A 144,179-nucleotide genomic window follows, 5' to 3' on the forward strand; every position below is an offset into this window, starting at 1 on the left:
AGACACCTGTATTTATGCATCACTCAAAATCAGAAAAACATATGTAATGGACAACAATTTGAGAGAATAATCTTGACAGCAACAAAAAAAAAAAAAAAAAAAATTCAAGCGGGAATATCAGAAAGCTATGTCTTTCAATGTGACAAGAACAGGCCAACACCAGTGTTACCACTTTTTTTTTTTTTTTTTTGCTAGAACGTCACACTGAGGCTCATGGCCTTGTGACTAAACCAATGAAACTATGTCGCGGTGATCAAAGATCAAGTTTCAGTCAGCACTTCCCTTTGTGCATCCGGACCAACGTTCACAACCAGATTCAAATCAGGCAACTATGTCACATGACAGAAAATACAGAAGACTACTTTGAGAATGATCTCCTCAGAATAACAGGATGTACTGTATAGAGGTTAATTTACAAGAAATGTATCCTTTATTATATTATACCTGTATTGCAAGAAACAGCCCATTTAAAAATGTATCGTGAGAACATACATAATGTTTTATCTGTCTGGGGTCTGAGCAGAAGCATAGGTCTCCACTCATTTATGGTTTGCCCTCTGTAACTCTACCAATGTGTTATGGAACTTAGCTTACCAATGGCCCAATTAGTAAGATTTTAGAGAGACTATCATTAGTATCATGTTAATCTGAGCATTGCAGGGATGGATCATTTCTGGAATTTCTGATGAGTCTCAAAGTTGTGTTTAAATTAGTAATTGACCTACAGTCGGACTCCAGGTGACATGGCATTTCCATGCAAATAATGTCATCAGTTAAAATGGTAGTCATCCTGTCCCTAGTGTAGTAGCTACTGGCGGTCTGCTTCAGTGCAAAGCACCACCATAAACCATTCAGAGTTCATGGAGTGCCATAGGTATTAGAAACCAGATCAGCCTGTAAACCTGAATGCACAGATTCCCATAGAATATTTCAAGGGATAGAATTCAAAGCTAACCTGAAAGCATGCAATGACTAATTAAATTGATGTGGTTCAGGATGGAAAGCTGCTTACACTGTTCACTGCTCTGCTTGGTCCAGACAGCTTTTCTGCTGAATGAATTGGACAGTATGATTCAACATAAATCAGCAGTAGGAGAAGCCTCGTTGTGTACAAGGCCCAGGATATGTTGAGAAAGCGTAAGTGATTAAACAGGTCTTTTGTGTAAGTGGGAGAGTACTGACTTGCAGTGAGCTTTTATCAAGTATCTATTCACTTCGCCGTCTGGGTAGTGTAGAGGTATAAGCACTCGCCTACCAATCCCCAGCAACGGTACTTCTGGCTTGGTCAGATGTTCCTACAAACACAATTGACAGTGTTCGCGGGTGGGAAGCCGGTGAGGGTATGAGTCCTGATAGTCGCATTAGCAACTCCTACTGGTTGGTCGGGGGCGCCTGCTCAGCAGGGAGGGGATCTGGGAAAGATAGCGTGAACCTCCACGCGCGTTACGCTCTCCCAGTGAAAGTCCTCGCTGTCAGGTGAAAATAAGCAGCTGGCGACTCCATATGTATCGGAGGGGGCATGTGGTAGTCTACACCCTCCCCAGACCGACCGAGGATAGCGTATTGACCAGGACCGTGATTCACACAGGGAATTGGTATAACTACTAAAATTGGGGAAAATGGGAGAAAAATGACCAAAAAAAAAAAGTATCTGTTCACTTCTACTTCTAGTTCTGTGGAAATATGTCAGAGCAAGTATGTTACTAATTTAAATGGGGACTTGAATTAGAACCTGACGGGGACTGTGTTGTCTTGAAACATTTGCTTTATTCACCCTAGTTTTTGCCCTGTACTGTGAGCACTACTGAATGTGCCTATGTTCATCTTTTCATTAGATGTTTTGGATCTGCCATTTACTGAAAAAATTATTTAGATTCAAGAACCACATATTATTCTGTAAATTTTATTTGGGTCATTTGCAATGAATTCAGGATTCTTAGAACCAGAACAATTAGGTGTTTTCTCCATTTCTCACCTTTACTGTTGACTGAATCCCTTTTGGGAGTAGATTTCTGTTGACAATACGGTAAGTGCAAAACCAGCTCTGCACCAAAAATGAACTCCAGAAATGAGTGGTTTTTCCTTGAAGCTGCTCATTAATTGTAAATGTGTATTTTTTTCAAATCAAGAGCTGAGAATCAAACCTGTTGTCCTGTTGAATATAACTGGGGATTTCCTGCAGGATGCACAGATAAGAAACAGGAAGTTCTGATTTTCAGTTTCACATAAAGCTAACATTTATGGTAAAAACATGTTGCCAAAAAAACCTTGCAATACATTACACATCAGAATTCTATCAGTGAATATCACGATATCATTGAACTTTGGTGCTTGGGTCAGCATTTTGGCCTATAGAGATTGAATAAATTATCAAAACTTATTTAATGTTCTTTTATTTATTTATTTTTTATTACAGCCGGTCACATGTAGCAGGCAGGTTTTTCCAAGGCTAGACACCTAACAGACTGGTCAGTGCATGTTTTGGTGTTTATTTTTTTTTATTTTAGCTAGGTCTAGAGTTGATTTTAGGTTTGGCTTTTCCATTTGGGCTCTGTTGCTGTTGTCTTCTAACATGAGGATCAAAGAACTGTGCCAGAAAAGCAGGCCATCATGGGGTGGAAAACATGAATGAATCGATCATAGACATAGCCAAAACTTTGAGTGTGTCAAAATCAACGGTTTGATGCATTGTTTAGAAGCAAGAATGCATTGGCATCCTCAGCAATATCAAACTATCTGCTAAACCATAGAAGACCATTGTAGTGGATGACCAAAGAATACTTTCAAGTGTGAAGAAAAACCCCTTTTCAATTGTCAAACAGATGAAGAACACTTTCCAGAATGTGGATGTAAAATGTGTCAAAGACTAAAATAAAGAGAAGACTACACCACAGCATAACTTCACCACAAGATGCAAACCACTGGAAAGCCGCAAGAACAGAATGGCCAGTTTAGAGTCTGCTAAAAAGTACATTTAAAAATGTTAGAATTTTAGAACAAACTTTTATGAAATAGATAAAGTATTAACCTGTAACAATTTGATGGAAAGAGAGACGTGAGGAAAGAAAGGAACTGCTTATGATTGGAATCACCCCTATCTCACCTCATCTTTGAAAAATGGTGGATGTAGTGTTTTGGCTTTGGTTCTGTACGTATGGCTGGCACGGGGACTGGTTCACTGGTATTTATTGATGATGTGACTGCTGATGGCAATAGGATGAATTCTTATGTGTTCAGAAACAACCCATCTGCTCAGATCCAACCAATTACCTCAAAACTCATTGGATGGTGTTTTACCTTGCAGTCGGACATTGACCCCAAACACACTGCAAAAGCAACCAAAGGCCAAACAGTGGAAAGTTCTTGACTTGTGTGTAATGAAGGACTATGTATAAAAAAATCTGCAACTTGTTTTCTGACATGTCTGGATAGGACAAGAAGCCAGTTTGACTCTAAAAATCATTTCAGTCAAGACAATTCACATATTTAGATTCAATATTTCAATGAATATGTAACTACATTTTTTGGTTTGGTGCTGAATGAATCTGCTTTTGTCCTACATTGCACGCACCAGCATGCGCGCACTACCCTACCTAACAGGGAGCACAATACATCTCCCCTACTAAACAGGAAGAATGCCAGAAACCCCCCACCCCAGTACCTAGAAGCAGATTCAAACAGATGTGATGTATGGTAGGGGCGTGGTGGAGGGTGAGCACAGTTCTGTGCAGAGCAAGCAAAGCATTCGAAAGCAGCGCAGGCAATCAGCAGCAGCACTGGAGAGGTCTGACTGTTGATTTAAAAAGGTACTACATTAGTGATGTCTGCATGTGATTGGATGGGTATGAGAAAATGTGTCATGTGTATGTGATTGGTTGATTATGGAAATGCGGGAGCATGTGAGTAGAGTTTCCTGACTCGCTCTGAGCATTCCATGCACGTCGTTCATTTGTCATTTCTGTTTATAGCAGAATTCAGAATCCAGTTTAACAATTATTTTTAGCAAAGTTTCAACAGTTCTGGTGCTGACACATGCGCGCGCGCACATACACACACACACACACACACAGTCAGACACAGACACTTGGGGCATCAAAATAAAGTGTCAGAGGAAGTTCTCCACGTTCATCAAGACAGCAGTCTGCTGTGCATCCTGTACTATGTGTCACAATATCCGCCCACACAGACTCAACTGAACCTGTCCAAAAATGGGTAAAACTTTTTTTTTTTTACTTCTCTGTGGAACTGCAAAAACTGAACTAAATAGGCCTTGCACACAGTTTCTGATGCGCAAAATGTCTTTAACATTTAGGGATTCACAAGGGAAAACTTCACTCATTGTTAATTCTGATATTTGCAGTGGGGTTTCTCAACCTGTCAGGCCTTGCACAGGCACACCAGGGGCCAATCATCACAGGCTTCTGTTGTGTCAGCCTTGGAAATAATGGTTACACACTTGCATTACCATAGTACAAGGTACTACATTCTGCACCGGTTTTACTCTCAGTAATCAGGAAGTTTGATAATCAGTAATTTGCCGGGTTTTTTTTATTTTTGTTTTTATTTTTTAGTGATGCATGTCTGTCACTTTGCGTCACAGCTCTGACAACACATCCGTTCAGCCTGGCAGCCTGGATGTAACTCAGCCCACTGTCTCAATCAGCCATTTGACCTGTGGAACATAGAGGACATGACCCACAAATGCAACTTTTTCTGATTTTATCATTGCTCTGTCTTGAGAGCCTCAAAGGCGTGGTATTATTTTATCTTGTACTGCCTTTGCAGACTAAGCGGAGCCATCTGGGTAGATTAAGTAGATTCTGTTCACCAGCCTCAATGATGTACATACAACAAAATATTTGTTCATGTGTACATTTCCTTAGACAAGTTTCAGAATAAAATAATGTTACCTGCTTCAAAATGGGGAAATGGTACCATACTTTAAAAACCTTTTAAAAAAAAAAATTGGGATCTTACACCCAGGCCAAATTTATCACTCTGAGTTTTAGTACTTTTTTGTCCAGACCCATGGACAATACTTCATCTGTGTTTGATGTGAAGGTGGAAACTTGTGATAAAAATGTTTATCTTTACATGTACCTAGCGCATATCCAAATTTTGTCCACAGTTCAGACTGCCTCGATTTTGAATACAGGCTATTTACTGCACATGATATTCAAAGTTCAGGTAGTGCTGCTCAGCCTGTGTGCGGAGGAATGGAAAAAATGATATATTTGCATAGATTCATTTATTCAGAAGAGTGATCTCACACTGCTAAGCTGTTGGAATGTTTACATATTCACCATAAACATCACATCAAGTCAGGTTTGCTATGTACAAAGTACAGTATGTGAAAAGGCCTTCCATAGCTCTTCAAAGCAACAATTTGCAAATTCTTTAGATTTTACATTGTGTTCAGCTCTAAATAGTTTTAGCAAAGACAATTTCTGAAGTGATGTTGTGGCAGAGCCACTAAGAAAGAATAATGAGCTCAGTTTGTACTGATTGCTTATCCAGGCCAGATTAACAACAGATTAATGAAAGTACTGATACAAATCAAATAACTACACAATCACGCGCAAATAGTTATGAGTACAGTCCACAAGTTCAAAAATGCATTTTAGCTGTGAAACATGGTGTTTCCACCTTCAGATTGGTCACCTACACTTTGTTTTAGAGAAAGAGTTGCACCCAGTTTCAACTTCTTTGCTGCATTGGCTTACATGTGAGGCTTGTCTCAGTGGTTTGGGCATAATTGTAATTTTTTTTAGCTCAAAAACTCTTGGTGTCAAGTTATATCCCAATGCACAAATAAATTAAAAGGCTGGTTTCGCTCACTTCAGTTTTTGAAGTTGAACAGGCGTGGTAACTCGGTAACATTAATTGGAAACTTGTCTGTCATTTACAAGGCATTCATTTTGCTTTGGCACACAAATAATGGTGCAGAAACAATAATGACTAAAAAAGAAACCATTATACCACAAATGAGATTGGCTGAATGGCCATCAAATGGACCTCTTCAATAGTTCTTGGAACAACTTACAATCTTACTATCATAGACTTGACAATTTAAAATGAATTAATTTCATTAAAAGTGACATGGTTATTGGAGTTGTCTGAATATTTGTCCCCTTACAAAGAAATATGAGGCTTAGTGTCATCTTAGTCATCAATTAATTCTAGTTTTGCATAACTCCACCTGTAATAACATAACTTTTGGCTCTCTTGCACACCTAACATCCCAGCGGTGTCTTTCTCTTGCAATTATATCAGTAACCAAGGTCATTGTCAAATTTTACATCAGGTTTCTGGTCATCTTAGTGTTCATTAGCGATCGACTTTGTGAATCAGACCTGTATTGAGTTTCATTAGCATAAAATGCAATTTTGGTGCTGAAATGTATGTATCTACCTCACATCCGTCCACTGTGGGTGCTTTTTGAATCATTTGTAATTTCTTTCAGGTACTTTCCTTTTGGTAACTGGTTCAAAAGCCTTGCGTGTGATACTGGGTAGTGAAATAAACAGGCCCATGGAAACAGATAAAATATCTGAGTTCAAAATATACTCATCACAATTGTGTTTTCAAAATAAATTCTGCTATTTTACATTTGAAGAGGATTTCTTTGGATATGGATAAACTACCCCCACAGGTTTTAGCAGGTCACATAAAATGGAAATTTCCCTTTGTGAGACACACACAAATCACACCAATTTTGCAAAGGAATAACATTGTTTCCAAATGTACCTTAATGAATTGTATTTCGCCAAACAACTGCGATCATTCATTCATTCTGCCTGACAGCGTTTCTCATGTGGGATGTTGCTTGGGGAGAGATGGTTTTTCGTGAACCCTGATTTCTAGGATGTTGCTGATTACAGGCTCTTCTCTTACAAAAAGGCCAACAAATGAGATGGGGCGTATGCATTATATAAGGAATGTCTGACTCGTATGTCAATATGTGAGAATTCTGCCAATTGTTAATAACAAAACCAATGTACACAATTCCAAGAGATTTTAATTATGAATGACCTGGCAGGAAGCATGGAGCAGGTAGCCTCATTTGAGCTCGAAGGCATTTAGATTGACAAGATTTATTCATATTTCACATTGCACTCCTAAGTACAGTCATGAATGCCATTGCATATGCTGTGCTGTTGCTTGGCATTGAGATCTTTCTCAGAAAACGTGTTTGGCAGAGGTGTATGGTTACATTCCGATCAGTACCAGTCAGACCTATCTGTTTATATTTATCTATATTTATCTTATCATTCACGTTTTATGCATACCAACCATAACATTGTATTTATTTTAAAAATAGACTGAACTATAAATAGAATCGCGGAAGAAAGCTCATTGGCCTATTTCTTTCCATTCGTCTTGTTCAAGTTGAAAAGAACAAAAGCAGTTTTGGAGGAGATAAGTAAATGTCACTCATGATAAAATGAAAGAAGATGAAGGATCATTTTTTTGTACGGCATTACAAAACAATACATTGTGATTGTTCTAGAATTACCAAAACCCTTGTTGAGAATAGGCTGCAAACAGTATCACTGAGAATTGTGTAAGAAAAACTTCAAGCTATAATTTCTTTCTTTTTTGTTTTTTTTTATTTTATTTATTTTTTTACTAGTAATACTTTCATTTAAAAAATGGTGTCACAATTTTAGCCGTCCTTTTTATCTGTAATTTTCCACCATCTAATTGCATGGATAACAGTACTAAGTCAGCTGTTATATTTTATGAGATTGGTGAACATACTGGGGAAGGCTCTTTGACCAATTCCCCATCCAGAACCCTACAAGATCCTCTGGGTTCTGCTTTTGGACTGCCCTCTTCAATTCAAACTACAAGTTCAATTTTACGCACTGAAGCATTGCAAAAACACCCAATTCTGGTCACTTATGAATTTGAGGTATGTTTGGGATTATCATCTTGGAGAAATATCCAATCATGGCCAGGTTTCCTATAGGGGTTAAACCAGGTTGTAAGTCAACCTCTTAATATCAAAGATCCACCCCCAGTTCCAACCTTTTTTGGAAACAGTTTTATCAGAACTAAGAGTGTGTTGCCATCCTTTGAACATAAAACCTAGCTCATTAGCTGTAGTATTTCTTTTATACAGTTTAAAAAATATATATATTATTAAGGTTTCCAATAAGTCTGGAAGGCACTGTATGTATTCTTTTAATCACAGAAGACATTCATGGTAGATTCTGAGAGATGTCAAATCTAGGCCACAATTAAACAGCTTATTAAATGTAATTAATTGAGCCAACTTGTTAAAATGACCAGTTTCCACCATGGGTCCCCAGCCACTACTACTGTGAAATACCAGCCCAGGTGGTGATTAAGTTAATTAACAAACTGCTTATGGTTTGTTTGTAATGATCTTCACACACTTTTCTGAAAGTGTATTCTGGCCCATTTTCTGTGGGTTAAACCATATGAATCTCTCAGGGACATGCAGTCATAAGCTAGAAGGATTTTATTTGAAACACATACACAATTGTTCATCTTTTATCCCCTGAAGGTACGAGCAATTTACTGGTGCTGGGTGACGTGTGCTGACGCACAGAAGAGGGCCAAGGAAATGCTACCGTAGCAAATAGCAATAGTGGGTCGGACAACAGAAGGAATTACAACTATTTTTAGCTCGTAGCGCTTTGTTAGCCTATCCTCTCAACTGCGTTTATTGAGCAATACCTGCATATAGCTCATCTTGCCTCGGATATTGCTCCACATCTTGCCACGTCACACCCAGGGTTGAACGTGCCAGTCTTCCTTCTATGTAATCAAATGTCGGTGACCAATCAGATCAGGTATCAGGTTGAGTTGCAGTAGGTCTGCTCCTCCCCAGACCACACCATGAACATAAAGAGCACAGTTTATCCTGGGCGAGACTTCATAAAGTCTGCTTTGGGGAAAGCGTCGGGAATAAATTTGCATAGAGCTTTTGCATTCAATCCCCAATGAAAATCAACAAAAATGGACATAGCACGTGTACATCATGATAACACATTGACGATTCTTGAGAAACAGAGGATCAAGTAAGTTTTAATATTGCTGGTGATGATGTATTAAGCTGCATTCAAGTTGTGACAGTGCCTGTATTTACTTGTTGTAAAACCAAGAATGTCTTCATGTACTAACCTGTGGCTATCTTGCACATCCAGACACAAAACCTGGAGGTCCATTTTACAGCACCGTTTGAAAAGCTCCTCCTTGGCACAGGAATCAGCCTCAAAGAAAAGGTTTTGCAGGTACAAATTGTTGTCAAAACTGTGGTTCACTGTCTCAGGCATATAGGGTCAGGCCAGATGTACTAAGCCTTTTGCAAATACTTTCAGGCACAGATATGACGCATTCTGCCACAGAACAATACATGGTTACGTATTAAACTGGCTCACAGGGCTCTAAGTGCAGTATGCGTCACTCACATGAGTCATCGCAAGGTGTGCATTTCTTCTTAATGCAATGCATTTAAGGGAGAATCGCGCAAATAACACATGGCGATAATATAAGTGTTGCGGATTATTCCATTCTGTTGAATGAACTAAAGTTTGAACAATTAACAAGGGTCGATTTTTGTGAATGTAAATTTATTCGCCTCTAAAGAGCAGTCAAGCTCTTTGCAACATTACACTCTGGCATCTGGATTAATTCAATCAACAATTGCCACCAGAGCTGGAATATCACTGCCCACATTTTGTGCAATGTCTGTAGTGCTGTATACGCTCTTACGGCACATCAGCAGATGCATACATTTTCCCACATCCAACAAGTTTTTTTTTTGTTTGTTTGTTTTACTGCCTTTTAAGCTCTGCTTCATATGCAAAATGCAATTAATAGGCAGTCCCATTGTCAAATTAGCTGTAGTCTCAGTAAATAAGACGTTAATTTTACGCAGACTGTGAATATACGAATATACCCACATCAGGCAACAATTTCACCCGTAGTGCTGTCTGGCTGTTTTTCAGCAACTTGTAATTCTCCAAGACCCAGGCTTGTTTCTGCTTGTTTACCCTCATAGCAGCTGTGTGCTTCAGTATACATGTTTTCTCTCCAATGGCAGACTGTCTATCGAAGAAATAAAGCAATGGGAACTCTCCCTTGAAAGACTGCTGTCCCACACCTGTAAGTTTTGGTTGGTTCTATTACTCTATTACTTGTATCAATGCGGATGTACTCAACAAATCTCCCATGTTTTAAATAAGGTCACTTTTCATGATTAAGGCACTGGGTCTTGTAACTCAGGTTGCAGGTCCAAATTCCATGGGGTTGTGCAGTTTGGCCTTTGAGATAATTGCACTGAATTGCTAGAGAAAAGCATCCAAACTGTGCAGATGGATAGTATGTAAAATGCTCTGTAATTCGCTTTGGTACGGCTGTCTGAAAAGCAATATGAATATGCATAATAATAATAATTTCGGATTGTGTAATTGTTCCACAAAAAACATTTTGTCGTCCATCTGTTATGTGTAGATGGGCAAGCAGCATTCAAAATCTTCCTGCAATCAGAGTTCTGTGAGGAGAACATAGAGTTTTGGCTGGCGTGCGAGGAGTTCAGAAAGATCAAATCTCCAGCTAAGCTCGCCTCCAAAGCCAGCAGGATTTATGAGGAGTTCATCAGGAGCGAGTCCCCCAAGGAGGTGAGATTACATTAGAGAAGAACTTTAAATTGTAGTCATCAGAATTATTGGGCTATCGGATGAAAATGAGAAAGCCACAATATTAAAAAAGTCACAGTAACTTGCCTGGCTTCATAAAGGTTAAATAAAAAGAAAAATCAATAAAAAAAACACTGCAATTCTTTTGCAATGAAACTTTATAAAAAAATAATTAAAAAAAAAAAAAACATTAAATCGTAAGTAACAGGGAGACATCTGGGATTCAGGGAACCTTTTTTTTTATTGTTGCCCCACAAATAATTGTATTAGTTTTATTCCTGACAAACATAGTTTAGCAATCACCAAAATGAACTTGTCAAACTGTGGGCTGGAAACAGACACTCTTAAATTATAATCCCAATCAACGTTAAGGACAAATTTTGATTGATGCTCGGCCAGATACCTTCCATACTGGTTATTATTGTCAATTCAGTGGCAAATGTGACAAACTTGTCAATGGGATGCTGTCATTGTATAAAGGCTGGGCCATATGTCTATGATAATAAGGAATGGTCCCATTTTATAGAGTGTTGCGGAGTACAGATGCCAGAGTAAGCATTTAAATAGTGTTGTGAAATGTGATGCCATCCCAAAGTTTAACTGGCAGGGAATGTAAATTTTGCTCAGTGAACTAGGTTCACCCCTTGTTTTTCCATAAAGATGGAGAGAGTCATGGTTCAAAACCATAAGCAGAACTATTCCCCATTACAATCGGACAAAAGGACAAATATACATTGATATTGTGTGATTGTGTGATATAAATGTTTGCTGCAAAGAAGACATTTCCTAATTCCACTAATTTCTTTTTTCTCCATGCGTGTTATACTATAGATCAACCTGGATTATCACACAAAAGACTCCATTACCCAGAATCTCCAACAGCCAACTTATTCCTGCTTTGCTGGAGCCCAAAATAAGATATACTGCCTCATGGAGAACTCCTCTTACCCTCGATTCATTCAATCAGAGTTCTACAAGGACCTTTGCAAAGTGGCAGCGAGAAAAGGAACATATCTGAAAGCTTGAACTTAAATCTGTTGTTGGCAGATCATCGAAAAAAGCTTCCATGTTAACTCACGACCATAGTGAACTGAACCTGGAACTGACCATGACTTGAAAAGTATCTGGGGCTTAGGTAAGCACTAGAACTAGGGTTGCCACTTTTCAAATATTGAGAAAGGTCAAACATGGATGGTTTACAATCCTAACTCCATTTCAACTTTGCACAGTCATGGCCCTTTGTACAATCAGTTTTATTTTTGCTGAACAATTGTAAAAACAGATAAATATGTTCTGTCGTCCCTAAATTAACATTTTTTTTTTTTTATTAATACCAAGGCAATTTGCATTTGTGTATTTATAGAATGTATGTAAATAGGCCAACAATAAATGGACAAGTGTTCTTTTTATATTCTTGTAAAATTGTTAATGTAAAACTAACATTGTGGGTTGCATAATTAGGCAGACTTCATTGATGTTGTCACTGACATGAAATAAACCTTCTCTTAGTTGCAGCTGGTCTGCAAAAATAATTTTTAAATGATTCATAAAGTGTATGAATGTTTATGTGTTTTAAAAACACAATTTTTTGACAATCAGCCTTGTGTTCTGATGCAGTGATACTGATGTCATTTCAATAAAAATGATGCAAAATGCTACAGATAAAAACACCATCACGTCATATATATCCACGCAAGAGATACGTACTTGAGCAAAGGACCCACCTTCCTGCTTAATAAAATACACTGCATTAACTAGCCAGCTGTTTACCCACTGGATATTCAGATTAACACAAATCATGGATCATTCTCAAATTAAAATCACACATTAAGAATGAGTGTCAATCTAAATTCATCATAGACGTGGCTTCGATGGACCGGGCAGTGCCCCACGGGTATGGCAGCATGGCAAGTGGTTGTGAGTGGCAGGCAAGCACCAGGGCACGCTCTGTATAAGTTGGGGAGTAGTATAGCACTCCTGAGGATGCCTAATTGTTGCCAGTAAATTGCTGTATTTTTTTCACGACATTTTCCTAACAGTGTGGAAGAAATTATTTTTGTGAACTAATGATTTTGAGTTGTGTTTATTGATGTCTAGTGTATTCAATTTAAAATGTCTTCTCTATTCTACTTAGACTCTAAGTACATACTACTTAACCAGTTATGTTTCTCCATATGCAAAAACTTGAATGGTTTTATACGATGAGTTTCAAGGCAATTTTCTACTTAAATCAACTGATGTGGGATTATGGCTCAGATTACATTTCATGAAATCGCATTCATTTCAATGGCATGCTAAATCATGTAAAGAGATGGCACTGGCAGACCCAAGCATGAAAAGGGAGAAGAGGCAGATGCAAAGTACAGAGACTTGGGGGAAGGTCATGAGTGTTGTAATCAAAGATAATCAATCTGTTCAGTCTGATGATTGAGTATAAAGTAGAGTAGCCTGCATATTCCTCTTAGGAGACTTTTACAATTCCAGTCACAACCTCTTTATTGAATTCAATGATTTGGTTATTTTCAATCAGTTCCATAGTTCAGTGTTGTAATGCTGACCCGTTAATGCTTAAAGATTGTGTATGTATTTCAGTGAATAACTAACAGAAAGGAATTCATGAGTTAAAATACCACAAGATTTGACCCCCAGCTTTTGTTTTTCACAACAGGCCAAAATTCACATGCAAATTGTAAGTATGTCCTGTGGCAGCAGCAGGGTCTATAAATGGAGGTAGTCTTATGCTTATAATATCAGCGTATTCACTCCAATTTACACCTCTCGCTTTCCATTTATTAGATTCATTCCAGTCTGTTCTCTTCTACTCAAGTCTAGTCTATTATTTTAGATAAATTATTTTTGTTAGATTGTATTTCATAGAATCAACTTTTAAAATGCTCATAAGGTGGCATTAATTTAATGGAGATCAGACTTTAGAATCTAAATTCTAATATCATCTTAAGTGTTTTTGGGGTTTCTGTCCGACAAGAAAGTGAAAACAATTGAAGAACACAGTGGGCTGGAGCCTAGGGCTTTTTTCCCCTTATCGGTGGGAGTACCAGCATTGATGTTGATAGATTGTGAAGAACATTTTAGACAGGTTGAATATCATCTTGTTCTAATGCTATTTGCTTACCTGCAATGTCACATCAAGGGCACATGAGCCTATTTGACTATGGCTCTTATTCAACAGTAGCACCTCTCTTTGTGCGGACTGTCACAGACATAGTTTATCGCTCACATGCAATCAGAAAAGCATTTAATGGAGTAGTTATTGCTTCATGACTAGAGCTAATTAAAGAGCCTGTTTTCTTTGTCTGATGGAACATATTTGAAATTCTTGTTAACATCACTGGTGTTGTGGAAAGCTACTTTCCACTCTCTTTGCCAAGTTTTTTAAAAATTAATTAATTAATTTAAAAATGCATGCTCACGCACGCACACACACACACACACACACACACACATATATATATATATATATATATATATATACAGTGAGCACCATAATGTTCTTGTTTTAATTCTTGATTTGGCTCTGTACTCCACAATTTTAGATTTGTAATCAAGCAATTCACATGTGGTTAAATGCACATTCTCAACTTTTATTTAAGGTTATTTTTATATGCTTTGGTTTCACCCTGTAGAAATTACAGCACTTTTCATAAATAGCCCCCCAATTTCAGGGCACCATGTTTGGGACATATTAATGTTATGTTAAGGAAAGTAGTCATGTTTGGTACTTTGTCACATCCTTTGCATGCAATAACTTCCTGAAGTCAGTGACTCATAGACATCACCAGGTGCTGAGTATCATCTTTGGTAATGATCTGCCAGGCCTGTTTGTTCCTGCTTGTTTCGGTGACTATTAAGCACATGTTCAATTGGATCCAGATCATGTGAATGACTTGGCCAGTCAAGAATTTTTCAATTTTAGACTTGGGAAAAACTTCTTTGTTGCTTTAGCAGTATGCTTGCAACCATTGTCTTGTTGTGCGATGAAGTGCCATGCAATGGGTTTGGAGGCATTTGATTGAACTTGAGCAGATAAGATGCTTCTGTACACTTCAGAATTCATTCTGCTGTTATCAGCAGTTGCATCATCAATGAAGACAAGTGAGCCAGTACCCGTAGCAGCAGCCATATATGCTCAAACCATAACACAGCCACCACCATGTTTAACAAATGAGGAGCGGTGCTTGAGGGCCAGTTCCTTTCGCCCTCCATACTTTTCTCTTGCCATCACTGTGATACAAGTAAATCTTGCTCTGATCTGTCAAGAATCCCTTCTGCAGGCTCTTTTAGGTACTTCTTAGCAGACTGTGACCTGACAATCCTGTTTTTGCAGCTAACTAGTTGTTTGCATCTCACAGGCTAACCTCTGTAGTTCTGTTTGTGAAGTCTTCTGCGGACACATCCACTGCTTCCAGAAGACAGTTTCTGGTCTGTTGGACAGGTGTTTGGGGGTTAATGAGAAACACCTGCGAAGCCATTGTCCCAAACATTATGGTGCCCGGAAATGGGAGGAGTATGTATGAAAAGGGCTGTAATTCCTACATGGTTCAATTCACCCAATTTTAACCACATATTCATCATTTCCCTTAAAACAGTTCCTATCTATATATATATATATATATATATATATATATATATATATATATATATATATACTCATTGGAGACTTTTCCTTCCATTAAATTAGCATTTCTCATTGCCCAAAGAAGGTTCATTAAGCTCTCCTCGCTGAAGGTCACAGAGAGTTGTTATGTTGGTTTTTCAATCAGTATTCTCAGTAGTTTATGGTCTATTATAATTAAAGGAGTGCATGCAGTACATGGAATCTAGATCCTAAAGACTAATTACCTTGCAACACAAAAACACCAAGCACAAAAAGAGGATTTGTTATCCCTTAGAAAGAGGCAAGTCAGTACAACCAGACTGTGGCCAGAAACCTCATAATCTGAAAGAAGCCTCTGTATATGCTGCATATAAAGTGCCTTCCCTCAACTCAAAATCTATGCAGGTTTAGCTGGTGGACTGAAAAAATGAAAATGAAAATGAGTGATAGAGAATCTGCATTGTCACCATTGTGGTAAATTTTCCGATGTGGAAAAACGTATACCTAACACATGATGTGTTCCCCATGGAATGCAAACAATGGCCACTCATGTGCACTGTGAGCTCAATATAGGCCCATTTCCTAGTTGGCATCATTCTTGGTTGGTATCTGATTAGATTTAATCATAGCATCCTCATTGCTCTCATTTTAAAACAGGCTAAACCTGGAATCTGAGACTTGCATGGGTTCAGTGAATGAAAGACCTATTTTCCAGTTTGCCTTGAAAATGTACTTTCATTTGAAAATTGTCTTTCGCTAAAGGTCAAATTAATCCAACAGTTATGTACTGCAAGAATTGCAAGGTGGATGCTACTTTTAACATGAGAACATCAACTGATTTGTTAAAATGAACACACATAAAACAAATTTTTAGTCACATACATATTACAGATGAGATGCTACCTTGTTAAAAATTACACACTTCAGCTCATAGGCATAATTTTAACATTGAATTTTGACAACCCCCACACCCAACTCTCAATTTGCATGTTTATATTTGGGACAGAGAATATGTAGAATGGGATTTGCCCACTCAAAGTAATTTCAGAAGAAACAGTATTTTATACATGTTAAAGCATATGCCCTGTATTCATATTAACATAGACATTCATATTGAACATATATAATACAGACATTGTGTAAAAGCTCACTGAATCAGTAGAATAATCTGCTGAAAAAAAATTACAGGGAGGATGATTGCAAAGGCCTAGTTCTCTTTTTAAATTTGTTGGCCTTCACTTGTCAAACCCATGTTTTTGAAAGGTCATCGACTATGTAAAGGAAGCACTTCCTTTTGAGAAGTCAGCGCAAGAAGCAGACCCACACCGAATGCAGTGACAGCAAAACACAGACATGCAAGACAGGACCACACGGCTGTTAAAAAGCCACAGATATCAGCAACTCATCCTGAATCATGTGTAGGAAGTGCGTCGGTATCTAAAAGATTTGTGGAAGAAGAACAGCCATCCACTGCCGATTATCGGCACTGCATCAGCTTCACCAAATCTGCGTATTCCTGCGTCATCGCTCTGTTTGATCACTGATCACATACGGCATTGTAGAAAATGTGCGAGTATGCATGTGTGTGTAGTACGCTACTATGGTAACCTTTGTTTTCTGACTGTGTCGCAACCACAGGAAGTTTGTGCATCCCCTTTGTAAAATGGTTTTCTGTGCCATCGATGCCCTCCGTGCTTGCTACATCCATGCCCTCCGTGCTTGCTACTTAGGAACATTGTTGAATTTTCTTGGGCTACGTGCACGTGAAGTGGCTGTGTCCCACCCCCAAGCAACATTGTTCACATACTCGTCTGCTTATTTTCTGACGGGGACAGAGCATGGCTTCTCTTCAAATGATTCTGCCATTCTTCCTGGCTTCTTCGCGTCAGTCATGTCACTAGGCATAGAATGTATACTGCCCCTGCGGTTTACGCAGGTATTGCACCTTGTAGACACATAGCCTTCATTCTTGAGGAAGTGCACAAAGAATGCTCTGAATGACCACAGGGCACGCATGACAGCCATCTTGTGTACGAGTTCACGTAATTTAAATCAAGTATGTTTCAAGCCTTAGACTTAGAAAGATTCAAATGGTCTCAGTGACTCAGGGGTTTCAGTGAGGTGTCACTGGAGGAGTGCACATGCTTCAGTTGTAGTGCTTCTTACATCGACTACATATGCCACTACAGGATGACTTTCAAGGGATGAAAATTTGTTACATGCCCTGTGCATCAATGTGACAAAATATATTTTGGTTTTTCCATGTACACACACACACACACAAAAATACTTTGTGCGCTATGTGCTCTGGGAAAGAATTACACAAGGAAAAAAAGACAAAGAGGGAGAACTTTAAAGTAGTGTCAGATGAACTATGAACAGATACAGTGGTTATATTATAGTCTGTGCTAACAGTCATGTCAATATGAGCAAGCTTTTCTTATTCAGTAGATCTGTTGTTTGAGATGATATGCATTGGTCCTACAAGGTATGCAAATATGCCAGCTTTTTCCAATGGTTACTCATTTATTTGCTTTAAAAGATTTGAATGTGCTACTCTCTCAAAAACTCTAAATTAGCACGAAAATGTTAATCGTAGCACACAAAATCCAAATGGTCTTTCAAACTGATTTTATAATTTGTGGGAAAAACATTGACATTAAAAAAATATATATGTTGTTAGTGCTTTATTTGGCCAGGCATATGACCGGAAAGAGATAGATTTAGAGATGCATGGTGTGTCATGTAGGCTACTATGAAACCTTACAGTTGAAGTGTGTTATGTTCTCATAACCCTTGTGCTGACATGACGTGAAATGCAGGCTTTTTTGTCTACCTGTTTTCATGTGAAGACACAATTATATTATTTAAAAACTGGTCTTATTTCTGTTTTAGAAAGTCTACACATAGATTACCCCTCTTGTTATTTTACTGATCAAGACTGCCTTCTAGTGGTCAAATAGTTTAAAAGACATATTTTATTCATTTTTTACAAGGATTTTATTCCACAGAATTTTCATTCTTCTTCATGTTTGTATTTCATCAGGTCACAGTTTTTAAAAATAGCATGTATATTGGTATACATTATCAGAAGTCAGATATTATAAATGACTACTGCAAGAAAATAGGGAATGGGAGTGTCTGTGTGCGTGTACGTGCCTACATTCATGGGTGAATTTTTATGCAAGAGGAAACTCAAAAAAATAGGGAACCTCACAAAAAAAGTTTTTTTATTCAAAGATTAAACTGAACAGTAATGTAAGTATTTGTAAAAGTAGCACCCTGAAAACATTTTCTTCATGGAAAAGTTAAATAGTTTGCTTGGATTGTGTCTCTGATTTTTGGTAATCCTAAATTCTTAAACTAATTACAGTATTTTATCATTTAAATAAACAAACTATACTCATTGGTGAGCAGTTTGGAACAAACACATTGTTGGTGGAGGTGAGTTCCTCATTCAATATGAAACACTTTGATATGGTGAAATTTATTATTATTATTATTATGATTATTTTATTTCTATATTTTCTCTTTCATTTTAGTATAACCAAACCATCAATTTTGATAGCTTGCACTTTCTCTCTTGACTTCTAAATGTTTCACCCCATTTTTATCTTTTTCTAACTTCTCCAGTAGCTGGCACACAACCTCATTGTGGTTCACCCAAGATACTTCTGTTTCATCTATTATCCAGCCACAGGGCTCAATTTCACAGCAATATAAATCATCAATGCTTCATTTTGTACATCAATTTCAGAAATTTAGACTGCATGATATTGCCCCTAAAATTGGGCCCTGCTCCATTACGCTAAGACCCACCCTCTTCACTGCACAGCCTTCCTCTGGGAAGCAGTGTAAATGCTAGCACAAAACACCACAAAAAAAAAAGACAAAAGCCCACCGATAGAATTATTAAAATAAACTTTATGAAAAGCAGACACATGAGCAATCCCTATCATAAAATATCTTATCAGACAGACTGTCGTGTTTGGTGTGTGCCGCTCTTCTGTGAATCCCAGGATTTTCACCATTTACAGATCAGAAAATATTCCACCCACACTGACTTGAGTGAAGACACATAACATAAAACAAGTCACTGAGAGGAAGAAGTATGAATGACAGGGACTCACAGAGTCACAGAGTCATCCATTCATTATATTAGTCATGTAAGCAAAACATGCCCTTGGATAGATCGGTGAATTCTTGAGGGTGTATTCCTGCTTCTCACAAAAAGCACGCTGGGATAGGCTCCAGCATCCCCCATAACCCTGACCAGGAATAAGTGGGTACAGATAAAGGATGGATGGATGTAAGTGAAACATGAAATGTGGGTAAATGGTTTTACACACACAGAAATAACTTCACAGTCCAAGATAAACAAAGCATACAGTGAGACATACAGTAGGTGTACACCTCCAGATGTTGCTATCCATACATGTTGTGAAGATAAAACAGGAACTTGCTGCCCAGCAATGGCATATCATGTGATTGAAAATATACGACTTGTTCCCCACTGCACTTTCCTGGCGCTATCAGCTGAGGCTGGGTGGGTGTCTTCCATTTGATGTCAGTGTCATGCTGATGCATATGTTCTGCAAATGTCTACATTCATTAAAAAATAAATCATACCCAGAAGACACCTGGCTGCTTGTTCCCTTTAATAAATGGTTTTCTCTGAATCACCTGTTTGAGATCAGAAAGAGGACTGTGGTCCCTATTATTTTTAAAAACTCAGCAGCTTTAGATATTTGCCTCATCACTGACACAGCACACCTTAATTCTAATATTTAATTGAATATTCTGGTTTAGCATAGTCTGATATACAGGCAGGTGACAAATTAAAGGAAAAACCAACATAAAGAGTCTTGGTAAGGTGTTGGGCCACCACAAGCTGCCAGAACAGCTTCAATACACCTTGGCACAGATTGTACAAGTCTAAGGAACTCTACTAGAGGTATGGAACACCATTCTTCCAAAAGATATTCCCTCATTTGGTGTTTTGAAAAACATCAGTCCAAAATCTCCCATAGGTGTTAAATTGGGTTGAGATCTGGTGACTGTGAAGGCCATAGCAAATGATCCACATCATTTTCACACTCAACAAACCATTCAGTTACCCCTCGTGACCTGTGGATGGGGGCATTTTCATCCTGGAAGAGACCACTCCCATCAAGATAGGAATGTTTCATCATACGATAAAGGTGATCACTCAGAATAACTTTTTACTGATTTGCAGTGACCCTTCCATATGAGAGAACAAGTGGATTCAAACCATGCCAGGAAAATTCCTTTCAAAGTCACTTAAATCTTTTCCTCTTGCCATCATGATCCAAAATTGAGGTCAATTGGGCCTGTTAAGCATTTCTATACATGCCACAGAGCATGATAGAATGTTAATTGTTTAATTGTATGATGTAGTACACCTGCATAGAAGCATCTACATTCTTTATGTTTCTACACTATTCAGATTTTTCATTTCATTTGTCACCCATCTATATATTTTAGTGTTTAGCATTTAATGTATTTATGGAAGTTCTAACCAGAGTTTCCTTAACATAACTCTTAAATGCAAATTTGTAACAATAGTAATGCAGTCTAAGAATTTATATATGTACTTTCTGTAATTTTATTTCTTAGTGTAATTTATGTAAATCAATTACATTTATTTTATGCCAGCTATTTCACCTTCCTCTGGGGAACTAGTCTAGTCTAATATAATGTATTCTATTCTATTCCATTCTATTCTAGTCTAGTCCAGTCTAATGATGTTGGTTTACTCATAGATACAATAGTGCTTTTTCATGTTTAGTGTTTATCTCCCCTCAGATTCCCAGTGTTAACACCAACTGTGCCCTTTTAGTCCTGTGTGCCAGAAACTATGCAGGCAACAGATGTTTTCACCACCTGATTGGAAGGGTCCATCCTCAGAGGTCCCGCATATGCAGACATGCAAACGTGTTTTAAGCAAGGGGTGCTGCTGACATAAAGGCAAAATCATGATGTCGCTATTATTTTTACTATCAATTTCTTAATTTGTTCATATTTTGCAGGGGCTTGAAACTATTTTGGTATTCCATCCACCTACACAGCTTGTTTCACAAAGACCTTGTCGGAGTGCAACATGTATTTGAATGTATCATGTTGCTCAGCTAACATGTCAGATATTATTATTATTATTATTATTATTATTATTATTATTATTATTATTATCTATTCATAGTAGTAGTACCGATTGTAGAACGCAGTGGTGGAGACAAATACATAACACTGAATACTGAATATTCAGTTCTAGTTTATGCATATACAATAAGCGTACTGAGCCTAATAAAATAACACGAATTCATCGTCCGATGATATGATTCCTTTCTTTCAGATCACATGAATCTGTCAGAAGTGGTACTCAACCATCGTGTGCATTCTGAGAACAACAGCTGCACTATCCTCTCCCAGCAACCATTGCGGCTGCTTGTTGTCACGGTTTTGTCCATTCCAGGGAGGCCGCTATGTTCGGGAAAATATAGCTGGCTAAATATATAGCTAGCTAGAAATAGCTATATTCTTCTTGGAGGAAAATATAGTTAACGGATTCAATTGCGTGTTGGAGGTAGGATGTCGTTTTAAGTGATGGAAAGTACATTTTGTTGCTATCGCCGGTTATATTTTATATAATGTGGGATGTTCTGCCAGCATAATCATCAATTGCTAAGCTTTAATCAGTGGCTTGGTTGCTCGCTAGCTCAGCATAATCAGTGTAATCTCCAGTTAGCACCATAGCTAGCTGTTTATCTAAGGTCTGGCTCTGTGTTCCTGTCCTGAAAACATTGTCAGTTCACTCGCAAGTAATCACGAATGGTGAAGCCTTTGTGGTGTCGCTTCGCTAGCCTTGTCATCCCAGCTACCAAGTTAACTACTATTCCTATTGTCTTCCGAAATACCAAGCCGGTCGTTAGCACTGTCAGAACTTGTATACCCACATTGTCGGGCTTTGCAGCCAATACAGCTGTCATGTTTCAAATGAACCGCGGGAATTTGTTTGCAAGATAAATATAACGTCAGTGCGTTGCTTTGTCAAAAAGGTTTATTAAACCTGCTAACTAGATAGCCAGTTGTCCTAACTTTAATTGGATATGCAAGCTAACTTTCGGGCTATCTGTTGTTGGAAAACGGTGCAGCTAACGTTACCTATCAACGGGGATTTTTATTTCATCTTGCTGACATCATATAATTGTCAGCACCAACAGTGAGTACACCGAATCTGCGTATACTTAGCCAAGTTGATAACAATCTAATCTGGCGAGTTTTTACATTTTGATTTGCTATGCTCTTGGCTTGCAAGCTGCTCTTTTGCATTCAAGTCACCAGGCGGATGACGCCATGCGAAAACTTTCTTGGGCGGGTTGGAGGGTGTCTCTAGACACCAAGGAGGGCTGTGTTCTCTTCTGGGTGGCTTCCTGTGTTATGGTGAAGTGAGAGCACATGATGACAGAATTTCTGTGATGCTTCAGTTCAACCATAACCTTCTGTTGCTTAAGAATGATATTTACATACAGTAGAACAAAATGCATCTATTATTCGACTGTTTCATGTGCATAGTTACTATCAAATGGCCCCTGTGTAATTACATCTTTTTTCACCTGTGGAATTCCATGTTTTGGGTACACAATTGTCAGAGATTGATTTAGTTTATTTATGATAGTTTTTCATTATTTCTGTTTTGTCCCCCCTCCCAATTAGAGAAACTCTTAAGAAATGGAGGCTGCTGGATGCATGGTGACGCAGGTGCAATCCTTCAATGCTGAACAACAGGCACACAATCCTGCAGGTGGACACAGTTGGGAAGTAACTGACATGACCCGACTGCGTCGTTTTCTGTGCTTCGGATCAGAAGCAGGTACATACAGCATAAAGGACCACCAGCTTGGCATGGAGAACGCAACCGTGCTGATGCGACTAATAGAGGAGGGCAGAGGCTGCGAAGTGGTTCAGGAAATAAAGAAATTCAGCCTTGACTGCAGAGCATCAAAGACAAACCCTGCTCTTTTTGCTCTCGCTGTTTGCTCTCAGCACTGTGATGTTAAAACCAAGCAGGCCGCCTTCAAGGCCTTGAAAGACATCTGTCGCCTTCCAACGCACCTGTTCACCTTCGTCCAGTTCAAGAAAGATCTGAAGGAAGGCATGAAATGCGGCATATGGGGGCGAGCATTGCGGAAAGCGGTTGCGGACTGGTATAATGAAAAAGACGCAATGAGTCTGGCACTGGCTGTTACAAAGTATAAGCAAAGGGCAGGTTGGTCGCACCAGGACCTACTGAGGCTGTCTCACATGAAGCCTGCAAATGAAGGTAAAAGTAAACTTTTTTGTTATTGTTAAAGACAAAAATCAATTTTGCACACTAGTACCTCAAATGAAGAGATTGGTCTTCTTTATTTCTCTTCTTCTCTTAGTTCTCTCAAGTCTGATTTCAGCCAGACACACCAAGCAGGAATGTATTTATAATTTTGGAAAATAACACATCACAGGAACATGTTCTTCGAGCCTCATTAGTCAGCAGGTTTTGCTGTTTTTTGCCCTTGTTTCTCGAGAAGCCTAAGCCTAAGTTATTTAAGCATAATTGCTGGCATAAATACATTTTTAAAAAGGCAAGGTTCCCTTTTAACTAACTGCTGGCTTTGTTTTCCAGCTATTGCGGTGATCAGTAAGTATGTAACAAAAGGATGGAAGGAGGTGCAGAAATCATATGGCGATAAGGAGAACACTGAGGAAACCACCAAAGTTCTCCAATACTTGGAGGCAGTGGAGAAAGCTAAACACTCTGAGGATGAGTTGGAAATTGTCCATCTTATAGAGGAGCACAGGCTGGAAAGAGAACAGTTACTGACCAACCACCTGAAATCCAAAGAGGTTTGCAGTTGTCTGCTGCTAATTATTTCAATTATGTACATTTCTGTTTTATTTAAATATGCTCCTACACTGTGTGTGTTTTTGAGGTCCATATGTGGAACATAGCAAGGCAGTTATCCAGTCATTCAGATGCTTTTAGTTCCTGTTATGTTCTGTTAGGTCTGGAAGGCGTTGCTGAAGGAGATGCCAGTGGCTGAAGTGCTGCGGAACATGGGTAAAATGACTGCTGACAAGGTCCTGGAACCTGGAAGTTCTGACTTTGCAGCTCTTTGTGAAAGACTCCAGAACGACTCTGTGCTGAAGAAGGTATGGAATTTGTCCACTTGGAATTTGTCCGACAGTCGATTGGTCGTATGCCGATTAAGAGATTTTCCGTGCTGTTTTCATGGGTTGAGACTGATATTGCAATTTCAGGGTGTTTGTTTCTGATATTTCTAAAAGTCCCCAGATAGCTGTAAGTACTCGTCCCTGCAACACAGTCACATAAGTGAGAATTTTGTTGAGAATATTGTCAATAATTATATTAATAAATATAATATCAATGATTATATAACACCATAACTAAGCTCCAAATGAAAATCTTATCTTCCTAATTATGTTTAGCCATTTTCATTAAATGCTGCATTACATTTAAAACAGCAGTAATGTAAAATTTATAACATGTTTTGTCTCTCACAACTCCAGGCTAAAATTCATCCCTTCCACATCTTGGTGGCTTCGCAAACCTACAAGAAAGGTCATGGAAATAGAGGAAAACTGAAGTGGGAACCAGACGAAAGCATCATCCAAGCACTGGACAAAGCCTTTTACAAATGTTTTCTGGTGAGCATCATCCCCCAGCCAAACTAGCCTGTGTTTGCTTGCCACATATTTCATTTGTACTGATAATGGAAGCTTTCTTTGTTGTTTTTCAGAATACATATGTCCTGTATGTTACCGAATGTTACTGAGTGAGACTCCTGTAGTGATTTAGTTTGTTAATAACATGTTTGTGTATCTCAGTCTTCTGAAATAATATATACCAATTTTGGTTTGACTGGGACCAATAATAAGAAAGCTTCAGTGGAAAAAAAACAACAACAAAAAAACAGTTTTTCATATAAAACAAAATGGTGTTAGATCAAGATGGTAGATGTGGGTAGTGCCAATGAAATTGGAATGCCCAAATACATGTGTGAAATGTGGCATAAATTGGACGTGTAGTTTAGATGTTATGGGTCAAAATGTATATATGTGTTATAGTGCCACCAACTGTCCAATACATGTGTGACACCTTTCTTGAGTAGTGGGGGGCCATAGCACCCTACCCGCTGTATATGGTTTCTCTATGACTTACCATTTGTGAGTTACTCTTTTGTAGAGAAAAAGAAAGAAGGAAATAATTCCAACAAAAACTATTTTGTCACAGCACTACTTGATTGGAACGCTAATTAGACCGTGGCTGGAAACATCACCTAAGAACTAAGTGCCAGGCAACTTGCTAATGAACAAGTCTTGTGAAAATTTCTTCTCTTTGCCAGGATTTTATGTATACATCTTGAAATTCTTCAAGACAGCTGTTGTATTTCCACATCTAGCATCTCATTTAACTCTGTTGAATGTTTGCCAACACTTGCTATTGAACCTCTTTTTATCCTTAGAATGTTGAAGCCACTGGGAAACGGTTTGTAGTGGGCGTGGATGTCAGCGCACCAATGAACACTACAGGGCTGGGGAGTCCCATCAATGCAGCCACCATAGCCGCAGCTATGAGCATGGTAGGCCAAAGTGTGTCCATAACAGAACTAATCAGCAATCGGGTGAGGTTTTCCCACATTCTTTCCTTATATAATTTGTGAGATCAGCAGACCTCTTTATCCATGCTTACTGGATGACATTTTTACGCATTGCAAATATGTACGGCGGCATGAGAACTGTCTTTCTCAGTGGGTACAACAGTAAAAGTGTTCCTAATTTCCTTGGATTCAAACTTGTAGCCCTTCTATTTCAAGAATTATTGTGTAAGGACTATTCCACACTTACTTCATGTGCAATTTGCACTGTCCAAGGTCAGATTGTGGGAACTCATCAGAAGCTATTCTTATTATGATATCAATATTTACATTTTCATTTGAGGCTTGTAGCAGATACGCTTATCCACAGGGACTTATTCTTTTATGGAGAATCCATTTATATAGCTGGATAAATGCAGAAAGCAAAGTTAAATCAAGCATACACCACCTGGGAATTGAACATACACACTCTCCAGTTCCTTATCCATTATGTTGCAATTTATGTACCACACATTTATATAGCACACAAAAAAGCATAGTTAGCATACTCAACAACATAAGTAAAGTACATTAATATCTAAATTTAGCGGAACAGTAATGCTTAAACACTAGCAAGGGTTTTTGTCATAATTGATTATTTTTCCATTATCACCATTGCAAAAAATAATATAAATTGACCCACAAACCATATTATTTCAAGTCTGTATAAATGAGATGGAGATTGTGAGCTTTGCAGTGGCAATGTGCATCTAATTTGCATTTGAAATCATTTGTTGAAGGTTGTTGTGCGAACCGAGGTGGATTCCCAGATCCTTGTTTTTTCTGAAGGAGCGGTCTCTCCCTGTCCTGTCACTGCTGACATGTCTCTCATGGAGGTAACAGAAAAATTGGTGAAGGTGAGAATGTGCATCAAAAATAAAAATAAAATTTGAATTTTGATTTGTTTGTTCTAAATGCAATCAAAGGGCTGAGTAAGTTGTGTACAAATGGTGTACTACTGTTTCAGTCTGCCTTAATGCAGAGCAGAGGATCCAGTAATGAGCACTGACTTATGGTCAATTTGGGAACAAAAAAGTGGAGTGGAGATAAACCTGCCAGCTTGTTTTCTTGAACAAAAAAAAGAAAAAGAAAAGATTTGCCCGTGTAAAGATACTGGTTTTTAGAGTTAGGTTTTTAAAACATGTAACTGTTTTGTGTTTATCTTTTCTCAGATTCCCAGTCTTAGTACAGACTGTGCTCTTCCAGTCCTGTGGGCTACAGAAAAGGGCAAAGTAGCAGATGTTTTTATCGTTCTCACCAACAACGACACCTGGTTTGGGAATGTCCACCCGGTAGAGGCCCTGAAGCTGCACAGACAAGTACGTAGTGGAGAGAATCACTTAAAGGCATACTATGCAGGATTTTTATCTTGAAAATATGATAACATAACCATGCTAAGGCATATCTATGATGCACTGGCAATCTGCCTTTTATGCAGTTTCGCTGACTTCATGCACGTTTGAAGTCAGCAAAGTCGGTATGCCTTTAAGTCATTTTGTTTTTAAATTGTTTCTAATGTGTAAGTTTGCAAGTGTTTTTCAGGGAACCTAAAACCAGATAAGAACCTTACTGTTCAAAACTATTCACTAAATAATATGAATCTGTTTATGTATATTAATGTATATAATTAATGGTTTATTTTAAAAATTGATTCAGCCTTTGGTCCACCCCCCCCCCCCCCCCCCCCAATAATCCTCATTTCATTTCACTTTTAGTTTGCTTATCAAGAGCATTATTTCATTTTTTAAGAACAAGCAAGAAAAAGGAATTTGTATGACATTCACTTGATGTATTTGCTTATTTTAACTGCAGAAAATGGGAGTGTTCTCAAAGTTGATAGTGTGTGGGCTCACGTCAAACAGCCTTGGAGTTGCAGACCCAGACGACCGAGGCATGCTGGAGGTGTGTGGTTTTGACTCTGGGGCTCTGGAAGTCCTCAACAACTTTGTGCTGGATCTCATTTGAGAGACGACAGGAGGAGGAAAATAAAAATTAAACCTCAAAAAATGGACAAGCACCAAACGGAACTGTAAGGTGAACTGAATTTTGTCAAGGACTGTACCCAGAAAAGCAAACAAAAAAGAAACACTAAACCCTTGCAAACAAAACAAAGAAATCGTGAAATTGTAAAGTGAATCATCTGTCAAGCACTTACTTTATTCATTGAAGAAGGAAGTTTCGATTTAAACAGTTTCTTAAGGTCCAGCAGGCTGGACAAATTTGTGTATTTAAGTGTAAGACATTCATGTAATGAAATGTGATTAGGGGCTGGGTGGGGTCAGCAGCAAATTACATCATAATGTAATTTTTCATGGAGGGTTCCAGAGTAGGTCTGGATTTTGTTTTAGAAAGTTGATATAATGGCAAAGAAGTGAGATCTGTAGGTTTTGTTGTCTAACAAGCAAATCTTTCAGCTAAAATGGTATGTGTGTGCTGCTAAAGATTAACACTTTATCGATGAAGGTTTGTGTGCCGAAAACATTTATTTTGTAAGCTAATACAATGCTTCTGTAGTTTTTTTTATGTACAGTGCAGTCCATAAGTATGTGACACAATTTTTGTTATTTTTGCTCTGTATTCCAGCACATTGGATGTGAAATGAAATGATGCATGTGACATAAGCGTGCAGACTGTCAGGTTTAATGTGAGGGTATTTACATCCATATCGGGTGATCCGTGTAGGAATTGTGGCATGTTTTATACATAGTCCCCCCCATTTTAGGGGAACAAAAGTAATTGGTAAATTTAGCACGTATTGTTATATTCAGTACTTGGCTGCACTCAATAACTGGCTGAAATGTGCAACCTTTTTTAATTCACCAGACACTGAGTATTTTCCCTACATTACTAACAATGTATCACACAGCTGATTTTGACAAACCCAGTGTTTTACTATGTCTCTGCTTGATTTATTCTCATTGTATGCCTCATGATGGCCTGCTTTACTGGCTTTGCCACTTATTTGGTCCTCATGATGTTGAGAGACAACAGCAGCAGACTCCAAATGCAAATTCCACACCTAGAATCAATTCTAGCTTTCTTGTGCTCATTAGCTTTCGTTTGCATGAACTAATGATGCAAAGACGCACATCTAGCCAAGAGACAGCTGAGCAGACAATTGTCCAATTACTTTTGTTCCCCTAAAATGGGAGGACTATGTATGAAAAGGGCTGTAGTTCCGACACCATTCACCCGATATGGATGAAAATACCCCCAAATTAAAGCTTGCCCTTTAACCCCTTGCTTACAGTTTCATTTCAAATCCAATATGGAGTACAGAGCCAAAACTCTAGCACATTATGACGTTGTTGTTCTAATATAATATGAATTAAGAGATGACTGTAGACAGCTCTTTTGTGTTACTTTTTATCAACACTATTATTCTACATTGTCATACCCTTAGTTCAAACAGATTGAGGGGGACAAGCTCATTTTAGGGCTTAGATGAGGGACCAGATTACTCCTGTTAAATGCTTAATAGGTCAGGAGATGGTTTTTTTTTTCTCTCTCGGTCACAGTCAGAAATCATTCTATGCCAAGAACCATAGCAACTTTGTCTTTGGAAGGGGCAGTGAATTCCTTTTCTAATTCTGTCTTTTCATGTTCTGTTTACATCCATCCATTCATTCTCAGCAGTGCAATGTTTGCTATGCATTACCAGTAGTGTTTTCCATCATTGTACTGTTTTTCTAATGTTCCAATCAAGCTCTTTAATTATCTGGTCAAATTAAGGTTGCTGGGAAAGGTGGAACATACTGTAGTATATGTAAGAAAGTAAAAACACTTAGAAGGAAGCGTAAGAATGTTAGTTATGCAAAAACTAATTTAAACTAATGTACCAGTAGTATTTCACTACGTTTTAGATGTAACAGATACAACTGAATGTACCTTTATAAAGTTTCTGTATGACTTCAGAACTGTATTTTAAATTCAAATGCTTTATACTTCAAACATGGCTGAATAAAGAAGACGAGTAGTAATGCTTTACAGTGAGGAGTCAATTCAGTCATAGAACAATAGCTTAAGTTCATGCAATGACTTCAGACTAATAACTCAAGGTAAAATTACCTCTTTTGTCAAAACCAACCAAACTCTTTGTTAATGGCTCCTGTTTTATTAAATCGACCCCTACGTAGAAAATACTAATTGTCTGACCATTTAACTGTGATTTATGGGTCCTCTTTGAACCTGTTCTCTCAATTCACCATCTTTTTTGTATTAATTATTTTGCAGATATGATTAACATATCCCTTTTATTCATAAGGCTGGTTTCCACACAGTTGGCCTAGTTTGTTGCCGATGAGCATGCAATACATACAGGGTCAATCTGAGTTTGACCTGCAACTTTCATTTTACTTCTTCATAGCATGTTAGAAAAAATGCACTGAATCTGATGGACAAGTAACTTCATGAATCTGAGGCACTGGTGTTTAAAATCTTAGTTTGCATAGTGGGTGGTATGCTGAAGAATGCATGTTGTAAACCTGCTCTGAAAAAAGGCTTAAATCACTTCAGTGAACAACTCCACACTCCACGCACAGCTTATGCATATCCAAATTTAAAGGTCCAGCACTTGATACTTTATCTGTATTGTCTGTCAAAGTGAAGTGACAAATTTAACCGTCAGTGTATGCACCTATTTTAGGCGTGAAACCATTACAAATTCAAATCAACCTATCAGGACTCCTGCACAGTGTGGATGTACCTTACAAACCAGTTCTGAGATGTGAAATTTTCCTATTCAATTTGAACCAATCTGCCTACTGCAAATATTGAAAACTGAATTGAAATTCTGTGAATGAAGGTTTTGCTGAACATAGTGCCTCTGTTTTTGGAAAGCAGTACTACCTCCTACTGAATCCTCTTCTCAGCCTTAAGCTCCCTTACTTCTTTGCTCTCATTCGATCTTCCTAATATATATATAACAATGTGCCGGCAAGCTTTATAGCTTTTGCTTGCTAGCCAACTAGTGAACATTCACAGGGCAGATTCTTTTTAATCTTTCTTACCTCCATAATGCAAAATTGGTGGTTGTATTGGGATTAATTGTGAAATATTTGTCCAACACTTGTTTTGAAAATAGCAAAATAGTAACTTTTTTGTGTGTGACATCGTACTGTAAAGTTGCTATGTGCATGTTGTATTGTATAGTGGTTACTAATGTTTCCTGCTCTGTGTATACTGTAGGTATTCAGGGTCCACTTTAGTTCGTTTTTATTTTGTGCACATTCATTCACTCATTTTACCTCCTGCCACCATTTGTAGACGTAGCTAAATGTTATATAGGGCTGATTTTTTCTTTCACCTGAACACAAATGTTAGAGGGCTGAGTTGTAATAGGTAGCTAGCTACCGCTTTGATTGTTCAGTTTAACTTGACTGACATGTAGCTACCATTTTTAAAATAAGTCATTTGTTTTGGACAAGAGGTTTTTGTGTTCTAAAATCTGTGTAAGGTGTAGAGAATTGCAAGCATTTACTGGCACTACATTAAAGGTTTTTGTGTGCAAGACATTGTAATTCAGAGACCAAGCCAAAATATAAGATGTTGTTTACTGCCTAAATTGTTATATATTATCCATGTAGCTTGCTAAGCTAGCTAGCTATGTCTTTTTTAAACTAAGTGCTGAAACACTGAAACAGTTAATTATGTTGACGCAAATAAGAATCCGTTGGAAGATATGTGATGTCCCAAACTGTTAATAAATCTGAAATAGATTTGTAAATCAGTGTCTCTGTTTTGCTAACATTTGCTAATGTTCTCCCTACATTTGGTGCCCTAATTAAAGGAACAGGAGAGACTCTCATACTCTCATACTCTCATCAAGTGTTAGCATACGACAATTGCTTGTTTTTTTGGTATTGCTAGCTACCTGTTTTATCTTACCTAACAGTCTTATGATAAAATGCATTCATATGCGCTATGGAATAGAAGTTCTCATCCTAGAGGAAGAATAATATTGCCAAACACCTTTAAAGCACCGGCCAGTATAGGTAGATATGTTTTTCATTATGAAGTAATACGGCTTAAGGACTGCACTCTTCTAGGAATGTTTTATTAAAGTCAAGGGGAAAATAAGAACTGATGTGTTTTGGAGCAAAGCTCCTTCAGAGTGCATGGACATTGTATCAGACAGAAAAGAAAAGGGAAATGTTGGCCTAATCACTTCAATCAGAAGCTTTAAATGTTCCTGAAAGAAGCACAGACATCGGCTTTTCCTGGATGTTTTTCATTATATCAGGCTCTTGCCAAAAGAAATGACTTACCCCAGCCCCACATCAGAAAATACCCCTCAAGCTGGCTCATTACTGTGACTCCTCACCACCTTTGTACAGCTGAAAGATTGCCCAAAAAGACTCCAGCTAAATTGAATTGTCTTCAAAGGGAACCAAAGGGCCTTTTCTGTGATCTTCATCGGACTAATTTATGCCATCGCACTCCACTACTTCCTAGCACCTACTTTCAGACTGCTGGAGAAAGGGCTTCCCCGACTACTTGTGTGCATTATAGTCTGGTATAGAATAATGGCAATGCCAGTGCTGGGCAGCCCCGCAGGAAGAAGCTGTTCTCGGTCTGATGATAATATAGCTGTGATGTGATGTTCAGGTGTCCACATACTTTTGGAAATGTAGTGTATGTTAGGAATGAGTGTCCTGGTGAGATATGTATACATAAAACAGCATGACCTTGTACCCTTGATGAAATAAAGCAGCTTCCAGCTTAGAATTAGAAAATATGGAAGCATATGGCTTCCCTTCTTGCAAGCATGTTACAGCTTTCAGTTTCAAGACCTAAAAGCTATAGATATAGAATGGATAGATTAACACAATAGAGAGGAAACATGGACAGGGTTAAGCGTTCCAGACTTGGTTTTCTACACATATTGTCCAGATTGTAGACTTTGATCTCAGCAAAGACTGCAATATTATGCACCAGAGAATAACTGGACTCTTCCACATTACTTATGATATATTTATGTTGTGGCCATCCGTAACGAAGTCTTCCAATATAGTTTAGTATTATGTTTTTGTTAGCTATTTAAAATACTACATTACCCATGAATATTGGCGCCTGTTACTATGGTGATAGGGTTAGCCACGGCTCTGGCTACAGCCTATGACCAGCGCCCGTTGAAGCGGATCATAGATCGGATTCAAGGTAGCTTCATCGTTGTTGGGTCTAACTAACTTTACCTCGGCAAAATGGCTCACCTTCAGAAAACTGAGCTGCGCTTCGGGACTTGTAGTTTATGCGTCTTCAAAAAACATGTTATATAAACAGCCTTGTACCCTTGCCTTTTTTCAAAGTATACACATTTTTCCAACGCTATTGCTAATTTTGAGGTGATGATTCAGCCGGCAGAGTTTCATGTCTATCCAAGGTTCGGGAATGCCCGAGCAGCCCCTCACTGTTCGACATTTTTTTATTGAAAGTTTAAAGTATAACGACAAGGTAACAAATCAACGCACAATTGTTTGCCTATGTTTCAGGTTCGACTTTCAAGGCTCTGTGAAAAGAAGTAAATGGAGTTTTTGCTTCCGTATAAATAAGTCCCTCAAAATATAACCACGCCCACGTTTCAACTCAGTAGTGGGATCCCAAACATTCGGTTCGAAGTATGCCTGAGATATTGTTCCAATTCCAGAATAGAGTTCAGCCGCACACATGCAATTATTGAGCGTATGCATTATGTCTGTATTATATATGTGTCTATAACGTGTATTGAATAACATATAAGGTCAACTGACTCATTTGAAGCACACTAATGTCAAAAAGCGTATGACGGCCAGTGGTTTGATTTTTGATCAGGCGTGTTGCACGACCACTCTCAATTGAAGAGTACTTGGGGGCCTAGCAATTTCACTCTGCGAAGACTATTGAAGATGGCGGACGTGTTGAGTGTTCTTCGTCAATACAACATCCAGAAAAAAGAAATCGTCGCCAAGGGTGATGAAGTTATCTTCGGAGAGTTCTCCTGGCCTAAAAATGTCAAAACCAACTATGTCATTTGGGGGTATGTGAATGCCGTTTGTAGCAGCTGCCTATATTGTATTACACATTGTGACCAGGAAAAAAACTTTTCCTATCTCCAAGCATGTCCGATGTTGCAGGCGAGCTAAGTAGCTCGCACTGTAGTTATGTGGTAGCGTGCTTAATTATTGGTTAGTTGGAGCATTGCACTGTGTATTCGTTTAGTTCATAGCTTCATTTAATTTTAGGATTTCAACCTCATGCTCAGTAATGATCAGTAGCTGGTGATCTTATTTTTACAAGCTAGTGCGGCTAGCTAGCTCGGTCGGGAGATTTAGCGCTCACCGTTTTCATGCTCAGTCTGCCTTCCTCGACTGTCACGTTCGACAACAACAACATAGCCAACATAATCTAGCGAGTATGCACGCTGTCATGACGGCTACCAACCTGACCATAGTTCAGAGCAAGATCGTGGTTGTCATTTGCGCTCTAGGTGAAGCTGGGTCGTTGAAATAAGTTGGCTAGAACTGGCTTTTTGGCTTGGTTGCTTGGTCAGATTGTAAAACTAACGCTAAATTGGGTGCGTACCTGAAAAAAAAAAGTTTTGCAGATGTTAACTAACTTGTTTTCGGTTCAGCCCGCTAGTGAAAAGCCCGAGCTTGGTGGTTTGTTGTAGTAGATTATTTAACCTCCCGACGATAGCTGTTTTTTTCTGCATATATTTTTCATCTGTAGGCTTTGGGACCAAAATGAAAAGAGCAAAGCTTTAAGCAGTTCTGGTCGAGTCGTGTAGTAGACACGAAACTGAGGAAAGCTGAAGTTCTTGCTATTTGCTGGTCTGTTTATTCAAGAATGATACAAATGTGATTTTAATATTATAGAACTGGCAAGGAGGGCCAGCCCAAGGAGTACTACACGCTGGACTCCATCCTCTTCCTCCTCAACAACGTGCATCTCTCTCACCCGGCCTATGTGCGAAGGGCAGCAGTAAGTGGAACTTTTATAAAGCTGTGACCTAATTTATCACACGAACAATTTACACAAACTTTTGTCTCTTTAAAATGTGTTGTTTTTATTATTTTTATAAAATTAAATATTAAATTTTTTGTCTTAAATGTATCAACTTTTTTCCTCCCACTTGTTTGATTATAATATTGTGTAGTCAGTCAGCAGTTGTTTAGTTACAGAGGGAATGCTTGTTTGTTGCAAGTTAAACTGTAAGTATTTTAAGAATACGTTGCAGTGTTTTATGGTCCATTAATCCCTGAATGCGTTGCCCTTATGAAAGTGGTCTTTGTTTCTCTTCCATCAGACAGAAAGCATTCCGGTAGTCAGAAGACCTGATCGAAAGGATTTGCTGTCTTATCTCAATGGAGAAAGTTGTAAGTGTTAACAAAGCTTTCGATTTTTTTATTATGAATTTAAAATAATTGCAATAATTTAAACACCTGTGTGAATGTGTGGCACATATTTTAAAAAGAAATGTTCCTGTAAGACTTGCTTACTTAATTTATTCCTTCTCCTTCCTCCAGCAACTTCAGCCAGTATCGACAGAAGTGCGCCAATAGAAATTGGATTGCAAAGGCCGACGCAAGGTATGTGGTCAGAACAAATTAGTTGTTGATTGTTTTTATTTTTAAAACGCCGTTTCATACTGCAGCAGTTGTTGGTGTTTAAGGACCCCTGTAAGCAGGGTGGCATTGCTGTTTAACCACGGAGTTGTCTGAGGGTTGCTTTGCATCTGTTGGCATTTCCCCTGTGTGGATACACTTAGCTAAATATAACCTTTGTGAAGATGGATGGCGCCACAACAAATAAATAGTGTCACTATGCTAAGTGTTTTATGTATGCTTTCGTATCTGTACTGAATTTCTGTATTAAAGCATTGCTTGGCTGTCTGCATTCTTATAAAGGAAAAGAGGAATTCTGGCAGCACACTGACAGCTTTTGTAGATGGGTCTCTGTATTTATAGCATCTCAAACAGTGAGCACACCTGTTTGGGATTTAGACCCATCACTTTGAGTGCAAGAAGTATGCTGTAAATTTAATATCACTGATGGCAAATTACTGTAATTTACATTCAGTTATGTTCACAATCGTAGCTGCATTGTGACAAAACACAGAATCCATTAGTTCTTCCCCTTCTAGTTCCGCTGGTTAGCCAGGCCATGAAAAACAAATCTATGTAATGAAACAGGCCTGTTATAGAAAAACAGTGAACTGTATGGCTGTTGAATGTATTGAAGGGTTAGACAGTCCATACTTAGAATCCATACTAATACCTGGTACTGCTTTTTTGAGCTTTCATGCACTGTACAAATAGGTTTGTTGCTTTACTTGTCAAAACTATTTGGGGTTGTTTCGCTTGCGTGCATCAGTATCAACATTTCGGATCCCAACAAAATTAGAGAATAGCACGGGTTTGGATGTTTTCCTGCTTCACTGGCATTGATCCCATTTTCTCTTGTTCGGTTTCAGTTAAAAGAGCAGCAGACGAAGTCTCGTCAGAAGCAAAAAAGCCAAGAGTGGAGGTACTGAAAGATCTCAGTCTTGTTCTGCACATTTTTCTGACCGTGTTTGATGACCTTCTTTTGGTAGTAGTGGTAGATCTATTCAATGGCTATAACAAGAACGCAGTGATATGTGTATAATGATGATTGTACAGAAACGCATAGTTCTGGGTTACTATCATATTAAAGCCTCATTTATACTTCTGCGTTGAATCTACGTAGAGCCTACGCCGTAGCCTACGCAAGTGGCCTACGCCGTTGTGAGCATTTATACTTGTGCACTGGTCTTTCTGCGTCGCTTTGCAATACATCGCCAAAACGCTAGTTGGAAATGCATAGGAGGAAATGCGATGCTACCAAGCGGACCAATCGCAGTTGTTGCGGTCTGCGTCGCCGCGACGTGTAGTTACATTTTTGGGGAGGTGCGCGTCAGGCTATGGTGTAGGGAACGCGGCTACGCCGTACCTACGGCATAGATTCAATGCAGAAGTACAAATCAGGTGTACAGGAGAAGCCTCATAGTTGTAGAGCCTGCAGTATTATGGTTTTCAAGCCAGGTTCTCTGGTGTTTTTGCTGCACGGGGGAGGAGGCGAAAGCTTAAAACAACTGTGTTTTGACTCGTTTCCATGGCGAATCGAGGAATATCACACACGCACTTGAAAATGTAAGCACTGTCGCCGGGCAAAACCTGGCTCATAAAAAAGGGAAAAGAATATATATAGCGGTCTCAAAGTAAAACGGTTAGCTGCCTCGCAGACAGAGGCCCCGCTCATGAAAAAATGCGCCGATACATTGAATGCCCAGCCACCTTTTCACCGGTACACTGAACGAACGTGCGCTGTTCCTTTCGCCAGGATGAAGAACGAGTGCGTCTGGACAAGGAGCGTCTTGCCGCCCGCCTGGAGGGACACAAGGAAGGCATCGTACAGACCGACCAGATCAGGTCCGAGTCCCCCGTTTTCCCACAAGCAGCGCACTTCCGTAGCACCGTGTTCTACATGTCTGTACTTCATTACAGTTTACCTCCATTCCCTGTTGGGCTGGCATCGGCAGTCAAGGCTTTTTAATGGCAATGTGTGATGACTCCCATCAAAATTATTTGACACAGTCCTTTGATGACAATGTGTAAAGCTCTGCTGTACTCGATAGCCTGGTAATTACGGAATAATTATGAGCAAAATAATTCGCAATTACAAGCCATTTTATTGCTAGCGGAGTCCCCTATGTAAAATTTGTTTTTCCCAAGACCTGCTACAATTCAGGCAATCTTTGGTGAGTAAATTGTATACTGCACTGCACTTGGCAGGAGAGCATATATTTGGCATTAAAAGGGAATGGGTATGCAAGAATCATTGGTGATACTTAAACATTTGGATGAAAGTCATCCCTGCTTGTTTGTATGAAATGCGACGGGAAGAAATAAAAGAACATGGTTATGAGTATTTTTTAAATCGTTCATGGTGTTAACAAAATAAATAATAATAGTAGTAATAATTTCCGGATAATAAACTTCTTAACTTGCTCAATACATATCCAAGATTAGAACCGAGCCACTGGCTTTCATACCACGCTGTTAATGGCATTCATAAGACATTCCCCCCTCACTAAACAGTCATGCACCATCACGTTCAATGACAATTCAATTTTCCTGTCGAAGGTCTTTGTATTTTTTCCACTCTTCCGGAATGTTCCCTGCCAGATAGGCGCATGTATGGGACTTGGCTTTCAATCATCTTTTTGTGAAACAGATGGCTGTGAAAGATTGCGATGCAGGAGGTTAGACACCCCTCTCAGTCTTTGCCGTTCCCCGCGTGAAATTGAAACAACATCAAAGTCACCAGTTTAAATAGTCCACATGTGTTCATTTTCAAACAAAATTATTATCTTGAAGTTTTTTGAGACTCAGGCTAAGGAACTAATGAAAGTTATCTGGCTGGCATGTCGTGGACGCACACAAAAATAAATGGACTTCGCACCAAGAATAATTGTTTGAATGTAGGGTGAATGTGGAAGGAAGGAAGTATTTTTACATTCGCTGTCTGTTGTATAATTGGAATAGGCCTCAAAGTCAAATTTTAACTATGTTTAATATCTCAAGAAGAGAGAGGGTAACATTTGAATTGCAAATGTAAATTTCTCATTTTTTTGAGTTCTAGGAGGTCAATTTAAATATGTAGATTTTTAAAAAATCTTTTTTTAATGTTATTATGGAATACATGGTATTAGAAATTAATTATTCATTTGTTTTTGTTGTTGTTTTGTCCTTGGTTTCATTATATTTCTAGCACTTTACTCTGGTCACCCTCTTTGACCTGATTGTTTTGCCAGTACATCTGTAACTGGACAGGTTTTTGTCCTCCCCCAGATATTTAAAGGACAAGAACAGTCATTTTTATTTTTTCAGTATCGTCAGCATATCCTATGGAAAGACTAAAACCAATGTTTCTGTCCAACTCTCAATGAATTTTTATCAATTATTGTCCATGTGGCCAACGCTGATATACCAGAAGTCATAGAACTCCATTGTTGTCCAAATAGTGTTATAATAAGTCAGAGAGATGTACTGTTGCTTTGATCAGCAAAATTCACCATTATTAAGAACCTGGCCTTTGTACAATTTACTGAAAGAATTTAAAGGGACAACTATTGCTTTTTTTCTATGTGGAAAGTAGTTTGGCTCAGAACCAAAGTACTGAAAATAGTCAGTCAAATCAACGATTTGCTGTTCTGAAATAAATTTGGGAAAGGCTACACTGGCCATGTTTTTCATGATAATATTTTCCTTTTTCTGAAAATGAAAATGTCTCTTTCTGAGCTGTATTTAATGATTTCAGCACACAACTGAAATGAATGTCTTTCCTGTTTGAATGCTAAATGGAGTAGGAAAATGGGAAGAAGTATTTTTGGTTTGGTATTTTCATAGGATATGTTGACAATACTGAAAAAAAATTAAATCTCCTGTTTGGCCACAAGATGGAACTGTTTCTCCTCCCTCCCCCGAACAGCTTTGTAAACTGAAGCATTTCAATGAAATAAGGGCATTTTCATTTCTTGTGAAGTTTTGCGCTGTAATTTTGTTTTAAAACTTTTTATTTATTTATCTAAAATATATGGAATTGTGTTTTTGGGGCCCTGCTTCATCTGAGTGAAGTTAACCTCCTTTTTCCAAATCCAGGTCTTTGTCCGAAGCCATGTCCGTGGAGAAAATCGCCGCCATCAAAGCCAAAATCATGGCCAAGAAACGATCGACGATCAAAACGGACCTGGACGACGACATCACCCTGAAGCAGAGGAGCTTCGTGGACGCGGAAGTGGACGTCACCAGGGACATCGTCAGTCGAGAGCGAGTGTGGAGGACGAGGACCACCATCCTGCAGAGCAGCGGAAAGGTGGGAGGAGCCACAGGCACAGTGAAGGAAAAATGGTGGATATGGCAGAACAGATCTGTATCTGCTGCACAAATTTAGCCAAAGGGCACCAAGGCAAGCTAACAGTCTTTCCAGCGTCAATATCGTTAGCTAGCTATGATCACTAGAAATTTGTTGAAATCAATAAGGTACTTCCATAACTGTTAAACCTGAAAGCACGTTCCTCGCTGGTTACTATGTTAAATGAGTTTGTATGTTTAGTGCAATGATCTCTGGGAGTAGAAAACGCATACAAGTATGCATTGATGCATGTTTACAATTCAGGGTCTGTCTGTTGTTGAAGTACACATCTGGCAGTTTTAGCATGGACTTAATGTATGTATACTTGTAGTTTGGAATACATATGACATACAATATGGTACTTTGCCATGGATCCTAACTAGAATGCATCCATAATGAAAGGCAGCCATGGCCTGGAACCATGCACATAGGTGTGATGAAACTGTGCTAGCCATTGTCCATCTCATGGCCCAAAACCAGATTCCTTGGTAATATCACAATGCAAGCTGCATACTTCTGGTGGCAGAAGACCAGGCTCACAGATGTGATGTCGCAATGCTAGCCAAGTCCTTCTAATGACCCACGACCAGGCTCACAGATGTGATGTCACAATGCTAGCCATGTCCTTCTAATGGCCTGAGAACAGGCTCACAGGTGTGATGTCACAATGCTAGCCATGCCCTTCTAATGGTCCAAGACCAGGATCACAGGTGTGATGTCACAATGCTTTTGATCTTTGGCCTTTGGTACATTTATATTAAATGCTAAATACAGTCAGGAGTCCTCTTTTTCATGCTGAATGAAATCACTCCCATGCTGTGGTCAAATGAGAACGTGGATCAAAAAACTAAGCAGAAAGACAAACTGCTTCAAATTCTTACAGTTTTGCAGGACAACAAGCACTTCATCACATCATTCATGTTTGTTTGCAAAGGAATATTATTATAGCTCATTGAAGGCTGATTGTCTGTACGTGACAGTGGTGCAATATTCCAAATGTGGTCGCCATGAGTCCTGTTGCTCATTAACTGAGAATTAACGATTCTGAGCATGTCTCCGGTTGGAGACTATTAAATACAGAACTTGTTCATGTTCCAATTTTCAGCAGTCCTCATGCCCAGTGTGCTGGAGGTGAAGGAAACACGGTCATTTTGCCCGTTATCTTAAACAACCTAAAGTGTGGGCGGCATTGTTTTTCCGCACTCCTGTGTTTCTGCTGAGAGTTTGCAGTGTTTCAGACAGGTGGGGGGTGGGGGGAGGGGACTTAAGGGGGGGCGTAGTTGTAATTGCTATTGATCAAACCCCCCTCTGCCCCGGGCTTGATTACCAAGTGTTGCAATTCTGCTAAGTTGACAGTGTTGCAGGAGCGCATAATCAGTCATTATTAGCCCTGTCGTAGATGGACGCGTTGTAAAATCCATGGGTCTGACCGCGCCACGCCGACGTTGAGCCAGCCCACCGCGTCCCGCCCCAGCCCACCGCGTCCCTCCCCAGCCCAGGGTATTCATTTTTTAACTCCCTCCCCCATTATAAGTCAGACGCTGTGCCAAAAGCATCTGAGTACGGCTGACACGGCCGCCCGCCTCGCCAGCCTGTCGAGTCTCCGCGTCTGTTCGGAATCGCGTCGGCGGCTTGAAACGCGCAGCATCAGAAAGCCATCTGTCTGTCACGCCCCACGTCGGATTTCTGGGAAGGAGTTCCCGCGTAAAGAAAGAAAAACAAAAAAAAATAAGTATAATAAAATATATATAAAAGTATATACAAATCCTCGATTTCATAAATTTCTTTCCACCCAGTTCGCCATCTTGCAATTGTGTGTCTAGTTGTGGTTACTCTGCATGTTGGCGGTGACTGTTCTACACCCCGCGTGCCAGACCTCAGGGCTGGAGACTGCGTGGGCTAATCGCAGAAGCGGCTTATCTCTCTCTGATGACGAGCGCTGGCCCGTGGACACGCGCCGCGTTGATGGGAATACCTAATGCGGCGGTATCCTCAGGAACCCTGCCGAACTTGAACACACCCCCGTCTGCACGGTGACAAATCGTCACGTCCCAGTTCGCAGCCGGGTAACGACGGCAAACGCCGTTACCGCCCGAACCAATCGGAAGCCTCCTTCCTTGCTTTTCGGAGAGCACAGTACGATCCTCTATTACCCTACCTATGAATTATCCACAGGAAGTAATTGCCTTTTTCTTCCTGTGCAACGTACTCACACGGATTGTGAATTGGGGGGTTAATTTTCGCCACAGAATGCGCCCGTCGGAGTGATTACACCTTCTGCCCTCGTGCGTGGCAGCAGCCCGTGTGGCCTGGTGATATTTTTCATCTCCTCTAACAGTATCTCTCACACATTCGCACCATCTCACTGTCTGCCACTCACCGCGTGGAGAACGGACAGAATGCAGATGAGATGTACGTATAGCCAGATCTTTGGCTAATGGTAGAGCCAGCCAGCCAATCAAGCGGCAGCAGTCCCGTTAACATTCTTACATGCCTAATTAAACGCTGCGCTATTAACGTGAATTGTACTCTGCGTTTGGCAGTCAGTTTGAAACGTGTTAAAAAGCCATGTTAATTACATATTGGGTAACGTCGGTCTGAAATTTAAATCCGGGATTTTTTTTTGCTGGAAATGCATTGTCATTATGTGGGTCCTGTCAGGGAACCCCTCCCAAGTTTTAACTGGAAAGAAACCAATGCCAGGGTGCCGTTTCTGTCCCCCGTGCAACTCCACTCCGTGAAGCAGTCGCAGCGGCGCGAACGTCCCACCGTAACTCCAGGATTAAATCTCCGCCATCGCGGACTCGTTTCCTCGCCGCCGCGCCTGCCCCTTTAAGGTTTCCCGGTGACAGGGGCCTGATTTAGAGGCCTCATTATTGTTCTTTTACAGCGGGGGCGTGCTTCCCGTATTCCGGGAGGGCCGGGCTCCGGAGCCAGCCTCCCCTCCTAATTACTTAATTAGCCGAAACGTTCGCTCGCCTCTTTTGCATATTTCACGGCGGCGCGCTCTGGGAGTTGCACAGTTGCGCGGGGCTAATTAACCGACCGGACCATTTAAGCTACGGGGAAACGGGGGGGGAGAGAATCCGTCCAAAATGCACCCGGCCCTCCCGGAATTGGGCCCATACTAATAACCGGAGCAGATGTTGAATATTAGTTTCAGTCCGTGGGTTTATGGTTTCATGGGATCTGTCCCAAGATTAATACACAGAAATATGTATACACTTTCTCACACGCACACACACACACACACGCACACACACACGCAGACAGACACACACACGCAGACAGACACACACGTGCATACGCACACGCACACACACACACACGCACACAAACACGCAGACAGACACACACACGCACACACACACATGAACACGCGCACACACACACGCTGACATGTATAACGTTTTGCTGATTTTATTTGCTACCTCCATACACCGGCACAGTACGTAAATGTTATAGTAGACTTTGTGTACATTGTCAGCCAAAGTACCACAGGGTGACATTTTCTTTGGAGAAAACCGCACCGTGATCCTTTTATAGGAGAAACCCGCAGGACCACAGGTTTAAGTGGAGAACTGGGGAAAAGCCGCGGCGTCACCTCAGATGATGAAGGAAATGTTTCTCGGCGTCGGCCCTCCCAAGGTCTTGTAGGTTAAAAAGCTCTCCCCTCACTGTCAGAACTAATCGGGCGCGCACCTAGGACAAGTCGCTTTCTGCCTCAAGTCTCCTCCCCAGCCGGGCCTTCGCCAGGTAGGCCGTGATGACGAGGCACTTCTGCTAGTTTCTGTGCTCCCCGAGGCAGAGACGCTTGGCAGTGCTCAGCCATTACAAAAAAATAAAATAACTTATCCTGGCGGAAACGACGAGTGTGGCTTTTTTTTTTCTTTTTTTGTAAATTATGCAGGTGTTTTCTTGTTTTCTGGAACCCTCTACTTTCCACATTATCGAAGAAGTGAGAAACTATATCAGGATACAGGCTCTTTTTTGGCTGGACCGCAACAGCGGGGCCTGCCCTACAAACGCGAATGTCTGTGACTGAGTTGGTGATGAAGTTACACCATTGGTTGGCCAAGGTATGACGTCACACCGTTGGTCGGCCGGTCCAGCCATATACAAGGTTTTAACCTGGTCTTGTTTCCATGAAAAACAATTCATTAAATTGACACGATACCTGCCCTGTAAATCCCAGGCTGCCGTCTCCTGTCAGGGGATATTGCCATCGTTTTTCGCTGCCTTTCAAAAGAAAAAAAAGTATTGGTCACCTTAACCTGCCGCCTGGCCGTTCTTGGCAGGTGCGCGCGCAATTTCAAAAAAGTAAAAAAATAAATAAAATAATAACCTTATTAACTTTTTTGTTACTTGTACAGTTCATTCAGGCATGGCTTTTCTGAATATGGTTAGATTGTTAGGGGTTAATACATTTTTTTTGAAGTTTGTTTATATGGTAAAGCTGTGTCTTTGTCAATGTTTGATGGCATAAGGTCCCTTCCCCTTTGTCTCTCTATGCAGAAGTTAGATTTTTCTTATTCCATGCAAAAGCTGTTTCTTCCTGCAGGGGGCAGACTTGCTCTTTGTAAATTTATGAATGACCATGTGACTTTGCCTGCTGTTGTTAAATGCTTTTATGCTTGTGTTATTCTACAGGGTATTTCTGAGAGGTAATATTCTCAGAAAGTAGCACTAAGTTGATTTGTCGCCTTTTAAATCTTTTTTAAACCTCTTGGTAGGTCAGTACCACTGACTTCCGTGAGCCGTAACAGTCGTAATCCTGCACACAAGTAAAAAAAATATACGAAACAGAATATCCTGCATTCATGCTAGCATATATGACCACACCACACACCCCCTATATTGTTGAATAACCATGTAATATAGGGTAAACGTCCCTATTAAGCCCACCAAATCCGCTTTTCAGACATTTTTCATGTATACTGCCCCAATTTAAGTGAGAACATTTTAGTTATAATGAAAGTCTAATCTCTCATTTGAAGTGTCAATAATTCATTTATACCAATTTCTAATGTTTTTATTGTTTAATTAGTCAAAATATGTCAAAAGTCTGGCATGGGCTTAATGGGTACCTAACGTACCCTTTAAGCCCATGGGTGTTCCAAATAAGCCCACTTCATGATTTGTTGATAAATAAATATGTATTTAAAAAATCTTAACAATACAAACTTGTTCTATTCAAATCTGTAATCTCTTAGCTCTCAATAGCTATTTTCATTTTGTCTCCACTCCTATCCTATGGCCTGTAAATGGCATTTGAAATAGGCATGACCAGCCTTTTTGCTGTGTTGTCAACACAGAAAAAGCTAAACTTACAACATGTCTTCTTTGGAATGTAGCCAAAAAACTATTTACGAACAAAATCAAAACTATAGTGGAAATTACTCTTCAGTACTTCATCTTTCAATATGTGTTGTCATTTTGTCTGTATCTCTATCCTATGGTGCGCTGTTGGCATTTGAAATTGGCCAAAATTTCTGGTCCAGTCAGCTGGTTGAAAGTGCAGATGTTTTTATGAAGATTTCTGAAGACCGACTGACTGAATGAAAAACAATTTCAAGTTCAATACTAATGGTCTAAGGATAGTAAATGAGTCAATTTCAGGATTTACAATTAAACAATAACTTTTCAAATGTTAATCACATTTAGGATAGTAGTTTGAAAACATTGTAAAAACACATTTTAAAACCATTCAGTTCATTGTGGAGTAACATTAAAACATACAGTTCATTATGAGGAGACATCAGTCATAACATATTGAAGCTCATGTATCATTAGCCTATAACTTAAAATAAACAAGAAAGATGTCAACATTTCTGCAATTTCTACTTTCTCCTAGACTAAACGTAGGCCTATGCTCTTTGAGGTGATTGTATCGTTTTAGTAAGGCTATCATTTGCTCTATGCTCCATCTTAGTAGTGTAACATAACAGGTTATAGGGTGGTCTAAGCTTTATTTTATTTGTTTGCTTCAATCTTTAGCCCACGTTGTGGTTGTCTTTGTCTTACGCTAGCAAGTCGTTCATGGCTTTCATCTCATTTTTGTAGATTTTCAATGACCTCATGATTGCGCAAATAGAATGGTCCAGGTCCCTACAGCCCTGCTTTGCAGAGGATGAACTTGCGCTTCTATCATGCGTGGGCATGAACTGTAGTTCTTTCGTGTTTTAGTCATCTTAAACTAAAACTCATCTGAAAAGTAAAGATTAAAAAATTATTGCTAATGTTAAGATAGAACACAGGCCTATCCAGAATGAATTGACGTATGCAATATCACTGATATTTAAATATGGGTATTAATTATCTGAATTATGGAGCTGATTCATCAGGTGAGGTCAAAATTAGGGAGGAAAATGGTTCAGAGGTCAAAAGGGAGAAAATCCCCATTGAAACACAGTAAAGTGGGCTTAATGGGAACAGGTGGGCTTAAAGGGAACATCAGTGAATTTATGGTTAAAGACAGAATATTTTATTCTACTCACATGACATTAAAAAAACAACTGTATGAAATACATCTATATATGGTGCACTAACATAATATGAAAAGTATAAATTGATCATGTAGAGAAGTAATTAGCTATACTCATTTACATCCACCTCAGACAGTGTGATTTTTTTGCTAGAGTCCCCTTTAAGCCCACCAGGTAAAAATGTTAATTAAAAAATAAATAAAGATAAACATACACATTTATTGTCTATTTAACAGTATAATAATATAAACTGCATACAAAAATATAAACTATACATGCTTATCATGCTTTATGTCATTGCAATGAACCATACTATGTAGCTACTGTATTGATGCAGCATGTGGTCTGTTTGCTAGTGTGCTAAAACTCATATTTTGATTTCAAAAGACACAATATTTCTAATTCAGGTAATATTCTAACATATGTCTCATTCAAAACACTAATCACTTAAATTTTGATAACAAGTGAGTACTTTCCAAAAACAGGAGTAGAAATATACAAAAAATGTTATTTTCTGAGGGTACCAAAATCACCTAAGTTTTTTTGCAACTTCTTCTGGGATCAGCAGGCACATGCCACACATACGCTTCGATAACTCAATATCGACAAATGTGATTGACTTACAATAAAAAGTGTCATTTACGTAACAAGCAGCTTCATTCGAAAAAACATCACACAGCAAAAAATTATGATGTAGTTTTTTTTGATTTGACTCAGAAGTTGCAAGTGGGCTTATATGGTACGTGGGCTTAATAGGGACGTTTACCCTATAAATATTACATGGCTTCATTCGGGAAGCATATTGTGATTCTGTCAAGTGTCGAACGGTGAAAACTGCTTTTAGAACAGCCCTTTACTTTGCTGCCATCTTTAAGTAGTAGATTTAAAGAACATAGTTTATATAACATGCTTGATGCATGTAACCACAGCTGAAATTTGCAAAGAAATAACTTGAGTGGTATAATGTCAACTAGTTTTATCAGTTGTTGAGCTGCTGGGGCCGCACCCAGGCATCAAAGGAACGACATTTCGATCGTGAAAAGGAAGTGGTCCAGTTCTAGTGCAGGCATTGATTAATACCGCAATGCTGGCACATTGTGCTGTTTCAGGTTGAGTGGCAGGGACCACACCCAAGAGAGAACTGCGTTTGTGTCGTGAAAGGGCAGTGGTCCAGCTCTTGAGCAAACTGCAACACCGGCACCACACCAACAAATGATGTCAAATTTGTGCAGCAGTGCTGCATGCGGAAACGCATTTGGTTTCACGTAGCCTAGCATCACGATTTGTGAAAGAAAATGACCCCAGAATAACTTCAAAAAAATAACTTAATTTCCTCGCCTGCTTCATACTTAGTTGTGGTGAAAGTCATTTGTCTTCACAGAGCTCTTTTCTCTCTCTCTCTCTCTCTCTCTCTCAGTGGTAGAACCAAAGTGGAGCGGTGTATTTATTACCAGGCGACAGCTGGGTTAATTATAATAAATAATGTCAGCATTTCTTTGCAATGCGGGTGACTTGATTATCAGCACAGAACCGCTGCTCTTGGAAGTGTTGTTGAAGGGGGGTGGGCAGGAAGGGGGGGGGGGGGGGGGGGGGGGGGGGGGGGGGGGGGGGGGGGGGGGGGGGGGGGGGGGGTGGGGGGGGGGGGGGGGTGGGGAGAGCACACTCACACGAGGGCAGGGAAACTGCTCTAGTTGTGACTCCCTTCTCCCCCCACACCCCCCCCCCTTCCCCCAGGGCACCGAGGATCAAATATGAATTCATTAATCACTCTTTGTTATTGCAGAACTTCTCCAAGAACATCTTCGCCATTCTGCAGTCGGTGAAGGCGAGGGAGGAGGGCCGGGCCCCGGAGCAGAGGCCGGCGCCGAACGCCACACAGGTGGTGCGTACGACATGTCCCCCCCGCACTCCTCGTCCGCCGCCCATTCCTTCATTTTTCTTACTTTTTTTTTTTTTTCCAGTACATCACATTACATTACAGGCATTTGGCAGACACTCTTATCCAGAGCGACGTACAACAAAGTGTATAACCATAACCAGGAACAAGTGTGTTGAAAACCCTAGAGGGAAGTACAGTTCCAAGTGCAGGGAGCGAGCGCATAGTTTAACTTGGACCCTGTAGGTTATTCTGATCAACATAAACAAAAACAGCAACAAAGCGGTCTATGCAAATAATACAGGCAATAGTTGAGTAGGCAGGAGTGCAGTAACTAAGTCAACTAAGATAAACAGCTTACCTAGCTACAACCCTAAGATTACACAGTCATTTTTGGCATTGAAATGGAATCTTCTTTTTAGTGTGACGCAAATTATTTTTAATTGAGGGCAGCTTGTTTTTCCTCAGGTCTCATTATTGCGGTTCATCATACATGTCTAATTGCGGCTTGTAATGACGGGGGAAAGAAAGAAGTCCTTATTTAGTGCTTTTGAAAAGCAGGAACTGACATGACACTGTTGCGTCTCTGCTGAGCTGCTCTCTCTCCTATGGTGTTAGGGCTGGCATGTAGCCTTCTGATGCCTGTGCGTTGCATATTACAATGCTGTCAGGTAGTATTCATGAAATATGTATATTAAACTCTTCTGGAGGACGTGTTTCCAAAGAGACCTGGCATTTGAGGTAGGCTTTTTGCTGAGGCGGGTCACATTAAGGCATGGTTTCAACCAACACGGTTTCTTTTCCCCCTTTAGAAACAGTTTCTGAGTCCAGCAATCGGCAAAATAAACCCCTTAAACTGGGTATCTGAAAACTGTTTGGAAAACCTGCATTCTTTCCTTTATTTGCCAATCAAAGTTGAAGATAAATGCACAATGAATCCTGGCCTACGTTTCTAAAAAAGGAAAACCACGTGAAAGGAAACACGATTAACCTATTCGGATCAACCAATGATATTGTTTTCTCACTGTTGACCATATATGGCCATTGCCTGTGTTTCTTTTTTTGTAAATTGCCGAGTTGTATCAATTGTGTGCACTTTCTCCCTCCTTCCCCCCTAGGACCCGTCCATAAGAAACAAACAGCCCGTGCCAGCCGCATACAACAGATACGATCAGGAGAGGTTCAAAGGGAAAGAGGGTGAGTGCTGTGTGTGCTCATCTAACCCTACTTCCTCCCCCTTCCTGCCCCCCTCCATGCAACCAGACTTGAAAACCATTTCATTCAGAAATCTTTCGCTGTAAGGGTACACATGTATATTTTAAATGAGAACAATAACGTAGTCGAGTGAAGAAAATAAATGGCCCCCACTCTCCCCTCTGTACAGTATATAGAAAATCCAAGGAAATCATGTAACTGTGATCTCTTATTTTAAACCTGCATGAAAATAGCATCCCCTGTGTGGGATCTTGTCTATTGTGGTGTGGGATGCAAGTTTTATTTCTTCCTTATCTTTCAGGCGGTTTAACAAGTTAAAGTGCATTTTTTATCATTGCTGTATGCATTTCTTTCTTAATTTGCTGACCTCAGGATGACATGTGTCCTGTAATATAGAGTAACCATTAGTCCAATAACTTCAAATTAAATGCAGATTGCAATTGATTCCCCCTTTGTATGTATTGTGGCATTCTCTAGCACGTAGTTTTAAGGCTTCAGTTGAGACGACCTCATCAGACCTCAAAATAAATGTTTAGGGCAAGCCAGTATTTCTTGGGGCACGAAGGCCATATCAGAAGGCAAAATCATATTTGACATGAGAGCAGACTGGCTGAAAAGAACACCGCAAACGCTCTTATCCTTTTCCAGCAGTCAGAAGTCACAAGAGGAAGGTGTATGCAACTGCTAATCTGTTTAAACCAGAGCTGTTTAGTCATACCGTAGAAACAAACAAACATATGGCAGGTACTTGAAGTTGCTCATGTTGTTGATTTAAACCAAAACAGATTGTTTTTAGCGCAAAATAAATAAATCGTTTTGAAAAGTCTCTGATTATCTGTAAATGGCTGTATATTTCTAGACATGCATTTCTATTTATACTAAAGGTGGCTATCTGACGTTTATCGATTGCTGAATTGATCACTGAAGAAGTTAAAATTCTTTCTGAGTTGAGCTGTTTATCAACATTACCAAATATAGCCCTGCAGCTTAAAAACGTTAAAAAAAAAACTGCACGACAGGATCTGCAAAGCTGACTTCAAAGATTTCTTTCGTAGATACTCTCTTGTTGATGTAGCTATACATGGCAGGCTTATGGTCGAAGTGAATACTGGAGTGTGCAAAGGAAAATTGCAGGGCGAGAAGACTGCTACCCAGATGGAAATACTGTTCATCACGGCCAGCGCGCCATAACATTGTTCATGACGGCCAGAACTGTTTGGTTTTGTTACGGAGCTACATCTGTACGCCACCTTTAATCTCGTGGTGATGTGGTGTAATTTGTAAATGCCATCTTCTGAAGGATGGTAGTTTTGGCTTGAGTCACATGGGAGGAAGATACTGTTCTCTTTATCCACGGTTGACCAACGTGTGGGGGTCTGTGTATTTTTTTTACCACTTATTTGTGCGTTCCCTTGACAGTTGGCTCGTGCTGTGGGTGAAGCATAGCACAGTCTCGCGGATCCGTTCACATTGAACGCGCGGCGGGTCGCTTCTCCGCAGCGGTGACTGAGAACGCCGAAGCCTTCAGGATTTTTCACCCCTCCGCCGAGGTCAAGATGGCCGCCGCTTTCTTTAATGGAGCGCGTTTCCTCAAGTCGTGCGCGCGTTCGGAGAAGTGCAGCCATCGCGACCAGGAGAGAGCTTATTATTCCGCGAAGTCAAATGCGGTTATATATCTCGCAGATGCTAGTATGGTCCTGTCTGCCACGTGGAATAAATGATTTCCTGTGCTGTGAGCAGGCGGAATGTCCTGATCGGCAGTAAAAGGGACACGTTTCTGGAAAGACTTCGACTCTTCCTTGCCACAGGGATTTTTTTTTTCCCTTTGTGTTTTTTTTTCCTTCTTTTTTTTTTTGTCAAATTTGAAATTTCGAGAGCAAGAACTCCTGCCAGTCAGAGGTGTACATGCACAACGTAGAGATTATTCTTTAAAAGGGCAACAAAATGCAATGGAAGCCAGTTTAATACAGCCGTTGCATGGGGTACTGGGTAGTAGGTTACATTGGGCAGAGCCTGCCTGTGCCCAACATCCACATGATCCGACCCAAACCTGCCCGACAAGCATTGGCCACATTTTTATACCGGACCCGATAGAGCCAGGTTTTTGAAATAGCAAGCCAATAGGACCATGCAGCCCAGTTGAAAATAATATGGTGTTCTCCGCAGCAAAGCCGCCAGTGAAGGTGCTTGCGATCACTGGACAAGCAGGGGAACCAACTCGGCTGTCCTCCTCTTGCGTGAATCTAGCCGTGAATCTAGCTTGCAAAAATGAAGACAATTCCCGGGTTGTTCGGATATGATATACATTTACATGTATACGAATTAATTTGTTAGGAACAGTGGGCCTCGTGTACAGTCCATTTACAACTGCGTGTAAGAACGTTTCCTAGGACATTTACATTTCGGCATTCATCATTCACCTTATCTGTTTCGCAAAGAAACATTTTTAAGAACAAAAGTAAGAAAAGCAAAAAAAAAAAAAAAAAAAGAAAAGGTTTTTGTGAATGAGGCCCATTGTTTCTGGATGAGGACAGCTGGAAGACATGGATCACCGATTCAGGAAATTTGGGCCAGTTAAACACACAAGATTGAGGGTCGGCTAGCTAACCACAGCGGGCCGGGTAACCTGTACCCTCCTCTCGTACCCTAGCCAAGCCGCGTCAAACCCTGGCTCCGCCAAAGATGCTTATGTCCAGAATTGATGGGGTACAGCTAAGCTCATTATTTTATTTTACCTTGTGCTTTGGGTTTATTTATAGAATCTGTGCTTTAGAAGAGATGAAAAGCCAGTACATTATATAAGCAAGTCTTACCATTTTTTTTTTAGAACTTCATATTTTCTTTTTGCAATACTTTATATTAGTGGCAGTCCATGCTTTAATCATTTGGCAGCCCTAGATTAAAATGCTCACCCTCAGCTAATTAAAAAAATGTATGTATGCACTTGTGTGTGCACGTCTCTCTCTCTGTATCTCTCTCTCTCTTTATATATATATATATATATATATATATATAATGTATATACGTATGTGTGTGTGTGTATATTTATATATATATTATAAGAGAGGAAGGAGTGTGTCTAGTATGAATAATGGAAAGGCACACTCATTCCCTCTCTGGATCATAACTGTGCAGAGGACAGGGGCTGGTACATGGTATACCATCTTCCCCCAGTGATTAATTTTTCTGGACAGAGAAATGACAGCTAACTAAAAGCAGGCATATAGCCCATTTATGCTAGTTGCATTTAAAATGTATATGTAGGGGGATGTTCAATGAATGTCATTTTGGAGCGGCTATTTTCTGTCAGGTTTCAGAATGTGTCATTTCCTAAAACCTCGTTTGTTTCACGTTGAATGAAAACGGAGTTAAATTCTCTACACAGTATCGTAACACCGATATTTCTGTATTTGTTTAATTTTATGTAGTTCAGTGTTTAGTAATGCCCTGTTATTGCTCTGTAATAGCAGTGTAGCTAAGTTCAACCTAATGGTGTCCTTTTTATTGCATTGTGCACCCTGTGTGTGAGTACTCATTTGCTTGTGTTTCCGTTGTCTGTGCTCTTCTGTTCTGTTACGTGCTCTGAATGGTACCCTCTTTTGCATTCACATGCTCAATATTAGTTAGCCTTCACTTATCATTCAGTTAGTTGTGGTGTAGTATGATGTACCTTTGAGCTTACAACCGAAACAACTAAAAATTTAGTTGCATTGTTCATTAGTTTTACTGTAAAATGTCCTTGTTGCATATTTTAGTGCAATCACCATCTTTGGGCTTGCGGTAGGTATGTCACTGGTTCTGTAGCTACAGTCTATAATTGGATCCTGGTGTTAAATTAATTCACACGCACATGCAGAGCTAAATTGCTGCTCCTCTCGTGTTCTACATGTTTGTCACACACAGTGAGTGCTCTAGGTTTTTTTTTCTTGAGCAGCTGCTCACAAGGGGGGTGTTCTGGAGCTTTCTCTCTCTTACTTTTTGGCGTCAATGTCAAGAACACTTCACATTAAATTCTGTTAATCTGGGCGTAACAGTAGCCATCGATTTGATGATTGGCAGTGAATAACTGCTATTCACTGTTACCGCCAATATCAAATCTAGCTGATAAATTTGCTGGCTATCGTATCTTTGCAAGGCAAGTAGTGATGCAAACAGGAACGGGAACTGATAGATGATAATCTCCCAACAGGACAACATGATATTGCGGTAATGATGTGATGGGGGTAACGAAAAAGGGTCACCAACCTGTGCACATTGTCTTGCTTTCAACAGAGACCGAGGGCTTCAAGATCGACACCATGGGGACTTACCACGGCATGACCCTGAAGTCCGTGACGGTAAGCCTGAAAGCTTAAGGTTTTTCTGCTTGCTTTCTGTCGACAAGCCCGCCCTCTTTACTCCCTCTTCAGAATGGAATTGACCAATGGCAGGTCTTGCGGACTCGCGCGCTTAGATGCGATAACCCTGTATCGCGGCTACAGCACGAGGCCAGCACAACCACGTTGTCATAAAGGAGGCTGGAATGGTTGGTTGAGCGATGTGAATCGCGTGCACACATCGCATGTACGCGTAAAGCGGTGTGAAATCAGATTTCCTTTTCCTGTCATCTGCCGTGCTGAATTTCGTGGTGAATGACTTTCAGATTTCGAGAAATGTCCTTTTCAAGAAGCATTGCAAGATAAACATTTGCTTTGTATTTCCCTCTGCGTTTTTTATGTCTTTTAATTTGGTTCTTGTAGGAAAAGGTCAGCTGCCAGCAAGCTTAGATTAAAAACACGCTGATCTAAGCAGTTACACGAGTCCCGTAGAGAGACTGGCATCAGGTGAGATGGTCCTGTTCCAGTTGTAATTTGTTGCTTTTAAAAAAACTTTGTGACACTAAAACAGAAATTGGGCAGTTTCAGTTTCCCCCCCCCCCCATTTTATTTGCCGTCTTGTTGTCTCTGAATAGCTTGGTAATGTATCACCTTCGGCCTTTACGCGAGTAGCTTTTGATTTATGTGGCCATGCAGTGCGCGGTGAGGAAATATACGTATGGTTTTTTTGTAAAAGTCTGCTCTTTTTTTTGCGTAGTGCTACTTTGTCATGCCGCACTTCTATAGACGTTGGAGTTTTGGTTTGGCGGTTGCAGTTCATTTATTAGGAAGCTGGTGTTTAAGAATCGTGGTAACGTAATGAAACATTGATTTAATTTTCTTTCAAGAAGCGGCTGTCTTTATGGCCAGCTAACAGACTTGGTGAGAGAGAGAGAGAGAGAGAGAGAGACCAAGTGGTTTACAGCTCCTGAGATGATTGTATTGGCTGGAAAATGAAGGTGTCTTGCCGTAACTCATACAAATTTTATCACGGGCATGAAAAATATTTATATTGTTTTGGGGGAAAAAAAAGCTTAACTTAATTTGCGATGTGCTTCTTGAGTCGTTTGCTGACTGTTGTTATCATCGGGCTTAATTTTCTGATATTCGTCAAGAAATTGTGCAATGAGAGTTGAAATGTCTTTGCGTTAAGTTTTGCTGTGATTGCTCATTTCTTACACTTGACTGAAAATGGCTGCTTTGCATTGTTGTCGGGGGCGACCCCGCGGCATCCTTGAACTGCGCATAATAACGCGGCAACGCGAGCACCGGGGGCGGAGTGGCAGAGTCCGTGATTGATAAGGGGAAATGAGCGCGGGGTTCTGATGGATAACTGCGTACAGTGATGGTGTTCATTGACCTCCCGCTGGCCCCTAGTCCATTTTCGTGCCCCCCCCCCCCATCACCCCCATCGCCCCCCCCCACCCCCACTCATCACCGCCCAACACTTGTGTGTCGCAGGCGTGATTAATTACCCTCCGCGGGTTTCGCGGCTTCTCGTACGGAAGCCCTCCGTTCCATTAATCACTCCTGGAGACAGCGACGCATTCATCCCGGTTCATAACCGCCTCCGCCGTGCCAGAGGCGCAAGCGGGGCCCCGGCCAGATCCGTCCGCTTACCTCGCCCCGCCCGCCAACCGGCCGCCAACCGGCCACAGCGAGCCCCCGATCTTTCCAAATGTCGCCGTCTCACTCCTCCTGTCCGTAAACCTGGTAAATACCGCGTTCTAAATACAGCCCCCCCCCGCCTGACCCTCGCCCCCTCTGTGAGAATTCGGATTAAGGGCGAGCGCCAACTGGAGTCGCGTCCCAGGCTGCCGTGCCCCCCCCCCTGCCAACGGCAAGCCCGTGCCAACCGCGTGTGCCACGGTAGAAGGGACGGGAGCCGCTCGGAGCTATTTTTGTTCGTTTGTTTTTTTTTTTGTTTGTTTTTTTTTTTAAACGAGCAATGGGGTAGAAAAATGTGCAGCAGCCTCTCAGAGTCGCTACATCTGAGGAAGACTGAGCTGGTTTTTATTTATTTATTTTTTGCTTTTTAAGTGGCACGTTTGACCTCGCAGGTTTAAGATTTTTCAATCATTGTTCGGAGATGACGCAGCCTGTCGGAAGCGGTCGGGGTCGGGAGGGTAATGCAAAAGCGTAATTGAGGGAGGCGCGATGTGGGCGGCGTCCGCGCGGACCCGAGAACATCTCGCTCGCGGCCGAGCCGATTTCGCCGCCAGTCTGACGTGTTGCTTATTTCATTACCGACTGAAGAAGAAGAAAGAAAAAAAAAAAGAAAGAGGAAAGGGGGAGGAAAGCAGCCTGTGTCGTTTAGGCCTCCATTTCACTTATCTGGATCCTCACGATTGGTCTTTTAATTGAAGTGGGACGTGGCGAACGCGGCCGGGCGGCAGCATCAGTCGCGCCGCTCAGGCTGCGGCCCGGATGGCTGAGAAATGGATGATTCACTTTTAACGAACCATCCAGGAGCGAGTCCTCATTCTTTTTCCTTCTGAAACTCCTCGGACAATTCTGCGAATGTCAATTTCTACAAATTTTGTCTTAAGGGAGTTGCAAAAGTATTCCAAAATGAGAAATGTTTTACCAATGCGTTCTCATATTTTAAATTATCGTACGTCCCAATCTCTCTAATTCGGAAACTCTAATTGTTATTAGTTGTCTAGTTTTTATAATTCATGCGTAACTTGCCTGTGGTGGCATTTGGCATGTGCAGTTCGGTAAATGACAACGCCAGTTTCCTGGTGAATGCCGGCGGCTGGTTTCATGTTTGGTCGCTACGGAGTGGAGGTGTTCTCCGGATGCAGCGCCTGAAACCATTTTCCATCTGCGCAAAGCTGTTTTTAAACAGGAGAACAGCGCGTTCCTATTCTCAAATTTTGCAAAAGCATATTCCGGCGTGGAGCTGCAAGCATGAGACTGACGTGTAATCTTTGCAGCCTGTAGTAGTTTTGCACCCCCAGCTCCCAGCCCCCCCCCCCCCCCCCCCCCCCCACCTCCCACGTGAAATCACCTCCCCGCCCCCTCGCTCCCAAAAGAAATGAGCCGCGTCTTCCGGAACGTTCTCGTGGAGAACGGCCGTCTTCCCCAGCGTGCCCGTTCCATCTTTCCCTTTTATTAATGTTCCCCTTCTCGGGGGTTAGCAGCTAGGGGAACAGAGTGCGCGTCCTCAGTTCTCAATACAGCTCCTTGCTTATTCATTTGCTTTCCCTTTTTTTCCCCTCTTTCCCCCCCCCCCTTCCTTTCCCCCTCGAGGGAGGACGGCTGGGATTGTGCGACCGGACTTGTTCCGCCGCGCGGCGGCGAGGGGCGCTGAGGGGATTTGTCGGCTTTTTTTTCGGGACCCTAATAACGTTTGACGCTCCCGTGCCGTATTTTTAACCGGTGACGCCGACAGCGTTTCTGCTGGGAATCGGTCACGCATTAGGAGCCTTACCTCGGAATAAAGAAATTGCATATTGTGCTCCCCTTACCCCCCCCCCCACACCTCCCCCCTCTCTGGGCTTTCTAGAAAAGACTATGCTTCCTGTTCAGTTGTGCAGGTATTGAGCGTGGCTCATAGCGGGAAATGTGCTCTGAACGAGAGCAAGCGCTGAATGGGGAAATGGGAAACGGGCATCATTCAGTGCCGTGAGAATTATGCCAGACCGCGGAATGGAACCTGGCCATTTCCCTCCAGTCCAATTTTTTTTCTTGGTGAGGAAAGGCTTTGGATTTGACTTGAGTGATGAAGCATAGTGTGTTAACACATTTTTTGAATGCAGAACTGTTTTCGAGGATCATACCTTTTAATCGTTTCCATTTTGTAAAAGGGTCCATCTTGTGGTTTGGCTGAACGAGTGAAAATTTGACGTAGACAAAATGTAAGGTCCTGTTGATATTTCTTGGATGGTCAGCGTTGGACGCTTGGTCAGCATTGATGGTATTCAGATTTTCACACCAGCATTGAAACATACCTCCACATTAAGGTTTAGCAATTTAATGGTGTCAGCTGAAAAATGCTGCCGTATTAACTCGTTCATATTTGTTCAGTACCTACTGTTGATAAATCACTGCATTTACATGGCCTATGTTATTGTAAATAGTGGAGCAGCAGTGGGATTTAGGTGACCGTTTATTGGCTTGTTTATTTCTGCATGACAATTGTATGGTGAGTGATTGGCAACATGTTGCCTCACATTCCTTTCCCCTTCGTACAAACAGAAATATGTAAGCGTAGCCTAAACATTTAGGTATGGCCTTGGCTATTGGCATCTGGCACAGATTTCCCCCAGTTGTTTGCTACATGTCCCATCCCCAGGGATATTTTTTAGCTGCAGATCTGTTCATTTTTATTTGGGTTAAAAGTGCTGTTCATTTTCCAAAAAATTTCCATATCTATGCATATGCATAAAGCTTCTTTAGCTTTATCAGACTTCCAGGAAATGACTTGCCATATTCAATGGCTAGTTTGACACAAATGGAATCTGCTGTGTTTCACTGTTTATCGAAACCCCAACTGTTGACCCGGAACAAGTGTACCAGTAGCCCAGTGAAACAACTGAAAATGGAATTACATGAATTCGAAAGGTGTCATTTCAGAATTTTATGTAAAATGCAGAAGTCAGCGTGTCACGGAGGGATGCAGGTCAAAATACGCGACTTCGGGTCACTCTAGGTTTTGGCGGACTAAGGAAAAACGTGCTTTAAAATGTTCATTTTCATGCCATGATAGAAAATTCCGTTCCTTTGCCAAGACCGAACTCCGCATATTACCATATTACATTTTTTTTTGGGTTCCCTTGTGTGCTATGAAGCCAGTGCTATCGCACCGGGGCTGTTGATGTGCCAACCAAGTCTTTGGTCTCCATCTTGTCTCTTAAGCCCCGTCCCACCCGCTGGCAGCTGGGATGGGTTGTTGAATATTAGCGGCAGTTTGATCCGACCGCATCGCTCGCTCTGTGTTTATCGCGGTGTCGTGTTTGCAGACAGCAGCAGCGCTTTTCAAAGGGATGCTGTGTAAAGGAGCGTTTAATAATACATCCGCTCTAAAAACCGATGCACTTACGGACTGAAAGGTACCGAAATAAAACAGTCTGATTTTTTTTAATTTTTTTTTTTTTTACGTGCCGCGTTTAATGGCATTACCGGATACAGGCCCAAACCCGGTCAACAAATTTGCGTTCCCCATTAGTTACATAAAATAAACGTCAAATTTAATCTACATGTAGACGCCGGCTTGCGGTATGATGGAAATCCTCTTGGGGATGGAATTAGTCTGTGGATTCGCTCGATCTTTGCGCGCGGGCGTTCGTGAGCGCGCGCGCGCGTGCGTGCGTGCGTGCGCTCGCGTTTGAGTGATGTTCCTGCTGAAAAGGATTTCCAAGCTTGTTTATCTGCGCTTTTATTGAGTTAACCTGAACCTCACCTCTTTTATTAAATCTGGGGATATTTCAGCCCTCCGCGGCCTAAGAGAGTGCCTGCTGGAAAATCCACGCGCTGGAAGCGAGCCACTCGAGGAACAGCCGGGAGCAGGCTAGCGGGGGAAGGGGTTGCCAGCCCACCGTTCTCTGTGATCTATCCTAACATTACCTGAAATGAACTGCGCCCACCATCCGTCATGAGAAAAGGTTTTTTTTTTTTTTCTTTCTTCCTTCGCCTCAGAACTATAAAGCGATTTGGGGAAATATGAGTCATTCCCTCTGGACCTTAGCACTCACGCCGGAAAGGACGTCTCGGAAAGGTCGGGGCATTTGTCGCCGCCGCGGCCGTCACCTCGCGAGCGGGCGGGCGGGGGCCTCCAGCCCGTCCGCCGAACCAACCCCAACTGACCCCGCCCACCCCTCCACCCACCCCCCCCCCCCCCCCGCTCCATCACGGCCGACGTTTCGATCGGTTTCCTCGTTTCCCTTTAGCCGGGTTAGCGCGCAACCCCCGTCGCCTGCGCCAATCGGTCAACAGCCCCCCTCCCTCCATCCCCCCATCCCCCTTCCCCCCTCCCGCTCATACATCAGCGCGTTCTCCCCCCTCCTAGCCCCGCTCACTCCCGCGTTATTAAAACCGCCGCGCCGCTCCGCTCCGCCCGCGCAGGAAATCGATGTTTAGAATGCGAGCGGCTGTCCTCGCGCGACTCCTCGCGCGGACGGCGAAATTAAACAGGCTTTCCTCCCCCGTCGTTATTACTTCGGGAGTTGTTTTATTTTCGTTTTAAGCTTTGTTTGTTCGTCGTCGCGCAGCCCAAAGGAGCGTTTTTTTTGTTTCCTCAGCCCCTCGGGGAGAGAATCCTCTTGTTCCCGTCGTCTTTCCAGCTTAATTAAAATTGCTGTTCTGCTCTCCTTTCTGCTCCGGAGACACTGCATAAAATCAATATCTCAAGTGTGAAAAAACTGTCGTCATGCGATTCTGAGCAGGATGCAGAGATGAAAGATGTTTTTTTTTTTTTCTTTTTTGCCGGCCAGTATTGTGGCTTTGTAACAGGAAGGAGTTGGATTGATTTTTCCCAGGCCCTTCGGCCCTGAGGGATGGACTCCTCTGTCTTTTATTTTATTTTTTCCTCTTTCTTCGTTGGCTGACTGACATTGTTTGATGTAGAAGAAACCACATTCTTGGGTTTTGGAGATAGGATATAATTTTGTGTCTAATGTGTGTTTGAGTGGTCAAATATGGACTATGGGTAATTTTTTTGTAAGTTACTTTTTTTTCCTCCTGTACTTTGGTGGAAAAATGACAGAAAACCTGGAATCTCGTATGTGATTAATAATCTTATGTCCCTGCCTGACAGAAATTTCATCCAACTGCTTGCTGTCTTGTTTGGTTTTGGGGCTCCTCCCTCTAATAAATGATTCTGAGGTTTAGTAGTACATTTCTTTAGAATTATGTCACACTTTGTCCCACAGCCTTGGCAAGACCTCAATTCCCAAAATGGCAAATGACAAATAATGAAATGTCACGTACAAAGGGGGGACACTCTTACCTCTCCCCTAAATGTTGACCTTCACACCAGGCACTTGTCAGATCCTTCACAAAGCGGTATGCCTTCTGTAACTATAATTAGCTGAGGCACTTGTTTCGGCAGTCACATTGGCCTACACACTTAGAATGAACGTGTGCTGCTAATGCAGCCTTGCATTGTTTTGCTCGTTAGCATTTTTTCCTGAAATAACCGCATGAATAAGGCTTGTGTCACATGACCTGCCACTGTATAAAGGGTGCTATAATGTATGTTGGAGTGATACTCTCTTGCTTGGGCGGGCTACAGATCTTTCAAAGTGTGAAGTGAAAAGTAGCCTATATTAACGTGTGCATATTAACAGCTCATAATATAATATTCGTAAGGTAATGGATATTATTTTTGGATCTGTGACTATTAAAATCCTAACACTATCTAACCTGTTGATGAATGTAGTGCAGTTAAATAATAATACAAATAAGCAAGCCCTTCTTCCTTCCCACAGTAGAACCCGTAACCTGAAAAAACATGTTTTCCTCAAGGTGTAGGAGTTGCATAGATCATCTAATACAGGATTTTCCAAAGTCGGTAAAATAATTACCAAGCATTCACCAATGGGTATTAAAAGTGTTTTGAGGCACTTAGCAAGTTGCAAATTAAAATGCATACTGTACCCTTAGCAATATCTCAGCATATCTTAGAATTGGTGTCAAAAAAAATGTATTTCCTCTTTAACCAGATCTGGCCCTTGGAAAGTTTTTGAACCCCTGGTGAGAAGGCAGACATTTGCTATACAGGAAGGTCACTGTATTTTGTTGTAAGCCATGTAAGAATGACCCATGAATGTGGAATTCAGTCAGCAGTGCTATTGTTTAGGCTGGAGGACAAAAGTTCAGTTCACCGATGTCTTGCTCTTTTGACCTCACTGACTGCAATGTCATTTCACCTTATTTATTGTGAGACAATGCTAAGATAATGTTAGCGCTCATTTCCTTAAGGCCTGGTTCTGTTCCACAGTACTGTTCAGAAACGTGCGCACACGTGTGCGTGCATGTGCATATGTGTGCGCGTGTGTACGTGCGCACGTGTTCATGCACGTGTGTGCGAGCGTGTGTATGTGTGTTATTTTTCCTTGTAACATTCTGTGAAATGTACAGAGATGTATCAGTGATGGGAATGAGCCCAAGCCATTTCACATTCTGTTACTGTGCTTGCTTTACTTGTAGCACTGAAACTCTTCATTGCAATTCACACTTTACCCTTCCCAGGCCTCGCGAACACCACCTGAAACCACTGAACCATTGCTGGTTTTTCAACTTTTTTTTTCTTTTTAACATCACTCTTGATGTTGATTGTAGATTGTACAACCGTGGGCCTGAGGTAGTTTTCAATCAATCTCAGACTTTCACAGAATGATGAACTGGCTACAGTGCTATAACCCGCGTTCTCCTTACGAATCAATTGGTCTCTCGCGAAGGAAACCATTTCTCAGAAATCAATACCGTGTGGATTATTATTGTTTTTCCAAGATGTCCCTCGGTTCTTTTCGTTGTGCTTTTTGATGGCGTTTAGATGGTATTCTGAAGTGGGCTCCCCCTTATTACATTTACCAGCTCTGGATATTGGAACCAGGATTCAGATGGTGCAGTTCATTACCCGGGATTTGAAAATGAGTCGATTATCTCTTTATGTTTCTGATACTTTAATTGGCACCTGAATCGGCATATTTAGTTCTTTTTTTGTTTTTTTTTTGTGCATGCTCAGTATTGCACATAGACATTATTTTTTTTCATTTAACCATTGTTCTCCCTTATTAAATACCATCCAAACATTTGTTACAGGTCTACAATACATAACATCTCTCTTAAACTGAAAAAATAATTTGAATCGAGACTACATCGGCTCAGAGCCAATGCGCCAGTGGTCCCTTTTTTTTTTGTCATCCGCGGCGAGGCATCCCACAGTTCATGCGCATCACTGGCCCCTCCCCCAGTGCAGCTTCCTCTGGCGGTATCTCCCCCCCTTCTCTTTGGCCGCGTTGACGCAGGCGTTGTGCTTGTTGCTCTGCAAGTGGTTCCAGTACTTGACCAGCTCGCCGGGCTGGAACTGGTGGGAGGTGATCAGGTGGCTGTACTTGCAGCTGGAGTAGGAGACCCGCCAGTGGTTGAAGATGAACTCGTTGGGCGGGGGCACGGGGTCGATGCGCAGCTTGGCCAGGCAGATGCCCACGTAGACGTCCTCCAGGTGGAGGCGGCGGATGCCCAGGGAGGCCCCGTAGATCTTCTCGGCCAGGTCGGCCGAGAACACGTACCCCGTCCCAGAGCAGAAGACGGGGTACCTCTCGCTGGGGTAGAGCTCGGGCGACATGTACCACTTGCTGTCCTTGTTGCGGTTGGGCGCGTAGCCCCTCATCAGGTAGCCGGTGAAGTAGTTGCGCCGGGGCGGGACGCCCGGCTTGAGCAGCTTCTGGACCAGGTACTCGGTGTTGACGAACATGTCGCTGTCGGTCTTCATGACGTAGGTGGCGTGCGGGCAGTGCGTGGCCACCCAGTTCATGCCCATGAGCGTCTTGATGGTCAGGTTGTAGTAGGTGTCCATGTACTCCTGCTGGACGATGTCGCGGTGGCGCCGGCCCTCCTCCTCTATGGAGCGCTGCAGGCGGGCGTCCCCGGGCCTCCCCAGGCCCAGCAGGAAGATCCGCACCAGGCCCAGGCCGGGGATCAGACTGTGGTTCCCCCAGGTCTGCCGGATGGCCTTGCGGGCCTCGGCCTGCCCGGGCTCGGCGGCGATCAGCAGCACCAGGAAGGGCCTGACATCCCGGCAGACGTCCGGCTGGTTGACGATGTAGCGGTACGGGCGGGCGAGCGGCTGCCCTACCGCCCCTTTCTCCCGGTACAAGCTGCTGTTGGCACTCAGGGAGTTCTCCAGCCCAGTCACCCCCTGCGCGGACACCTCCGCCTGGTTGGAGCTCAGGTTAGCCCCAGGCTTGGGGGCCACGGGGAGGGCCTCTCTCCACGGGCCTCTGGGAGAGCTGTGGTTGGCCTCGGCCCTCGGGGAGCGGAAGCCCCGCACGGTGTACGCCACGGGATTGTCCCTCCTGCCGGGCAGCCAGTCCTGGCGGCAGACGAAGAGGAAGACCCCGGCCAGGGAGACCAGGGAGACGAGGCCCAGGGCGTGCGTGCGGAAGAGCGAGCGCTTGACGTTCCAGGGCATCTTGATGGGGCAGCAGTGCCGCCGCCTCCACTGCATGTTGCTGGGCAAGCGCGCTGGTCACATCCAATCAAATCAGACATGTACGGTTAGCGACCAGACCCTTATCGGAGTTGACAGCTTTGACTCGTTCGAGGCCCACGGTGAAGCTATCGGGGGGATGACACATTTTCCACAGGAGCCACTTGGAATGACTTCTCAGGGTTTTTCTGCTTCGGCGTGCTGGGAGAAAGAGGTCGATTCTTCAGGCTTCTGTCTTCGCCATCTAGAGAGAGGGGGAGAAAGAGATCAACAGCAGGAAGAACAAAGACAATGAAGGCATTCTCAGTCCAGAGATTAGGAACTGTGCGGGAATGTTGACATCATTTTCCAGTACAGCTTGTGTCCTCGGTTATAGGTCAATTCAGTTGCAATTTGTTCGATTACGATTTCAGTACAACCTTTAATATTTTTTTTTTTAACTAAGCTTCTCATGACAACGGATCAATGTTTGGGATACGCGAACAGTCTCGGACTGATCCGACTTGAGCCTTTAGTTAATAACTTGAGTTGAGTACAGCGTGAGAGCCTCGTTCTTGGCAGTAGGAATCCCCCTCCCCCGTCCGCCCCCCCCCCCCCCCCCCATCCCCTCCTCCCTGAAGCGGGCACACAACATGGCATTGTGCTTTAGCCTCAGTCTGCTGCTCTCAGCTCAGACGCCCGTCGCACTCCCACACGAAGGGAGAGAGCGCCACGGGGACGAGCGGCCAGGAACCGCTGAGCGCTGGCCCAGCGCGAGCGACAGCGACCATCGCTCACCGACCGCCCTCAACCTCGCGGTCCAGCACGCACCGCGGGGCGTGGGCGGGGGAGACTACCCACAGTGCAGTTCTCTTCACGACGGCGCTCTCGCTAGTGTACTGTAGCGCCGCACGGCCTAGCGTGCTACATTTCTTTTTGTGCCAGTTTGGCTCAGAAGTGTCACACGGCCATTTGTTGGCTTGCCTCCGCCCCCCTCTCCCCCCGCACACACGGCACGGAGAGACAACGCGCGCTCTCGTTTTCGCCGGGAGCCGGAGCGAACGCGACGTCCGCTCTCGTTGCCGGGATCTCTGTCCTGGGGGGACGTGACCGTTAGTCACGGGTGAATCACGGCCGGCTAACCTTTTCGGCGGAGCGCGTTTGCGCCGCGGCGGCGAGCCCGGGAGAGGAGAGGTAGGCACTTCCTCGGCGGCGGTGGCAGATCTGTGCCAGCTTGATGTACGAGCCGTCCCTCCCTCCTGTCCCCCCCGAGTGAACGTCCCCCTAATGAAGATCTCTTGTTCTTACTCATATTTACAGAGTGCATTTGCATGTATTCCTCTCTCGCTTTGTATTCCGTTTCATTAGAGGGTGACATAGAGACTTGTGTATGGAACGCTACTTGAACATTTTCTGCGGCATGTTCTAAAACGAAGACCTTTGTGGGAAACCAGTGCCTCAAGGCACATAATGTCATTCACACTTGGCAGAGTGAAGGGGGGGGGGGGGGGGGGGATTCGCACAGCTCAACAGCAGAACTGCTGTGATGTCACACACGTTTCGTGGTTACTAGCAAGTAGCCTGTGTGGTGACTTGGTGATGGATTTTTTTCGTTTTTTTGTCTTCTGATTGGTTGCTGGCAGACAGCGAGGCTGTACAGATTGGTTAATAATAGTCTGCCAGCGGGTTTTCCGGCCGCGGTCAGCCCGGTTTAAACCATTAGCCTCCCGAGTTGTCATCGGCCCAATTGTGCCTGTACGTGAAATGCCACACCGGGAGGAAAGGCCTTCCCTCATTGGTTATAAATCAGGGGAACGGCTCTTTGGCTCCTCTCCGAAAAGGTCATCTGTGACAGGCGCCCGGTCAATGGGAGGTGCGCGCGAGCTCGTTTGTCAATCGCGCCAGACGGCTTGACGTCCGCAAACAAGCGGGAGAATATTAACAGGCGACATGAAGTGCAGGATAAACATTAGCGCAGGATAAACGTTTGGAGGGCGACTGAAGCCTGTTTTGATAAGCTGCATCAAGGTTGCAGGATAACTCCAGACTAGAGTATCGTGCATCATGCGTGCAGTTGAAATCTGTCAAAAGTGTGCTGATGCATTGCTTCTAGAATTTGCCCATTGGTTATGTTATCAGGCACCTGCAGTTCATTGGAGTCAGCTTAAAGAGCGAGCCGCCTTATCTCGCGTAAGGATGCAAATGTGAATGTAATTAATTTACTGCCCCCTTATAAGCTTACGCATGGAATAATTCTGCGTTCGCACAAGCGCGGCGGACCGGCGTTCCTAAGTTACTGCCTTTGGCATGGTCGAAGGCTTTCTGAAATCCAATAGGTATTATATGACTCTAACCGCTGACTCAGGCATCTGTACAGCCATTAGAGCACCGGTCTGGGCCACTCCTAAAGCCCCCGGTGTTGATGGCGTCCTGTCACCGTTTGTATAACTTTGCATTTATATCCTTTCCTCGCGGCGGCTTCCCTCGCAAGCTGGCTGTATTGACAAGCCTGTCTGCTGCATGCTAATTATTCTCCAGCACAACCAAGGGCCGGCTGTCAGGAGCAAATTTATTTCTTACTACTACCTCCCCCCAACCCCCCCCCTCCCCCCTCCCCCCACCCCGGTCTAACTGTGAAGTCGTGATCATTATCAGATATTGATTTTGTAAGATTTGCCAGCAAACAGAAGAGCTTATGATCTGGGTTAGACACTTAATTTGTCTCGTACTTGTATTCAACCCTGTGTGTTTGCATATATATCAGAGTTATGGATAATAGGACAATGCTGTTTATTTTGAACAAGATAAGACTCCCATGGATGCATTGGAGACTCTTCTCTGCAGCTTTTTTTTTTGAGAGAGAAATATCAGCTCGCATCATATCTTTGGGTTTTATTTGTGTATGTGAATATGCTTTTCAGATTTCATACATCTAATCGACGAAGCGGAATGTGCTGTGGTGGCGGCGTGCGGTACGGGCGTCAGCACGGTGTGCGGTCCTACGCAGCCTCTAAATATGCGCAAACTTTTCGGCTTCTCTGTTCGCCTGCGCGTGCGGAGGACTTGAGGAGGCAGGGGAGCGCGAGTGCAAACTGGCCGCTGTGCTCACTCTCTGGCCCTTTCAGCTCATATCCATACCGCTCGTCACGGCAACGCACTTTCAGTCAGATAAAAAGTCGCAGCGTGGTTGTCACTATATCGATAACACAGATGTAGTGCTTAAGAATAATTGCTGTTATCCTTATTGTATTAGTACTAGTTGTTGTTATCATCCGCTCTGTACATGTTGTTGTTATTATTATGACTTTTTATTGCACTGTTAAATAACATTAATTTTGCTGAATCTTTCATCCAAAACTACTTAAAGGTCACCGTACTCTGACGTGCCTGCAAAAAAATTCACATCATGAAGCCAGGTGCCTTCTGTGGTCTGCAGAATAGGTGCAGCTGGCCTTACAAAGGCAGCGTCTGCAGTTATGTTCTGGTTCAGACCCGATCTCTCTGAACCGTGTGAGCGAGCCCGCTCGGTACGCCACGCTCCGGAGACCACCGGCTCGGTGGCATCGAGGGTGAGAGGGCGGGCAGACCCGAAGTGCCCTCTGTCCGGAGCCTGCGCTCCCGCCGGCCTGCATCGCAGGACTTTTTAACAGTTTTTAAAGAGACGGCGTGCCGTATGTTTTTAACTACAGAGACCCGTAAGAGGGAGAAGGGGGGAGGGGGTTGAGGATACGTACCTCTTCCTGCGGCAGCCCCTCCGGACGGACGCCGCCAGCCTCCGTACGAGCAAACGCTCGGCACTCCATCACGCCCCGTTCCCAAAAAAAAATATCGCGAACGGCTTGGTCCGTTCTCCTCCCCTCCTCCCCTCCCCTCCCCGCTGCGACCCCCTCGTAGGGTCGCGAGCGTTCTCCCGTTACACTTTGTTTCCAATCCGTTCGGTTCACTCGAGCGCCATCCTTCCCGCTCGGCGAGTCCCCGCAGCCTGCAGCGCGTCTGTGCTCTCCTCCTCCTCCTCCTGCTTTATCCCTCCGTCCGCGCGGCTCCCCCTCCGTATTATTCTGGCTCTCCTCCTCGGAGTGGATGCAGCCCGGAATTCGTTGACGGGAGAGAAAGAATGTCTTTTGTGTTTTTTTTTTCTTTCCTCCCCCACTCTCCTCCTGCTTTTTTTTTGTGTGTTCTGGTTTTCTCCGTCACGGTCGAGCGGCGGTGCAGCTGTCTCCCTCACCGCGGAGGAGCTCCCATGCCCCGGCCCCGCCGAGCCGCGGCTCCCCGTCTCAGACCGACGGGGGCGGGAGGACGCGGCGGCCGGGGGCCGGCAGCGCTGGCTGAGGCGATGGGCGGCCGAGGAGCCCGCCGCGCTCCTTCATGTTGCTAGGCAGGGCGGCTAGCGAGCGTGCGAGCCAGCAGAGGCGGACAGAGAGAGAGAGAGAGACCGAGAGGAAAGACAGAAGGGGGGAGGAAGAAAAAAGAAAAAAGCTGCGCTCGCAGCCAGCCGCGCGAAAAACAACCCCCGATCGGCGGGCGGGCGAGAGAGAGGGGCTCCGTGGAAACGCAGCGCTCGAGCGGCGGAGATACAGTGACAGAGCGCTCCCGCGTCACCGCCGTCTTAATAGAGCTCCTCACGTGACCCATTCATTTTCATTTCCTCCCCTCCCCCAAATAAAGGATTTAACTCTGCTCTCTCTCTCTCTCTCTCTCTCTGCTGGGTGCGGGGCTTCCCGCTCCCCTGTACCACACGCGTGTTCTCATTAAGCCTTATCTTCAGGCTCACGGCTTCTGGAAGCCTTCCAGGCTGTCAAGCGTTTTTTTGCTTTTTTCCCTCCTCTCGTCTTCTTCCTTCTGCTTCCTTCAGCCTCTCTGAATGAACCGCAGCGCATCTCCCGACCACAAGCGGTTAAGCGCCGCGGTTCTCAGGACCAGGCTGAAAATGTTTTTGTTTTTTTTTCTTCTTCTCGTGCACTTTATTTTATTGCACTCGAGGCTCGGAGAGCACGTGCCCTAATGCACTGGGTTAAGGGTGTTACCGCGCGGTCGCGCTCTGCGTTCGGGGCGTTCTCGGTTCCCTCGGAAGGGCGGCGGCGCGGCTCACTTTATGTCACCGCCGAGCGGTCCCGTCACACCCACGGCAGTTTTTGAGTTTTTTTTTTTTTTGGTTTAAAATTTTTGCGCCCGGTGGTTTGCGGCAGGGGCGCGCCGTAAGCACCACGGGGCGGCACGGCCGCGGCTGGGAAACGCGAGGGGCTGAATAATTGATGGCGGACCTCCCTTTGACTGAAGTCCTTTGGAGACCATTAGTCCTGCTACCGAGCCGGGGAAGGCGCATTTGTCAGAAGGCGCTAATACCAGGTATTGAGCAAGAGATGGAGCCTTGGGTGTCAGGACAGAGTCTGCAGAGCAGCCCTTTTAGATTAATATTGCAGGGCTCCAATTAAGCGCAATGCCTTGTTCCACTTTCATTGGCATGCTTTTGTGAATACATCAAGATGCGCACACACACACACACACACACACACACACACACACTTAAAAGGAAGATTAGTTTTTTTCCAGTGGATTTGTTTGTCTTAACTCAGCTTCTGCTGGACTGCCTCTCTCTGTCTCTCTCTCACTATTGGTCTCTCTCACTCCCTCCCCCCCCCCTCTCAGACTCAGGGTTTAATGAGGCCGTAAGTTTGACAATCCAGCAGCCAGCACCTGCAAGTGCAGTTACAAAGTGTGGGGCAGTAAAAGCCTCCGACACGAGGGGTCAAGGAGGTCATCGGGGGGTTCCTCTGAGGCCGCCTTCAGCTGATCTCATTTCTTCTCTTCCTCTTTTTTTTTGTTGCCATTTTTCTCCCATTTTCTCCCAAATTTAGTCGTTATACCAATTCCCCGTGTGTATCATAGTCCTGGTCGATGCGCTATCCTCTGTCGGTCTGGACAGGGTGTAGACTACCACATGCCAGCCACATTGAGTCGCCAGCCGCTTCTTTTCACCTGACAGCGAGGAGTTTCACTGGGAGAGCGTCTCCCCCAGATCCCCTCCCTGCTGAACAGGTGCCCCAACCAACCAGTAGGAGTCACTAATGCAGCGATCAGGACTCATACCCTCACCGGCTTCCCACCCACGAACACTGCCAATTGTGTTCGTAGGAACGTCTGACCAAGCCGGAAGTACTGCTGCCAGGGATTGAACCGAGGTCTCTGCGCTGGTAGGCGAGTGCTTATACCTCTACACTACCCAGAAGGCCTTTCTCATTTTCTCTCTTAGCGTAGCATAGAGCAGCGGTTTACAAAGTGGGTGCCGTGAGATCCCTCCAGGGGTGCCTCGTAGAACTGTCAAAAAATAAATACATTCTAAATGTGCTTGAATATCGTAACTGATTTTTTTTTCAAACTGGAGAATTTGAGAATTCCGATCTTTGTATTAGGCTAGGTCCCGCATTTTCTAATTTGCATGAATACGAGTTTGCGTTTCAAGCGTCTTCACGTTTGTGAATGCAGCTGTTTTCAGTGTGTACATGTCGTGGGTAACATAACTTGAGAATTTAGCCAGTGTTCCCATGAGAAATCTGTAGTGCAGGAATTTTGGCCCTTTGAATATGTTTTATATATGTTTCTGTTAAAAAAATGAACGTGGATTCTCCCTGTTAATACCCACTGCCACCAGAATAATTCTATGCTTCTATTAGCCTATTGTCCATTGGTCCCTGGGCCTATAAGGTGGCTCGCTGTGACTTTATCCACATTGAAAATTATCATTTTGGGCTGAATCACAAAAGCAAAACAGGAACCAAGGCACTCTGCCCATGTGAAGTTAAAATGCCTTAATTACACTGGCAGGTTTAAAATAGAAACAATGAAATACTCTGAAACGCGTTGGAGTATTTGATTGTTCATGTTTTGTACCAGCCAATGTAATTAAGGCATTTTAACTTCATACAGGCAGAGTCCCTTGGCTCCTGTTTTGCTTTTTAATTCATGTTTTTCAACCCCACCAAAGAGCACCGTTTTTTCTGGCTGTGTATCCATGTGCTCTTTTTTCTATTTTATCATTTATAATATGTATTTTACATTGTTTAAATACACTTACGGGCTTTTGCCATCTTGTATTGTGCATAATAAAAGCTGAGCCATAGTGAAACTTTACTGAGCTTTATTTGCTGGGTTCATTTGATGAATCTGTTGGTCAGTTTCATTAGTTGGAATTATTGCCCTATAGTGTGAACAGCACTGAATACAGTGAAGACCTACTACTGCATAACTAAAACACTAGCTATATTTTGAAGAATATGTCAATGTCCTTTTCTTTTATACTACACCCTTGTGGATGATGATGCTTAGGCCAAAAACAGATTAGAGAGAGTGTCAGTGCATATTATGTTGCATATTGTGCCAGACAATATTCATATGCAAATGATTTTCAAATATTGTAATTTCTAACAATTTTAGAAGGTTAAATTTAAAGTCAGTTTCATGCCAGTGGACAGCCTTTAGGCAATACTAACAGATCGTACTGTGAATTTAAAAAACTGATTTTGATTCATAATGGAGCAGTTGTAGCTCAACTGATTTCAATTCATAATGCAGCATAAGTTAAGTTCATGACCTCTCTTGTTCAGCCTTGGTCCGTGCAGACTGATCTCCCATCTGGATGTAAATATAGTACCTTTGGTGAAATCCTCAGAAACGACGTGTTAAGTTTTATCCAGACTAGCGACGTCTGATGGTTTCGTAAATTTCACCACATAAAGTATGATTAATGAAGAAAGATTTTAAAATAAAAACAGCAACATATTGCTTGCTCCTTGCCCCTTCTTTTGGAGTCATTTTGATTGGATTGTTCTTCAGTATAGGTTGGTTGTATTTATGCCAACCAGTTTGAAGCATTAGTGCATAAAAAAAATTAATTAACTTAGTGAAACAAAGGGTAACCCTGATCTCCCATGGATGAGGCCGTTGTGCTATCCACAAATGAGCAGTGACTGTGAGCAGTTTCTTTTCTTTTTTTATCACATAGAAACATGTGTATTAGGTGTTGCAAACTGCATATGTCATTTTGAGTGCTGTGGAAATTTAAACTATTTACAGGGTTTCCTTGGGCGTGAAAAAATTTGGAATCACTAGTATAGAGGAACCCATTTTAGGGATCTTTTCTAACTTGAATAGGGAGCATTTGTGACCATTAATCCTTCAGAGACCTTGTGAAGTCCCTTAAATTTGTGTCAAGTTAAGACTTACAGTTAGAGCATTTATTCATATCTCATGTTTTTATTTCTTGGTTATATACATATAGCCCCAAGTTTAAAAAATGAAAAATGAAAAAAATCCCTCTCAGAATTTTTAGCGGCCAAAAACTGTTTACAACATATCTAGGCTAGAGGGGAAATTGAAGTCAAACATTACTGTCTCTCCTTCCTGAAAAATATACGCTTCCAAAAAACAGTGTTTATTTTGGTGTCTGATGCTTGCGGCCTATCACTTACTACGACATTAAGGCCATTTTAATTAAGATGCCCTCACAAAGAATGAAAATCTGAATTCCTGAAATTTCCCGCTCTTTCTGTTTCACAAAGGTCCTCTTAAACACGTCTGACCCACATATCATTGGTCACACCTTTGCCAAATGGAGTGACATATCGGTTTTGATGACTTCATGATCTTTGCTCTAGTTACCTTCACTGGCTTTTACCCATTTGTCCAACACACAAAACAAACACTACATTTTTCAGCCGGTGCAGAGTTGCACAACCATTTACAACTATGGAAGACTCAGAAACCAGGGCCTCATATCAAGGGGCTGGTCCATCTGAGTATTGTATGCCAACTTCTGTTAATCATTATTATATAAGTACTTCACTGACCAAATGCTTTCGCTCTTATGACATTTTTGTTAAATTTACAAGCATGCGTAATCTGGTTAAAAAAAAAAAAAAAAGGTCCAGTACGGGAGGAGGGAGCCAGAACTGTTGCATACAGCTGTTGAGAAAATCGAGGCAAAATAATTGGTTGGAACAAAAAACCTGCATATGTCGCAACTGGAGTCCGGTTATTGTTATGGCTGGGTTTTTAATTCAGCGATATTCATAATTGCCACAAATGGCAGATTCATGCTTGAATGAAAATGATAGCTTGTGGCAACATGGAGATAAAATTGGTCGGACAGATGCTTCGGAATGGAATTCGCAGATCTACAGAAGTGTAGCAGTACATCTGGCTCTTTTAATCCAGGCTGGGTGGCAGACTATGTTTGCGTCCTCACAACAAATAAATTATTTAAAAATCCAGTGTTGTTTGTGCTCTTATGAATAAACAGATCCATTACAGAATTTATATTAAAAAAAGAGGTTATAAATTTAGAAAATAATAACTTAAGCGCTTTTAGTGTTATCTATCTACTTTGACAATTCAGTTCTACAGCGCTACGATAAGACTGGTGTTTTCTGGAAGCATTCCAAACATTTGTTTTTTAAAGCAGGTTAGCTGGGTAACCCAAAACATGGTATTCTTGGTACATCATTAAATCAGGCAGAATAAATCCACAAACTATTCCATATGCCAAATTACTGTACCTTACTTTCACAATGACCTAGCCAGCATGTATTCTACTCGTGTTTGTTATTTTGCCCCATCCGCAGTTGCCCAACTAATAAAATTACTATAGTCATCTGTGCGGCTATGAGTTTTGCTGCTGCTATAATATTGTTGTGCAGTACATTCAATAGCAAAACACTAATAGTTTTGCGTAGAGACTGATTGGAAGTGGATGGACTATGCAACAGACTTAAAATTCTACTATCTGTACTTCACTTCCCATTATCCTGTGTGTAGTATTGTGACCAGTGATGTCATTTATAATTTATAGCATGAAAATGAACCTCGTTCTGAAATGTAATTTTTCCTTTTCCTTTTCCTTTTGTTTAATGTTGTGCTTGGCTTTTGCAGTGATTCCTTACACCCCTGATTTACAAACAATTTCATTGTTTTTCATAATTGTATTATCGACGGGAATTGGATTTGGAATTTTGACAATGTAGGCAATGTAGAAATGGCAAAGAATTATTTTCATTTCACCATTGCCATTTTGTGGGAGTTGTAGCCAAGTGTGGAGTTTCATTTCAAATTAATCCCATCCTCTCAGCACACTGTCTTATCTTTTTAGGCTAAGGGCTAAAATAATTAATTTGTGACAAAAATATCCTGTAAGAGTATATTGTTTCCTAGTCCCATTTATATTCTCATGTACTGTGAAATTTTTATTATTGTTTAACCTTGTAAAAGTAATTTTGTATTTGTACTGCAAATTGTACACTGCTGTCCTGAAAAATAAACAAACGATTCTCTCAATGATGACGGCTTTATTTAGTCCCGTACTGTCTCCCTTTCTGCAGAGCTTACGCGAAACCCCATTAACACACCATCTGTGTTAACAAACATCGTCCTCCGCAAATAAGGCCTTCTCACGGCAGACAAATTTGCACCTCATTCCCTTTGTTTGGAATAGTTTGTGTTTCTTTATTCTGCTGTGGATTTGATGTGGCACGACCAAGCCTTTATCAGAGCGTGGGCAGATTTTGTACTTTGAGCTGTACACAGAGCTGAGGAAAGCACCAGAGATGCTTTCAGTTGACTCAGACAGTATCGTCAGCATGATTTTTTTAAGGTTTTCCACAAGAGGAAAGCCCTCAATTTGTACAATTTCTACATTTCGTCAGTGATGGAAATTCACTGAATTTGCTGATTGCAGTGAACTTAAAATCTCACACAGTAGTTTTTTGTAGTAAGGACTAGTCCTGTAAATTCATTTCAGCGGTGTGTTTCATGTGTTATGTGTGACTTGACCTTTTTTTTTTTTTTTGGAATGTTACCAGCTTGAACTCCTCTGTAATTGTGTCCCTTTATGAGCTTTTGTTTAGTGGGGCTGTCAAGCTAGAGGACATTGTGTAGCATCACCCCCAGAAGGCCGTGCTCATGATGCGAGTGGCCATGCAAGTCAGAGTTCGACACTTGGGACCTTTTACTATTGATCGCTGGCAGACCCCAGAGGAGCGAAGTTGCACTCCTTAAGTCCGGCAGTGCAGAGGTTGAACGGGTAGAAACACACTCCGGGGAAATGAATCCGACACTGCAGTTCTCCTGAGAGGAAGTGATCAGTTATTCCATTATGTTTGCACGTTTGGGTTCCATGAGGTCAGTCACGGTGGCTGAGTGGTTTATGAATGAACGCTGCTTTGAATTAAAAAAAAAATGTCCACATCACCTATTTTGGGGGTATTGTGCGCTTTAATGGCACTGGGCTTGTAATAAGCTCTGAGCTTAAACAGCACGGATCTCACCATGGTCATTATGCCCTGCCTGTGATTGCTCCTGTCCTCTTGCTCTGGCTTTCACTTAGCTGAGAGTAATTGCAAACCGAGATTTAGAACGCTGGAAAAAGCCCACAAAAATCTCCCAGACATAGCTAGGGCAGCTTTTTTTTTAGTCCGTTTTTCCTTTTTGAATGTCAGTGGAACAAGCTTGTTAGTTATAAGCTGGTGCTGACGTGTCTCCATTTGATGCGATTGCTGCTCTTTAATATGAATCATAGACATAAACAGCTTAATCATAAAATCATTGAACTCATGCGCCCGAAAGTTCGGGCCATTTTTTTTCCGTCATCATTGCGTACATGCTTTCAGGGGTGCTTCTCGGTTATTTTGTCTCCCTGTCTTTGTTTTATTTTGGTAATGTAAAAAAATAAAATAAATAAATAATGGGCTTCCAGGCTTCTCGGTCAGTTTTCGGCATAGGTTCAGACCTCAGCTGTGCCACTAGCTGGCTGGGAGCAGGTAGGACAGTTGGCTTCGCCTCGCCAACGGTAAGGTGGTTTAACCCTGCCAGCTTTCCTCATGGTTCGTCCCAGGTTCGTGACAGGCACCCGCAGGCTATCGGTCATGTGCGAGAGGTCCTCCAGTCAGCACCGGTGCATCCAGTGTGTGCACTTCAGTCGCAGTGCTGCCCGCAGGAGTGTGGGGACCTGGCGGTCACTCGGGGGTCAATGGCCGATTCTGACTCGGGGAGGGGAAAACGGTATCGATCGACTGTTCCCGCTAAGGGAAACAGACCCAGGCTGCTTTTGCATTCTGGCACACCTGTGGTCTGCTGATGGGATGTGCGAGGAAATCTGGAAGAGGCGGAGTATTTGACTTTTGCTCAAAGCGCTAAAGGCCGTGGCCTCAGTGTTTGTGGGGAAAATTGCCTTCCTTCAACGTTGCCTCCATCGCGCTACGGAATTCTTGAGACCCTTCGGCAAAGGGGTCACCGTTTAGAGGAAATTGCTTACTGACGAGTTGTACCTCCCATATGTATTTTTCTAGAAGTTTCCTCATTTGTGGGCGGACGGCTCGGAACCATGCAAATGGAAACAATGTGTTGTGTGAAGGTCAAGTTTAATGACCGGTACTCTGTGTGTCTTTTATACGTGAACAATTATAAGGTCTAGGCTGATCTAGCATAAAGGATTGCAGGCCCCAGTCTCAGAGAGGGGGTGGCATATTGCATTACAGCTTTTGTGATAAACAAGCTAAAAACAGGCTTGCAGGGTAGTCAGTGAATGTTCTGTAAGAAAGAACTGAATTATGAGTGTATCATGTTTCTAAATCTCTCCAAATATTGTAAAACTGTTTCCCAGTTGTAGGATTTTGTAGCCTTTATCAGCCGGGCCATGGTTATGTTGCAAGAATTTAAAAGGACCATGAAGAATATGTAGTTAGCATTCATGTAGCGTCTGCTTCAGAAGTGCGGTATTGTTTTGTATTAAATGGGCTCTTTGCGGCAGTCAGCTTGCCATCTGTCAATGATTCAGTATCTCTATCATGGATCCATCATTCTACGATGAACATAGGCTTATATTGAGTGCTATGCTTTCATTGTTCTGATAAATACATTTTACGGCTGTGGTTCAGCGTCTGAAATGGCAGCAATAATCGTTGGCTGATCTTAATTTTAAGGCAGGTGTCAAGCAAATAATTGCAAGGTAAAAAATGTTTTTTTCCTTCACATTTCTAAAATGTGGATGTACTTTATAGTTGCTGCTCATTTGTGGCTGGGGGCAGGAAATGAACTGCTGCAAAGTGGTGTTCCAGTTTCCAGTTTTTTTGGGGGGACAATGCCGCTTGTGTCTTTGAGCAGGGCAGTTCGACTGGGACCTAAATATCCAGCTGTGGAAATGGATGATCTGTGGGTGTGGGGAATGCGAGCTATGCGAGTGGGATAACGGAGTCTTTCCAGCAAAAACAAAAGTGTAGCACGCTGTTTTTGTCAGGGTTTCTACAGGATTGGTTTTGTTTTTAAATCTCTGTAGCTTGCTTTTTTTTTTGGTCTGTTTGCTTTTAGCTGAAGGCAAAATGGACATGTGATGTTAGTTTTCTCTTTCTTTTTTTCAGGAAGGAGCCTCTGCCAGGAAGGCCCAGACGCCAGCGATGCAGCCTGTACCACGACCAGGTTAGTTTGCACCGCTCATTCCCCAATCGCTCCACCCAGCTCTGCCCCGTCTGAACCCCGCCCCCATCCCTGGCCCACTCAAACTCAACCCCGCCCCTTTGTGCGCTCCTTTTAATTCCAAATCCCTGCCAGCATCCTTGCTTCAGCCCAGCCCTGCTCCTAACCAGGCCCCACAGCATTTATGACAGCCCCCATTAGCACCTCGCTACAACAACACCTCTATTTCCTGCGCCCCTTTGACAATTTCACTCACCGTAAACATGTAAATCCGCGCCCCGCGAGAGGCCCTCGTTCCCCGCTCGCGTTGCTTTGCTGTCATATCCTTTCTGTCCTCCTCGGCTCTGAAGCTGAACCGCCCGCGCTCGCTCGGCGGCGCGGGGGCGGGACCGAATGTCAGCTCCTCTCGCGGCGCGGCGCCGCCAGATATCGCGCGTCGCTGCCCGTCAGTTTCGAACGCCGGCCCCTTCTCCCGTCCCGTCGTTATCTCTGCGATGGAAACCAACGTGAAGTCCGGGAGCCGCGGTCGGCCCTGTCAATCGGAGCCCCAACGCGGCTTCTCCGACTCGCCGTCTTTGTGGCGGGCTGTGAATCGCCTTCTCCGTTTCTAGCGCGGAGAAGCAAAAGGTCAATAGAACATATAAATGGGAGGGATGATGTCGAGCTCCTGCTGTGTAGTGCAGAGGACCGGATCTGCACCAGAACTCTTGACACGCCCGCATTAAACAGCTGTGTTTGTACTGTGATTAAAAACAGCCTTGAATTGGCCCACAGCTGTCGGGAGAGACCCTCAGGCGCCGCTGTCAGAGCCGACTGCGTTGCATTCGCTGTGTCGGTCTTTTGTCACATTAAATCAGGCTTTGGGTGTCCTTGAAATTTTCTTTCCCCTCCCATTTTCTTTTGAAAGCGCTTGGGAGCACATTATACATTATATGGTATACCCTAGTATACACTAGGGTATACCACTGGGAAAGACGTTTCCGGGAATTCCTGCCCAGACTATTTCCTGTTTCCTAAGAAATGTAACCTGGGAAGGTATTTATTTTTCATTAGGTTACACCAGTGCTGTTATTTTGCAGAATATATGCATTTAAATTTTGTTAAAACATCTGCAAAAGCTGCTTGACGTGCTTGTCACGATCCAGGCTACATTCATGAAGGCAGAGAGAGTGTTTTCTGTCTGCAGACAATTCGATCCAAAATCAGAAATTGCTTGAATGCAGAGTCCACTGAGGCACTCTGCTTCTTGAACGCACACCTTCAAAGGAAAAGAGAAGTCCCCTGAGTTGTTATAGACCAGTGTCTATTTTGATTTAATTAGGGAGATATCCATCTTATTCATGGTTGACCACTGTCTTTTTCAAGCCAACGTTTTTTGTTATATTTTAATTTTTGCACAGGCCTCTTTCAAAAGTTTTTTTTTAAGCTAATAGCGTATTTAGTAATGTCGTTGTCTGTATTACTATATTTTAAATTGTATAGCTTTGCCTTGCACAACCATACGTCTCTGAACGATAACAGAACATTGCCTCTGTCTCGGCTTATTTTAACGAGTTAGAAAACGGCAGATTACTTGGTTCAACAAATTTTGGTTTGTTACTACAATAAAGAATAGCTAATCATCAATTCCAGAAGACTGTTCTTGCAGCAGGCAGATCAGCTAGCGAAGTTCCAGCTGCATCCAAAGTTAAATTTCTAATATTCATTAATAACAGAAAGTGTGCTCTTTCGCCTTAACAATGACACCAAATATACTCAAGCTGTCTGTTTGGGAACCCATAGGTTTTTTTTTTCCCAAATTTTTCCTAGTTTAATTTAGTTCTGCTTATAGAAGTATGACCAGAACATGTTTACTGGTAGCTATTGCCTTAAAAACAAGCCTAGTTTCCCAACAATGCATCGATTCCCCGGAGAGAAAAAGGTTTTATTTTCTGGAAAAAATATTAATCCCGAGTATGCACTCTCCCAAATTGACTAAGCCATTTCAGCGATGAGAAAATGGCGATTATGCGTTGCACGTTGTGAACTGGCAGAAAAATGAAGAAGAAAGCTAATACAAGATAGGAGATGAAGAAAAGGTGTTTACAAAAAAAAAGGCTTGCTTCTGCTTTTAAAATACTTTTGTGTTTCGAGGTAAATCCCACACTTGTAGTTTTATACATTCCTCTAGTCATAAAAGGGTGGGTGGGGGGGGGGATTCTGGACAGACTGAAAAATGTTAAAAATGAAGAGAAATGTTGATGGAAACTGCTCAAAGCAGAGGAGGAATTCTGCTCTAGGGTTCAGTGCATCATTTTGAATAAGCTTCCTGTTTACTCCCACAGCAGTGACATGAAAAACACCAGTTCCTCATTCAGAAAAATGACCGGCTTTATGTTTCCATTAGAAATAGTGGCCACCACGCAATTTGCAAGTCCAGCTAAATGCATCTGTCAGAATAGTATGTGTTCAAGAAAAAGGTTAACACTCGTGACCAACACATTAGCAGGCCGGGGATTTGGACGGTTCGCTCTTCTTCTGTCGGTTCGGAGATCTGATGTTACCTTTAAGCTTTTTTATTTTTTATTTTATTCTCTCTCCTCTTACCAGTCACCACTTTCTGCATTATTCAGGCAGGCTATTTCAGTACCATCAGATTTTGAAATTTTTACAGCCTGCATCAACTCCGGGCGAGACCAACGGAAAAATGAAAGGCTTCTCTGTGAAGTGTTTTTTCCTGTTGGGATTTTGAAATATCTGATGTTAAGGAGACGCAGTGTATTTTATTTGTATTTATTTATTTATTTATTTATTTATTTTATTTTGGTGGGGGGGGAGCTGGGAAGGGAGGTGGTGGGCGCACAGTTGAGCGTGGCATCCTCATCTTGTCACATCAATATTAATCTGGAGAACGCTTACATAAATCTCTGCCTGGCAGATGGAGAGATGAAGCTCCTACTTCCAGACACGCGCAGACACACACACACACACGTTTGCATGAACACAAGCACACATTTCTGCAGAGGACAGTAGATTAAGAGCATGTCTGTTTTTCACATACACAATGTAAGACCGTAGGTTTGGTAAGTCTTGTGCCAAAGCAAAACATGTCCCTGTGATGTAAGAAGCCTTCTGCCGTTACGGTGCATTACAGCCATCCTCTGTCTCTCAATGCCTTTTGTTTGAGGCTCCAGCATGTTGTGTTACACAAGACAAAATGCATGACAATTGATTCTCCTTGGACGAAAAAAAATAGTCCTTACACTGAATGCACATGCCATGCTTTCTGCTTGTTGTTCTCTTTTTGAAATGTTCCTGTGTTTTTTTTTGTGTGTTCGTCTCCCCCTCAGTTTCTCAAGCCAGACCACCACCAAACCAAAAGAAAGGTACGTACGAAAGGAAAGATTTTATTTGCTGCTCGCTTACGGAAACCATTGTGTGTTGATTTAAAAAAAAAAATATACATTTTATCATTCCTGGACAGACATTTACAAGAAAGCAGTTGAAAATCGACTTGAAATTACACCCCATCCCCGGCAACTTTCATGTGTTCATATATGGAAGGGAATGAGAGGGTTAAAGTGGAACTGTGCCCCACAGTGCTGATTGGCAAACAAACGAACATACCGCTCCATCATTAGTGCATGTTTGTTCGCTGTATTTAGCTTTTGCGGTATAGGGAATTGCTTTTAATTGTCTTTTGTGGGGGGAAATGGGAGCCATAAGCTTTAGCGGCTTAGCACAGCTCCACGCTGAACAAGGTCAGCTTTTAATGAGGATAGAGCTCGTAGCTCTGAAGGGCTACTGTAGCCAATCTAAGGAGGGGAAATAAATTTCTCACTGTATATGTGATTTTAGGAAGTGAAAAGGGTAGAATAACCTCCTGGGACCTAAGTTCTACTTCAGTTGAGCGGTAAAAAAAATCCCTTAACAGGAAGTGTTTGACTGTGAGCCTCATTCATATGAAACAATGGATAATTTAGATCTTTATTGAAGTTTCTGAATACCTGTATGCTGTACAATGGCTGGTATGGTAGCTATTGCACCTGCTTCGTGTCAAGTAAAAATACACTTGAAGTAACTCAAAATCAGCTTGCACGGTATCATTACGATATTATGCATTATTTCTAAATTTTTAAAAATCTGGAAGGTGAACAATCCCTTTAACAATGAATGAGCGGGATATCACGCAAGATTTCAATTTATAACACATAGCATTACGTGCCAGGAACAAATACTTTTCTCCACCTCAAAATATGGCAGTAGTTGAAGACATTGACACATCCTCCATTAAATCCCCCCCTTCCATGTACATTAATTTGAGTACTGAGTGTGTACTGGATTTTAGTCTTTAAATTTGTTTGCTATCAGGGCCGCATTTATTAATTTCCAAGGAACAGCCCGTTTCTAAAATCAGATCTGGGCTCAAATAACCCTGTTTAGCCAGGTCTACAAAGAGCATATATTGATCCATTTTTTAAAGCCTTGTCATTCAGGTCGTTGAGTTGGATTCAACACTGGCACTGGAACTGAATGCAGAAATACACAGATAGGCAACCTCTCTCTCTCTCTGTCTCTCTCATTTACAAAGGTTCTCGAACGCCCATTGTCATCATACCCGCCGCCACAACGTCGTTAATCACCATGCTAAATGCAAAAGACCTTTTGCAGGATCTGAAGTAAGTAATTTGTTTGTTCTGGTATAGCTGTAAACAAAGAAACGCTTTTCAGTGGTAAAACAATGAGGAAAATAGGGAAATAGATGGCAATAGTTCCTGTTAGAAAATGTTTTTAAACGACAGAAAAATCTGAAATTCTTGAATAACTTCCACGCCTTTTCCTATCAAAAGACAGCAGGGGTTATTTGTTTTGCACACATTCTACCTTTATGAACTCATGAGGGAATTCCCAAAAGTGTCCTGAAAATTCAGAACGCATCAGTGCTTAAAATGAGCACAAATATAATTGGTCGGCCAATCTATAAACAAAGTGTTGTTGTTAGCTTAAATCCAGGTGCACTTGTACCTTGCCTGAGAGATTACGTTACTTTAAGGGAAACCAAACCAAACACGCCTGACTGATGACCGTAGCAGTCCGCGTTTGACCGCATGCTGTAAAATGGTGCAAGCGGGACATCAGAGGAAACCGTATCCCACAATCTTCCCTGATTGTTTGCAGTCTGATGCATTGGTTCCCTTCTTGAGCTGACATAAATCCCAATGACGCACAGTCCCTCAAACCCTTGGTGGGAGCTTTTTGCATTTAAAGTATACAATTAGCTGATCCGCTCTGGCTCCTTGAAAACTCTTCTCTTGTACAGTTTATGCAGAAACCAAAGATCCTTGGCATTTGACAGTCGCAGTTAAAAATATATATCATATTGATTTGAGTTTCTATTTTAAATGAACTTGTTTTTGAAATGAACATCAACGTTTTCAACGTCTGATGGTGTGTGTATCCCAGCATTCCCTGCACTGGGTATCTCGTGAGCCATGCACTTTAATCATTAGGGCTCTTGAAGCTATTGAGAGCCGGGAAGAGATTGCAATCGTGATTGGAGAAGGGCAAATTATTCAGTGATTAGGACAAAGGTGCGGTGGCACAGGGTTGCAATTGCCTGCAATACCTGCTGGCATCATCGACCCCCCAACTACCTCCACAGCGTGCGGTCTGCAGAGACATTAATGAACAGTACACAAGTTGCAACACACCCTTAAGCAAGGCCTTTTCACCCTGCTGAAAGTAAATGGAAATTGTGTGTGCCCGTGTCTGCACATGTGCGTTTAATATAATGCATATTATTTCCAGAAAACCAGGATAAAGTTTAACCTTTCATTTTTCAGAATATTAATGGGTGGAATTCACTGCACAAAAGAACGGTAACTGCTTTGTTGTGTCTCAGGAATGTGCTTGCTTTTAGTGTTAGAGTAGGCCCAAGGCTGGAGTAGATCATAGCCAAAATGCAAATTTGTCTCACAGATTGGCATCCAGATTTTGATAAAAACTCTTGAAGATATAAGCTCTTGAGTCTCTTGATATCAAGGCTCTTGAGGATATAAGCAGACAGTGAATTTTTGATTGTGAAGTAGTAGCATCGAAAGTTATTATTTCACACCCCCGCCCCCCTCCAAAAATAAAAAATAAAAATATATAATAAATGAATACTAATTTGCTTACTAGCCTCTGACTCCAATTAGGAGACCACAGGGATCTGAAAGTACAGCAAATGATATCAAAAAAACAAAAAGGTTTCCTGGAAGACTTCCCTGGTTGCACTTGTGGCAGTGACATGTAGCACTCCCAATTCTTTGTCAGACACTACAGTTGGTGCCAGGACGACTCGGCTGAAGCCCAGTATGAGTCACCCTCTGGAAGCGGGTCGTTTCTCTCTCTTTGTCCTCCCACGCGTAAGCGAAATGAAACATGGTGTTTCAGACAGGCATTGGATACATTACTTCAGTACACAAGCTTTAACAACAACAACAGCTCCAATCTCCAAGAGCGATATACGTCAAATACATATCCTATATGTCTGCATTTCGAAGCTGCGTGTCTTATCTGTTTGATATCTATATCAAATGCTTATGTGCGGTGGGTTCGGGTTTCATATGACTTCGGTGGAAGCCGTTTTTCCACCTAGAAGGAAATGGTTGCGGGGGCCCGACAGTAAGGGGGCAACAGTACGTCATTTTCCTTATAAGGAGTGGTTCCGTTATTCTACATTGATGTCCATAGGCTAACTGTGTGTTATCAGTAACTTTAGTATGAATTGTGTAGTGTTGCCAACTGTCCCTTAACATAAATAATTTTCTCTTAATGAAGAGGAAAATGCAAAATGTGATTTGTCCTACATTTGTGTTGGAGAGAGATAAAGGGAAGAACCTATCTAGGACCTTGGTTTAAATGGCAATAAATATAAATTAACCTAATTTGTTATGGTTATTTTAGTCTAGACTACATATGAAGTCCAGTCCTGTAAGGGGAGACAGATGATAAATATATTGGTAATGTAGTTTTAGAATGTGTACACATTAGGGGTGTGTCAAGTACTCTGGCAAATTTAATATTTGTTCAGAAATTTGTAGGCTATAGTCCCTCCACCATCCTCCCCATGCAACTGATACTGCCACGGTACTATAATGAATATGATTGGGTAGTTACTGAAAGTGTTAGGACATGAAAATGTTGGCACTATAAAGTTGCAAGTGGATACCTATGCTCAAATGACATCACTTCTGTGCTTGCATTTTATTCCCTCCTGTGTAAATCAGTGTTTTGGGTTTGCTGCCAACAAAGATGAACTCCTGGATTTAAGATTTCTCCAGGTAATTGCATGTTCTTTGGAATATTGAGGTGCTATGCAGTTGAGCAGAGTATGCATATAAAACGAGTATGTAATTGAAACTGGGATTATTGGATTCTGTTCAATATATCAAGGTATATAGCTATGGGAGTGGAATCTTGAAAGATAGCCCAGTTGAGTATCTAGTCATGTGTTTATCTGTATATTGAGTAAGATTAGTTATTTGTCATGTTCAAAAATCTGATCATATGATGTAGGCTAATTGGTGCATATATTAGGTTGTGCAGTCATTTTTAATTGTGTGTGAGTATTCTACCCATTCTGGCAAACTGGCATAGATTGCACTCGGTCATTTTCCTGTTTATGGAAGGCAACTCCTTGGTTAATTTTTCAGAGAAGCACTGCTCCTTGGCTCAAACGCAGAACAGCTCGCTGCACACTGTGGAATTAAATAATGGTTTGCAGTCTAGTTCATCTTATCTTGAATATTTTTCCTATTCTAATCACATAAGGTTATTCGGTGACAGTAAATGTTAATGTCGCAGCTGCTTAAAATATGTACCACTGTCCTCTGGAGCTGATGGTGAAAGCCACCACTTATTTTCACTCTGCTGTCCGTTGGATGAGTTGTGCAGTCCTTGCGTAGGAGTCGTAAACTCCACATGCAGTTGGCGCAGGAAAAGAAAGATTCCACAGGGGGCCAAACTTACTGTGGATGTCTGAAATTGTAGTAAGCGGTCACATTCTGTCAGAAATGTTTCTTGAAAACAGACTGCTAATGGGAGGAACCTTAGGAAATTGTTCTTGGATTTGGTTTGGATTTTATTTTGGGAAGCATTGAATGAAATGTTATACATATTTTTTTTAAATGTTAAGCATTATTAATGTGATGCGACAGCGTAGTAGTTTAGAAGGTACTGGTCGATTATGTATAAAATTATTGCTCAATATCATTTATTTATTCCTGATGACTGCCATTAAAGGGTATTTCCATCTTTCATACTACTCCTACAAGCAAGCAAGCAGTCAGCTCAGCTAGATGTGGAATTAGACAAAACTATCTTGTCCTAGACACAACACATCTCCTGTTTCCAAAAATAAAGTAAACTTTGTTTTTGTTTTTTTGAAATGCATAGGCTAAGACCCTCTGTTTTCGCTCATTTTACCAAAGACACACGCCATAGTGTCAAGTACAGGTTTTGAGGTGCTGCGATTTAGGAACAATGTTGTCGAATTCTACTTCAATTGTGGCCCGAACTTGGTTTGCACCCCAGATTATCTATTTTAGTCTTTTGTGGTCTTTATCGTACCACCTGAGAGTACAATATGTTTCCTTGCATGTTGAAAGAGGAAGGTACTATGCAAGCGTGATTATTAAGAATTGGCATGCTACATGTTTTTATTCCTTACACTGGTACAGGTTTGCATATTCCAATATTACAGAACCAAATCCACTTCATATCAGCACACTTTGGCCTAAATGGTGAATTAAAGCCATTGTGTGTTCATCTAAGATACATACCCATCAGAGGAGTAATTGCCATCATAAGGTTTTATTAGATCCATAAATCACTAAAACCCTGGGCCAATGTGACCGAGCAAGCCTCTCTTGCAGTGTAGATGGACTGCAGCAGTGAACCACAGATATTAAAACGGCCCCGAAGGCCAGTTCGGGGAAAAATTAGGTTCATTACACAGTGAGCACTCAGTGGAATTTCTTCCTCTCTTCCCTGTCAAATGCTTCTAGACGTTTCTTTTTATTTTTGCTTTTAGGTTTTGTTTTGTTGTTTACCCAATTTTTTAAAAATGCTAACCATTTTTTATATCAGTTATTAATGTGACCATAGTCGTCACATAGCCTTACTGCAGCACCTTTTGTACCTTCGGTTTCAAGGTGCATTCTAGCAAAAATACCCATACAATAACACTAGAATTAAATGGATAAGCAAAGGAAAACACTACTAGCAGCCATACAGCCATATGGCCTGCAGCCTGACACCTGTGTACCCTTATGGCTAACTGCCGAAACTAAGCAGGTGTGGTTTTGGATTGTATTTGGATGGGAGACCTCCTGAGATTATTAAAGTGTCGCTAGAAGGAGTGTTGTTGGGCCAGCACGCTTCCTTCTGAACCAAATAGAAAGCCAGTGCCTCAACACTGTGATGGGGGCACTGTGCTTTAGAAGATGTCATCCTTCAGATGTTCAACCGAGGTACTGACACTTTCTTCAGTAAAGGTCCTGTGGAACTTTTCACAATAGAAAGGGTGTTGACTGTTGAATTATTTTGCATTGAATTCTTTTGCAATAGAATTTGGAGTGGATGTAAGTAAAGAGTTGAAGTTTAGTAAAGGAAAATAAATAAATTATAATAAGATGTCACTTAAAAAATTTTTTTTAAAAAAAGTAACAGGCATTGACTTCCTGTTAAATGTACATACCTATTAAAATGGTACCCATATGGTTAAATTTGATCGATGTTTTACATCTGTCAGAATGAGGTAAAATACCCTTTGGGTAAAGTTTTTTTTTAAACGCAAGAGATTTACATTTGAATATGTTTCCTGAACATTCGAGGAGGCTTACTCATTTCTCATCTTTGACACATTTAGGGATGGAACTCAATGGTAATCTGTTGCAGAATGAAGTAGGACCAGAGATATGAACCTTACAGTTGGAGTCTGGCCGGTTCTTTTTTTTTTTTTTTTTTTTTTTTAATAAAAAGAAATAATTAAATAAAAAAAATTGATACAAAACCTTGAATTGCATAGGCGGTTGTATTCCATCAATATCAACCTCTTTATTAGCACTTCTGAAAATAGCACGAGCTTTCAATGTAAATGTGTCTTTTTTTTTTTTAAAGCTTGAATGTTCTGAAAATTATAAAAGTTATACTAAAGATAACTGCTGTAGAATAAAATGTGAAAATCAAAAGAAAAATGGCATTTATAATAGTTGTTCATGTATCAGAACAAAATCAAACGATTCTTTAAATAAGCCGAAGGCTGCAGGTCACAGAAAGATGACATAGGAACAAACATTTTCTAAAAAGACCCTGGTTTGAAACCTTGATTTATTGTATTGTTTAACCTGAGATTTAAAAGTGCATGATGAGAGACCCTTTTAAAATAAAATAAAATAGTTAATGGGTCTTATTGAAAGTTTGACCCAGGATTTGTTTGTAGTTGGACATGCCCAGCATGAAAAAACAGTCCTTGGTACAAGTTTTATTTTCCTCAAGAAAATATTGAATATCCTTTTTAAGGATGATTTGTAAGGACATGAAAATGTTGCCACCACAAAGTTTCAAGTTGATACCTGTGCTCAAATGACGTCACATTTGTAAGGGGGGGGGGGGGGGGGGGGGGGGGTAAAAATAGTTTATATGCTTCTATTTTATCTCCTCCTGTGTAAATCAGTGTTCTGGGTTTTCTGGCAAGTAAGATGAACTCCCGCATTGAGGAATTCTCCAGATAATTGCTTGTTCTGTGGAATATTGAGATGCATTTAAAATAAAATAGGTTGAGGGCAATATAACTGTCAATTCTGCTCTTTAAATTAGTGTACTTTGATGTCATTTTCAATTATTTCTGTTATGAATTACCTCCATTCCCAGTGCCATCGTGTCTGAGGGTCCACTATTTTATTCCTGCACCAGTTGTGCACACTAAAATCTGGTATTTATAATTGCTTAGGCCAAATCTGTTTCCATTGGATAAGCCATTCTAACCCCTATGAAGTGCACTGGTGCTATCTCTTTGGCTCGGTTAAACCACTTCAACATGGGAGGCAGATGTGACATGAAAGAAAAGACATATAAGCAGAGTTCTTCAGTGGTTTACATATCAATAAATTAGATTATGTTTTGAGGATGCAAAGGCAGTCTGTAGATAACAGGGTGAGCACCAGTGCAAATCGAAGAGGCGCATCTGTTGTGGGGTTTCAACAGCTCTAAGGCTGGTTGCACAAACTGGCCAATGGCATCAAGGAGGCTTTAATTTGGCAAAATATTACAGATCCATGCATCCAGATCCATGCATCCTCATCCAGACATCCTGCAGGGTTTTTGCATCCTCACAACGGAGGCCAGTGTCCAAATATGTTTTGCGTTTCAACGTGGTCCCGTTTGATGGTAGTGCAGGTAATTTGAGCTCACTGTACGTAAAGCGGTTGCAGTTATGATATCTGGGAAGCTGGAGGGGGGGGGGGGTGCCTCAATAAATGACACCATATCTCTGAAGTGTCCTTTTCTCCCAAATGTTAATTGCCTGCAAAATTCAGATGACCTATAGAAGGTGTTCTGTAACGTTGCAGATGCACGTGGGCAAAATGACTGCAGAACACATGTCTTCAGTCTTCCCAGGAGTTATAAGCCTCTTAATTTGAAAGTGCAAAGAGCAATTCTAAGATGGATGACTGGGAGGAAAAGGAAGAAAGAAATACTCGGAAGATGCAAAAAATAATGAGATTTATTTATTTATTTATTTTACTCTGTTTTAAAGCAAATCCATCCACGGCAATCAAACCACTGAGAGAAAAGTGGTACGTTGCTGAATATGTGATTGTTTCCAAGAGAACAGGCATCTAATTTTTGAACGCATTTGAATGCAACGAGAGATTTATTTTTAACCATACTCAACTCCATCCGTTTTGCTGTTTAAGTGAACAGGTAATGGAATGACTATGCCCTGCCCCATTTTGTACATACGCAAGCACACACAAACACACACACATACTCTACACTTTGCAAAAATTGGACAGGGCATGTAGTCATCATTACCGATTTAGTTTCATTTTAGGGTCGTTGGTCTTCACTGCGATTTGGGACTTTTTCTGCTCGCTGATTTTCAGGGTTCGATATGGCACAATGATGCCTTTTCGGCTACCTTTATTGGAGCATCTGCACTGTGCAGAAGCGTGACACGTTTGTATGGTAACGGGAGGCCTAATTTGTATCTAATTGACATGCAAAAAAAGCCGTTTCTCCCATCAGAGGGCCTCAGAAGAGCAGCCCTTGCCCTTCCTGTGAGCTGACAGTGAGCTTTTATAATTAGCGGGGGCTTGAAAGGGAATATTCTTTGAAGTTGGCGCACAGAGTACGCGGCATTAATAAATTAGAGGAGAAAAAAGTCTTTCTGCAGCACGGTATTTTTCATTTGCTCCATTGATGGGAAACCATGTGGGATCTCCTTTGACCGCCCCTATACCTTACCGAGTCATACCTCCCGGGACCTGCGGAGTCGCTGATGCTGTCAGTTGCGGATTGGTCTGTTGCTGCTTGCTTTGACCTCAGCCAGTCACGTTCAAACAAAGTCCTCTTGTTCGGCGTTGATGTTTGACAGGTGAGTTGGAAATGCGCATCTCGCTTTGTCCAGGTCAGCATTAGCGACACCTGACAGAATGAGCCTGCCATCGGGATGAGAGGCTGGAGAGGCCCGTCATATGCTGGGGGAAAAGAAACGTGTGCTTTGAGAATACCACAAAAGGATTCCACAAAGACTGTCAGTGAAGAAATAAATAAAAAAGCAACTAAGACTGCAGGGCAAGCTCTCGACCTTCTGTTGGCTTCCTCTGACAAAGATATTAGCTCTGTAATATAAAACTTTTCCAGTGAAGCGCACCTCTGTTTTCTCCAGAGACCCTGTTGGAAATTGGGGCCTGTAAGCAATTCAATACAATGTTTTTCAGTGAAGTAATGTTGCCAGCGATAATTAAATGATGCATTTATGTTTGTCATTATAATGTGACAATATATACTTTATAACAACAAAAAAGTAATGGACTACATTTATATAGAGCTTTTTTCATGATTCCATGCTCTTACTGTATATAGTGAAGGGGGAAGAACTTGCCTTGCCTACCACCAGTATGTAAATTACATTTGAAGATGCAAACATTTTATTGTATCGGTATTTTTTTGCATTTCCTCCACTCAAATAAGTGCATTTATGAGTCAGAATTATGCTTTCAGAATGTGGAATAGTCTGAAATATGCATGGCAGCCATTTTAGGACCAGAACTCTTCCACACATCTGCAAAGATGGTGCAGGAAAGTAGAATTTAGGCCATGAACTGGGGGCAATTGAACTGCTTAGGAGGTAGAAGAGGTACAGTAGGTTACGAGTGTTGCCAGGACACCGTGGAACCCCTAGCTCTTTGTTAAGTTAGTGTCATAGGACCTTAAATGACCATATGGAGTCACAAGCTTGGTTTGCTCTGAAGGAGAGCAGCAACAGCCTCCCTGCTGCTGCACTGGAACAGAAGTTTTTCTTGAGGTAGAGTGAAGACCACTCCCTACACCAGGAAGCAACCTAGTTTCTCCCTGGAGGCCTCCCAGTGCTGTGCGAGCCTGCGATTGTTCAGCTTCAGCCATTTGGCTCCCGCAGGGAAATACTCTGGAATGATTGCTAAAGTAGGCGCTATACTCAAAACGACACAAACTTTTTGAAAAAGAACCACTGGCGAACATGTCACCGAACACCACTCTCAGTATATTCAATATGAACTCTGTCTTCTTCGTTGTATGTCATTCCATGTCACTGGGAGGCGTGTGAAATTGCTCAGATTTTTCTTTGACACCGAACTTCTCCACCGAATTTTGTGTCAGGAATTTGAGCACATTTCGTTGTCTTTAAAATGTATGTGTGGTCGATTATAACGATGACGATAGTATTAATCTCAAATGTATTCCAGTCTTGACCACAACGAAGCTGTCAAGGGACAGTACAGTGATCGGATGAACCAGAAAATGAATTTGAACTCTGCCCGCCAGCCGTTCACCCCTGACACAGCCAACCATGTGGTACTTGGATGGACACATTTCAGATAGGGAGAGGTCTGTTTGTGAACAGTTTGTTCTAGGAGCTTGCACACAAGCTGCGAACGCAAACCACTGCTTCTTTTTGTTCACCTCTGTTCAAAAAACGTATTTTTGTTCAAAAAGTTCTGTTTTCTTTTGAGTATGTTGGCTCCTTAAGTTAGTTTCCATGGAAAGTAAAGGAGGAGCACATTTTACTTTGTTGGCTAGGTATGGTCAAGGTGACCAGGGTTTGAAATTCAGTGAGGGCTGGAGCATGCATACTGTGGCATGAGGAAAATGAGAAAAAGCTTAATATTTTTATGTCCTTAAGGAGTTTTAAAGTATCTGTCTTCTTCAGTGCTGTAGGCTAAAATCTTAAAAGCAAGTAAATGCCTGAATACTTCGAGTACTTCCCCTTGCAGTGTCCAGAGGTGGTGTGTTTAAAGGCCCCAAGTTCTTAAGTGCCTAGTATGTTAATGCTGGTTTTCTGCTGAAAAATTTCAGGAATTTATTCAGTGGCGATGCAGCATCAAACACAAGGACCATTTCAGTTGGTGCCCTTGTTTGAATATAACCTAGAAATCTTGTGATGCCGATCATACTGTCTGGGCCTAATTTATACCAAGGCCCTCCAGGAGTGTTCGTTCCTCAAGACGAGCTCTGCGTACCAACCAGTTCTTACAGGAACAATGTCCCGTTGAATAAGCTCCAAGCTTTCACAGCCGCAATCGCTGTCTATCCCTGAATTCTAGAAAGGAGCGTAAGCTGACAACCATGTCATCTCTCACTTTGGGGAATGGTTCTGTAATGAGCGTTTGAGCTGAAGCTGGTCAGCGTCCTTCACTGTTGCTAGACATCATTTGAATGTTGTGGTCTGCTTTCAAATAGTGAAAGAATACCAGCCTTTTTTTTTTCCCCGGTCGCTGTGCTGTCCTCTAGGTTTTGATTCCTTAGGATAGCAGTCGTGACGGCTCACGCGCACCCCGGCTTTAACGCGCAGAGGCATTCCGAGCGTTGCGCTCCCGTTTGTTTGAGGAGGGGCCGCGAACGCCGACGCCGCCCCCACCCTCTGCCGCGCCGCCGCACCGTGATTACATTCCGGAGGCGCCGCCGCCGAGGGCTCCCGTGGCGACGGGAGGCGGGGAGCAGCTCGCGAGGCAATCCGCCGCTGTCACTTTGACGCGTCTGGCGGTGACAGGCCCCGGGATCCTCCGCCGATTCGCGCCGCGCCGCAGACCGACGCCGGGTGATTGACTGCCCTGACGGACGCGCCCTCCCCCCGGGGGACGGCCTCGCCGCGGATTTGGGGGCGGCTTTCTCTCCCGCGCGCGCTCTTCCGCTTCTTCAGGGGAAAATTTAGCAATTTAGAGGTGTTGTTGCATTTTGGGAACACATTTGCAGGGTCGCCACAACTTGTGGGAAGTTGTACCATTTGAGACAAAAAAAAAAAAAAAATGAATGGAGAGCAGGGAGATTTGATACTGTCAAGCGTAGAGAGTTTAAACTGTCTGTCTGTCTCTTTCAGCTGCTGAAAAAAAGGCTTTGCGGTATCTGGTCTCGTCTGAAGAATTTTTACGTTTTTCATTTTTAGCTGCTCGAGAACCGATCACAGCTCCCCGCCGGCTCGCCGCCATTGTGTCAACACGTTGGCAGACGCCGCGCTCCCCGCGCTGTATCACTTCAACCATTTGTGCTTCTCTCGATGGCAGGCGTGCTAAGTGGAAAATATTATCCTCAGCCTTTATGCTTCGTAAGTGAACACGGTGAAGATGCAGAAGGTTTTCGCAGCACATAGAGGGGGTGTTGTCAGAGTGCGCACCGTACGCTTCAGTGGTTCCCCTGACCCGCTGGTTCGGGCGTGGGAGGGCTCGAGGTGGGTTGTGTGATCACACTTTCAATAAGTTACTGTGTAGAATTCTTGATAAATTACAGTGCACTTCTTGAATTTGAGTTCGCATTTGTGTGCGGGATATAGAATTTGAATTCAGTTAACTGAAATTCCAGTGGCTAATTTCTGTCAAATCTATCACTTTAAAAAAAAAAAAAATAAATAATAATAAAAATTATGTCAAAATATTATTACAAAGACTTATTTAATATTTTTGGAATTAGTTTTTTCTATTTTTTTTTCTTTTCTTTTTTTCTTATTTTGCAAATACTTGGATATTGGTATGTCGTATGGTTTCAATTTTGTTAAATGTATGAAAAATACTCAGGAAAGCATTACTTGAAAATATGAATGAATAAAAGGTAGTATCGATTCAAATTTCATTTCCAATTCATTAATTGAATTGGAATCGGTTGTGATTGACCCCAACCTGGTTGCCCATTGATATTCAGCACCAGTGAAATGAAACGCTACACTTGCTGTGTTCATTTCACTATACAGTGTACATGCAGTTGATTGAAATTGATTTAATTGCATGCTACAGTTCCTCAAACAGGCTGTCTGTGACCTTATCACGCTGCCATGCAATTATGATTTGATTTCAGCCATTTGAAAAAATGTGTATGTATGTTTATTTACATACATATTTGAAAAAGAAGTGGTGGGTGCATTATATCGTGTGTTCGTTTGGTTGTTATTTTATAAAGACGTATTTTACACACATGCTCGTGCGCACAATGTTGGTATCAATAGCTACGGCTGTATTTACCGCCTGCTTTTCTTTAGAAGGCATGCCATTGGCACAAGGCAGGGAGCTGGAGAGGTAGCTCATGGGCAACAATCAATTCTCACCAGGAGAGAACAGCACACACTGTTTTGGGAGGAACGCAGTATAAAATTTTTAGTGGCCTTATCCATTCAATATCGTATTCAGCACTGCTACCCTGTAAACATATTTTTTTCTATTATATTGGCAGGGAGAGGTGCAGGGGAGGCTTTGCATCACTGCTTAACGGTAACTTAGTGGACATTGTTATTCCCCAGACACTGAAAATATTTTCTATCTGCTGCGAGGCAAGTCAAATATAACGATTTGGTTAATGGTCAGGAAAACCAAATGTTTTATTATCCATTTGCATAACTAATGATCATAAAGAGCCTATAACGGTGCCTCCCGTTTAATATTTCACAGTCTACGCAAAGTAGGAGAGAGCTGGACTTTGTCGTGGGGATTTAACCGCATTCAGCACTAGAGCGGCGGTGTTCCATTACAGATTAGGACCTGCGGTTCTTGAATGCCGTGATGACCCCACAGCGGCACATCTGTGGCCCATTAAGGCCAGGAAAGAGGAATGAGAAGCCAGATGCCAGGACGGTCCAAGGCGCTTAAAGAAGGGTCTCTATCCGGTTTACTTCATAGAGATTAACCCTAAATGATGAGAGCTGGAGCACTCGGGCTTCAGAAACGCAAACATCTTTAATTAAACAGGGTCATTCGGAGTCTCTGTGTCCCAGCATATGTACGTGAGAGTATAGGATGTGTGCCTGAGATGTACGATTCAGACTGAATTAAACGTTAATCTGGAACAGATAACACGTTTGCATCCTCCCCTATCCAGTTCCCTTTGAAAGTTAATGCACACACTCTCTCACACACACACACACACACACACACACAGAACACAGAGGCACACCTCTGCATGTTTCCGATGTGCCCAAAGCCGTCTCTGTTTCTGCGTTTCGGCACGTATTAGAAGGGCTTCCACACTGCTGAATGTAACTGGGGCTTGAGGGGCCGAGAATGCCTGGCACAGCTGGAAAGGTCCTAGGTTCAGGAAACCCCACAGAAAGTAAACCGCTGCGCACAACCAGTTCAGACCGCTCTGAAGCCATGCAGTACAGACCGCCCTGAAGCCATGCAGTACAGACCGCTCTGAAGCCATGCAGTACAGACCGCTCTGAAGCCATGCAGTTCAGGCGGCTCTGAAGCCATGCAGTACAGGCCGCTCTGAAGCCATGCAGTACAGACCGCTCTGAAGCCATGCAGTACCGGCCGCTCTGAAGCCATGCAGTACAGGCCGAGCACGCTCGGACAGCATGGGAGAATGCAGCATGAGATTGCGGAAGATGAAAAAATAATGTATTTTAGAATATTCTAGAAAGGGAAATAAGGGAATACGATTCAGCTTTGAAAATTAGCAGTGGTGTTTTGGGGAACATTTCTTTGTTGTTGATGTTATGCTGACCAGGGTGTTAATGAGGCGGACTGTTAGCATTTCCCATCAGTAATAAGCTTTGAAAATCATATAGTGTTTTATTTATTTATTTGTTTATTTTATTATTATTATTTTTTTAATAGTTTTTGAAATCTCTAGCAAGCAATGGTTGTATAATTAGAGGAGTTTTTTCTTCTTTCTTTCTGTTTTTAATTTTTTGTCTTTGACAAATGACCTAAAAGAGGTGCTTTCAGAGGCATTTTTCCATCACAGTTTGCTTTGGCAGCAGGAGCTGCAGGATTGGAGACCTTTAAAAGGCTGCTTTTCCAATACACGCTGTCTCAAAAAGCAAAAAAAAAAGGCCACTTCAGTCCTTCAAAGATCGAAGCGGGCCGCCCTCCGCCATTATGCCAAATAGGTCCGAGCATTGAAATGCCACAATTAGAGCCATTGTTAGCTGTCGCTTAAGAAGGACCAGGAGTCGATTGTTGTGAACAGAAGCGCTTTCGCGGGATGGCAGATCGAAGCCTTGATAAAGAGTTCCCCCGGCCGGAGCGTAAGAGCCTAATTGTGCCCTGACAGCCGTCACACCGCGGAGAAATGATCACCTGGACGGGGGCTACCGGGTGGCACGTTCGACTCGGGTTCCGAGAGCTGGCAGTATAACATAGCGGTTGGCTGCCGCCATTGTACCTCTGAGCCAAGATACTCTATTGTTGCTGTACCCGTCCCGCTGTATAAATGGATGTTTGGCTTTAAGGTCTTGCACAAGTCTCTCTAAAGAACATTTCAGTGCATAATTTCAGTTGCCAAAGCAGTTTTATTCAGTCGAGTATTCATCATCTCATCCATCTCGTTGTTGGTTGTCAAGCAAGAGAGTCTTTCCAAGTCGATGGATGGGGTTTTTTTTTTTTGTTTTGTTTTTTTATTTTCTAAAAATATCCACAAAATATATTACTAGGGTGAAGGGAGACACATCACTCACCTTCCCCTCCCCGCTCCTTAAGGTTTGTGACGTCAGAGGAGAAGAAGAAGCAGGGGATCCAGCGGGACAACGAGGTCCTGCTCCAGAGACGGAAGGACCAGATCCAGCCTGGCGGTGCCACGCTGAGCGTCACCGTGCCTTACCGGGTCATCGACCAGCCCCTCAAGCTGGCGCCGCAGGACTGGTAAGACCCGCCAACGTCCGAGCGGCCTTCCGCCGATCTCTCGCGCTACTTACCAGCCGCTGTGCTGCGCAAAACGAATACGGAGAAAATGTGTGTACCAATCGCGCGTCGTGGGAATGCCTGACGTGCGTACGCGTTCGTTTCGGGGGCGGGGAATTGAGGCTTTCGGAAACCAGGGGGTCATCGCGGGTCAAGGATATGGAGACGAAGGTAAAAGCGCGTGTCACGTCTTTGTACTGATAATACGGGAGAGCTTGCTCCACGGTGCTGAAAGAATGCATCAATAATTAAAGAACCGTGACAACGGGAGTGTAGCAAAGGAGACGGATTTCGCTCCAGACACTGAGGAATCTGGAAAGCCCTGATCAACATCTCGGACGTGAAGACCATGTTAACGAGATGCAGATATATCCTTAGGGTTTAATGTGGCTCACTGAGAATTTCGTTCTCATGGCTAGGCACACAAACTCGCACGTCACACTTGAGCCTCCCCAACTCAACATATCCCTTTATTTTTGGCTTGGGACTATCTAGTTACCGGTACAAAAAAGCAGAGGGCAGACTTATTTATTCTGGTTTTCTAAATGGAGATGTACTGTATGACAGACCTGTCCAAGCAGCCTGGGCTAGCTAACTAGTTGGCTGACCAGATTACCGAGGAAGTTATCTGACTATCCTTGCTATTTGTTTGGTGAGTTAGCTAGTGAACTAGCACTGCAGTTTTTTCCCTAGATGATTTGTTACAGCCAATCGAAGAGGTTCTCCTTGCCAGCCTCTCACCCATTCTGCCAAGCCATAACGCAGTATTTCTTTAAAAGGTACCACAAAATGGAAAATGCAACTAAATTTGATTAATTCTATTTTGCACGATGTCTTAGATTGTAGTACTGTGAGACCTGCTTGGCATATTCATCCTCTCTGCTGGAGGTGATGGGAGTGGTGTGTGTACTCTAGGTACAGGAAGAAATGAGGTGTCTCTTCAGCTCGTTAAATATTTTAAAAAAATGAGAACCACATGACTCATTAAGGTTTTTCAGAACATGGTTTTTGAGAAGTGTTGAAGTGCTGATTTGGGGTCAGAGGTCACGGGGGTAGATAGTGCCATCATTTCTCCGCTTTCGCTCTAAAAAATAAAGCATTTCCTTCCAAACCTTGCATTCTGTGTTGTGTGCATATAATCACGTATAGGTCATTCACACTGTGAGCCTCACAGTCGGCCATTATTTTTCATTTTCCTGTAGACGCGTGCGCTTGCTCGCGGGTTAATGTCATCTGTGGCTATTATCTCCTGAACTAAACCCAATCATAGCTTAGCCTGAAGGCACCCTGGTGTTGTTGAGCAGACAGGTCTCCATAACTCGATCAGATGAATTGATTTGTCCTCGCCCATCTGTCGTGTTGAGTGAATCGTTGAATCTTCTCCTCAGGGACCGCGTGGTGGCTGTGTTCGTGCAGGGTCCTGCCTGGCAGTTCAAGGGCTGGCCGTGGCTTTTGCCCGACGGATCGCCTGTCGATATTTTTGCAAAAAGTGAGTCCATCTTTCCTAATTTGCTAGATCCAACTGTATGTTTGTGTGTCACAGCAAAAATGTAGAAGTTGCCTTTTCACTTAGATGTTTAATTTTGTGATTACTATAATCGTGCTGACCATTTCAAGGTGGTGCTTTTCAGTTTGGACATGGAAATGAGTTTTATAGTATTACAGAAATTGAGATTTTAGTTTAACGTGAACTATATCAGAAATGAGAAGCTTTGTCATTTTCATAATTATTCAGCTTGGGTACACCTGCATAATGACAGCTTGTTGAAAAGCTTAATAAAACTCATTATACACTCAAAGCACATTTCTTTTTCCCTTTTCCCCATAGCTTGATATTAATCAGTGTTGCCCATTTTGACTTGATTTACACATAGTGAGTTCTCCGAAATTGTATCACCTGCTGGTGATGGGAGTATAAACCAAGAGTAAACACAAATGTAATCTAATGTGTATTCCTTCCACAAAACAGAAATATGAAATGTGAGAAGTCCTTCATTAGTCCAAGAATGTTACCGTTACAGACAAGCATGCTGTCAAAGCTGTCAGTGTGCACTGAATTTGCAATGGCCTTTGAAGTGTGTGTGCATTGTAATGTGTGTGTGTGTGTGTGTAATATTAAATAATAGTTGTAATATAGTAATAGTAAAGTGATGCAATGTTATAATGTGGGTTCATGGAGATGAACAAATGCAGGCAGTGGGCAGGAATGGGATCCAATCTCTCTGGTTTATTTTGAATCGTGTTGTGCTGCCATCTCACACTTTAAAAAGTGCAAGGGCTGCCGCTATTAATCCTAACAAATCAATGTAATCGATTTCAAAAATAACTTTAATTTTGACATTTTCATTTTGAATAATTGATATAGAAATCCAAGATCCTAATTATTCCCCAAAAGCATTTGTCACTGAAAAAGCACTGCTGATAGCTTCTGGGGAAACTTGGCATAGTGTGGCTTGCCAATAAATGGGTTCTTTTCTCTGAAAATAAGTACTTGTTTGAATGATTTTCAGGGTATATCTTGTGTCATCAAATCTTGAAATTTTTTTTGACAATATCAGATTAAGAATTATATAAAGATTCATCTTAAATTAAGCATTTGATTTTGGATTTGAATCTGCTTCAAAAAAATGAATATGTAGGCTACATAAATAGTAGTGATGGATAGCTAGCTACATGCCATGGAAGTACCTACATCATTGCCGGAGAAGCAAACTGCAAATGTCTACTTGCTTCCATGTCACTACATTCACCATATACAAACTGGAAGCATATTTTTATGTTTTATTTCAAGCACAGTAACTTTATTTATGAAGTGTATTTGACAGGGAAAATGCATGCTAATAAAGATTTCCGTTTTCACATTCATGTAAATACACGATTTGGCTACTGAGCTCATTTTCATCCGATGTCCCTGGGCAGGTTAAAATGGAAGCCACTAGCTAATGTTAACTTGTGAATGTGAAGCAACCTGTTGCCTGGAAAGACTCATTAGAAAGCTCAGAAATCTGCAAGCATATCATTGGTCGACCCAAAGCCAATCACTTGTCACTGAAGTGACCATTTACCACACTGTGCAATATTCTTTCATACGCTGACTGTAACAAGTCATTTTAATAAATTATAGGCAGTAGCACCATTGGAAGTGCTACAATATAGCCAATGTAACTGCACTGAATTATGACCTGCTGGTCATACAAACATCTTAATTTGCCAGCTATTTTCAGTAAAATGAGGAACCTCATACTGTGGTAATTTCCAATAACAGTTCAACGGTCTGAAAGTCTGGATACAATCCAGCTCTAATTTAGTTTTCGGGGTCAGGGAGCGTCTAATAGAATTTTCTTCATAATGAAAGTCAATCTAAGATATTCATGAGACGGGACTGGTTTCCAGAGTATTGTTCAGATCCTTCATTCTGTCAACTAATCGTTCGCTGTTGTTTCAAAAGACTGAAAGTTTCTGTCTTCTGTTTTTCAAGAATCAACACTTACAGTACTTAAAGTATGTACGGGTGCTACACAGTGCGAAATATTCGGTTTTCAAACCTCCCCCCCTCCCCCCTACAGTCCGAGCTTTTCACTTGAAGTACGACGAGGCGAAGACCGACCCCAACGTGCAGAAGTGGGACGTGACGGTTCTGGAGCTGAGCCACCACAAGCGCCACCTGGACCGGCCCGTGTTCCTGCGCTTCTGGGAGACGCTCGACCGGTCAGTGCCGCGGCCGATAACGGACCCCCGGTCACGGCTGCCGGGATTAGCGGGCGAACGAGTGTGCAGACGAGATAAGACGGAGATTCCGATAAGACGGCCGTGTTTTTATGGGTCTCGTGCGCGCGCTGTGCGTGCACGCGCGTGAGTGCATGCATGCGTGCGCGCGTCCTCGTATGTCTGAGTCTTGAGTTTGTGTGCATTTTTACGTGCGTGTATGCGTATTTGTATACATACGTGCGTGCGCATGCATACACTTGCGCAGCGATTAGCTTATGTGTGTGTGTCTTTGTGTGGATGTGCATGTGTGTTTAATTCCAGGGCAGCCATTTCCCGCTCCGATTTATCAATGTAAGGAGAAAGGCATACTGAGATGTAGCCAGGCTGAGCTGCTCTGCGGCAGCTGAACTGCAGTGTCGGAGCACAAAATCAGTATGCCCGCCACCTCGGCTGTGCCGAGAAATCTTTGCACTCTCGATATTCTTAAAGTAAAAGGGCAGCCGGCGAGGGCTTTCTCATCCCCGAGCTGAGCTGCTGTCCGTCTCACCGGAGAGGGTTTTCGTTAATGCCGCCCGCATTACCGTTTCTGTGCATTGACTCCTCCCATTTTTTTCCGCTGCGTAGGTACATGGTGAAACACAAATCCCACTTGAGGTTCTGAGCCCGGGCTGCCACTCTGCTCCTTCGAGGCTGGATCAAGAAACACCAGGCACCCTTCTTGTCCCGTCCCGTCCCTTCCCGTCCCGTCCCGTCGGTGGATAGCTTGCGTTTCCAGTCGCCACCTTCCCACCTCCCCCCCATGCCAACCTAGACCTCCACAACCCCAGAGCTGCATATGCCAAGAACAGATTCCTTCCATTGGGGTACACCCCCCTGTGGAGATTTCTTTCCTAATGGGCAAAAAACTAAATGATCTCCCTGTCTGTAGCAGTCTGTTACTGTGGGCACAAGAAGCTGGGCAAGGGTGTTTTTTTTTTTTTTTTTTTTTCCTTCTACCCCCTTTCATCTGGGTTTTGGGGGGGGGAGGGGGGTGAGGGTGTCCCTTGTGCTCTTCTTCCACATTATATAGTAAACCAAAACTATATTTTTCAACAGTAGTGTCTTTATGTTCAAATGATAAGAAATAAAAACAAAAAAAAGTTGTTTCCTTTCCTAGGTGGTTTTTTTTTTTGTTTTACCTGGGGGAAAAAATGGGGAAAATTAATAATAGAAAGATGAATAATGGTATTTAAAAAGAGGGGCAAATACAATTACTGCTGAATGGCGAGGGACAGGCAACCTCTTGTTGCTGTGTCTTTTGCGTATTATTTCTTCAGTTCTTTTTCTTGCATTATACGTGTGCGATGGCAGCACACGACCATAAGTATGTCAGACCCCGGTGTAAGCTGTAGCTATAGTGGATTAGCATCGATAGCGAAGGAATAAAATGATTGGAACCAATTCTGAGCTAGGGCCAGTGGAGGAGACCCTATGTGTATGCAGAATTTGCATGGAATGGAAATGGATTCCTCTTGGAATGTGCCTGTAGGGGGGAAAAAAGCGCTTATTCTCAGAACGTTTCCCATTCAGGCAAGTGATCAATTGTGATGCATCTTTTTCTCATTTTCAAGAACTGGTGAAGTGAACTTTGTGCACGGCTGTGCGAAATTATTTATGGTTCTGGTAAGCTAAGCAGTTGGTTCCCAGCGACCCACAATTACAACAAACGTCATTTTTAGAGGGAACAAGTCAGTGGTCCCTGTTAAAGACCAACAGTTCTTTAATATCCGGTATGAATGAGGCTAATAGTCTAAACAGAATTATTGTGAAGTCCAGATTGAAGTGTGTGCTTTCAGACTAATCTTCAGCAAGGTCTTCATCATTATCAATTCAAAGATTTCACCCTCTAGGGGTGCTTTCGAACTTTTGGACAAATGAATATTGTTGGCATTTGAGTCGGTTGCCCAGGGAATTGAATCCATTAAAGTACATTATCATACTTACTGCTTATGCCATTACTGCTATAAATCTTCAGAGGGTTAAAACATCAGTTTACTTTAAATTTAGTATTGCACTCTTTCCAACTATAAAATAATGTGTTTTTATTTTCTAATTTTTTTGCTGGCCTTTTGAATATTTTAGCGGGAAGAGGTCAGCTGGTTGGAAAGGAATTGAATGAAACTCGAGCCGATGACTCCCTATTGCGAGCTGCAGTCTAACAGACCTGCATGTTCCTTTCTGTTCATTGTTCATGTTGTACCGATGCTCCCCAACACCCCCCCTTCGAATGTCATTAAAATGTGTGCACTATAATCAGTTGTGCTCCCATTCATTTTCCTGCCTTTTTTTCCTGAAAAGCCATGGATGAGAAATAAAGTTTTGAAAGTCGACTGGTTTGTTCATTTAACCTGTTAAAAACCTTTCAGCCTGCTTTGGAGCTCATCTCTCCCTGTCAGGGACAGTCCTCTGCCCTGCCATGGCATTGTGTGTTCAGGCTCGCGGCCTTGTGGTATAGGAGGCTAACTGTCCTTGGTTCTGATGTTTTCTTCGCCACAGATTGGCATGTACAGGGGTTCCACTGGCCCGTGGAGGCCTTGAAAGGGCTTGGTTTTGAATTTGTAAGAACTGAAGGTTGTGAAAGGGGGCTTGGATTCTGCGGTGCGTGAAGGTGCTTGAATTTAAGTGTATTTTTACAAAGCCCTGCTCTCTCCACTGCTATGCATATCTCCTATCCCTGCATTTGTGAAATCGGTAACATCAGTGTTCTCTGTAATAGTCCCCAAATGAAGGGGCTACAGTGTGAGTATGGGATTTTCAATAAAATGTCGTTTTGTCTTTTTCTGAATGTCTGATATGAGAACTTTTTTTCTGCAAATAAGGCCCCTATTTTTTATTTTTTCTAAGAAATACTTTTGAATTTGAACCCTAATCAAGCAGGAACTGGCGGCAAAGCTTGATTATGCGCTGCCTTTAAGCGGTGACTGGTGACTCGTTTAAAAAAAGAAAAAAATTGATCTAAGGGGCCCTTTGTGACGACTGCTGACTCCAGTTTAATATAGAGCACCAATTTGCACCTCAATTTTCATTACAGCTTCATTCAGCATTCCAAATTACCCCACATTTTTTAGTACCATTTTGGGAAATCAGTACTGTCCCAGTCTATGGTTTCTGTCTGGACCAGTGAATTCCAAACCCAATCACACTAGCACCCAAGGAACCACTGGATTTTTAAGTACCTAGTCTTTAAATCTATGAATTGTATATGTTACAGTTGAATCTCATTGGTCACTGCTTGAAATCCATTAAAGATCACAATGTCAATGTATTATAAGATCCTGATGACAATCGCTTGTTGGTGATTTGCCACAAAGAAGAATGTCCATAAGGTTTCATAAAGGGGATGTGTGGTTCCTAGGGAGGTGATTTCTTTAATCAAACTTTTACATGCTAGCCCTTAACTGGTATTTGTGTGCAGCCAAGGTTGTATCAGGAACTGGCTTTGAATAAAAACCTGCAAGGACGCTGGCCCTCATAGGGGAATGGGTTTCACTTCCTGGTAGAAATGTTAGGGGTTAAAGGACTGAATCTAACCACACCAAGGCTTTCCATTAACTTTATCAGATTTAAGGAAATGCCCCTCATTTGAAGTTGATCTTGGTGGACACAAAAAAGAAGCCCTTTCTTAAATGTACTGCACATGGATACAACGCACCGTAGTTCCATTAAATCAAGCATTTGGTTTTCCTTTCCGCTGTGCTGTCTGTATGTGCACGTGCATGTATAATGTGGCCTCCGATATTTTGTTTTCAATGACCTTTTCCTAGAATTGCTATAACTACTGTGGTGTGTGGGGAATTCTTCACACTGTTGAAGAGAGGGCTGTTATGTTCTCTGTCCCTGACAAGATCAAGGCCTCTACTTTTTGCATCCTGCCCAAGAAGAGCCTTTGACCCCCATATATCACCTGCAGATGCTTCACTGTGTCAACTTGCTTTTTGGTCCTACCTGCTTTTTAATTTCCCAGCGCTGGCCCCTGATTTAATGCTTTACTCCACAACGTTGTTTGATCTGTGTGGAACATTTGCCATATGGGTAGGTTGAGGAGGTCGGTTGAAAGTTCATATTCATCATGAATGAGATGATCTTGTTCTTTGGTGAGTTGAATAAGTCATTCAACAGGGAACAGGGAAGTACAGGATGAGGATGGATAAAACGCCAGAGTTGCCCATTTGGTGTTTGTATAGAGCATTTGTGCCACACCAGCAGTGCCCCATTCAGGGATGGAACCTGCAACTGTTCGTTTGAGAGCACAGCTTCCTAAATATTGTCCACACTGAACCTTTTTTGCAAAGTATTTTTTCAATAGAAAACAAGCATTTAGAACACTTATGTATGGGCTATTAAAATGGTATGCGCTGTTAAACCTTTAGTCTTAACAACTAGCATTGCTAGTACAGTATGACCATCATAAACTAAAATATTTTGTGGACATGTGTAGGTTCAACAAAATTTTGAATTACAGCTGTGATACCATCTAAGATGGTACACAAATGATAAATCTTTGGCAGGTAATCTCTACCATAATGGGCCCTGTTAGATCTTCCAGTGACATCATCAATTCTGGTTAAAGGGGAAATGAGCAGAAATAACTCTGTATAATGATATGTTCTATAATTCCTGCTTTGATCACAGGGATTCCTTAATTATCGGAATCAAGTTTTCAATGTTTGATGATGAAACGTTATGTGGTGGTGGCTTGTTTTCCATTGCATCTGTAAAATTACCTCTAGCCACTTCTTTGATTGTAAATACAGGACCACAGCAAGGCTTTAAATATGAGGTAAAATACATTAGCATATCTTTTATTAACTTCATGAGTGGAATGTTGTTACATGTTGTTGCCGACTTTCTATATCCTAAAATGCTACTGGAGAGTTTAAAACTAAATTGAGGTAACCATATTCTCTATTTTCAGGCAAGCTGTGAAGGAGTAAATAACTAGATCCAAAAAATTGATTTACATATGAATTTTTTATTTTTATTTATTTTTTTGATAGCGGATTGTGCCATTTTTATAACTCATTTTCCCTTGCAGTTTTGCTGAGAACTATACTGAAAAATATAATGTTAAAGATACTACTATCATTTGTCACCATAAGTATCACACATAGACAGAGTTGCACTGAATTAATTTTGTATATATATTTTTTATATATGGCCGTCACTAAACATTCTCTATCAAGGGATAAGGTAATGTGATATGGAATCAGTCTTTTCACAGGTAATTTTATATTGGGCTGTCATAAAAAAGCCTTGGACATTTGTTGTAAGCTTGATAGTTGGATGAATTACCCAACAGATTTTTCAAGTGATGTACAGCCTCTAGTGCTTTTTAACTAAACAATTTGCTTGACAAAATAAGTTTGCAACAATGATTTAGCTAAAAGCAGAGCCACCAGTAATTCCCTTTTATAATTTAAGTGAAGCAAAATCATATTGAGTTTACAGAATTGAAATAGCTCTTGAAGGCTGGAATCATAGACAGTACTTTCAAGACTTTTTTTTTTTACTTTCAAGAGTGAGGAATGGATAGGAGAGAGGGAGAGGAAAAAAGCAGAACATCGGGTGGTGGGGGGGGGGGGGGGGGGAAGTGGGGAGTAAACATGTCCAGTGGCAAACCTCTGCATTACAGTACAGGAGCATGACATTACATGAGCATTGTCATACATAAATACAATAATGAACAATTTGGACATACATGTCACTGTCATGCTCATATTAATGTATGCCATTTTCTATATCAATTGTCTGGACATGTTCTCCCCTTTTTCATCTGTCCAGCTTTTCTACATGCAGTTGAACCTTTCCTTATGTTGAGTTAGACATTAATAATAAAATATATTCTGCAAAGTATCAACTCATTAAAATTCTGATTTAAATGGCTTTTTGGTTCATATGTGGCCTGGTCTGGATTCTTTATTGCCTGGGCTGGTTATTCTATGTTTGGGTGATTTTTGTCAAATATTGACTGAGATCAGACATTGGATCTCCTGGAAGGCTTTGCGTACTGGTCTCTGCCTCCAACCTCCTCTTTTGATTGCTTAGTTAACCCAATCAACCTCACAGTTTGACATTTGTCATATTTCCCCTTTGAATAAATTGCAGCCACCACCTGTGTTTATGCATTTTACCCAAGAAGAATTTCAATCTTGTATCGTGTATTCCAGAAAAAAAAGAAAAACATGTAGATGTAAATGCATGGACCTGATTAATTCATTAGGCTATGCCAGTCTCATGCAAAAAAAAAAGTTCTTCCGATTCTTTAAACATCTCTAAATTTGTGATAGTACTGAGTAGGCTTGGCGCATGAGTACGTGCGTCCGTACATTTGAACATTTTCTGTTAGTTGCTTTTACAAAAACTAACTGTTGAGTAGGGGATAGTCCGTACCTGGAGGGCACAGACACCTGCATTTATTTTTGCCCGCTAATATATCCCTGTGTTCCCAATGGAACGGAATAAAAAGAAGAGTTTAGCTTTTTGGGGAAGGTGGGAGGGGTGGGGGGGGCGGTTAAATAACTCTTCCCGGAAAGCACAGACAGGCCTCTTTTTTATGTGTCAGGCCTTTTAGATGACTCTGGGGTATTGATCTTTTCGCATGTAGCCTGAATGGAAGGCACTTTGCATCTCGGTTGCCTGGTTACAGGGACGAAGCTTCATTTCTCTGGCCATGTGGTCTTCAGACGTGGTGGGCCCTTCGCAGCATGTTCTAAGCAGCAGTGGGCGGGGTCTGGAGCACATCCATTAACCTCCTCCACGGTAAGCAGTTTGATCTCCATCGCCGAGCCTGTGCCTTTCATGGTGAAATGAATCATCGATAATGCATCACTAATGAAAATGCATGTAACTGACATTATTTATTTGTCTGGAAGATGCAGCCATTCAGAGAGACTCATTCAGAGAGATTTATAAACATTATTTGTTCATACAGTCACTTTCACTGAAGCAGAATGGATCAAACACTTTACTCAAGGGGCTACAGCTGCAGTGCATTGACCAGGTTTTGAACCCATAACCTCCTCTCCTCAATACTGTGCACAGCTGATTGAACATGATGCAACCTGCAGTTCAAAACTATAAATAATGTAGAAGGCATAGTAATAATAATGTTTAAGAAAAAGTTGAAGATGTACACAGCTATGCTTCAGCTATATTTGCAGCAGGGGTTCCAAAACTAGGTTCCAGAGACTCCTGGGGCTCCTTAAAAATGTCGTTTGAGTTTTTCCTGAATATTTAATTTATATTTACTAATTTCAGAAAGTACATGTGTCTCAGCCCTTAAGATTACATCAAATGTTTGCATTTGCATGTCCTTGCTAATTTTGTGAAGAATTAATAAATACCAGTGCAGATTTTCTGCTTGTATGAAATGAGCAATAAGTCCATACAAAGTTGTCTTTTCATCACAAGCAAAAGTCTGAGTATTGACTGAATTGTGTGATGGCAAAGCACTCTTTGAAGGCCATCCGTGGCAAGAGTTTCATAATGCATTAGCATCATTTTAAGTATTAGAGAAAATGGCAGTGTACTATGATGGATGGAGCACTGCCATTTTATCACATGGTACTTGAATTGCTACGGTAATACACCCAGCTGTATAAATGGTTAGCGTTAGCATATAAAATGGAAGTTGTATTATTTTTCTAAGCCAATAATTATGCTCCAGACACCTTGAACTATGTCCAAGCCAAAGATGAGCCATAGCCTGTTGAGCCATAGCCTGTTTGGTGTTTTCTGGCCAGTTGCAGTCTGGGCTTTAGGAAGTCATGAAAATAGAATCAGCTTCACTTTACAAAATAATGGCAGGCTAGTGCAGTCCACTCACATGTCCACTCACACATTGTATAGCTGTGTCTTTTGTGTAACTTTCCCATGCACAAAGCCTGCGCTAGACCATGCAAATTAAGAAAAAAGGTTTGTTTCTGTGTAATGCAATGTTACTTTGTCATTTAATAATTACGATATGGGTTAGATATAGTTAATATATAGTTTAGATTAGTATTAATAAAGCCATTTGGCTATCCACATTTATTCAGGATGCCTTATGTCTTCCTAAAATTTGATTTATCTATATCTACGACTATCGCGAGAGAAAAATATGCATGGATAGTGTGGTGGAAAAATGTATCTACAGCAATATTGGATGTAGAACATTCACATCTACATTTCCATGTTTTTTTGTTTGTTTTTTTCATGAGTATTGTGAAAACACAGATAAATATTTTCGTCAAGTACATAATAACCATGGAAAAAAACAGTACCTACAGCAGCTGTCTAGTATCTCTATATGCTGCCTATCTACATCTGTCCCTTGATGCTACACTATAGATTATAACTATGCTAATTATGGACAGACACACTCATACAAACATAGAAACTCTTAATTAGTTTTTAAAAAGTGCTATTTCTAGTCTTCAGTACTGAAATGAGAAAGCACAGGCTATGGTCCTCTCTAAAGTGGACTCAGAGGGTTAAATCTCTTTGGGCCCTCATTAATGGAAGGCTTCTATACTGGCACTAAAGATAGCTGCTTAATTTATGTTAAAAACCTAATTCTAGCCAGAGATTGTACTAACAAGAAATTACTTCTTGATTGATTTAATTATCCAGGAAACAAGCTCAAACAGGTGTGTTTGTGTGATTACAGGATGCAGACTGGTAATATTATTAGCTGGAGCTCCCCCACCACTCACTACTAGTTGATTTGAGTGATTATATAAGACAGGCCCCATTTCACTGTTCACATTTGATTGAGATAGTTGGACTGGAAGCAATTTCTCATTCCCAGCTATCAAAATCACAGTAGTTAAGATAAACCACAGATGTTCATAAATAAATCTACTTAAATAATAGTCCATGAAATTTCTTGCATATTATAGTGTTAAAACATTCGATGCTTTGCAGTATATACTCTGAACCATGGTATGTTATGGAAAATTTAGGTGGCTGTGGAGAAAAATTATCCAGACTGAATTCCCAAATGGCAATCTTGTAACTTAAACTTGTAATTTTTTTGGAAAAAATATCTCAACAGTAAAAATAGTCACTTCCTTGCAAAACAGAATAGCACTCATGCCCCATAATTTTCTTTGCTACATGGTCTGTGACCCTCTGAGTTTAAGTGCAAGCCTGTCCCTTTTTACAGAAAAATGAATCACCGATAATGCATTGCTAATGAAAATGTGTGTAACTGACAACATTTGCCTAGAGGTTGCATCCATCTGGAGCAATTTCAGTTTTTAAAAACATTTGCTCATACAGCCATTCTCACTGAAGCAGAATGGGTCAAGTACCTTCCTGAGGGCAGTTTGACTGCAGTACGCTGACTAGGATTTGAACTTCCTGACCACAAGTTCAGCTCTAAGCGTTGTTTTCATGTCTATCTATAGTCTTACTCACAAAGACAATTCTTTATTTTAGAGAGATTTTGGATACCAAAAGATCAACGATGATCATGTAGTGATTCCCAGAGAAAGTAGTCTTTGAAATAAAAGTGCAACAACAAGATTATGAAAGCAAAATATTATATCACCAATCATTTCCCTGGGTCAAACAGAGTTAAGGAACTGGTTGTCATGCACTGACCTTCAGCAGTAAGACAGACCTTTTTTTTCTTTATTTCTTATTTCTGCTAATGGGATGCTGTTGCATAATGTTTAATTTGAGTTTACAGGAGCATGCTTTGTACTCTGACACTAGAACTGCGCTAACACAGCTTCTCCATGTAATCAAAACCAATTACATTTTTTTTTTTTTTTTTGCCATCTCTTGATGTCCCAAATCTTTTCTGGAGGGAGCGGGTTTTGATTGGCCAAATTAGACCCCATTAATTCTTATTATTTACTGAATAACCTTATTTAAAATCATTATCGCCCAATCCTATTTGTGTTGTTGGCCGTATTAAAATGGTGTACAATGTGGTACTGAGACCTAAATCAAAAAATGGGAGCCACATGGGGTGACAGCAAGCTCACATTCAGGGTGTAATTGCTGAACTTGGGAAAAGCAGCAGCAGATAAAGACTTTTTGATCCATGGAAGTGTCATTGACGACAGCAAATGTTTGGACCAGAAAACCTATTTTTGCTAAAGGAGCTGATTACAAATTGATCTGAGCTTACTTTGAGAACACTTGGCAAGCCTAGCTAGTTGGGTGAGAAACCAGTGGACAAAACAAAACATGGAAACAACATTGTATATTATACAGAAAAATTAGCATGTGCCAGTTTCCTTTATTGGCACAATTAAATGGCCATCAGAAGCCTTATCACAGTGGCAGCTCAAAACTTTTTTCTTTTTTTTAACTCCTTGTTTGCTGCTTGCCATGCAGTCAGCACATAATTCTATTTTATACAACAAATGTGTCTTAGTACTGTTTCCCTCACATGGGGAAAATTGAGATTTTGCCTCAAATGGTTTATGAAAAAAGCAGGCACAACACAGAAGTGGTGTAGTGCAAATCACAAAAGCAAGGCCTAAAGACCTTTATAGACCTATATAATATGCTATGTAATTACATTTGCAGTTTCCACCATTGGGTTGGCTTAAAGAGAGTAAAGTCCTCTTATCCCTAGAGTACACTTGTTCACTTGATCACTCATCTATTTAATCCATCGGTTTTTTATAAATGTAATTTGCATTTTTATTTCATGCACAAATATCAGGCATAACTTCCTTCCACACGTGGTTTGTCCATTAAGCTGAAATGCTTCAGTAAAAGCCAAGTTTGCAAGCTATGTGAGTCAATCTGGTCAAATCTGTAAAAGCAATTGAGGAAATAGTGTAATGCCTTATGCTCTTATAGTGCTTTCCAAAAGTGCAAGAACAGTTGAGTGAAATTTATTTTTTTCTATATACTTAAAGCATTTGGATTTTAGATAAATATGAGACAAAAGTACAGTCAATCAGCTTTTATTTCATGGTATTTACATGTGTATACATTTGCCATTTTGCAGAAATAGCTTTTTTTTGTGTTGAGTCCCACATTTTCAGCTATGCAAAAGTAAACAGAATAACTTAAAAGTAAATCAAAGCAAAGAGGTCTTGAGAGAGATATGATTGCATAGCTCTTAAATGCAATAACTACATCAAGTCTGTGACCCATTGACATCAGTCTTCAGCACGTGAATTACATGCTCAATTGGATTTAAAGCAGGTGATGCTTGTGTTGATCAGATTAACCTACAGGGTCCAAGTTAAACTATGCAGTCGCTCCCTGCACTTGGAACTGTACTTCCCTCTAGGGTTTTCAACACACTTGTTCCTGGTTATGGTTATATGCTTTGTTGTACGTCGCTCTGGATAAGAGTGCCTGCCAAATGCCTGTAATGTAATGTTTGAGGTCATTTTCTGTCGCAGGATGAACCAGCTTCTGTGGTTGGAAGAATTTCTTTGTACATAGCCATACAAAATCTGTCTGCACACTTCATCCTACTCATCCTACTGTTGCCATCCTCTGTTACATCATCAATAAAGAAGAGTGAGCCTGCTCCTGAAGCAGCCATACATGCCCAAGCTTTGACACTACTTAATCCATATTTCATAGATGATTGGGATGCTTTGGTTCATGGGCTGTTCCTTCCTTTCTCCACGTATTTGTCCTTCCATTATTTTGCTAAAGGTATATTTTGGTCTTGTGTGTCCATGAACTTTGTTGAATTTTAATCTGGTCTTTCGATTCGTACTGCTGATGAAAGGTTTGCATCTTGCAGTGTAATCTCAATAATTCTGCTCTCAAAGTATTCTGTGCATGATGGCTTGTGATATTTTCACATGAACCCTCTGGAGACCGCTGATGATATCACTGACCTTTGTTTTAGGGCCTTTTCATCTTATCCAAAAAGGGCCAAAGTGGGTACAGGTTTTTTGTTTTAGTCCAGCACTACAACACCTGATTTCACTTATTAACTAATTATGGTCTTCAAACAAGACCTTGATAAGTAGAATCATGAGTCATAAGCCGCGTTTCCACCGCAGGAGCTTTCCCCAGCGTGTGCTCTTCTGTTCTTTTCTTGCTTTAGTATTTGTTTTATAAAATGTTAAGCATTCGTGCTGGGACAGCATATTAGCCTACGTACCAAAACATTCAAATGGTTTAATTCGGTTGCTGAATATTTTCTTCTGGATTTTCTTTGTTAGCCCGTTATAATTGACTTAAAACGTTTGATACAGTTATGTGAGGTATGCGGTAGTTCTGCGTAATTTATATTGGTGATACAGTAAAAGCAACCTGGAAATCACCTTCTGCACTTTTTGTCAGGGTAAAATAAGAGGTTAATTCTAGTAATCGTCCCTTATGCTTTTTCAGACTGCCATAATTTTACTCTGCGATTCTTCAATTCCACAAAAAGACCAGGAAGACTATTGACTAATTTATAGTGCATGGTTCGCATCTGGAGGGCACACTTCGCTGCTCCGCTAGCAGTAACTTTGAAGGAAAGCAAACGGTGGCTATACCATTGCTAATTTAAATTTTCACGCAAGTCCGAGTTTTCATTCTATTTATTCTTGTCATTTGTGATTAGCCTATATGGAATTGACGATGAGAGTCGAAGTAATCAATTCAACAGCAAATTGTTTATGACGTGTGCATGTTTTCTGCTGTTGTTGCCAGTTATTTGTGGAATTCTGTCGCCTCAGATGTCAAAACATGAAAGTGAATGTTCGCATAAAAACATAATAAATGTGTTTGAGAGGATATATAAAACAGTTACGATCTGACTATTAGCCTGTTATATCCTATTTGTTGCATAACAACGGTCCAAGTCGAACTACCAATGAGAGTTTTGCTTGACAACGGTAAAATATGCCTAAACGGCCGCCGAAGAATAATTTCAATTTCAGGTTATTAAGTCGATAAAAATCAATAAATACTGAAGTAACCATATATAGTCATTGTTGGTAACCCGTTGTATAAGTGGAATAAACCCCTCCGGGCTGTCCCGGTTATTAGAAAATAGGCCTAATGTAGGCTACTTCGGTGGTAGTATGGGGTTACAGAAGAAATCATAGGACAGATGGACCAACGACGACGTCGCTTTTTCATACGTCAGTGGACTAATTTGCCTAATCTTCGCTGGAAACACAGACAACAACGGGCTGAAGGAACCTTTTAGTTCCTTGAAAAGTAGTTCCTGGGACTAAAAGTTCCGGGTACTTTGGGTGGAAACGTGGCTTTAGTGCTGAGCTAAAAGAAAAAGCCCGCACCCGCATGGGCCCTTTTTGGATAAGGTTGGACACTCGTTTTTTAATGCTTTTCTTTACAGCTCTTACAATTTGTTCATCATCAACTGCAGTTGTCTTGCTTGGCCAACTTGTGTGTTTATTTCTGTTTATTTGTGATTCCACCAGTGGTTTATTCCTCTTTCAAGACTTTCCAAATTACTGTACTTTATATAACCAGTTTCTGTGCTATCATTCTTAATGAGTTCTTCTGTCCTCTCAGCTTACAGACATGTTGTTTTTCCAGCCATAATTATTCCCCTGCTCTTCATGATGATGTATGCCTCTGACTTCAAATGCAATCTCCACAGATAAAAACAAAGTCTAAAACCAAGAGTAGACACTCACTGCTTCTTATGTGGGGAAAATCCATGAAAAAGGAAAGACTTGGGCAACAGTTAACACCTGTCAGGTCACCTGTTAAGTTACTTCTGTACTGCTGAAAATGGGAGTACTCAACAGAAAAACAGCTGTTTCTGTGAAATGGAAAAACATATACCAGTAAATTCCATTAAATAAGAGCTTATTGCCTGTACGTTCGTCTCATGTTCATCTTTTGATCGGAAATCCAAATGCCTTGAGTGCATCGCAAAAATAATACATTTCACTTCATCATTCCCATACTTTTGGAGGGAAGTGTATGTCAGTTAAAGTCTGGTCGTTAATGTCTGTGAATTACAGTAATGGTTTGTGCAAGTATTCCCCATTCCATAAAGCTGAAGCTGTAGCTGCTTGCAAGCACTGACTACAGAACCCAATAGGTTGTCAATGCCAGCCCCAGGAGCACCTAGGAACCACTGTGCAGACGGCAGGGTAGGCTGCCGCAGGGAGGAACGCACCGCGGGTGCATTTTCTAAAAACGTTTTAAATATTAATGCTCACAGCGAGGCCTCAACCCCTGTTTTATGGCCCCGGCCCTTGATTTAGGGTCCCAAATTAATGGAGTATGTTGCCGAGACCCTGCTTCATACTAAGACAACTTGCACTTTAGAAGGAACAGAAAATCCATACCAAGAAGCCCTCCGGAGATTATTGCTCCAGCCTTTAATTGGCCAGCAGAGACGTGCCCTTTATGGTTGAGATGAAGTGACATCTACCCGCCGCTATATTCCACTGCAATAAGTTGAAGCCTGATTTTTTTATTGTTTATTTATATTCTTTTTTAGACATTGATTTCTAAAGTCAGATTCATCCTTCTTATCTGGAATGGAACACACACAGAAGACAATCTGGGTAATTGACAACAGACTCTCTCTGCTGTTTTTCTTTCTTCTTTTTATTTCTTAATTAGTTTCTTGGCAGGCACTGTTCAGGGCGACAGCTTTCTCTTTTCTGTAGCATACTTTGTAGTAGCCTTGTATATATCCCTCTTTAGCCTTTTCAGAATGAGCTGAGGTAAAATCTGTGTAAAATTTCATATTCAGTGAGAAGGATGTCATTAGGTTCATTCACTCAGGTATTAGTGTCAATTACACACAGTTATTAGTAAGTAGCTGAAGTTAGCAAATTTTTGTACATTTTTCCTAATGCTTTATGTTCCAGAGAGTTAATTCAGTGTACAATGTGCCACGTAACTTAGCTCTGACCAGAAACCTCACTACTGACTCTTGGATTGCAAGGAGGTAAATAAATAAATAAATCAATCAATCAAGGTTGTAAAAATGTGCAGTATTTTTAACAGTCTGCACCAATCCACAGGAATGTGCTTTTTTTCAGAATGGTTGACAGCAATTTTTTTAATGAAAATGGAAGTGATTATGGTACTGTCGCATCCAAGTAGGCTCCTGTTGTGAGGCAATCATCCGGAGCACTGGTGGGCCATCCCAGGGGAGCCCAAAAACAGAGAAAGAGCCTTACACAGGAGGAAGTGAGGTATCAACAATGTAATATGTTCCAGACGGGATGGAGGAGGCAAGGTGAGAGGCAGATTAGACTTTGAGGGATGAAAACAGCTATAAAATGAATTAAATATGACTGGGGCCTAAATAAGGCAGTTAATGACCTGGTGCCAGACTCCATAGCATTACTGTAATCCCACTGTTTCATTTATCATTGGCTGACAACTTCTCCAGTTCCTCGTGTCATGTAATGCTCTTCCGCCTAATGGAGCAGGGCCTAGCACAGTTGTGCTGGGAGGAGGTTGAGGGAAAATTCTTCTTGTGTGCTGTGTTTCCATCGGTACCTCATTATGCAAGAGATAATGTGTGGGTCAAATTATTCAGTATACAGTTCCACTGGAAGAAATAATGTAATAGAACTCCGAGGATGAAATCCACCATACAAGCAACTGCCAAAATAAAGGAAACACCAACCATAGTATCCTTCTCTGTAAATTTCCCAGTGGACTGTTCTTGATGATGGACTGCCTGCTCACACCCTAGACTGATATTTGCAGTGAACTGATTCAGAGTGGCTCATCAGTTTTTTTGTCTTGCATCTCTAACCAGTGCATGGGAATCACGGTCAAGGAGTATGTGCTTTTGACCACAGTTGTCCCTTGTTGATTATATCTCCCCAGAGCCAACTGCTGGCATAAGCACTCTATGCAGTCATTTAGAGCCACAACATCCCTGGGCCGTGTAGGGTCTATAGGCACCATTTTAAATCTACAGGTCGGACTCACGTCACAGTCATTATCACGGCTAAACAGACTGATCGTATGGTGACTGGGTGCAATACGTCAGTTCCTGTACTATAAATATGCGATCCCATTTCTGTTTCTCTTTTCTTGCTGCTCCCTAGGCCATCTAGAAGGGTTGTGCGCACGGTCTCTAAGGACACTTATAGGCTTAAACCCCACCAGGGAAAGAAAGAGAGTATGCCTGCAGATGTAAAGGAACACGTGGAGAGAAGTGCTGTCTCTCTAGTTATAGCCATGGTCAGCGTTTTATAACTCCAAGTAAACTTGTTGAACTGCAAGTTAGCAAAAGCAACTGCATCCATACGGGATCAGTTTATTTGCTTACTTTACACATTGCTATCGTTCTGCAACATAGCAACAAGTAAACATGCGTACACGTATGTACAGTACCTTCCTGCGACAGCGAGCCAGCACAGCATCCAGCTCCAGCAACAACTTCCCGAAAAACAAAAGAATCCCTTCGCCGTACCAGTAACAAGGAAAACCACAACAGGCCAGAGTTTCCTTGGACAAGCCAGCACCATGCTGGCTCATCTGCGCTTCAGTAGTAAAACTGAATGCCATCCAGGCATTAGCTAAGTATTTAGAACATATCAACTTGCTTATTAGTTAGCTACAGCCGCCTAGCCGCGCATAGTTAACATATTATGCTCTATTACTAACATTAGCTTACAATTCACATTTTTGTTTTAACTGAGATATCTGCATGCAATTTTCCCTGCACTAACCGATTAGATATATGGTCTCATATATTTAAAATGACAAGGTGGACTAGGATTAGCTAGACGTAGCTAACTCCTGTAGCCAAGCCCTCTGTACATGGCCATTTCCCTGGTTCCCCAGGGCCGGGTTAGCATCACATGGTAAAATCTGGTCCATATTTAATTCCATCAGTGGAGCCTTTGTTTTCTCCTGCAAAAAAAGTGTGCTGATGAACACACACATAACCATACACACACACACACACACAATACTCTAGTCCCTTTTTCATATCCTCCCTTATTTAGCCTCTTGGGATTTTATTTTAGATTTGTTTGTCTAATAAATTCTATTTTATTAAACCTTGTCATCGGTCTGATTTTATTTGGATAAATGTTCAAGCCTACCACCTCAAAGAACTTAATCATGTTATTACATCACTGCTTATTATTTTTAAATTTAATATGAAAATTCATAATCATGATTTAATAATTAATTTTATGATACTGATAAATTTTAAGATTTATTATACTTTTGCACCATTTCATCACCGCATTAGGTTATATATATTTATATATCCTGCATTCCTCGGTGGCTACTTGTGAGGATTGTTAAAACGAATGTGTTTTCATTATCTGTCCTCACTATTCTACATTTAGTAGAGGTGTTTCTCCCTACAGAAGTCCAGCAGGTTTAGCATTCTTAGTCACTGAAACATCTACCAAATGTGCCCCAACAAACACCTCCATTTCAAAGTCAGTGAAATCTCATCTGATAGTCATGGTAGCCAAAATTATGGACAACTGGTCCTACCCAGCATTCTTATATATGATGCTGGGCTGTTAATTGCTTAATTCACTCAGGAACCTTACCTGTGTGGAATACCTATGTTCACATTAAGTGTTTCCTTTATTTTTGCAGTTACTTGTGTATGAAGGTTGTGTGCTCCATTGTACCCTCTGAACGACAACAATAAACAAATGCTGTGGGGTTTTTTGTTTGTTTTGTTTGAGTTCCTAATTAGTATCTGCTGACTTTTAATTGTAAGATGATTAAATTATACAGGTCAGCAACCATTTTTGTTGTGTACAAAACAAGAGAAGAAAAAGTCTGCCTTCATGCATTTTCATACAGAAGGACAAAGGGCACATTGTGCTTAAAACTGAATCTAAGGCTAAAATCCATTCACTCATTTGAAGTCAAACAAGCAGCAAAAAATCACTAACCATTAAGCCTGATTGCAGTAAATAATTAATTTGAACATCACACAAGTTTACGCGTAGCTCAAGTTTCTGCTTCGGCAAGTAGGGAGGGTGTCGATGTAATTAAACGTGTAAGACATGCAACAGGCACACATGACACCATAAACCATAAAGACATTCCCAGGGAGCATTCATTCGAAATCCTCCCCCACTTAGGAAAAATATGTCCCCTGTGCTGATACACCAGCCCGGCTGCTCAAATGAGGTGACCTCCAGCATGACTTCACGGTGGCGCTGAGATGTTCGGTCAACATTATTATCAAAGCAGGCTGGGCAAGCTGGAATGCTATATCAGGCTCCAAACAAATATTCTGGATTAGGATCAGCACTAGGGCATCGGTTAAGAAGGGACATGTTCTGGAAAGGCACTTTGATTTATCGAGCACATGGATTTACCTGATCCCATCAGTCAGTTTATGTAATTTAATGCTGCCCGGTCTTTTCTCAAATGAATTTCCGTGATTAGACAGGCTGACGCAAATCAACCTGCCCTGTCAAAGGGGCATTTCACACGTTTGATTGCCTGTCCTGGTGGAAATAAAGCTGCTCCTGGTTGGGGGATGGAGTTCCACACATTTTTTTTTTATTCTTTTGTTAGATTACATGATGAATAAAAAAATCAATTTGAGAGAGAACACTGGCTGAATACTCACCAAAAAAAACCAAAAAAAAAAAAACCATTGACGTCATGCATCTCCTCGTGGATTAGTGGTTCCGAAATATCAACTTTGAGCTTAAGGTATAAAGGTTTATCTGCCCATGTCATCCTGCCCCCACGTGGATCAGGAGCATCTCTTATTGGTGGAAGAACACACATTGTCCCCATGTTGTATGGTGCTGTCAAAAGAGAGGCTTTCTGGTGACTGCTGGAGATGCTTATTACTCTGATTTTTTTTTTTCATCCTTATCTTTCAGCAACTGAAAGTCCAAGGCTTTGCCTTTGAAGAAAAGTTATTTCAAAAGAAAAAAGCCGTCTCAATTTTAAGTTTAATGAACATTCCATTTTTATAGCTCTTCTTATTTGCCCAGAAGTCAGAATATATGATACCATGAACTGCAGCATTATGAATGCATATGGGCACATGGGCCAATTCAAGGAGCCAATCAGCAAACCAGCAAACCAGCTATCAGCAGTTTGTAGTTATTTGAAAGGAAAAGGGAATATAAATCTGCTTCAAATGTAATTTTGGCAGGAATTCAGCAGGGTTGAAGGGATTTCTTGAGACAAAGTTTATCTGATTTTATCCAAAACTACAGATGGATTTTTTAAAATCTGTGATTTTTTATTTGGTTTATATTTCTAAAAGCAGTTGTTTCTATTAGAAGATAGCAAATGTGTTTTTTTGTTTGTTTGTTTGTTTTTTTCTCACAGATATGGCACAGAGTTGATTTTTTTATGAAGACAGTACAATTATATTGGCAAATTACATCAAATGAAATTTCCACCAAAATGTATTAATTTGCCAATAGTAATGAAATCCTGCTTTTTAAAAGTAGGCAGATCAGAGAATATGTATTTAGAGGTCTGGAGGACAGGATGATTTATGAAGGATGTAGTCGTCTGATTGTACTGTAGCCTGACTGCATTTCAGCTGTTATATCTAGAATTTGCAATCACTGTCACTGTCCTGGTTATTATTGTATGTCACTATTCTGAGATATAGGCCAAGAATAAGTTTTTAAGACAAGCTGATAATAATTTAATTTCATACTGGTGACACCTACAGGTTCTGTAAAATTAAAACTTTTTTTTTATTTTATTGGCAACCTTCCCCTGGTTACACCTCCAAAAATGACTCTGTCTCTAAATTATGACCCCAGCATTATGGGGCAGTATGGTGGTCATTTTTCCCCACACATTTTATCGCATTCCCCCTGTTCACTTATTTCTGTAGTGTGTGTTCCAAAGCCCAGCTTGCAAGGGCATGAACTTCTGACCTTAACAGGACCATCTAGTCATCAAGTTAAACTTCTGGCAAGTAGTGGGATACACAAACAGATTGCACCTTAATACTCTCTGGATGTTGTGGGATGACCCTCTAAAAATCATCTTGACAGCAGTTGGTGAAGTAGTCCGGGTTAAAATTCTTTGTGGGACCATATCTCTTTAATCGTGAAGCCAAGCACTTTAACAGAGTTGCTGCAGCACACATCAAACTGCATAAATATATAATGTGTTTTAAATAAATAAATAATTGTATGCTAAGAAAGTAAATAAATAATGAAAAGCAATGTTTGTCATCTTACAATGTGGTGCTGTAAGAGCGCAGTCAAAAAGAGGGCTCAGCTCTTCAACTCGTGCGCAAGATGACACAGTTTAACTGCCAGAGAGCATCCAGAAGGATATATATCATTATATGACCAAACGTATCTGGACACCCCTTGATCTAGGGCTGTTTTTCATGGTTTGGGCTAGGCCCCTTAGTTCCAGTGAAGGCAAATCTGAATGCTACAGCATACTGCCACATTCTATACGATTGTGTGCTTTCCCACCGCGACCCCACCACCCACCCCCATTTTGGAGAACCAAAAGTAATTTGACAATTGGCTACTCAACTGTTTCTTGACCAGCTGTGTCTGGTTGCATCATTAGTTCATGCACAGGAAAGCTAACAGAAGGTCTAGGGTTGATGGTAGGTGTGTACTTTGCATTTGGTGTCAATTGCTGTTATCTCAACATGAGGATCAAAGAAGTGTCAATGCCAGTAAAGCAAATCATGATGAGACTTGAAAATCTGAATAATAAATCCATCAGAGACGTAACTGAAACATCGGCTTCTTCAAAATCAACAGTTTGGTACATTGCTAAGAAGCAAGAATGAGCTCAGCAATAGCAAACTACTGTACCTGGTAGACCATGGAAGACCACTATAGTCCAACAGTATACTTTCAATTGCGACGGATAACCCCTTGTGTGTGGGCAGATCAAGAACACTCTCCAGATGTGTCAAAGATGAAAATAAAGAAAAGACTGCACCAGCATGGCCTCAGGGGTTCAGTGCAAGATGTGAACCACACATTAGAGTTTGCTAAAAAAGTACATTAAAAAAAACCCAGGAACAAACTCTTATGGACAGATAAGATGAGTATTAACCTGTTCCAAAGGCATAGAAAGAAAATGGCCCAAAGCATACCACCTCATCGTTGAAATATGGCGGAGGTAGTTTTATAGCTTGGGCATGTATAGCTGTCACTGAAACTGGCTCACTTGTTGTGCCACGGTTTCAATATTTTTAACTGTACACAAGTGCAAATAAATAATGAAATGAATAGTACTTAATTCATTCAGTACTAAATATCTACAAACATCAAATAATTTGAATGCTGTTCTACTGAAAACAAGTTAGTTTTCAATCAAAGTGAAAAACAGATACATCAATGCTCGAGAATCATTTCACATTTATTTTTAGTGCAGCCAGTTAGAAGATGTCCTCAGCATGACCTGTTTGTTTGCAAAACTGTTCGTTAAAATACTGTACTTTTGCATTTGCATTGTAATTCTTTGAGGACATACTGCATTTTATTTGTTAAACATGCACATCTCTTCTGTCTGTACCCTTTTAGTCCAGGTGTCACCTCTTCTGTAATATAACAGATGTAATTTGGGTTTATGTAATGAGATTGTTTTTCATTTTTTAAGTTAGTAAATCTAAGGTTGATTTTAGAATTTTAATTCTAAAATCATAAATTCTTCAAATGTCAAGTATTTCAGATACAGGAAATGGCCAGTTATTCACATTATTTAAAGTAGTAGATTTAAAGGACAAATATGAAACCCCCAACAGATATAATACATTGAGGGAATAGGTATTACATCTTGCATCAGTACAACAGGGACATGATTGGCTTTTTTGATTTATTGATTTCGTATTGACAAAGACTTACTTAATTTCATAAAAAACCTGATAGTCATAAAGTTGGTTTTAAAAAAAACAACACATTTTACGGAAAAATTACAAGCAATTGTCATTCCAATTATGATCTATTAATCACATATTATATATTTATTCCATTTTATGCAACACCCAGGGAGAGAATATACAGACATTGTGTTTTAGAGAGGAGATTATCTGTGGAAAGCATTATCTTTCTCTAAATAACCTCGATTTTCCCAGCATATGGGAAATTACTGTTTGGAAAAAAGGCTTGCTTTTATCATATCTCCTGTCTTAAATGATGATTTGCAGAACAGGATTTGCTGGATCCTCTAAACATGCAGCAATTTACGGGGTGCACTTTGAAATAACATCTGCTTGTTAATGCCTTGCGACAGAACCCATCCATTCTATTCAGCTAATTAGACTACCTTTTGACATACCCCAACAATAAACCTGAAAGGCTCCTTTATAATAAAAAAAATCCAGAGAACAAAAGTATACCTCAGTGGTCCACACTGGTAATAACATGAACCCTTTCCTTGCTCTGTTTTGTCTATATAGTATACTTTCAATCAATTCCACAGTTTTTATTCTCTAATTTTGTCTCTGAAGTTAATACAGTGATTTGAGAATTGCAAACGAATCGCATGTACTTTATTGGTGCACTTACCTGTGAGCCCATAACTATTTTTAACACTACAGACTAGACTATAGCCAGCAAACATGACACAATCACATAACTATCTAGCTAGTTAGCTTGTAACAAATGTTAGCCAGCTAACTAGAACCTGATGGTTGTCATGCATGCATTATATCTCCACACGCGTCAAGATGTGGCCACAGCTGACTGTTGAACAATCAGCTCTAGTATTTGTTTCCCAGGTGATGTTCAGTCTTTGTCACATATGTATATATATATATATATATATATATATATATATATGTGTGTGTGTGTGTTTAACCTATTTAGGGAAATGGCCACGATGAGGGTTCTCGGTAGAATATGGGGTGGCCTTATTGCTAAAAATCTAAATCTTCCATGGCACTTGTAGTACTTAGAATTTTAGTGCTTGTGTTATTTGCTCCATTACCAGGAGTGCATGTCAAAATGATGTGTAGCTGGCACCCGATGAAGGGCCACTGGTGTAAAAGAGTGTCTAAAAACAAAGGAATAATAAAGCCTTCAGTTTTGTATGTGATAGATAAGACTGTAATTTTACAGATCTCCAAAAAATAAAATAAAAAAAGCTGTTGTAACAACATACATTTTTGCCAAAATTAGAGTGTAACAAAACCTACAGGAACGTAGGTCACTCAGAATATGAGCCATTCACTACCAGTTTTCTGGATATAATATATAGATAGAACCATCCGTTTCTAGGGAAGGAAATAGCTGATTATTTTAAAGAACAAATCACAGGAGGGTAGGCAGTGTTTCAAAATAAAAAGGAAATCGAGTTCCTCTAAACAGACAATTCAACCCAAATGATTTTCACAGTCAGTCAGTAGCTAGAAAAGAAAATGTCTCAGATTGAAAGTAGTTGTTGAAAATAAATAGTTTAAATGCTTTCCTTGATGGAATGAAATGAATAAATAACTATGAAATGCTCAAAAGATTTCACGGAACTTAACTTGCTCTTTTTTTGGCAAAATTGTGCTCTTGCTGTTCTTGCTGATAGCTCACTAGTCAACTAGCTCGATAGCCTGCTTCGCTGGACAGCTGGAGGCTCATTGTGTGCATATTAAGCATTGTGTGCTGTTGATGTTGACACAAACCTGCAGAAATCATAGCACCAGAAGAAGATGTGTTGGGAAACCTCTGGGAAAAACATGTCATTAACAGAGCTCAAAGTGATGCATCTTTACAGAAGTAGCATCTTGCAGAATTCCATGCCGGGTGAACCTCCGGGGAGATTATCCTGCTTCATTCCCATAATGAGCACAGTGTAATGGCCCAATTACAGGGGGAGCTTAATGACTCTGTAACTGCAGCCGCTATCAAAGTAAGGCGCCTTAGTGGTGTGCACAGTCTCCCTAGTAAACCTATATGGACTTGCAAATTAATGGGTAATTTTTAAATGTACACATTGGTAAATCCACGTGCCTTCTGAAGATAAATGTAAGCATTAACAATAAAATTTTTTAATTCACTCGCAATTAGGGTCTTACGCAGCACATCCTAATGCGCCGTCCCGGGACAGTTCTGTTGCCGGTAAATTCTGCACATGAGCAGTTGTTCATAATTTCATATTCAGAGTCATAACTTCAGCTCCGACATAACTTTTTTTCATTTAGTTTACCCTTGAATAAATTGCACAAACTGGTAAGCAATGGCAAATAAGAGGCGGAAGCATCTGTGGAGCAATTATAACCGCGCAGACGATAATTGTCGTTATCCTAATTGAATCAAAACTGTGATCAGAATGAGGCCAAGCCGCAGCTGAGGCAGCGCTGTCCGAAAGTAGCGAGTGATTAATGAGGCTCTGCTGATTGCGCGAACCCGGCCAGATCTCTTCCTCACCCAATTAACCCGGCCTCCGGGATGTCCGTGACCCCCGGCTAGCTCATTGCAAGCAGCCAGCGAAATTGGAGATCTGACACCGTCCCAGTGAGCCTTTAAAGAGCTTCACCGCGCGACTTCTTTCACCTGGGCCACGGCACGGTTTAACCACGGCCACCGATATCCAACAGGCTCTGTTGCCAACAGAATCCAGAACATTATTTTCCTGGTCCGACTGGCCCAGAGAGACGGTGGTGGGTTTCATCACCACAATGGTTGTATAGGGATCCAGATAAAAAAATAAACATTTTTGGGTTCCAGCAAGGTCAAACAAATTTATTAAGCAAAAGGGAAAACAACATTCTACTGTGGCAAAAGATTATGAACACACTTACTGAGCACAAAAAGATTAACTTTTTCAGGTAATATTTTCATTTTTTTTATTTTTTATTAATGATAACTAATGTTATTTTTCCAATCTGGTCCTTGGTCAACATGGACATATGTATAAAACTAGCATTTTATACAATTTTTAGGTTTTCTTTCCTTTGCAATGCAATGTGCAATAATCAGCTACCTGAAGATATTTTTGAAGAGTAAATACAACTGCTGCTGAACATAATTATAGATTAGATTAGGCCTATTTGAAAAATTCTGACTATAAATTCCACTAATTGTACACAATTTAACATTGTGAGTTTATGGTTTTTTAAATGGGATAATGTTTGATAAAAAGAGATTCTGTTCTGAAATTCAATGCATTGCTTCGGTCTCACCTCTCCCTTCACAGTGAAGCCTAGAAACTCCTGGATTGTCTCTGTTCTTTAAGACATCTAGTTATTGAAATGCCCAGTGTCTGGTTTATGGTCACAGCATGGGGGACAAATGCAACGGCTTCATTTATCTTGCCATGACCCACCTGGATTAAGCTTTGAAAAGTAGTTGTAGCTGTTGCCCCAAGAAGCTCATTTCCTCACTGTTTCCATACAAAGGCTTCAAAGGGCCTCATCTGCGTCTTAAAATAGGCTACAACTGTGGTTTGGGAACTACTGGCGGGCCGTGAAAAGGATTAAGGTGGCTCACAAGATAAATTTGAAAGCAAAAGGACTGCAGAGTGGAAAATATACCTACACTCTCCATTGACATACATACCAGATTAATAAACCACTGCATTAACAACATGAATCTCACTGTCCATGAAAATATTTACCATTTTAACTCCATCTCCTTTTGAGTGAAATGTTAAACCAAGGTCCTGACTTATTGTGGTCATTAAAGACCCCATGACACTCGCAAAGAGTAGTTGGTTATCCGGTGTCCTGGTTAACTTCCTGAACTGGCTCTCTTACCTGCCACCTAATCATCTCTAATTTAATTGGCTAAAAATGGTTCCCTCCCTCTTCGCCTAAGCAGATGTGTGGTGAGCATTCTGGCTCAAAATGGCTGCCGTGCATCACCCGTGTAGATGCCACACGTTTGTGGTGGGTGAGGTGAGTTCCCCCTCATCACTGTAAAGTGCTTTCAGTGTCTGAAAAAGTGCTATATAAATGCAATGTTTTATTTATTCATTCATTCATTGAGCAAGAATAAAAAGTGTATCGCTTATATTTAAGTCTATATCGCCCTGCGGTGTCATTTAATGGGCACATTTAACTTGGAAGAGAATGAAAGTTTCACATCGGAACAATTTTATTTTATTGATAGATTGTCTTTCCATATATGCTGCTTCAACCAGGGCAGACTTACTTTTAGTATCTGTTTGTTGCACTGTGTGCAATGCAGCTCCCATCCATATCTCATGGATGTCCAGAGGCGGTGTTAAGGAGCAATCATGTTGAAACCTCAGATGCAGAATATTTGGTTCTTGATGAGACTATAACTCTTAGTGACTTTTACTCTGTTAGAAGCTAATCTCTCATGGTGCAGTACAGCTGGCAAAGCCTGTGAAATGAAAGGAAATATGGGCACAGAATAATACAAGGAAGAATTTTAGCATACATGGAAGCCACCCTCAATTTTTTTTTCCATGAAATTAAAAGCTGCAAGTGTATATCCACCGACAATTATCGTGTGTGAATTATTTAAACGTAAATTATCAGTCTAGTATCAGTGTTAAGAAACTGGGCTTGTAACACAAAGGCTGTGGGTTTGATTCCCAGCTGGGGCACTACATGTGCACCCTTGAGGAAGCTACATGAATTGCTTCAGTAAAATATTCTGCTGTATAACTGGGCTGTATATAAAAATTTACAATGTGTAAATGTGCTAAATGGTGAAATGTCAATCTTGAGAAACGGTGACATTGTGCTTTGTAGTTACCGGAAAAGATCTATTTGCAGACAATTGTCTGGAACCAGCATTATCCCTATAGGCAACTAGTCATTCTCAACCATAATTTTTTACACACCGACTAAAATTCCAAACCTCAAAACTTTGTAAATCTATTTCCTGTAGAAAGAGAGCTTATACCCCTCAAAGATGTGAAATAATTACAAGGCAAGCAAAAATAGAAAAGATCAACATTTTTGCATATACTTACTCAAGACTCGAGCCTCTCTCAAAAATGCAATGCTATTACAAGGCATGAGTTATTACCTTTTCAGTGCGGTTATTTAGTGGAAGTGTAGTGGATATAAAGGGTGTGCCATGATGGTTTGTCAGGGTGAGATACAACACTGAAAATAATGAATAATCACTCAACATAAATGTGCAGATTTGCATTTCCGTCAATGCGATTTGTGTGTGTGTGTGTGTGTATAAGCGCACACGCACATGTGTGCATGTGTTTGTATGTGGGTGCGTGTGTGTTTTACTGACCAGAGACTTTCTCGTGGCTTTTTATCCTGGAGGGATTTATTTGCATCCATTCACTCTAGTCTGCAGCTCAAGCTGGCTGTAAGGCCCAATGACATCACCCGGGGAAGTAGGAGACTCAACATTCAAGGCCTATGCGATGCTGTACGGAGCCCTCTATCGTGAACATAAATATGCAGTTCACGGCAAAATCTGTACACAATTAATCTTCTGTTGTTTTTGGTTCTTTTGTAAGTTTGTTATTTTAGTAAATATCAACTTTGGTAAATTACAGATTCAGATGTGCGGTGTTTATCCCAAGGCAAACGACACAGTGCATGCGGGGGGATCTGTTCTTTTCCAGCAGTGTTGCGGCAGATTAAATTTCTAATCCATTCGCATAGACATTTTCCACTTTCAGTGGTTTCAGCTATTTTTTTTTTTCTTCCTCCCAACCTTTTTGAAATTAATCTGTACTGTCATATGAATGCACCGTGCAATTTTCTTTGTAATTCTATATTGAGCCCATATGCTTCTATCATGGCATCTGATCAATATGTTACTGCTGAATTGTAAGATAAGATCTATTTGTCATTTCAGTTTTAGCAGGCTGCACTAGTGGTGTCACTTTCCCATTCAAAGCTGACTGGATTTGATTGGATAAGAAAACACTTCAATGAGAATTTGAATTTAATAAACATTTTCTTGGATGGTGGTGAATGGTGTCATAATATAAATAGTTATTGTACATTTCTGCTAAGGTATACGCTAATTATCACTTACTGTTAATACACAAACACATATTAATTGGCACTTATTGAACTCTATGTAAGGACAAGCTATGTGATAGTAAATGACCAAAAATATGGTATAATATTTTATCTGAGTTATTTTTAATTAATATTTTTAGTCATATTCATACATTTTATTGGCATAGACTGGAAATCAAGTCTCATGAGTCTCCTCATCAATATTCAAAAACACAAAATTAAACTTTCTATTGACTTAAGCTGAAAACATTTAAGTTCTCCACCTTCGGTCAAATCCTTAAAAACCCTGTTTTAATATGGTCCCCTTATGAAAACACAACCATTGAATTTTCTGTTTGCTTGTTGCTATCAATATTTATCACCAGCTGCCTTTAAATATTAATTGAATGTCACAAATGCATTTTTGCATTCTAATAACTGGAACACGCCAGGTAATTCATTAATGGACCAAACTACAGACAGCTGTGAGAGAATAGTATAAATCCATGGCCCCTGCTGACCTGTACACCTACCAGGCCCTGCTCTGCATTTCGTAGCAGCTGTCACCTCTGCAAAGGTTAACCATTATTAAACCAAAGTTCAAAATTGGCTTTAACATTCACACAGTTGTCCGTCTTCTCTCCTCTCATTAATACGCCTGCTTCCTCACCCGAGTCTACAATCGTCTACCTTTAGCAGAATGTCACTGACATCTTATGTCGCCCCCTGCAACTTAATAATACAATTTAATAATGGGTTGTTAAAAATTAAGGAAATTGGTCTCATTGGTAACTCAATAAAAAATGTCACTTGTTCAACCATGCATTATCATAAATGTACATGGAGACAACCACATTTAATGGCACAAAATCAAATTCAGTTCAGGAGTCCCACATGCGATCACTGGATCAAAGCACAGCTGACAAGAATTACACTTTACTAATGAATAAATTGCTGAATAAAGTGTTTCAAGCTATTCTGCTATACAGTAGGTGCCACCATTGTTGATTAATTTGACAATCTTGTGATTGTCTTAAGCCTTAAGTATACGGATTATGTTGTATACGGTTTAGTAAATAAAAAAATAGTAAACCCAAAACTGTAAACAACCTAAAACTTGTAATATAATGTATAACTGCAAGCTATAAATGAAAGCATAAAATAAGATTTAGAATATTTTCTGATAAAGGATTAAAAAAAAATAATCAAGAAACACAGATCAAAGTATGACAACAACAGGCTAATGTAATAAGAGTTGTGCAATGTTGCATAAGCTCTTGTTAAATGTAAGTCAGCCCATCTCCACGTTGAGTTTATACCCTGCAGGAACGAGCTAAGAACCCAGCGTCTCCGGCCGGGGTGGCGTTAGGTCCGTCCCAATTCCTCACACATCCGAGGAGTGAAGTAAATCCAGCTCGGCAGTCGCTGCGCTGTTCAGCTCCACCGTCATCCGGTGTCTGGACCACGGGTAAAATTTTATTACACTGTATTGTCCCAAGGCAGTGGTAGGCGATAAGATAAGGCTGACAGAACCTACTAGAGAGACCGAACGGGGGCATTTTAATGGCTTCCCCCCCCCCTCTATTGAAGAGGCCCGCATATCCATAACAGCCTCATTATTCATGACCGCGGCACAGCTCAGATGGGAGGAAATAATGAGCCTCTCCGTGTCCACCGTGCGTCGGCACACCGGAGCCACCACTCTCTGAAATACATAATTTCTTTCATTTTCTTATGCACCCTCCGGCGGCTTGCGTACGATGAGCTTCGCAATGAGCGACTGTAAATATAGAAGGTGAGATTAAACAGAGACGGATGACCCGAGGTGCATTGTTTTCCCTATCCTGAAAACCTGTGCGAATTGAATCTGAGACCCTGCGTTGTTTTCTTCCCTGACGAGCGGAATTTTATATCAATTAAGCAACCCAACAAAATGTGCTGAAATCAGTTACATTCCAGCTAGATGGACAATTAATGTCAAACACAAGTCAGCGGTTTTTGTTTCCGCGTTGGTTTTATTTATTTTTTTTGTCGTTTTGCATTGTACAAATGACTGCCACATCCAAACTTAAAGTCTAATTTAGTAACATTTTTTTATGTTATAAGAAAATTATACATGACTAGGTTGCGGCTATAAAATAACCATTTTACTTACAGTGCAATTGCATAGGTACATTTCTGGCCCTTGTAATTAGGCTGTCACACACAAGAACCTTCAGAAAGCCTGGTCAAAACAACTCAGCAAGCCCTGAGTACGGTTAACAAGCTAACAATGCAACCTGTAATTCAGATGACGTTCCTTTATGTATTTCCCAGGTGTTTCCACATTTTATATTTGAAGAGAAAACAGTTGTCTGCTTTGGCTTACCAGCTGTGGTTGCAGCATGTTTTGTCACAGAAATTCACCCTTTCATGTGCTGTCACCCCTTAAATTTTTATTGCTATGAATATGTCCAGCCATGGTCAGGTTCAGTATGGAAGGTGAGGTTTACAAATTAGCTTTGCATATGCAGAAGATACTGTATGTAATATTTATGGGAGTATGTGGATCCACCAGGATTCCAAGCATGGGTTTCAAAAATAATTACATGCAAAGATGCCATTTTTTTGAACACTTAGTAATGTATATGCTAACTTCTTCATGTGCCATGTTTTATTAGGCCATTTTTGATTGATTAACTGACTTCTGATCTTAACTACACCCTAAAACACAGGAATGGATGTCAAACCGGAGGTCCCTGACAGAACCTGCCTGATATTAGTGCTTACTGCTGGTAATGAACTCACCTGCAAGCTTGAAGAGAAGTCGCTAAAATCACTCGGCAGACAGATTGCTGAAAATAATTGGGGCAAAAAAAGATTCATTCTGTACAGGGACTGTGAAGAGATCCTTTAAATCCCTGAGCTCTATGTTGTGGCTGTCAGGAATAAAGCCTTCGCTGGTTGTTGTCACTTCTTCACATACCTTCAGGTTCTCTTGATGGATTTCCTGGCCCCCTACAATGACTACCACCTCAATAAAAGTGAAAACTTCTGACATCTTCATCCAACACCTACTGCAGGCTGCACACTAAATTGGTGTGCTTATACACTGAAGCATGTTTAAAGCATGAAGCCATCATATCATGGATCTATATAAGACACATTAATTTTCAATGCAATAAACACTCCAAAGTGTATCAAAAGGTTAATGAGTCAATATCTGGTATATCTCTGTACCAGATCCACATTTAAATAAATAATGCAGTATAAAATATAAAATTGTAAATGTCCTTTCAAAAAAAAAAAAAAAATTATAATAATAATAATATGCTGTGACAACCGCAAATGCAAGATAACTAAGGTTCTCCCATGTATTGTAATACAGGATATGGGATTTTGGGTGTAAATTCCATTTTTAGCTGGGCATATCATAGTAACTATCTGTTTAATCTTTGCAAGGCTGCCTTTCTGCTGTTATGAGTAATGTTGTATTTCACAGGTTTCGGCTGTATCCAGGTTCACTACATCAAGAGCTGATAATAACAGGGAGCAACTGGTGTCCACAGTCCATGCTCATAGATAGCAATGAATAATCTCATGGTCTCATGTCGTTGTCAGTTAAAATGAATTCCTGCACAATAAAGAATGACACAACGGATTAAATATTAGAAAATATTGGTCTGTAAAAAAAAGAAGAAAAAATTATTAGAATTATTTTTAAAATAATTATTTTATATATCAGGCTTATATTTCTTGTTTTGGCAATAAAAAATGTTATATTAATTTTAATCAGGATTCAACATTTATTTATTTATTCATTTATTTTGTTCTAGTACACTTTCACAGATTAACAACAGCCCCAGACCAACAGGATGGAACATTTTGTTTCTCAGCAAACATAGTTCAACATCCCTGCAGCTCTTAATTCTCAGATTGAGTGAGGATCTGCCAGCACCTGCAATCTGAGAGTCAGGATTTGTTTTTGATGTAGTGCTGTGTCTGGGATATGCCTGGCTGAAAGATGAGAGATTGCGATTGCTATGATTCAGCTGTATCTCACACGTTTGCAGAAAATACTCCAGATCCTTCGCACAGGGGGAAAATCGGGGGCTTATGCTGACTTTCATCGCAACATAGAGCTCTCTCGCACAACGATGCGTCCTTTGTTATTTGCGATATTACCGGTGAATTGTGCTAAAAAAAGAAAAGAAAAGAAAAAAACTTCCCCTTTCTGTTGGCACTAGAGGGCGGCTATAACTTCAAACGCCACAGAAATAACTCACAATCAAAATGTCGGAGCCTGAAAATCATTGCAGCTTCCGAGCATCCCTGTGACCACTGGGATTTATATTGGGCAATGGGGCTGGATGTGGACCGACGCTGATTGCAGCTGCCTAGGTCTTCCAGCTTCTCTCATGCACCGCTAAATTTCTCTCATCTCTGAATAGAAATTGTGTGTTACCGGTTGAGCACGTGACACCTGCTTCCAGCCCGGAGAGACAACATCAGAGTACACTGCCGGATGGAGCGAACCGCTGGAACGTGCCATCAAAACAACCTTCTGAATCTGCTGGGGGTGTCCCACGTGTGCAATAGCAGCCCACCGTTCCTTCTGTTTGTCGCAAATGTTTGAGAGATGTAAAGCCTGCGCCATGCCTCAAAAGCAGCATCCGGCGAACTTGCCGGAAGGCAGAAAATGCTCCGGGGGTTGGGGGTGGGGTGAGGAGGGGTGGTTGGGGGGTGTTGGGGGAAGGAACGTCCGCATCTTCCGCCCACGTACGCAACACGTTTCCAGAATCTGTGGATTCGCAACGTGAGCAGAGCGGTAGCAGCTTAGCCAAGCTCGCAGATCACATGGCGCTAAATTAATAATGGGCTGGAAAGAAGTCCGCGGGGACGCAGACGCCGGGGAGCTAAGATGGGGGGGGAGAACTGCGGGTGACATCTGCACTGCATACGCAAGCGAGACGAGGTGCCGGGCCGCAACACCCGCCCGCCCCCAAGGGCCACTTGTGGTCACATTTGCATCTGCCGTTCATTCTGAATTCACCCATATGAGAAACCTCCGCAGCTTCATGAATAAATGGTTTCAATCACATAAATTAAGCATGAAACCACATATAGTATATGGATGGCATAATGTCAATGAGGACTGTTGTTTCAGTCAGGAGCAGGCACTGAATAATATTCAGTTTATTATGAAATGCTCTGAACACCCTGCAGTCTTTCAAACCCCTCCTTCCCAATACTAGAAGTTGGTAGAAAAATCGAATGTTTTCCATCTCAACTGATGCTCTGCATTGACCTGCATGGATATTTTGGGTGTGCTTTTTCCATTGTTTTTAAACATTTTTCCCCTACCCAGTTTGGAATTGGAAATAGGCTGTGCAACACATGCAAGGAAAACTAAATCACGTGCACTTCCACAGACTTACCTGCAAGTTGGCAAACCTTTTACACGCTACATCTGTGCAGGAGAGTTAACAATGATTTAAGGAGAGTATTTCACATTGACAACAGCTGGTAGTCTGTGGACTTTCGGCTAGTAACCTTGGGCATCTTGGCTGATTTAAGCCCATCAAGCCCCTGGTGGGATAAGGCCAGTTGTGTCTCACCACGTCAGAGTCCTGGTCATAGTCAGATGATGGCATAGCCTGAGTACGAAGCTGTGGCTACAGGGACCTGATTTTACCATCCGAGCCATTGGAAGCTCAGGGCTTTTTCTATGAAACATTATGATTTATTTCCTGGTGCAAACCTGAGGCTTTCAGAATTAATGTAGATATGTATGCTTTTTCAGCTCGGGGCTTTCACTCCACTGCCTCCCTTTGAGTTTGGCCCTTTCAGCCGTACTCTTATCTATGATTACTTATTACGAACCTTGATCTCAAGTGACCTCATGAACCGTTGAAGTAACCCTGAGGTTACCCAAAGCCTTGATTGAACCACTCTGTGAAACAGTGTGTTTGGAACTTTGCATATGCAAAAAGCAGTGTCTTAAAGTTATTGCTTCTGAAGTCAAGCTCTAGATTTATGGAAAATGAGGGAACTGATGACGGGGGTGGGGGGGTTGTCATTTGTGCCGTGTCATTTACTGTCAGCAACTTCAACTTCCGTTCATGTCCACAGAGATCTTAAATTTCGGAAATCTGCCAGGAGAGCACTTTGCAAATGTAACATGGCTTTTTTCCCACTTGAGCGCAAAAGATCTATTTAGTGGACAAACTACTTATAGGGTTGTTAAACGCCCTCCATCTCGAGGGTTCTGCTCTGCTGCATAAATAAACAGGAGCGTAATTTTCTCTTGACATTTTCCATGGTGAAATGCTATTTCAGAAATAGCATGCAAAGTATCAGAAAGGATAAAAAACTAACCACAACTTTTAGTATGTTCATTATAATTGTATGGCAAATTATAGCACTTCTGTCAGGAGTTAAATACTCTATAGATGAATAAATATGTCAAGAGTTAAATACACTATAAATACACAAGAAAATAAATTTTAATTGTCCTTTTCAGGGCTTTTGAGGGAACTCGGAGAGATATTTTTGTAACCATAAATTTGTAACCCAAAAAGTTAAATCACTACATCAAACCCTGCAAACCTGTCAACGTTGATGTTGGCAGCACTGCAGTTGATCTATGAAAAATGCATGTGATGGACACGCTTTCGGAATCTTATTGATTTGCACAGCAAAACCCTGGCGATTTTTTATGATCGACGATAAATAAAACATTACGGCAGTAATATAACGGCTAAACAGGGGCTCCGTCCAGAAGTTGGCTTACCCCTGGACCAATTTGAAATTCCACAAAAAAGGCATTAACCTGCCTGTCATATCCCGGTCTGTGAGCCCAGCAAAGAGCATTTGTGTTGAGATCTGACAGCTGAGCATCTGACCCATACAAAGAAGGTGAGGTGTGAGGTCTAGATTATTTATAACATACAGTTGCCAAGGATGGGACAAAAATCAAGAGCTCCACATTAACATCAATGGAAAGGCCACAGACTTTTCCAACCACAGAACAAAGAAACGGTCCCTAAACAAATTACGTATGCATATAAAACTAAAATAATAAATTATATTTGTGGGTTAATGGGTGTATTGCATTTTAATGGGTGTGGGTATTTTGGTGAAGGAATGAATAGCATTGTTCATGAAATTCCAGTGGTTAAAAAAAAAAAAAACTTGTCAGCTGGATGTCTTCTTCAGAACAAATGTACAAGAGCTGACCTCTGTAAGATTATATTTGGTAAAAAATATTGCAGACAAAACAAATCAACTGTCAAATGGCAATGCACATTCGTCTCTGCCAAACAGATATCCATATCTACCTCCAGAAACAGCAGAGTTGAATCACTGATAAAAGGCTATCAGATGATGAAACTATTATTTTGATCAAACTTTTGACTGACAAGAAAAAAATCCAGGTAAGCCACATTAATTCTCAAGTCTGCTCTTACTGTCTCAAGAAAAATGCTCAAGTGAATAGATTCTGAAAATTGAGATGGATCATTTTTGTGGAAAGTTCATAAATAATTCCTGCTAATTTAAAGTGAAATCTTGTTTCACACCTCAAATGTAGCGCTTGTGATATGTTGTGTCGAGTGATAAGTCCAGAAATAGTCATGCGCTGATTTTATGGCAAATGTGCCATTTTTGAGCAAGGCACTATAGCTTTTAGGACATGCATTCGTTTGAGATGTAGGAAAAAAAGGGCCCTTGTCTATCTTTTTAGCCACTGAGTGAGAATATGTATCATATATATCTGTGTGTGTGTGTGTGTACAGCTACATTGGCAGTTGTAGCAAAACTTTGAAGGCTTTTCTCATACAGCTAGATTGTTTATAGTAGCACGGTTCAGTTCCATAACACCAATTAGCAGCAGTGCCTCTAATCCATAGTTGTTTTTATTCATAACTAATTTGGCAATTTTAAAATGAGTGTTTGTTCATGGAATGCTCCACACATTATGTATCCCCCCCACAGCACCTAGGGTTATATTTGGATTATATTGACTCAATTGCCGCATATGCACGCAACTGTTGACAGATAGAATCATGATGCTTATTTCCAGACGTAGTAGTGCCATTAAAACTATACATTAACACCTGAAATGTGCAGCTCTGTGCAATAAATTTGACAGTCTTTTTTGCTTCAGGAGTAGTTATTGCAGTTTATTGAAGATGAAATGAACAATGATTCTGGATGGTAAATAAGATTTGGAAGTGTCTGAATATCTTCTAGCAGTAATGGAGATTAATCCCCCCACCTCCTTTGGGTAAAAACATACCAATACAAGCATGTTGCTCAATAGCATCACACTGTATGATGAATTAGTGTAAGAATAGAAGTATAGAATTACTGTTATATAGAGTTATATTAGGCAAGACAGTCTCTCTCTCTCTCTCTCTCTCTCTCTCTCTCTATTTTTCTCTCTGTATATGTTTAAAGTGAGAAACTTATATTACTTTGTAATTTCCGTTTTTTTTTTTGCACATTGTTCCAACTGTAAGGTGCAAAATATCTGAAATCCAACTTTTCAAATTCAGTAGGGGAATGAGAGTATCACATCCCTAGGTGAAAACCTGAATTTCTAATTAGCAGATAGCTGATGCAGGAAGGAGGTAGATCAAGTATTGTTTTACAGGTGAATATATACTATACTGGTTATATTACTTGGTAAGACAAGTGATATAAAACTCTGTTTTATGTTACTCCACTTTACATGGCCTATGCACTTAAATAAAATATGAAAAATTGTCTGTGCAGCATTTCACGCATGTTAGGGTGCATGCGGAGCCCAAAGTTGTGATCAGCTCTTGACATAAGACATCCCCCACAATGGATATCCACGACAAAGATTTACTTGTTTATGATGGTAACCCACATACTACTGTCGGTCACACCATTGCTGTCTCTACAAGGTTTAAAGGTGCTGTGAGCCCTTTGCAAAGGTTTCCATAAGCACATGTGTAATACTCCCCCCAATATTAGCCAGTGAAGCAGACGGATGATGTGGTACCCACCAGAAATGTGCATTTATTCTGAGGCAAATACACAGAATCCCTGATTTTCCTCCATCTGCTCTGTGCAGGGTCGGTGTGCTGAGCCAGACGCAGTGCGTGTTAATATTGGGCCCTCTTCCCCCCAGCACCTTGCGCCCCACACCTCCACCGACTCCCCCCACGTTACAGCACTACTCAAGGTCACTGGGAAGCAACTGTCATAAGGAGATCATCGAGCATTTTACACAGTGCCATAGGAGAGCAATAATGAGGGCCATGCTGACTTAAATATTTTTAATTGATCCCAAGAGGGATGAACTGAATATGCATTGTAAATGCATGAGGTATCCACACACACACACACACACACACACACATATTCATGAGCGTTTATTCACTAAGCTCTGCGAGATGCTGGAAAAACTAAAAATCTTCTCAAAACAATGAATCGCCACCAGGGGGTTGGGCTGAGATTGTTACGTGCCAGCTGGGTTTGTGAAGTTTGAGACGGCATCTAAACTATGAAACACCGCCTGGAGGTGGATCTGGGTCAGTAACAAGCCGCCTGTGTTCATGACATTTGGAAGTTCTGGCTGGAGATCGAAGTGGTACGACCCAGGAAAAAGGCAAGAGAGTGTTGACATAAGCAAGTATTGAACACAGATATGTTTTCATTGGATATGTAACTCTGGTCTAAAGGTTGAAATTGGCAGCGTTGCCCCCATGTCATAGTAAAGCATGTGACTTTGAAGCTGTGAATGATTTTTTGAAGTGTGGCGCTATTAAGCTACCATCACATGCCCATGCACATTTCTAATTTTGGAAACCATCAGCTATTAAAGGAGGAGTGGATGTTTGTTGTGCAGTTTGGTTGAATTGCAGCATATATGGTTCATCGTGGAATGTGATTTGGCAGAGGAAATGTTATGCAGCATTTCTATTTTCGGCGACAGATAATGAGTGAACCTACCAACAAAAACAAGGCTCTTGAAATGCCATTCGGATTCGGTATTCAATCAAATGATAGCAGGGCATGAGCAGAATGAATCTGAGGCTGAGTCACATTGTCTGCACTGTTCCTGTGGACAGGGCCATAACTACCATTGAGGACACTGAGGTCATGTCCTCGGCAGTTTTTATTCATGTCCATTTCTAAAGCCTATATTTAATTGCATTCTTTAGTGAGAACGTCAGTTACAATTCATTTAGGAGGCTAATGAATGGTCTTTAATATTTTCTCAAATGCAAGCCTAATCTAGAGGCGTACTGCGTGTACAGCCTTTACACCATGAAATGCATCCTCAATTAACTGAGCAAATTAAAGGGGGGGGGGAAGCATACCTCAACCTAATCATGGTTACTACCCTTCACATTATTGGCATTTTATTTAATCCTTGACTTTTAACCTTTAAACTTTAATGTAATTTCTGAACTGAACTTCATTAAACACTAGCTCTTGCATTAAATCACTTGCATATTTAAAACTGTAATAGCATAGGAAGGTAAAGCAGTTTTTTAAAATATCTTTTTCAAGAGAGCGATAAAGACTTTCTTAGTAAAGTGTTTAAGGCTAATGGTTACTGGGTAATGAGTCTTCAAATGACTGACAACACTAGCTGCACTTGCACAAAAGGCAAGTGTACAGGTAACATGCTGGGCAACAGACCTTAGCTACAGTATGTAAATGTATGGCAGCCTGTCAGATTCTAGTAAATGACATCACTATATGTTTTTAAGTTGAAATAAGAATAAGGAAAATAAGGAACAAAGACTAGTTGCCTGCTAATTAGAACTATATTGACTACAAGTTAAATGCAGTGAATATAAAATAACGGGTCACTTGCTTGCCCTAGATTTACCACACTCAGTGTTGTGATAAACTCACCTACATAGATGTGGAAAAATGTGATTGGGGAATAAAGGTAATTCCATCCTTCTAAACTTTGCTTCAGAGCACAGCTACATCAAAAGTACCAAGCCCTGTGTCAAGCCTCATATCCCAATATTTCAAAATCCTTTCAGTGATGGACAGCATCGTTCAGCTTCATGACAATAACACAATTTACACAGTGGCACTCCATACCCATGATGCATTGTGGCAGCCCTGAGATCCACAAATTCCGCATCAGATTCTGCAAATGTTCAAAGAGACAACTGAATGTCAACTGAGGCCAGATAATCTCGCACGTAGTAAACCTGAAGCCCCAGATGGATTTTGATTGATCATACTGTGTATGCCAACGTAATGCTGAACAGTGCACATCTGGCAGCGCATTTCTTTTTTGCAAATTACATAATTATTCATTTTTTGAGAAAAATGTTTTTGAAATTAATCACTGAAATAATTTCCCCATCCCGCTCTCAATGCACATGCTAACAGCCGCATTAATCATAAACACAAATGCATAAGAAAAAAAAAAAAGAATACACATACATAATCATAAATGCATCATTTAAAAATTAAAAATGACTATGAACTCTCTCAGATTCGCAAAAAATCCTGTGTCTGAATGTAAGAGAACCATTCGGTACTATCAATGCTTTTAGGATACATTGCAACAACCATGTATCACTCTCCTTGGTTTATAATAATACTGTGGCAGCATTCAAATTTTTTGAATTGTCCTTTTTTACAGATACTTGTAATTTGTTTATATCATATAATGACTATGTAATAATATGCTATACAATGTACACAAATTATATTCATAAATGTAATTATAAAACATAAGCTCTCCTACCAGCCGGCTTTTTGGATGTATGTACTGAGCTGAAGAGTATTTACAGGTCTTCATTTATTACTCCTCTGCTGTTTATTTTATTATGCTCTGTTTTACTCCTGGAGTGCATCCAGTCCCTTCACCTCGGATCAAGGAATGGTTTTCCGGTTTCTCCAAGACAGAAATGCTTGGCTTCATTGACAAAATATTTAAGAAGAATCCCAAGTGCAGGATTCAGCTGAAGCTTTGGCTCTTTGACAGATTGGAACGACCCTATCAGTCCATAGCTTTGCCCTGGGAGAGAGGGCATAGGTTGGCAGTGTATTCCCTTACTCTACAGCCTCTCTCATGAAGAGGCTACTGCAGGTGTCTGTGCCAGATGTGCACCCTCCCAAATTGATGGAGGACATTGCAGAGATGGAGTAGTCCTATGACCACCTAAATGGGAATATTGCTATATAAAGGACAATTATCAATTAATTGTAGTTGAAATGAGGCTGATGTTGACTTACTTTCATGAAAGGCATATTTTCATGAAACAAAATACGCACATAAGCATGCACACACAAACACATATGGTTCCCATCTAATCCCTTATGTAATTTATAATAGAACACATTAATCTTGTTCAGGAACATATTTTTTAGAGGCCTGGTGTGGCCTTTACATTCCTTTTTATAAATACCATCATGTATAATTCATTATACCATTTATCTATTTTCTTATTCTGCGGCACATTTTGGTGATTTACTAGGAACACCATGCATCAAATCCCTCAACGTGGTCAGGGTAAAATACAGAGTACACTAATTACAAGCTAAAGAGGGACAGAGGAACATTGGCTCATTATCTGACACAGAATTAACAACAGCAATCAACTCATCTCTCAAGCTTCATGAAATCCTATCATTAAGAAGTGGTAAGGGTTCTGTAAACAACAATTTATTTTTTGTGCAAAAATGCACAAACTGGTTTTTCACCCAGCTCCTAATATTTGCCAATATGTTGACAACTATTTACTCATTTGACTTTAATCAAAACTGGTGCTCACTGCTATGTGTGAATGTAGCATTCTGAGCAAAATAAATAACACAAGATGTAAATGTGCCTTTAATTGTTTAGATGCCTGGCTATAGTCTTCTGACTTTCTGGAGTTATATTTATAATATCTTCATTTTATTTTACTCAAGAAGAGTTTAAGAAATGTTATCAGTGGAATGTGTCACTCTTATGAATGTATAATAAAGCACTGATAGTTGCTTTATATATAAATACATTGTTTAGGTAAACCTGTAATAATGCATTTTCTTGTATATGTCGTCAGCAAGGGTGCCAGGGCTGAATAAACTTTGCATCACTGTACAATTTTCATGTTGGCATAAAGTTGATTGACTGCATGCAGACTAACTTGCCTACTGCCCGTACCAAAACTCGAGGTGGAAATTGACTTTGATATACCTGACTGAAATGCAGATAATTGAAACTTTCATTAACATTCCACATCCCGCACTCGCGCCCTCGCCGTCGGCGTGAAGCGGACTCGTGTTCATCGTTCCGCATCAACCGCGGGGGGAGAAAAAAATCACCATCTGAGCATTCCTGGATCTGACGCGAACAGATATTCGTGACAGCTGCTCACTTCAAAAACGCCGGGGTCGGGAGGACAATCTCGAAAAACCGTTTTCAGAAATGCGCCATGAAATTAGAGAAAACTACATTTTTCACCTCAGGGGCATTTTTGTCTACTGGCTATTTTGCATGCTTCTCATATGAGCGGCCTGGCTTTCAAATTCCTGCCTGCGTCTCAGCATTATTAATTAAGTTCTATTAAAAAGAAAACCCCACTCTTGAGGAACATTCTAGAAAATGCATTATTATTTGTAGTACAAGAATCAAACTTAAATAAAATAATCATGGCATATGTGAATGATACCACCATAAATAATATAACCATCAACCAATAATTGTGCTTAGCAAACATGCGGAAATGTGAATCTTTGTCATATTGGATCCACATCAACTGGCTCAATGTGATTTAAATGTTATAACTGCTATTGCAGTAGACTTACTTGTAAGCCCAATCATTTATTACATTTTCATTTCTCCATTTACTTCATCAGAAACAGGAGAAAGAAAGAAATGTCATCAATGGAATGTGCTGCTCTTATGAATGTATAATAAAGCATTGATAGTTGCTTTATACATAAACACATTGTTTATTTAGATCTGTAATGCATGTTCTTGGATGTGTCGTCTGCAATGATCCCAGGACTGCCAGCTTCAGAAACTTCACACTGGTGAATTTACAATCTTGTATTTTGCATGTTTGGTGCACATAAACCATTGCAGCACTGAAGATACTTTCTGTAGAATTTTCTTAACAATAACAGCCCTGGCCTTCAGCTTGGCAAAATATTTACTGAACAATCGTAAGTGTTTCATAGCGATAAGAATTTAAAAAAAAAAAAAAAAAAAAGATTCATAGTGCATTTATAAATATTTTATTTGTAAACCAGGTAATTACAAAAATGATAATGATGCCCTGTACAGTATGTGTAAAACAAAATGAGTTTGAGGAAACACTTTCATTCAGATTATCACGTGTTACCGCAGCATGGTTGTATGTATGCTGTAAAACCCTTTAAATCACAGATGCTGCAAGAAAAGCAGTAACAGCACATGTTTCTAGTCTGTGTAGGTTTTTGTCTGTGACCGTCTGTAAAAACTGGCAGGAATTGAAAAACTGTGGCAGAGAAACCATTGTGTTAAACTTGCTTCAGTGGAGCAGGCGAACCACTGAATTACCGACGGTTGGAAAAAGGCTGTGCCAGGAGGGTCTTGGACCTGGAGGCCTGTAGATAGGGTAGCGGGAGGGAGATGGTGGGCAAGGGGTCGGGCAAACGTTTGGGCGAGGGGCGACGCTACGCCACAGTGGATGTTGGCGGTCTCACGTGTAGATCCCTCTCTCCCGCTCTGTGAGCGGGGGCTGCTGAGGATGATAAAAGAACGTCAGTCTCCAGAAGGGAAAAGCCTCCTGCCTGACCGAGGCCACGATGTGTGTGTTTGGATGAGTGTGGTCTGATGTGCTGTCATTTGGAGTCCCTGCCTGCCAGTTCTTGGCGTTTGCAGCTTTCCATTATTGTGGCCTGTCTCCTGAAAGAGCCCTCCCCAGCCCCACAGCCCGTTTCCTCCCAAATCCCTCACACACCACACATTCCCTCACCCTCCAATCAACTAGTAAGAAGCAATCTCCCTATAATACCTGTTTATCCTTTTAAGTCCTCATGACCAATCTCTTCCCTCGATAACATGCCCGTGCTTCTCTATCCCATTCAAGTCTCCAGGATTATCTTGTATTGCTTTTGTTGTCACTCATGTCTTCTCAAATCCAGATTGCTTGTTTTTGCTTGTAGGTTTATGAATAAAATCCATTGACATTATATTTGAATGTCTCATTATGCACTATCCCCAGTCACTCAACCCCCATCTTTGTGTACCTCTGTAAAACAGTTTCTTAATGTTAGTTTGTTGTTGCAGTTTGTTCACATTGTATGCTTGTTTGTGAAGCTTTTAAATAAGTAAATAAGTATATATATAAATAAATGTGACTCCTCAGTTGTTTCCACAGGCCAGATAATCGATCCCAGATACAGCGCCATGTCCTGTGGCAGCCGACAGAGTCTGTAATTCACCCACCAATATCCGAGCGTCACGGTTATCACCCCTGTCGAGATTGCTCTTCGTTTTACCCCCTCTGGCGTGTATATGTGGGTGTGGCTGAAAGAGGGCACACGTACGTGTGTGTGTGTGTGTGTGTGTGTGTCTGTGTCTGTCTGTCTGTGCGCATGTATGCACACGTGTGTATATGTCTATGTGCAGCTATGTGCATGTGTTAGTTTGATGACCGTGCAGGAAAATAAATAATGCGATCAGTTACGCAAGTTTCTCGGTTGGATTTTTGTGATAATTATAAAATTACAACATATTCACAATTCATTACGGAACATAAAGTACAGCCGAATTACATGCACTCCAAATCCCCTGTGTAATCATATCAATTAGCCCCAATATGCTGCAGTTGATAAGAAAGTGTGAGCTGCCTGCAGATCAACCTCTTCCTTCTAGTTGTACTTTTTATAAGACATGTATAC

The 144,179-nt window shown here is 41.2% G+C and overlaps 4 protein-coding genes across 6 annotated transcripts; 3 read left to right on the forward strand and 1 right to left on the reverse strand.

Moving 5' to 3' along the window:
- Nucleotides 1–8,870: 8,870 nt before the first annotated feature.
- On the forward strand, nucleotides 8,871–12,328 carry LOC118229378 (regulator of G-protein signaling 2-like). Its single transcript, XM_035421291.1, has 5 exons — nucleotides 8,871–9,050; nucleotides 9,177–9,263; nucleotides 10,076–10,137; nucleotides 10,486–10,652; nucleotides 11,502–12,328. Exons 1-5 carry the CDS (start codon nucleotides 8,989–8,991, stop codon nucleotides 11,694–11,696), a joined length of 573 nt encoding a protein of 190 aa, XP_035277182.1. The 5' UTR covers nucleotides 8,871–8,988; the 3' UTR covers nucleotides 11,697–12,328.
- A 9,381-nt stretch (nucleotides 12,329–21,709) lies between these two features.
- Nucleotides 21,710–31,722, forward strand: ro60 (Ro60, Y RNA binding protein). 3 transcript variants are annotated; one of them, XM_035420691.1, is made up of 10 exons: nucleotides 21,710–21,889; nucleotides 22,458–22,525; nucleotides 23,020–23,626; nucleotides 23,966–24,186; nucleotides 24,346–24,492; nucleotides 24,871–25,008; nucleotides 25,827–25,943; nucleotides 26,738–26,854; nucleotides 27,170–27,316; nucleotides 27,810–31,722. In XM_035420691.1, the coding sequence occupies exons 3-10, from the start codon at nucleotides 23,035–23,037 to the stop codon at nucleotides 27,960–27,962; spliced, it is 1,632 nt and encodes a 543-aa protein (XP_035276582.1). In that variant the 5' UTR covers nucleotides 21,710–21,889; nucleotides 22,458–22,525; nucleotides 23,020–23,034; the 3' UTR covers nucleotides 27,963–31,722. The 3 variants fall into 3 exon arrangements, with proteins under 3 accessions (XP_035276582.1, XP_035276580.1, XP_035276581.1); XM_035420689.1 differs by lacking the exon at nucleotides 22,458–22,525 and having other exon boundaries at nucleotides 21,711–21,889; XM_035420690.1 differs by lacking the exon at nucleotides 21,710–21,889 and having other exon boundaries at nucleotides 21,898–22,525.
- A 2,120-nt stretch (nucleotides 31,723–33,842) lies between these two features.
- Nucleotides 33,843–103,358, forward strand: cdc73 (cell division cycle 73, Paf1/RNA polymerase II complex component, homolog (S. cerevisiae)). The gene is made up of 17 exons (XM_035420692.1): nucleotides 33,843–34,011; nucleotides 34,850–34,955; nucleotides 35,281–35,350; nucleotides 35,501–35,563; nucleotides 36,448–36,500; nucleotides 37,335–37,423; nucleotides 39,656–39,869; nucleotides 48,177–48,275; nucleotides 49,388–49,466; nucleotides 53,757–53,821; nucleotides 77,381–77,438; nucleotides 80,765–80,800; nucleotides 82,006–82,093; nucleotides 96,626–96,787; nucleotides 98,215–98,315; nucleotides 100,393–100,534; nucleotides 101,159–103,358. Exons 1-17 carry the CDS (start codon nucleotides 33,881–33,883, stop codon nucleotides 101,193–101,195), a joined length of 1,593 nt encoding a protein of 530 aa, XP_035276583.1. The 5' UTR covers nucleotides 33,843–33,880; the 3' UTR covers nucleotides 101,196–103,358.
- On the reverse strand, nucleotides 62,453–68,640 carry LOC118229040 (beta-1,3-galactosyltransferase 2-like). Its single transcript, XM_035420694.1, has 2 exons — nucleotides 67,712–68,640; nucleotides 62,453–64,242 (listed from the first exon to the last, which is right to left on the reverse strand). The coding sequence occupies exon 2, from the start codon at nucleotides 64,014–64,016 to the stop codon at nucleotides 62,742–62,744; it is 1,275 nt and encodes a 424-aa protein (XP_035276585.1). The 5' UTR covers nucleotides 64,017–64,242; nucleotides 67,712–68,640; the 3' UTR covers nucleotides 62,453–62,741.
- Nucleotides 103,359–144,179: the final 40,821 nt, after the last annotated feature.

Source organism: Anguilla anguilla, chromosome 6 (genome assembly GCF_013347855.1).
Source record: "Anguilla anguilla isolate fAngAng1 chromosome 6, fAngAng1.pri, whole genome shotgun sequence".
Lineage (NCBI taxonomy): Eukaryota > Metazoa > Chordata > Actinopteri > Anguilliformes > Anguillidae > Anguilla > Anguilla anguilla.

Excerpts from the sequence above, each read along its gene's own strand:
- LOC118229378 (XM_035421291.1), top strand. The coding sequence starts at position 8,989 with ATGGACATAGCACGTGTACATCATGATAACACATTGACGATTCTTGAG. Across the intron at positions 9,051-9,176 it reads CTTGAGAAACAGAGGATCAA|ACACAAAACCTGGAGGTCCA; the intron begins GTAAGTTTTAAT and ends TTGCACATCCAG. Across the intron at positions 9,264-10,075 it reads TCAAAGAAAAGGTTTTGCAG|ACTGTCTATCGAAGAAATAA; the intron begins GTACAAATTGTT and ends CTCCAATGGCAG.
- ro60 (XM_035420691.1), top strand. The coding sequence starts at position 23,035 with ATGGAGGCTGCTGGATGCATGGTGACGCAGGTGCAATCCTTCAATGCT. Across the intron at positions 24,493-24,870 it reads ACGACTCTGTGCTGAAGAAG|GCTAAAATTCATCCCTTCCA; the intron begins GTATGGAATTTG and ends TCACAACTCCAG. Across the intron at positions 27,317-27,809 it reads CCCTGAAGCTGCACAGACAA|AAAATGGGAGTGTTCTCAAA; the intron begins GTACGTAGTGGA and ends TTTTAACTGCAG.
- cdc73 (XM_035420692.1), top strand. The coding sequence starts at position 33,881 with ATGGCGGACGTGTTGAGTGTTCTTCGTCAATACAACATCCAGAAAAAA. Across the intron at positions 34,012-34,849 it reads ACCAACTATGTCATTTGGGG|AACTGGCAAGGAGGGCCAGC; the intron begins GTATGTGAATGC and ends TTAATATTATAG. Across the intron at positions 39,870-48,176 it reads TCCTGCAGAGCAGCGGAAAG|AACTTCTCCAAGAACATCTT; the intron begins GTGGGAGGAGCC and ends TTGTTATTGCAG.
- LOC118229040 (XM_035420694.1), bottom strand. The coding sequence starts at position 64,016 with ATGCAGTGGAGGCGGCGGCACTGCTGCCCCATCAAGATGCCCTGGAAC.